The sequence below is a fragment of the Rhea pennata genome, unplaced genomic scaffold (genome assembly GCF_028389875.1).
Source record: "Rhea pennata isolate bPtePen1 unplaced genomic scaffold, bPtePen1.pri scaffold_33, whole genome shotgun sequence".
Taxonomy (NCBI): Eukaryota; Metazoa; Chordata; class Aves; order Rheiformes; family Rheidae; genus Rhea; species Rhea pennata.
The window spans coordinates 1613068-1753950 of NW_026907680.1; the positions used below are offsets into that span (position 1 = coordinate 1613068).

The window sequence follows — 140883 nt, forward strand, 5'->3', positions numbered from 1 at the left end:
ACTCCCCTTTGCATTCACATCCACCAACTCTGCACAAGTGTGTGTCATGCTTCAGTGACACACAGAGATGCCAGCCAGTGGGGTGTAGTCACACTCTGTTGGTGCCAGCCACCAGAGGGGACTTCAAAGGAAGAAAAGGGCTCCTAGCTCCCAAAATTCATCCACAACTCTGCAAACAGCCTCTGCTCCTTGGCCTTGCTGCCAGCAGGGCTCCGATTTCACTTTGACATACAAAGCTCGATCCTGTCCTGGCCACAAAAGACATCCTCCGCCTTTCCTCCTGCCTAACTGCATACTCACAGGTCTGAGCAAACAACGCACACCCTGCGGCAAAGCTCACACCAACACCTCCCTCTTCACAAGGCTTGACAAGAGCATGCAGACTTTTCCTCAGCCTCCAAAATTGCCCTGAGACACCCAGCACTGCTCTCCGCAAATGAGCAGCATCCACATTTATTTCACCTACGCGCTAGGAGAAAAGGCCCTCCTCTTCCAAAAGGACCACTTACATTGACTTTCCCAAAGGTCTGGGACTGACAGTCTGACAGGCACTTGCTCCGGGCTGCCCAGCCAGCAAGAGAGGCCTAGTCCTCATGGCAGAGTTTAAAAGGCATTCAGGCGGCACGGCTCCCTTCTGCCGGGGAGGGCGGCAGGGCTGTGTGAGCAGGGTGTGCGTGCAGCCAGGTGTGCCCAGGGCTGTGCCTGAGAGCAGTGTCCTGGGAGGTCAGGGTGCCCAGGGCCATGCCTCTGCCACCTGCGATGGTCAGCACTCAGCCTGCCTGGGCAACTGCCTGCAGGGCTGCGGGGAGAAGCCGTGGGGGGAAGGAGCAGCCCACAAAAGGGCAGGATCACAGTGCCCCAGAGTGGGGGCTGCGTGGGGCAAGGCTGCTCAGAGCTGCTGCTCAGCCCCAGGAGCTTGCCCGGAGGAAAGTCAAGGCAGGGACGACTCCACAGGGAAAGAGGTTTCCCCAGTGTTGGCTTTCTGTTCCACGCTGTTTTTTGGGGGGAAGGGAAAAGGAGGTGCCAAGGCTGGAGAAGAGCTGGAGACTGGGGAGGCTGCTGAGGGGTCAGCAGGTCTGTGAGGAAGCTCAGAAAGTGCTTTTGCCCCTGCTCTGCCCATGCACAGCAGCAGCAGCAGCAGCTCTGCTGGCCCCAGGAGCCTTTGTGGAGCTGCTCCTTGGCACCTGCCAAGAGGTGCGTGCCCCGAAGCAGTGCCCTGCTGCTGGGAGGGATCTGTGGGGCACAGCCAAGTGCCCCAGAAGTGGGCTGGGGTCTGTTGGCTAAGGCAGGCAATGGACGCAGGAGAGGGCATTTGGTGCTGACAGGAAAAGCTGCAGGCGGTGGAGCCATGGTGCGAGAAGGGGAGGAAGGTAGAGCAGAAGTGCGGTGGGAGGGAGAGTTAGGGAATTTAGCTCTCTTCTCCTCCAGTGCAGACGTTTTCTTCCCAGAAAACCCCACATGGCCTCTGCCAGCCTGCAGAGCCTCTGCCCCACAGGCCCCAGGGCCAGGCCAGGCACTGCCTTCTCTGCAGACAGACCTCTGGCTGAGGAGAGGGTCTGACTCCAACGAGATGTTACTCTAGCCTAGGCCTCTCTTGCAAAGGCTGGAGCAGCAGCAAGTACACGGAGGTTCTGCTTGCAGACTGCAGCTCACTAAGTGCTTGAGGCCAGTGTTGCGAGAGCTGCTGGTGCTTCAGCACAGTCTTTCTAGCACAGGCTGGAACAGCAGCAAGTAAATGCAGAACCGCAAAGAATGCAGTGATTGCCCCAACAGGGTCTTCTTCCAGCAGCCTGGGGCCTGGGAGCTTCCTCAGCCAGACGCAGGAGCCACAAAGCCTTTGCCTGCTTGGTCCTTCCAGAAGCACACCCCCACCTTGGGCTGAAAGCACACCGTCAACCTGTGGCAGGGTCACATGCGCCTCCTTGCTTGGCTTCTCTCTTCCTCTTCAAAGCACTTCCGCTGGGCTTCTTTTCACCTCTGCAGGGCAAGGAGATGTGGCTTTCAGCGACCTCTCTCTTGCCTCTCCTTCCTGACCAAGAGCTGTTAGCTCACAGCCTGCCCCGGTGCATGCAAAGTTCAGATGTGGTCATTTTCTCCCCAACAGGCCTTACTCCTCCTGCAGCAAATACCCTCTGGCACTTTATTGCCCAGCCATTCCCTGTGCTTTGGTCCTTCTGTAGCTCTTATTTGGGGAGCCTATAACATGGAGAGGAATGAGAGGTTCTGGTTTTGGTTTGTTTGAAAAGATTGATCCCTACCAGAAGCAAGCAAGGCAGAAAGACATCTTGGGCTGGCGTTTTCCTCCAGACCACGATTGTCGCAGCAGAGAGTCAGCTGCCTGTATGGAAGCATGATTTGGATCGGAAAAGGGCGCAGGATCTCCTCATCACAAAGGCCTTAAGCCATACTGGGGAGCCAAAGCCCTCAGGGAAAGCCCACAATTTTCTCAGCCCGGTCTTCAAGTATGGCCTCAGAAGGCAAGTGGGCCTCTTGGCATGCTGGGCTGCCACCTTCAGCAGGAGCGCTCCTGAAGGGGTTGAATTCTTCCTTTTCTCTTTACTCATACAGTTTCAAGAAGAAAACAAGAACTCCCCGGCCTTGTCCCCTGCCACACTGAGATAACTGTGGCTCCTACGGGCTCCATTTGCACAACCACCCTGGAAGAGTCTGCATAGGTATTGTCAGAGAAGGAAAGCTCCTCAGATCCACTGGAGATGTGGGCCTTCCACTTGTGTATGCAGTGTGCTTCCCAGGCTCCGACAAAGGAAAGGCAGACTTTATGCACCCTGAGAGCTCCTGGAGAGACAACACAGCAGGGCCAGCAAGCAGACGGGCTCTGCTGGACCTCCTACTTAAAAAGAAGGGAAGGCTGCATGCGGATATCAAGACTGGCAGCAACCTTGGCTGCAGTGGCCGTGAGAGTGTGGAGCTGAGGATCCTGAGAGGATGGAAGAGCACAAAATGTGGGATGCCAACACTAGACTGCAGCAGAGCAGACTTTGGCCTCTACAGGCAGCTGTCTAGGAGAACCCCATGCCAGAGGCTCCCAGAAGTAAGAGGGAAATCAAAGAAAGCTTCTTTGGAGTCCCGGAGTTCCTCCTCCAGGCTGTGTCCAATTCTGGGCTCCACAACACAAGAGAGACGTGGAGCTACCAGGTGGAGTCCTGCCCCAGAAGGGCTACTAAGATCAGGAAGGGAGTGGAGCATCTCTCCCACAGGGAACGGTGGAGAGAGCTGGGCCTGTTCAGCCTGGGGCAGAGAAGGCTGAGGGGGGGAATCTCAGCAATGTGTATAAGTATCTGCAGGGTGGGTGTCGAGAGGATGGGGCCAGACTCTGTTCAGTGGAGCCCAGCGATAGGATGAGAGGCAACAGGCCAGAGTGAAACCCAGGAAGGTCCATCTGAAGACAAAGGAATAAGCCTTTTCCCTGGGAGGAGTGACAGAGCACTGGAACAGGTTGCCCAGAGAGGCTGTGGAGTCTCCATGCCCGGAGACAGTCAGAAGCCGTCTGGACAGGGTCCTAGGCAAGCTGCCCTAGGTGACCCTGCGTGAGCAGGGCAGGTGCACTAGAGGCTCTCCAGGTCCCTTCCAACCTCAAAGAGCTCTGTGATTCTGTGGTTCTGAGAGCTGAGGCCAGGTCCTGCACAGGGCCGTGCAGGGAGAGCTCCTGTCATGCCAGGGCTGGCTGAGTCTTGCCATGGCCCTGGCATCACTGCAGCTTCTGCTCACATGCTGCGTGGGATGGAAAGCAGAGAGAGCCTTTGTGGAGGCTCTGTGCAGGTGTTTGGGCTGCTTGATGGCCTGGTCAGGTTGCTGTGTCCACCTGTAGATGAGGTTGAGGTGAGACTTCAGCCCAGGCTTAGCCCAGGTAGAGCAGGGCTGCAGCCTGGGTCATTGCAGGCTGCTCAGGTGCTGTCCTGCCACTGGGGCCAGGCGTGGATCCTTGTCTCTGGCACGCAGCCCTCCCCGGCGAGGCCCATGCACAGCACCCACAAGCGGGCAGTGCCAGGCCAGCGTGCACCTGACACCTTCATGTTCACCATCAACCCAGCTGTCCCTGCCCTACCTCGGGGCAGGGATCTCGCCCCAGGCACCGGGGCTGCAGCTCGGCCGCCTTCCCCTCAGCACGGTCACACGGCAGCTCCTGGCCTGGCAGCAGCGCCGGCAGCAGCCGCTCTCCCAGCCCCCGGGGCTCCGCACGCTCCAGCTGGGGAAAGACGTGGCTGCGTTTGCAGAGCTCGCGGGGCTTTAGTCTCCTGGGGCTCCAGCCAGAGATGTCTGTTCCCGAGGTGCTGGAGCAGGTCAGGCTGCTTCCCGCGGCAGGAAGCCCAGCTGCAGCTGGCTCCAGCGCTGCGCCTGGCACAGCTGCATCCCAGTCCGGGGCAGGAGCTGCCAGCAGCGGCGGTCTCAGCCACAGGGGCCTCAGCTCTCCCTGCCTACCCGTAGGGCATAGACAGCAGGAAAGCATAGCACAGGCACGTTCTGTGAATATGATAGTGCTTGATGTTTGCCACAGCTCTTATCCATTGCTAAGCACGAGCAGTACTGACCAGGCCAGAAGGTGGGCTTTCTTGAAGAAAAGCCGAGCAGTCTTTAAGCACTGCCAGCCCCCTTGGACATCTTCAGATACTGCAGGCTCTTGTAGATGGAAATTCATCATTCAAAGGTCATTTCTCCAGAGACTAATTCAACCTCTTTCACAACAATTGCTCCTCTGCAGTCCCTGCTTTGGGACAGGACTATTTCAAAGCAGCGAGCTCATCAGAGCAGTGCTTTTTGCTCCAGGATCTTTTGCTTGCCCAGCACTGAGCTGTTCTTCTACAGCTTTTGCCAGTTGCTGGAATGTCCACAAACCTATTGCCTAACGCTGGCATTTTTGAATGTCATCCCATGCAGTGTCATTTATTGGCCTCTGAGAATTTATCAGATCATGTGGGATGGAGGAAGACAGTGAGGGTCTCCGTGGTTGGTTTAAATACTCCTGTAGATGAGCTTTCCTGGAAGCAAGGCTGTTTCGACAGGGCAAGTTATGTGTGTGTGTTCTAAGCTGACCAACGGCGTAAGAAGATGTTGTCTCTGGGTTTAAACAAAATGTGTGGTGCATATCCAGTGGAATTTCCTTCACTCAAGAGCCCATTGAGTGATAATCAAACACAAAAAATCAAATGTCTTCCTCTGTGTGGGCCCCTTTCATTTTGAGTTCCTCTGAGGGCTTTACATCTCTCTACATTTTTGCACCATCCACTCCCAAGTACTATTTATTTCCACAAACGTTTTGGGCTGTGTGTGCTGTAAAACTAACATTGGATCTTTTTCCCCTCTCCCAGGTGCAGGTGAAGTTGGAAGTGCATGTGTTGGCCTCCACGCATCTACTGAAGGATCTGCAGCAAATGCAGATGTACCCCAGGACTCCACTTTCCAGGGCAATACAGAGGAATCGTGATATTCTGAGCAGAAAGGATGTGGCTTGCACAAAAGACTATGCAAAGCTGGTGAAAAATATTTGCTTTACACAGCACGGTAATGGTTTCCCACTAAGTGGTCTGGCTGTGAGAAATCCTTGCTGCAGGCTGAACCTAAACTCCAAGGGGTTTCAAAAGTTGCCAGGCACACTGCACTTCCCTCTAACAAGCCTGCAGGGATACGGAGCTTGTCTGGCACCGTAAAGTCCATGTCCCTTCTCGTGCGAGTAACCAACTGGCTAACCTTTCTTCTGCAGCTTGATGGAGCTGCCTAAGTATTTTGTATGGAAGCACATGTGTGGTCTTGCTCAAGTCAGGTGCTGCCTTTTAGCCACAGCAGTCCCTCTGCTCCCTTCCATTCTCGTCCTGCTACAGACATGTAGCGTTTTCAACGTTCTCTTAGCACTGAGCACATTGCTCTTGGATCTGTGTCCCCTACTTCAGTCCTCCTGCACTGGAAAACCCTGTAGTGAAGCCGAAAGCTTTCCGAGGGCTCAGCCGGCAGCGCTGGGCACTACAGATTACTGCTGCTTCCGTGCGCCTCTGGAGGTGGCTGTAAAAGCACGGTCGAGTGAGAGGAGTGCCAAGACAACTACAGTGTGGTTTTGTTATACGAGTTTCACTACGCCACGTTGGTTTGGAGATACCTTAATGTTGCAGCTCTAGAGGCTTTCAGGCACTAGACTAACCACGCTGCCACTCCGGGGACACTTCCTCTGAGAAGTCCAGGGATGTTAAGATACAGGTGTGTCTGTCCCTGCCTCCTCATTCCTCAATCCTTTCTAGAAGCTGGCCTGACAGATGAGCCAAGCTTTCGGTTACTGTGACTTGCTGGTCACGCCAGAGCTGTAGCCCTGCTGAAGGGCAGAGTAAAGGGTGTCTCAGTAACACGAGTTTCTCAGCGAGTTCTCTGCCGTCATCGAACACCTGCATTTGTCATCCCACAGCTGCACGCGTGCCCCTTGGAGGGCAGTGATCCCAGGCTGCTGGGACAGGGGAAGTTCCTTCCAAGGGCTGCTGAGGAAGAGCGGTTGTACTGCGGGGAAGAAAGAGCTCGGAAATTCTCTTCTACCTAGGATTTCTCAGTCCCTGAGAGGCAGGAGCCGTCACCTGGCTTCAGCGGTGCTTGGGAGGTGACTTGCGCCTCATCAGCTCCTAGGCCAGCAGCAGGCACGTGGATTTCCTCCTGGTTCTGATGCCACTTCTCCCGAAGAACCACCAGCACCAGGCCCAGTGCCCCTTTGGGAGCTTCCGAGGTCACTTCTGGTAGGCCAGGAGCAGGCCCACTGCTGCTGCTCCACTTCAGGAGGTCACTTCTGCCTCAGGACCTGACAGGTCACTGGCAGGCCCAGGACGGCAGTGCTGACTGCGAGGCCACTACTCCCTCAGGCCCGGAGAGACCAGTGGCAGGCAGAAGGCTTTGATGCTGAGTGTGAGGGCACTTGTGCCGTGCACCCGGGAGCCTCGCAGCAGGAAAATGGTGTCAGTGCTGACAGGGAGGTGATTCCAGCCCCACCCACCTGGAAGCCAGGAGGAGGAACCTTGCTGCTGCTTCTGCTAGTGAGCTCACTTGCGCCTCAAGACCTGAGAGGCCACCAGTGGCCACAAGGCTGCTGTTAGTGCCTGGGAAGGAGCAACCAGCCTGGGGAGGCAGCAGGGGTGTTGGCAAGCTCAGTGCAGGAGAGGAGAGCAGCAGGTGTTGTGCAGCTGCCTCCAGGAGGGCTCCACGCTGTCTCCCATTGCTTCTTCAACAATGTCCTGATGAAGCAGGGACTTGGTGTGTAACCAGGGAGGGGTGCTGATACCTGGCTGTGCTGGAAAGGAGCTTTTCAGAGAAGGACCTGGGGGTTGTGGTGGGCACCAAGCTGACCATGAACCAGCAATGTGCTCTGGTGGCAAAGAGCAGCCATGGTATCCTGGGCTGCATCAGGAAGAGCATTGCCAGCAGGTGGAGGCAGGTGATCCTTCCCCTCTGCTCAGCACTGGTGAGGCCGCACCTGGAGAGCTTGGTCCACCAGCACAAGAGAAACATGGACCTACTGGAGTGAGTCCAACCACAAAGAAGACTAAGGGCCTGGAGCATCTCCTGTATGAGGAGAGACAGAGATAGCTGGGCCTGTTCAGTGTGTAAGGGGAGAAGGCTCAGGGCAATTTGAATGTACAGAAGTACCTGATGGGGACATGGCATAAAGAAGACAGAGACAGATTCTTCTGTGACAGCCAGTGGCAGGATGGGAGGCAACAGGCACATGTAGAAATACAAGAAATTCCATTGAAATATAAGAAAAGACTTTCTACTGCAAGAGCGATGGAAGACTGGACCAAGTTGCTCAGCAGGACTGTGAGTCTCCATCCTTGCTGCTGCTCAAAACCCAACTGGACACAGTCTCAGTCAGCATGCTCCAGGTATACCTCCAGGTATAAAAGAAAAGAGGGTGGAGGCAGATGTTCTCCAGGGGTGCTTTCCAACTTCAGCAATGCGTTGATTCAGTGATTTGGTGATGCTGCCATTTGTGAAGTCACTTGTGAGCTGCCTAGAGGAACTTTGCTTCTCCATGGAAGAACTCCTCTGTATCACAGAGCAGTCAGTGCCTCGGCAAATTACTTCTCAAGGGCTTCAACGAGGGGTGGGGGCTTTTTCTTCAGGGCCTCGTACAGGCGATCCTTGCACCAGGGAGTCCAGCTCAGCAACAGCCTGAACAGCTCACGCATCATGGTGTGGGATGTTTTCTCCGCCAGAATTCTTTGGTATTGCTCAAAGTCCAGAATGTCCCCGAGCAGGAGGTCCAGGACACCTTTCACTTCAACAACACGTTCAATCAGCTCCACTCGGTGCCTATCGACAAAGTGTTCCCCTGGGGAAGACAGAAGCAAAGGGTTAGTCATCCGTGGACACACTGGTGCTCCTTCAGCTGCTTCACAGGTCATGGAGCAGCAGCCACTTCACAGCGGGGTTTGCCTGAGCTAGCACGACCCAAGGAGGAAATGAACGGCACCACGGAGCACCCAGTCCTCTCTGCTATTAGTGGGTGATGGCACCGTCTAGCCGAAAGCCGAAAGCATTCTAGTGTGAATGTCTAATTCAAACTGGGGCTGTGCGGGGCCAATGCTGTGTTTTAGAGTGGGTGTTTGAGCCGCAGCCTCTGGTTTTGAGGCATTTTGCCCCCAAAAGTCTCACCTGTCACTGCAACATTTGAGCAGATTTGGGGATTTGTTCTCTGCCCCTAAAGCCTGTGGGACAGCAAAACAGAAAAGAAATGAGAGGGGAAGCAATGGGAGGGAGCTCCAATCTTGCACAGTCGACGGGGCGCTGCAGAAGGGAGGGACAGAGCAGACACCTTTCCAAAGGAGGCTCCTTCCCTTAGGAGACCAGGACTCCCAGGCCACCTCCCAGCCTTGCTGGTGACCCTCTCTCACGGCTGCTCCCATCCCCAGCGAGCCAGTGCCATCAAGTGACAGCACAGCTAACTGCAGCCCTATCAGAGACCACCACCGCGCGGTGTGAACTGGCCATGGGAAATGCTGGAGCTACGGATGATGTTCCATGAGCACCTCTGACAGGGAGGAGACATCCCATCACCTGGTTCAACCCGTATGTCTTGCTGGGAACTCACTGCATTGGAGTTTTAAGCTAATTTCAGACAGTGTCATGGCAAAAACAGTCAATCGAGCTCATCACCCTTGGTTTGTTCTGCAGCAACCCTGCACATGCCAACATGGCTGCCCCAATAACACGCCAATGACACACACACGCCAACGACACGGCTGCCCCTTTCACAGGCAAAGACATGGACACGGCAGCCCCACGCACACGGCAGCCCCACGCACACCCATGTGCAGGGCAATTGGGACCAGTGGGACAACATCCCCCCTGCCCCCCTTACACCCCGGGGCCCAGGTGTCCAGGCACCCCTCAGCCCCCCACCCTGGGGGGCATCCAAGACCCCGCTGGGCCCCACCAGCCCAGGGACCCAGCATCCGGACACCCCACTGCCTCCCCCCACACCAGGCGTCCAGGCCTCCCGACACCCCTCTGCCCCCCCCACACGAGGGGTCCAGGCGTCCGGGCCCCTCCTTCCACGTGCCCAGGAAATCCCCATCCCTTCCCACGCCAGGGGCCCAGGCGTCCGAGCACCCCCCCTTCCCCCCGCCTCCCATTACCCGAGCGCCGGCTCGGACGCCTGGGCCCCTCCCCGCGCCCCCTTCCCTCCCCCAGGCCCAGCGATGCCGCTGCCGCCCCGCGCCGGGAACTGCAATCCCAGCAGGCAGCGCGGCCGCCGAGCCCCGCCCCCTCCCTGGCGCCTCCTCGAGCCCTGACAGAGGGGACGAGAGAGACACGGAGCTGCTGGAGAGAGGGCGGCGTGGGGCTGCGAAGGGGGTCGGGGGCTGGAGCAGCTGCCCTCCGAGGAACGGCTGCGAGAGCTGGGCCTGTTTAGCCTGCGGAGGAGAAGCCTGAGGAGGATCTTATCAGTGTGTCTAAGTACCTGAAGGGAGGGTGTCAAGGGGACGGGGCCAAACTCTTTTCAGTAGTGCCGTGCGACAGGACTAGAGGCAGCGGGCACAAACTGAACCAGCGGACGCTCCGCCTGAATATGAGGAGGAATTTCTTCACAGTGACAGTGACCGAGCACTGGGAGAGGTTACCCAGAGAGGTGGAGGAGTCTCCTTCCCTGGAGAGATTCAAGGCCTCTCTGGATGCAGTCCTGTCTACGATGGTCTAGGTGACCCTGCCTGAGCAGGGAGGTTGCACTAGATGATCTCCACAGGTCCCTTCCAACCTTCCTGATTCTGTGATTATGCTGAGCCTGCTCGCCTCAAGGCCAGCTCTGGGCTCTGCTGCTCTCCTTCCTACCTGCCCTCGGTCTCTGCAACTCCACTAGTTCCCGGGTGCTACAGCCCAGGTGGCCATGGACTCTGCTGGCACCAAGCCTCCGGGGTGGCCGCTTCCCCTTCTGGCCCTGGGCACCCGCCTTCTTCCCCTCACGCCCGCAAAAGCCCAGCACTCAAGGGCACCCAAGACACACACAAGAGCTGGCAGTTCCCTCCCACCACGACGCCAGCACTGGGCCCCAGCAAGGGGGGCCTAGGCTCAAGCACTTCCTCCCCTCAGAGGCATACAGCAGCTTTTTCCTCCTCTCCCACAGGCCCCCTGGCCCCAGGACATGCGTTGGCCATGGCAGGGCCCTCTCCACGCCTCTCTCCAGCACCAACAAGACGCAGCACACCCCTAGGCCACAGCCACCGCAGCTGCAGCCAAAGAGCCACAGCAGGACCGTGGCGGAGAGCTGCCCTGGCAGCAGCCCCCAAGCCCTGACTCCTCAGCTCTCCTCTTCAGGCCTCTCCAAAGTTCCCATGCTGCAAACAGATGATCTCACTGCACACCCAGCCAAGAGCCACCTGACTTGGGGCAGTTGGTTTAATTCAGCATCAGAGAACTTCCTGTGTGCTCGCATGGCTCACAAGCAGTGCTGCTGCTGCCGTTGCCGCCGTTGTCAGGCAGTTGCGCCGTTGCCGGTCAGCACCACTGCTGGAGAGGGCCACTCTCCAGGCTCACAGCACTTGCTGCCCATTAAAGCTCCAGCGAGCAGAAGAGGTTTGGGTGCAGCTAGGTGGGTACCATGTCATGGTGAGCTAGTGGTAAATAGGTACCTTGCAAAGTCTTCCCCAAGACCTGGTCCCCTCCCACCTCTGCAACACTGAATATGGTGCAGTTCAAGTGTTGAAGACAGAATTAAGAAACTATGACAGAGGGAGAAAGCAGCCAGACATGTGCCCTGGCAACAGAGTGAGAGCCTAACACCTTTCCTCTCTGCTTTGATCCTGCCTTAACACAACAGCGGTGTGGCTGTATTCCAGCTTAGGCTGTCCCTTGTAGGATGACCTCGTAAGGCCACCGGACCAAGGAAGACAGGCAGCAAACCATTGCCCATCCTGGAACAGAGTACCTGGGGCCACAGAGCAGTGGCTAATGTAGCTGGCAGCACAGTGCGTAATGCTGTGCCTCGGAGCCTATCCTGCCAGATGACCCTGCTGCTCGCCTTCCTGCATGGAGAGAAATTTTCACTGTGGTTGTTTCCAGAGCTCTCCTTCAGGCATGACGTGCAGCCCTGGGTGTTTTGTTAGGGGGTGATCCCCGTTCCTGTGGATGTGACCCCAGTCAGTGGGACCCACGTGCTTCTGCTACAGAACTGCCTTCTGTGGCAGAAGCAGGTGCCCAACTTGTCAGGCTGAAATGGGGACCCCACTCCCCCTGTGCTCATGCCACCTCCCCGCGGTGTGTATTTGCAGTCCATTCCTAGGCACCCCAGAGTGCTCTGCCCAGAAGGCAGTGCCAGGCGGGAGGAAGCCATCTTCAGAAGCTGGAGCACTTACTGAGTGGCTTGGGAATGAAGTGGACGAGAATGCCAGAGCAGTAAGTGTCACTGTTGGAGGCCCTTCTTCTGCCGGTGTGCATCCTGCAAAAGCCTTGTGCTATGGGCGCTGGCTCACAAGAGCCCTTCCCATGGGTTCACTGAGCCCTGCCCGACATCGCCCAGTCCTGCCTTCAAAGGCAGCAGTGGTGAATGTAGTTTTGGAATGCACACGCTGTTGCACCTTGCTCTCCGTGAACACACCAGCAGAGCCTCTGGGGCCCTCCTGCTGGTGGCACTGGAAGTGCTGGGCCTTTCTGTGATAGAAAGTGAAGAGTTTCTGCTCAGCTCTGTCATAATTCAGATGCCTGGTTCAAAGAGAATGGGATGTTCAGCCTTTCTGGGCTTCCCTTCAGGGTAAAAGGGTGCTGACAGGAAGGCTCCCGGGAAGGCTCAGAGCAGAGGCTGGAGAAGAACCTTCCCTTCTGCAAAATGGAGCTGCCATAGCCCCCCCCTACCCCCTCCTGTCCTCCCTAGCAGGACTGCCCTGCACATTGCCCTAGAGTTTAGTGAGCTGCCTTCCCCTGTGCTTGCCTCCCTTGACTCCATGCTCTTCTGGATCAGCCTTTTGGCTCTTCCCTTGACAAAAGCCTGCCAGAACATTTAGCTCTTTGCCCATATTCCCCTGCAGCTGCTCTTGTGTGGAATGGAGGGGCTGCTGTGAGCAAAAGCAATGGGTGTTTCTGCAGTTCTGAGAGGCAGCTTCTTCTCCGGAGCATGGAAACATGGGCTGCCCTTGCCAGGAGCAAGAGCCTTTACTTGGCAGCATCTCACCTCTCTTTCTCACATTTGCAGATGAAAATACGCAGGGATTCAATCCTGACAGCCACTAAAGCAGCTTCGATTGTGTCCCTTGAACCTCTTCCAAGTATTTTTCCAACGTGAGTACTTTGCCTTCCTTCTTTCCCCCTGCCTCAGAAAGGCAGCAGCCTCGCCGCACAGGTTTGTTAGGGCTGCAGTGCCAGGGCTGGGGGAGGCTGCTCTGAAAGTGCTTTGGGAACAAGTCTTCCCAGCGGCTGGGTCCCTCTTATAGTTAGATTCCCGGGGGCCATATGCCCAGGTTGGCAAGCCGCCACAAACTCACTCACACACACACACACACAAACACTCTTTAGGAGCAAGCAGTTTATTAGTAGATACTTACGAACAGACCGACCCAATGGTAATCTCGAGGACCACCTCAATGCTTGTCCCAATCATCTGCATGATGAGAGAGCGAGAATCGGCAGGTACAATCTTTTCGGATGTCCCCGAGGAGGCAACGTGGTCCTCTGTTGTGTAGCAGCCTCTCTCTCCTTCAGAAAAACTCCGGTATTTATGATTACTTGTGGTAGGCGGGAGTCCCGGCACCTGGGGCCAGCAAGTGCAGGGAGTCTAGCCCAACTCCACCCCGGTTGCATAACCAGGCTATGATACTGCGCACGCGTGCAGACTTATTTCGGGGGCCACATTTGGCTTTGGGGGTCGCTATTTCACTACTCTTCAGCTTCTGACCTTCATGTTGACTGCTTCTCATGGTGATTCTGTAGCTGGAAGCCACCGAATCTACATGTAACCAACCACTGTTCTTTCTCACAGATTCCCAAGACCTTGACAGTTACTTATTTGTATCCCGCTTAACACAGCGGTATTGTTCAGGCACTGAAAAGTTACAACACTAGACTATTCCCACCAAGTATCAGGTAGTACAGATACAAAAAGTTACAACACGGACCATTCCCATCAAGTGTCAGGTAGCAGGGATACAGTCGCAGTGACCTGCATGCATGCTCTGCCTTCATCTGGGCTCTGAGGGTGGGGAGAGGGTTCTGCAGAACTCTGTGATGTCGTCCACCTGCTAAGGGCTTTGTGTGTAAATGCTTGATGCCTTTCTCCTTCTTTGACACTGGGTGCCCAGCAACAACCTATTGCCCACCCCTGAACACAGAGTCTTTGGGGCCACAGAGCAGTCTTGTGTAGTTGGCAGGACAGCAGGTAATGGTGTGTTTCAGAGCCTGTCCTGGCAGATGACCCTGCTGCTCTCCTCACTGCCTGGAGAGAGTCTCCCTTGGGCTCCTGGAGCTCTCCTTCAGGCATGACGTGCAGCCCCAGGTGTTTTGATGGGAGGTGATGCTCTGATGTGGCCCCAGTCAGTGGAAGCCCTGTGCTTCTGCTGCAGAATTGCCTTCTGCTGCAGGAGCAGGTGTGAAGCTGGTGAGGGCCAGGTGGGGACCCTACTCTCCCTGTGCTCATATCACCTCTCCGCGGGGTGTATTTGCAGGCCAGTGCCAGTCACGTCAGAGTGCTCTGCACAGAGTGCAGCAGCGGGCAGGAAGAAGGAACGGAGAGAAGCCCGAGCACTAGTGCATGTCCTCTGAGCGAGGGCCGTCAGAGGTCTGGAGTGGTAAGTGCTCCTCATTGAGGCCCTTCATGTGCCAGCCTGCTCTCTGCCCAGGCCTTGTGCTATGGGTGCTGGCTGTACAAGAGCCCTGCTGGGCCCTGGAAGGCTTTGCGCAGGGCTTTGTTTTCAGAGATGCCAGCTGTGCTCTACTTCTGCAATGTATCTGCCTCTCCAGCACTCTCTGTGAGCAACCCAACAAAGCCTCTGGGGCTCTCTGCTTGGTGGCTGTGGAACTGCAGGGCGTTTCCACGCTAGAAGATGGAGAGTTTCTCTTCAGCTGTGTGATGAGTAAGATCTTTGGTGTGAACAAGCAAGGGATGTTCAGCCTTGCTGGGCTTCCCTTCAGGGCAGAAGGGTGCTGACAGGAAGGCTCACAGGAAGAGTTAGGGAACAGGCCTTTCCCTTGCGGGAAAAGAGACCGGCTCTGGCCCCCACTGCACACCCCTGTCCTCCCTAGCAGGACGGCCTTGGCCTTTCTGCCGCAGGAGGGCACAGCCTGTTCCTTTCTGCCTCCTTCTCCAGGGGGAAGAAGAGCCATGGGCGGAGACAGGGACAAGCAGGAGAAAGAGCAGCAGCAGTGGCAGTGTCAGCGGCAGACCCGGTGGCAACAGAAGACAGAGCAGCAGTGGCAGGGGCAGTGGCAGCATCAGTGGCAGCCACAGTGCCGGCAGCAGCCCCACTGGCAGTCGCAGTGGGAGCCCCAGTGGCAGACAGAGCGGCAGCCCCACCGGGAGCCCCAGTGGCACTGGGAAACCCACTGTCAGACAGAGCGACAGCCCCAGTGTCAGCAGCAGCCTCACTGGCAGTGGCAGTGGAAGCTCCAGCTGCAGGCACAGCGGCAGCTCCAGTGCCAGTGTCAGACAGAGCGGCAGCGGCAGTGGAAGCTCCAGTGGCGGGGACAGCAGCAGATCCACTGGCGGTGGCAGCAGCAGTGGAAGCCCCGGTGGCGGGCACAGCGGCAGCCCCAGGGGCAGGCGCAGTCGAAGACCACATGTCAGACAGAGGGGAAGCGGCAGTGGGAGCCCCGGGGGCAGCGGCGGTGGCCACAGCAGCAGCCACAACGGCGGCAGCGGCGGCAGCAGCAGCAGCAGCTCTGCTTGTGAGCCGCGCGAGCACCCAGGAAGTTCTTGTGTGCTGAATTAAACCAGCTGCCCCAGGCCGGGTGGCTCTTGGCGGGGTGTGCGGCGCGCTCGCCCGCCTGCAGCGCGGCAGCTCTGGGGAGGCCTGAGGAGCGGAGCGGAGCAGCCGGGGCTCGGGGCCAGGAAGGCTCCTCCTCACAGCGGCTGCTCCCGCGAGGCGCCAGGGAGGGGGCGGGGCTCGGCGGCCGCGCTGCCTGCTGGGATTGCAGTTCCCGGCGCGGGGCGGCAGCGGCATCGCTGGGCCTGGGGGAGGGAAGGGGGCGCAGCGAGGGGCCCAGGCGTCCGAGCCGGCGCTCAGGTAACGGGGGTGGGGGGAGGGTGCTCGGACGCCTGGGCCCCTGGCGTGGGAAGGGATGGGGACTTCCTGGGCACGTGGAAGGAGGGGCCCAGACGCCTGGGCCCCTGGGGTAGGGGGAGGCAATGGGGTGTCCGGATGCCTGGGCCCTGGAGTCAGGGCGGGGCAGAGGGATGCCCGTACGCCTGGGCCGCTCGCGTAGTGGGCAGAAGAGAGGTGCCCGGACACCTGGGCCCCTCGGGTAGAGGCGGGCAGGAGAATGCCCAGATGCCTGGGCCCCTGGGGTGCAGGGGGGCAGAGGGGTGCCTGGACCCCTGGGGTGGGGGGGAGCAGGGGGGATGTTGCCCCAGTGGTCCCCATTGCGCTGCATATGTGTGTGCGTGGGGCTGCCGTGTGTGTGTCTTTGCCTGTGAAAGGCCCAGCTGTGTCGTTGGCATGTGCGTGTCGGCGTGTTTGTGGGGCAGCCATGTTGACGTGTGCATGGTTGCTGCAGAACAAACCAAGGGTGATGAGCTCAATTGAACGTATTTGCCATGACACTGTCTGAAATTAGCTTAAAACTCCAATGCAGTGAGTTCCCAGCAAGACATACAGGTTGAACCAGGTGATGGGATGTCTCCTCCCTGTCAGAGGTGCTCATCGTACATCATCCATAGCTCCAGCATTTCCCATGGCCAGTTCACACTGTGCAGCTGTGGTGGTCTCTGATAGGGCTGTAATTAGCTGTGCTGTCACTTGATGGCACTGGCTGAGTGGAGATGGGAGCAGCCGTGAGAAAGGGTCACCAGCAAGGCTGGGAGGTGGCCTGGGAGTCCTAGTCCCCTAAGGGAAGGAGCCTCCTTTGGAAAGGTGTCTGCTCTGTCCTTCCCTTCTGCAGCGCCCCGTCGACTGTGCAAGATTGGAGCTCCCTCCCATTGCTTCCCCTCTCATTTCTTTTCTGTTTTGCTGTCCCACAGGCTTTAGGGGCAGAGAACAAATCCCCAAAGAATCTGTTCAAATGTTGGCAGTGACAGGTGAGACTTTTGGGGGCAAAATGCCTCAAAACCAGGGGCAGGGGCTCAAACACCCACTCTAAAACACAGCATTGGCCCCGGCACAGCCCCAGTTTGAATTAGACCTTCACACGAGCCTCTGCTTTCGGCTAGATGCTGCCATCACCCACTAACAACAGAGAGGACTGGGTGCTCCGTGGTGCCGTTCATTTCCTCCTTGGGTCGTGCTAGCTCAGGCAAACCCCTCTCTGAAGTGGCTGCTGCTCCATGACCTGTGAAGCAGCTGAAAGAGCACCAGTGTGTCCACAGATGACTAACCCTTTGCTTCTGGCCTCCCCAGGGGAACACTTTGTTGATAGGCACTGAGTGGAGCTGACTGAACGTGTTGTTGAAGTGAAAGGTGTCCTGGACCTCCTGCTCGGGGACATTCTGGACTTTGAGCAATACCAAAGAATTCTGGCGGAGAAAACATCCCACACCATGATGCGTGAGCTGTTCAGGCTGATGCCGAGCTGGACTTATTGGTGCAAGGATCGCCTGTACGAGGCCCTGAAGAAAAAGCCCCCACGCCTTGTTGAAGCCCTTGAGAAGTAATTTGCCGAGGCACTGACTGCTCTGTGATACAGAGGAGTTCTTCCATGGAGAAGCAAAGTTCCTCTAGGCAGCTCACAAGTGACTTCACAAATGGCAGCATCACCAAATCACTGAATCAACGCATTGCTGAAGTTGGAAAGCACCCCTGGAGAACATCTGCCTCCACCCTCTTTTCTTTTATACCTGGAGGTATACCTGGAGCATGCTGACTGAGACCGTGTCCAGTTGGGTTTTGAGCAGCAGCAAGGATGGAGACTCATAGTCCTGCTGAGCAACTTGGTCCAGTCTTCCATCGCTCTTGCAGCAGAAAATCTTCTCTTACATTTCAATGGAATTTCTTGTATTTCTACATGTGCCTGTTGCCTCCCATCCTGCCACTGGCTGTCACAGAAGAATCTGTCTCTGTCTTCTTTATGCCATGTCCCCATCAGGTACTTCTGTACATTCAAATTGCCCTGAGCCTTCTCCCCTTACACACTGAACAGGCCCAGCTATCTCTGTCTCTCCTCATACAGGAGATGCTCCAGGCCCTTAGTCTTCTTTGTGGTTGGACTCACTCCAGTAGGTCCATGTTTCTCTTGTGCTGGTGGACAAAGCTCTCCAGGTGCGGCCTCACCAGTGCTGAGCAGAGGGGAAGGATCACCTGCCTCCACCTGCTGGCAATGCTCTTCCTGATGCAGCCCAGGATACCATGGCTGCTCTTTGCCACCAGAGCACATTGCTGGTTCATGGTCAGCTTGGTGCCCACCACAGCCCCCAGGTCCTTCTCTGAAAAGCTCCTTTCCAGCACAGCCAGGTATCAGCACCCCTCCCTGCTTACGCACCAAGTCCCTGCTTCATCAGGACATTGTTGAAGAAGCAATGGGAGACAGCGTGGAGCCCTTCTGGAGGCAGCTGCACAACACCTGCTGCTCTCCTCTCCTGCACTGAGCTTGCCAACACCCCTGCTGCCTCCCCAGGCTGGTTGCTCCCTCCCAGGCACTAACAGCAGCTTTGTGGCCACTGGTGGCCTCTCAGGTCTTGAGGCCCAAGTGAGCTCACTAGCAGAAGCAGCAGCAAGCTTCCTCCTCCTGGCTTCCAGGTGGGTGGGCTTGGAATCACCTCCCTGTCAGCACTGACACCATTTTCCTGCCGCGACGCTCCCGGATGCAAGGCACAAGTGCCCTCACACTCAGCATCAAAGCCTTGTGCCTGCCAGTGGCCATGCTGGGCTGCACTACAGGGTTTTCCAGTGCAGGAGGACTGAAGTAGGGGACACAGAACAGATCCAGGAGCAATGTGCTCAGTGCTAAGAGAACGTTGAAAACGCTACATGGCTGTAGCAGGAAGAGAATGGAAGGGAGCAGAGGGACTGCTTTGGCTAAAAGGCAGCACCTGACTTGAGCAAGACCATACGTGTGCTTCCATACAAAATACTTAGGCAGCTCCATCAAGCTGCAGAAGAAAGGTTAGCCAGTTGGTTACTCGCACGAGAAGGAACATGGACTTTACGGTGCCAGACAAGCTCCGTATCCCTGCAGGCTTGTTAGAGGGAAGTGCCATGTGCCTGGCAGTTTTTGAAACCCCTTGGAGTTTAGATTCAGCCTGCGGCAAGGATTTCTCACAGCCAGACCACTTAGTGGGAAACCATTACCGTGCTGTGTAAAGCAAATATTTTTCACCAGCATTGCATTGTATTTTGTGCCGGTCACATCCTTTCTGCTCAGAATATCACAATGCCTCTGTATTGCCCTGGAAAGTGGCATTTGCTGAAGATCCTTCAGTAGATGCATGGAGGCCAACACATGTACTTCCAACTTCACCTGCACCTGGGAGAGGGGGAAAAAAAAACCCAGTGTTAGTTTTTCAGCACACACAGCCCAAAACGTTTGTGGAAATAAATAGTACATGGGAGTGGATGGTGCAAAAATGTAGAGAGATGTAAAGCCCTCAGAGGAACTCAAAATGAAAGGGGCCCACACAGAGGAAGACATTTGATTTTTTGTGTTTGATTATCACTCAACGGGCTCTTGAAAGAGAGTGAAGGAAATTCCACTGGATATCCCCATCAAAGGGATGGGGCCGAACTCTTTTCACTAGTGCCACGCAACAGGACAAGAGGCAACGGGCACAAACTGAACCAGCGGAAGCTCCGCCTCAATATGAGGAGGAATTTCTTTCCTGTGAGAGTGACCGAGCACTGGCAGAGGTTTCCCAGAGACATTGTAGAGTCTCCTCCTCTGGAGAGACTCAGACCCTGCCCGGATGCAACCCTGTCTAACATGGTCGAGGTGACCCTGCCTGAGCAGGGAGGTAGGACTAGATGATCCCCTGAGGTCCCTTCCAACCTTACCCATTCTGTGATTCTGTGATATGCCCCACACGTTTTCAGAAAACCCACCGACCATATCTACTTACACCACTGCCCAACCTGGACTCCTGCAGGTTGGACTCCTGTCTCCAAGCGTCCCATCTTCCTTCACAGCTCAGAAAGGCAGTTTTATGGAGGACAAATCTTTTAGCCGCTTTCTGCTGAGCCTTCTCGATGGAGATGTATATGCATACACAAACACACACACGGGTACCACTTGCCCTGTCGAAACTTCCTTTTTTTCCAGGGAAACTCCTCTACAGGACTATGTAAACCAACCAAGAAGACCCTCAGTGTCTTCCTGCATCGAGCACAATCAGATAAAGTCTCAGAAGCCAATAAATGACATTGTTGCCAGTCAGCACGGGATGACATTCAAAAATGCTAGTGTTAGGCAATAGGTTTGTGGACACGCCAGCAAATGTTGAAAGCTATAGAGAAACAAATCACAGTGCTGGGTGAGGAAAAGATCCTGGAGCAAAAAGGACCTCTCTGATGAGCTCCGTGCTTTGAAATAGGTCCTGTCACAAAGCAGGGACTGCAGAGGAACCAGTTTGCCCTCCTCCTCCGCCCATCCCTTTCCTTTGTCAGAGCCTGGGAAGCACACTGCATACACGAGTGGAAGGCCCACATCTCCAGTGGATCTGAGGAGCTTTCCTTCTCTGACAATACCTATGCAGACTCTTCCTGTGCCCTTCTGCGAATGGAGCCATTAGGAGCCACAGTCATCTCAGTGTGGCCGGGGACACTGGTGGGGAGTTCTTGTTTTCTTCTTGAAATTGTATGAGTAAAGAGAAAAGCAAGAACTCAGTCCCTTCAGGAGAGCTCCTGCTGAAGGTGGCAGCCCAGCATGCCAAGAGGCCCACTTGTGTTCTGAGGCCGTACTTGAAGACCAGGCTGAGAAAATTGTGGGCTTTACCTGAGGACTTTGGCTCCCCAGTATGGCTTAAGGCCTTTGTGATGAGGAGTTCCCGCACCCTTTTCTGATCCAAATCATGCTCCCATACGGGCAGCTGACTCTCTGCTGTGACAAACGTGGTCTGGAGGAAAAAGCCAGCCCAAGATGTCTTTCTGCCTTGCTTGCTTCTGGTAGGGATCAATCTTTTCAAACAAACCAAAACCAGAACCTCTCATTCCTCTCCATGTTATAGGCTCCCCAAATAAGAGCTACAGAAGGACCAAAGCACAGGGAATGGCTGGGCAATAAAGTGCCAGAGGGTATTTGCTGCAGGAGGAGTAAGGCCTCTTGGGGAGTAAATGACCACATCTGAACTTTGCATGCACCGGGGCAGGCTGTGAGCTAACAGCTCTTGGTCAGGAAGGAGAGGCAAGAGAGAGGTCGCTGAAAGCCGCATCTCCTTGCCCTGCGGAGGTGAGAAGAAGCCCAGCAGAAGTGCTTTGAAGAGGAAGAGAGAAGCCAAGCAAGGAGCCGCATCTGGCCCTGCCACACATTGACGGTGTGCTTTCAGCCCAAGGTGGGGGTGCGCTTCTGGAAGGACCAAGCGGACAAAGGCTTTGTGGCTCCTGCCTCTGGCTGACGAAGCTCCCAGGCCCCAGGCTGCTGGAAGAAGACCCTGTTGGGGCAATCAGTGCATTTTTGGCTGTTCTGCACCTACTTGCTGCTGTTCCAGCCTGTGCTAGAAAGACTGTGCTGAAGCACCAGCAGCTCTCGGAACACTGGCCTCAAGCACTTAGTGAGCTGCAGTTTGCAAGCAGAACCTCCGTGTACTTGCTGCTGCTCCAGCCTTTGCAAGAGAGGCCTAGGCTGGAGTAACATCTCGTTGGAATCGGACTCTCTCCTAAGCCAGAGGTCTGTCTGCAGAGAAGGCAGTGCCTGGCCTGGCCCTGGGGCCTGTGGGGCAGAGGCTCTGCGGGCTGGCAGAGGCCATGTGGGGTTTTCTGGGAGGAAAACATCTGCACTGGAGGAGAAGAGAGCTAAATTCCCTAATTCTCCCTCCCACCGCACTTCTGTTCTGCCTTCCTCCCCTTCTCGCACCATGGCTCCACCGCCTGCAGCTTTTCCTGCCAGCACCAAATGCCCTCTCCCATGTCTATTGCCTGCCTTAGCCAACAGACCCCAGCCCACTTCTGGGGCACTTGGCTGTGCCCCAGAGAGCCCTCCCGGCAGCAGGGCACTGCCTTGGGGCACCCACCTCTTGGCAGGTGCCAAAAAGCAGCTGCCACAAAGGCTCCTGGGGCCAGCAGAGCTGCTGCTGCTGCTGCTGCTGTGCGTGGGCAGAGCAGGGGCAAAAGCACTTTCTGAGCTTCCCCACAGACCTGCTGACCCCTCAGCAGCCTCCCCAGTCTCCAGCTCTTCTCCAGCCTTGGCACCTCCTTTTCCCTTCCCCCAAAACAACAGCGTGGAACAGAAAGCCAACACTCAGGAAACCTCCTTCCCTGTGGAGTGGTCCCTGCCTTGACTTTCCTCCGGGCAAGCTCCTGGGGCTGAGCAGCAGCTCTGAGCAGCCTTGCCCCACACAGCCTCTGATCTGGGACAGCAAGATCCTGCCCTTCTGTGGGCTGCTACTTCCCACTATGGCTTCTCCACGCAGCGCTGCAGGCAGTTGCCCAGGCGGGCTGAGTGCTGACCAAGGCAGGTGGCAGAGGCATGGCCCTGGGCACCCTGACCTCCCAGGACACTGCTCTCAGCCACAGCCCTGGGCACACCTGGCTGCACGCACGCCCTGCTCGCACAGCCCTGCCGCCCTCCCCGGCAGAAGGGAGCCATGCCGCCCTGTCCCTCGGACACTGTGGCAGCAAGTCCCTGCCCTAAAGCACCAGCTGCTCCACCGAGAGAGCTCTCCGGAAAGATGGCCTCAACCATCGCCTGCGCGAGGTCTCCAGGACCCCGCGAGCAGCTCAGCAGCACTGCCCTGCAGCCAGAGACTTCCCACTGGAAGGGCTCTGCCCATTTCTGCCAGAAGGAGCTCTCAGCTGCTGCCTCCCTCCTGAGCGTCCGGAGCTTCCCTCAGTTTTGTCTCAGCTCAGCTCAGCACGGGCAGGCAGTGCCCTCAGCACTGCGGCTCCTGGCAGAGGAGCTGCTCCTGCACCCAGCAGGGAAGTCATTTCCCCAGGCTTCGGGGAGTGAGTGAGCTGAGTCAGCCTGGGCCCCTCATTTCTTTGGGGAGAAGCCCTCTAGGTGGTGGGGCAGACACCTCCATCCCATGCACGCCACCAACCCCCAGGATGGTTGTGGGATTCATCCTGCTTAAGCTGCCGTGTGCCCAAAAGAGGTGCACAGAAGTGTGCGAGCTCCTTGTCCCCCCTCCCATTTCCAGTCCAAGGTGGTGGAAGGTGGGAGTCAGCTGCTGCCGTGGAAACACTGGGTGACACGGGAGGTGCCAGAGGTGATCCAGGGCATGCGCAAGTGCCTGCGAGCTCTCCCTGGGCAATGTGGAGAGACACAGACCCGTGTGTGGCATCATCTGGGGGCTCTGGGGGACATTCCCAGAGGCAGGATGCACCAGCTGCCTACGCCTGGCAGGAAGAAACTTCTCCTTCGGCACTGAGCCAGGGCTTTGCTGCCTGCCAAGGCCTTGCTGGAGGTTTCCCTGCCATCGGTCCGTTCTCAGCACTTCCTTGCACTGGGGGCAGCAGGAGCCGCAGCCTGTGCTGTGTCGCCATGGGTGGAGGCTGGTGCAGTGCCCCACTGCCCCCCTCCCCTCGCAGCCAGGTTTCCCGCATGGGGCCATGGCTGGGCTGAGTGCAGCCGCAGCGCCCAGCCCAGCCGGTCCCCCGGTGGGGTTATCCCTGCCCCAGGACCTCCCCAGTGCGGGGGTCACGGCAGCCCCACAAGTGCCCCGTGCAGCCCCTCCCCACTGCAGGGCCAGCACTGGCCGGGGGCCCCGGGGGTCCCGGTCCCCTCTGTGACATGGGCTGGCGTCACAGGGGACATCCCTGCTGGGTCACAGCCACCACTGCCCTCTCCCGCCCGCCCACGCACCCTCCCCACTCGTCCCGCACAGCCCGCCGCAGCGCAGGCGCTGGGGCTGCTCTGGGCACCACTGTGCTGCCAGGAGCTGACGAGCCCCAGCGGGAGCCGGCGACGGGAGCCCGGGGCAGCGCGGGGCTGCGCTGAAGGGCGCAGCAGGAGCAGCCGAGTGGCCAGGAAGCCTTTGCAGGGACTTTCCCGCTGCGCGGCCAAGCCAGAGCGCCCGGCACGGACATGGAGCTCCGGGACGCTGGCCGTGCCACGCAGCGTGAGCAGCGGGTGCCCGTCATCCCCCCGCGGGGTAAGGCCTTCGCGACCTCCTTGCCCAGGATCGCTGTCGAGAGGCTGAGCACCAAGATGGGTTGTAGATGCCCGGGGGCTGCGGGGGGCCTGGGCAGTCTGGGGGTGCCCCAAGGGTCCTCCGCTGATGGTGCCTTGTGGTGCAGGGGGCATGACGAGTCTTTGCCTTGCTTTGCAGTGGCCGTGCCCATCTGGGAGGGTGTCTCCAACTACATCCAGGAGAAGCTGGTGCTGAACAAGGTGGGTGTGCCATCCTCTCCCTCCCCTCCCATACCCATGCTGGCAGCAGCACTGACCCCTCGGGGCCATGGGCCGCAATAGTCCTGCCCCTCCTCTCCAAGCAGAAGCAACCTCCCTGCAGAAGCATGCTGCAAATGACAGCTGTGCCCCAGACCGACTTCTCCCAAAAGGGAGGTGCCCAATGTGCAGTGGAGCTGCGGTTGCTGGAAGGGTGGGAGGCTTTCTGGGCCCTCTCTGGAGATCCTGGCAGAGTGCAAGGCCAGAAAGGGAGCCGTTCTGGGAAAGCCTTTTCTTCGTGTGCTGGAGGGGCGGCAACGTTGCCTTTGGAGGCTGAGGAGGAGGGGGAGGAAACTATGGGGAATGGCCTTCTCAGGGAGTTCTCCAGGGCTTCCGCCAAGCTTTCCAGAAGGCTCTGTCTTGCCCCTTTGCATGCCAGCCATGGGCAGGGCACCTAGCACCGTGGCCATGCTTAGAGAACAACTCTCTCTTTGTCTGTCTCCCATGCTTCTAAGGCTTCTCTCTACTTCTCTGGCTGCAGGATGTGAGAATTATTCCCCTTGGCACCTTCAGTGTTGCTACAAAACAAGTCGTTGCTGGCAAGAACGGTCCTCTGACTGTTCAGAGACCCGCATTTCGCCTCTCAAGCAACCTTGTGGATCTTCACGGCCTCAGCCACGAGGAGGCCTCTGTTGCTGGTAAGAAGGCAGACTGAAACCTCGGCTTCCCCTGGGGACATCGCGGGGCTGTGGCTCTCTGCTGTTTCCCAGGGGCTGTTAGAAATTGAGACTTGCTGCCCCGGGTGCTGAGCAGAGCTTCAGGGTGTTTTGATTATCACAACATTATAATGCAGAATCCAACGAGAGTCTCTCGGTGTGTCTCTCTCTTGCACTGGCTCGAACACGTGGCTCCATAGTGGGGCTTTTGTGGCTGCTGCTTCCAGTGCCGTGTAGTTGCCACTGTTGTTCCCCGTTGATGCCACAGCAGCCGTCTGCTCAAAAGGACAAGTCCTTCCTATTGCTTCCTAACACCGATGGATTAAGAGGCAGCGTGGAAGGCTGTTGTGCAGCCCATGTGTTTTCCTCCTCCTTTGGAGCCAGCGTGACATGGCACAGCTAAGGCTCGTCAAAGCTGGCATGGCCTGAGTGCCGGCACCATTCCTCTGTGCACTGCCTTCTGCTGGCAGCTGGCCCCCTTGCTGCTCTGCTTGGCCTGCCCTCCTGCCTCCCGCTCCCAGGAGATGGTCAGGGCTTGCTCTTGGTGTCTGTGCAGGGAAGGAAGCCCTGCGGTAGCCTTGTCCCAGGAGGCTGCAGAGTGCTTTGAATTTGGGCCAGGGAGGGCTGACAGGAGCCTCCTGTGGGGGCTTTTGTGGGGGTTAAAGCAGAGAGCTCTGCAGCTCCGTGCTGCCACAAGACCTTCAGGCGCCCAGCACTGTGTGGGAGCCTGCTGAAGGGCTCCGTCCGTGACTGTGCTGCTCTTTGCTTGTTGCCTAGGGCGCAGGAAAGCTGAGACCCTCAAGTATCCTCACGTAGCCGTGGCCATCTCCGTGCCTTGGAAAACAGTGGCGGCCTGCGTGGAGGAGACCGTGTACCTTCTGTCTTGCTGCCTGGCCAATGGGAAGAACGTGGCCCTTCTTTTCAAGGGCATTGGCGTGCTTCTCATTGAAGGCAAAGAGGTGACAATGTGGTTTTACAGAGGCTTTCTGTGCAGGCTGAATGCCTCCCCACAGCTGCTCAAAGCTCTTCTGGATGTAAGTCTGCCTTTTTCCACAGCTCTCCTTCTCACCCCTTTGCAAGCCTGGCCAAGTCCAAAGCAACCGCTTTCCCCCCACTGCCATGTCCTGGGAGTTCTTTCCTGCTAGGCTTCCTCCAGAAGTCTTCCAGAAAGTCAGCCTTTCCTTGGGGTCTTTGTGTTAGGATCCCATTTGTCTCCAGGCCTCCTCTGGCCATGTTTGGGATTGTGGGGCAGTGCGTCCAACAGCTGCTCCTCAAGTTGCAGAAGACTCTCGGGGTTTGTCACAGACAAAGTCATTGCAAGCCAGGGCCTTTGCCCAGGTCTCCAGTGCAGCTGTGTCATTCAGCCTGGGCTTTCTGGTGCAGAAGACCTCTGCTTGCCTCCCTTGACTTCTCCACTGGGCAACAACTGCTCTCCTGCATCAGCCTCTTGGCTCTTGCCCTTGACAGAAGCCTGCCAGTGTTTCTGGCCATCTGCCTGTATTATTCCGCACCTGCTGGTCTGTAGAATGGAGGTGGGGGTGGCTGTGAGCAAGAGCGAGGGGTGTTTCCCTCTTTCTGAGTGGCAGCTTCTTCTCTGATTAGTGGAAACATGGTCTGCCCTTGTGGGCAGCAAGGTCCTTTTCTTCGTAGCATCTCACCCATGTCTCTGCCCTTTGCAGATGCCAGAGATGAGGCATTCAGTTCTCGCAAGCACCCAAACAGCGGCTTCCCTGATCCATTCTGGCTCTCTCATTGTCTTTCCAATGTGAGTACTTTGGTTTGCTCCTTTCCACCTGAGTTCCTGGCTCACCCAAGGAGCAGCTCCTCCCTGCAGGTTTGGTCGAGGTGTGTTGCCAGAGCTAGTGAAGGCTGCTCAGGATGTGCTTGCAGAGCAAGTCTTCCGAGGAGTTGGATCCCCGTGTGCTGCAGCCATGCCCTGGCTTCGTTTGGGCTCTGTGTGGGGGTTCTGCTGAGCTCTGTGCTGGCTCCCACCTTGTGAAGGCCTTTGTTGCACTAGTGGCCCAGGAATGGAGGCTGTTCTTTGCAGATGCTCTGCCCTGAGCTTGGGAGGGATTGCAAGGGCTGTGGAGGTCTAGATTAGAATTTCCTAAGAGGGTGGAAAGCTGGAGGAAAGGGGCCTTGTCTGATGTGCCTGCACAGGAGCCTGCTCAGGAGCTGTCAGACAGGCTGCAGTGTTGACCTGGAGGGTTTGCTTTGGAAAGCTGAGAAGGAGCTCTCTCCCCAGGGGTAGAGGGAAGGCCTGGAGCAGTGGGAGGAGGAAGCTTGTGGGCCTGCAGGCAGGCATGCTGGGTCCCTGCACTTCCTGAGGGAGTCTTCCAGGAGATGAGACCTGTCCTGCATATTCCCCCTTTGGGAAAGGCTGCTCTTCCTAGCAGCTGGGCCATGTGTCTGTGTGCCCAGAATTCACAGAAGCAGCAAAGGAAATGCGGGGCCCTTCCTTGCGAGTGGTGTCTTTTTCTGGTTTACAGGTATGTGCTTGAGAGTGCCCCTCGAAGACCATCTGTGGGAGCTGTGAAGCCCACGTGGGAAGAGGAGAAGGGACTAGATGTTGCCAGCAGCAAGGAAGGTAATGGAGTGGCTGATGCCTGGCTGGGCTTTGCACCTTCTCTTTTGTTGGTCCTTGGCAGGGCATTGGAGCCAAGGCTGCAGCACCGTGGCTCGCCTAGCATGAGGCACTAGAGGCAAGGCAGCTCAGCCCTGATGGGGAGTCGACAATCTGCTCACTTGTGCCAAGACTTGCTTCCACCTTCAAAGCAATTCGTTCTGCCCTTGCCTTCTGTGTTTCTCCTACACATTCCCAAAGCACAGCCTTTGGCTTGACTGTGTGTTTTCTTCCCTTCTGATTGCAGAGCATGTATCTGGCCAGCGCCTCCTCCAGCGAGAGAGGCAGCCTGAATCCAAAGTGGTGGCTACCAATGTGGAGGAAGGCACGGTGGAGGAAGAGCCTCGAGGCAGGTGAGACACTTGGGGGAATGGCGGAGGGTGACCCTGTAGCCTTGTGTGTCTTGGAGGGTGATGTTTCCCTTGGACACAAGGTCCCAGCAAGCTCTGAATGCCTTTTAAGCTCTGCCACGAGGACTAGGCCTCCGTTGCTGGCTGGGCAGACAAGAGCAAGTGCCTGGCAGAGCCTGCTCTTGGCTTTCTGCCCCCGCTGCCTCTGCTTCCAGCTTCCAGACCTTTGGGCAACTCAATGTAATTGGTCCTTTGGGAAGAGGAGGGCCTTTTCCCCTAGCCCATAGATGAAAGTAAGGAGAATGCTGCTCCTCTGTGGAGAGCAGGGCTGGGTGTCTCAGGGCAATTTTGGAGGCTGAGGAAGAGTCTGCATGCCCTTGTCAGGCCTTGTGAGGAGCTAAGTGGAAAAGCTCAACTGGTGTGAGGTGCAAGAGGGGTGTGCAGGGAATGCTGCTGGAGGGGAGGATGCCTTGGGTGAATATCTCCCCAAAGCTGTGGTGTTTCCCCTTGGGCAATGCCCTTCCTTTGACTGCCAGCAGCAAGGAGGAAGGAGGGTCATTTCCAGGCAGCAGTCAGGGGTGGCGAGCAGCAGGCTCGAGAGGGTGTGGCCATGGCTCAGGCAGCCCTTAGAGGCAAGGACGAGTTGTTTGGGCACTTTGAAGAGGATGGGAAGGAGGGACATGAGTGCCTGAAGACGGAAGGACTGCAAGGGACAGAGCAGTTATTCCCGGTTCCCTTTCTGAAGCTTCCAAGAAAGCTTGTCCTTGGGGGCCACACCGCAGAGGCTACTGGAGTGCTCAGGACAGTGGGTAATGGTGTGTCCTGGAGCCTGTCCTTGGAGCTGACGCTGCTGCTCTCCTTGGTGCCTGGAGAAAAAGTCTTGCTGTGGGCACCCAGAGCTTTCCCTCGGGCACGCTGTGCAGCCCTGGGTGTTTGGGTGGTGGAGAGTCTCTGTGTCACACTTCCCCACGGTGTGTATTTGCAGCATGCTGCCAGCAATTCAGCCTAGCTCTGCAAAGGAGGATTTAGTGGGCTGGAGGAAGCAGCTGCCAGAGGCCAGAGCGGGAGCTGGCGGGCCTGAGATTGGCTATCAGAATTCAAGAGAGGTAGGTGCTCCTGATGGAGGTCCTTCTTTTGGCAGCTTGCTTTCTGCCAAAGCATCGTGGTGTGGGCACTGGCTGGACAAGAGCCCTTCCCATGGGTTCCGCTGGGCCCTGCCTGACTGTCCCCGGGGTTTGCTGTCAAAGGCGCTGCTTGTGCTCTACTTCTGCAATGCATCTCTCATGACTCCTTGACTCTCCATTAACGTCTCCCAGCAGAGCCTCTGGGGCCCTCGCTCTAGTGGCCGTGGAACTGCTGGGCCTTTCTGCTATAGCAGATGGAGAGATTCTGTTCAGCGGTGTGATTATTCAGATGCTTGGTTCAAACAGGAAAGGGATGTTCAGCCTTGCTGGGCTTCCCTTCAGGGTAAAAGAGCACTGACAGCGAAGGGTCAGAGCAGAGGCTGAGAAAGAACCTTCCCTTCTGGGAAAACAGAGCTGCCGTAACCCCCACTGCCCTCTCTCATCCTCCCTAGCAGGACTGCCCTGCACATTGCCCTAGAGTTTAGTGAGCTGCCTGCGCCTGCACTTGCCTGCCTTGACTTCCCAATGCTCTGCTGGATTAGCCTCTTTGTGCTTGCCCTGGACATAATCCTGCCAGAGCTTTTAGACTTTTGCCTATATTCCCCTGCAGCTGCTCTTGTGTGGAATGGAGGGGCTGCTGTGAGCCACAATGATGGGTATTTCAGAGTTTCTGAGAGGCAGCTTCTTCTTTTCTGAGTAGTGGAAACTTTAGCTGCCTTTGCCAGCAGCAAGATTCTTTCCTTGGCAGCATCTCACCGGTGTTTCTCACCTTTGCAGATGCTGGAGATGAGGGACTCAGTCCTCGAAGCCAGCCAGAGCAGTGAGACTGAGGCCCCTTGTGCTCTTCCAAGTATTTTTCCAACGTGAGTACTTTGCCTTGCTTCTTTTCCCCTGACTGACGAAGGCAGCAGCCTCTCAGCACAGGTTTGATAGGGCTGCAGTGCCAGGGCTGGGGGAGGCTGCTCTGAAAGTGCTTTGGGAGCAAGACTTCCCAGCAGCTGCATCCCAGTAGCCTGCACGCATGCTCTGCCTTCATACAGGGTCTGTTGGAGGCCCTAAGCCAAGATTTATGCTGTCTCCCACCATGCAAGAGCTTTATTCTGGACTGCCTTGATGCCTTTCTCTGTCTTTGTCACTGGGTGCCCAGCAGCAATCCATTGCCCATCCCGGAACACAGAGTCCTTGGGGCCACGGGGCAGTGACTAATGTAGTCGGCAGCACAGCGCGTAATGCTGTGCCTGGGAGCCTGTCCTGGCAGATGACCCTGCTGCTCGCCTCCCTGCATGGAGAGAAAATTTCACTGTGGTTGTTTCCAGAGCTCTCCTTCAGGCATGATCTGCAGCCCTGGGTGTTTTGTTAGGGGGTGATCCCCGTTTCTGTTGATGTGACCCCAGTGAGGGGGACACACGTGCTTCTGCTACAGAACTGCCTTCTGCGGTAGAAGCAGGTGCCCAACTTGTCAGGCTGAAATGGGGACCCTACTCCCCCTGTGCTCATGCCACCTCCCCGTGGTGTGTATTTGCAGTCCATTCCTAGGCACCCCAGAGTGCTCTGCCCAGAAGGCAGTGCCAGGCGGGAGGAAGCCATCATCAGAAGGTGGAGCACCTACTGAGTGGCCTGGGAATGAAGTGGACGAGAATGCCAGAGCAGTAAGTGTCACTGCTGGGGGCCCTTCTTTTCCAGCTTGCTTCCTGCAAACTCCTTGTGCTATGGGCGCTGGCTTGCAAGAGCCCTTCCCATGGGTTCACTGAGCCCTGCCCGACATCGCCCAGTCCTGCCTTCAAAGGCGCCGGTGGTGAATGTAGTTTTGGAATGCACACGCTGTTGCACCTTGCTCTCCGTGAACACACCAGCAGAGCCTCTGGGGCCCTCCTGCTGGTGGCACTGGAAGTGCTGGGCCTTTCTGTGATAGAAAGTGAAGTTTCTGCTCAGCTCTGTGATAATTCGGATGCTTGTTTCAAGCAGGAAAGGGATGTTCAGCCTTTCTGGGCTTCCCTTCAGGGTAAAAGGGTGCTGACAGGAAGGCTCCCAGGAAGGCTCAGAGCAGAGGCTGGGGAAGAACCTTCCCTTCTGGAGAAGCTTCTGAGCTGGCTTCCCCTGCGCTTGCCTCCCTTGATGTCTCTGTTCTGTCCTGGATCAGCCTTTTGGCTCTTCCCTGGACAAAAGCCTGCCAGAACATTTAGCTCTTTGCCCATATTCCCCTGCAGCTGCTCTTGTGTGGAATGGAGGGGCTGCTGTGAGCAAGAGCAAAGGGTCAACGGCTGTTTCTGCAATTCTGAGAGGCAGCTTCTTCTCTGAAGCATGGAAACATGGGCTGCCCTTGCCAGCAGCAAGATCCTTTCCTTGGCAGCATCTCACCTCTCTTTCTCACCTTTGCAGATGAAAATACACAGGGATTCAATCCTGACAGCCACTAAAGCAGCTCCGATTGTGTCCCCTGCACCTCTTCCAAACATGTTCCTAAGGTGAGTACTTTCCCTTCCTTCTTTCCCCTCTTCCTGACAAAGGCAGCAGCCTCTCCGCACAGGTTTGTTAGGGCTGCATTGCCAGGGCTGGGGGAGGCTGCTCTGAAAGTGCTTTGGGAGCAAAAATTCCAAGCGGCTGGGTCCCAGTGACCTGCACGCATGCTCTGCCTTCATCTGGGCTCTGTGGGTGGGGAGAGGGTTCTGCAGAGCTCTGTGCTGCCTCCCACTATGCAGGAGCTTAATGCTTGACTGTCTTGATGCCTTTGTCCTTCTTCAACACTGGGTGCCCAGCAACAACCTATTGCCCATCCCTGAACACAGAGTGTTCAGGTCTTATGTAGCTGACAGGACAGCAGGTAATGCTGTGCCTTGGAGCCTGTCCTGGCAGATGACCCTGCTGCTCTCCTCACTGCCTGGAGAGAGTCTCCCTTGGGCTCCTGGAGCTCTCCTTCAGGCATGACGTGCAGCCCCAGGTGTTTTGGTGGGAGGTGGTGCTCTGATGTGGCCGCAGTCAGTGGGAGCCCTGTGCTTCTGCTGCAGAATTGCCTTCTGCTGCAGGAGCAGGTGTGAAGCTGGTGAGGGCCAGGTGGGGACCCTACTCTCCCTGTGCTCATATCACCTCTCCGCGGTGTGTATTTGCAGGCCGGTGCCAGTCACCTCAGAGTGCTCTGCACAGAGTGCAGCAGCAGCGGGCAGGAAGAAGGAACGGAGAGAAGCCCGAGCACTAGCTGCATGTCCTCTGAGCGAGGGCCGTCAGAGGTCTGGCGTGGTAAGTGCTCCTCATTGAGTCAGGCCCTTCATGTGCCAGCCTGCTTTTTGCCCAGGCCTTGTGCTATGGGCGCTGTCTGTACAAGAGCCCTTCCCATGGGCTCTGCTGAACCTTGCAAGACTTGGCCCGGGGCTTGCCTTCACAGGCACCGCTTGTGTTCCAGGTTTGCAATATAGCTCTTGCTGCTGCGCCCTCCTTGAACACACCAGCAGAGGCACCGGGGTCCCGTTTTTGATTGCCTCTGAACTGCAGAGCCTTTCTGCGATAGAAAATTCAGTTTCTGCTCAGTTGAGTGATTATTGAGATGCTGGGTGCAAATGAGAACGGGATGTTCAGTGTGACTGGTCTTTCCTTCAGGGCAGTAGGGTGTTTGCAGGAAGGCGCATGGGAAGGGTCAGAGCAGAGCCTGAGAAATAATTTTCCCTTCTGGGAAAAGAGACCTGCTGTAGCCCCCACTGCCCCCTCCTGTCCTCCCTAGCAGGACTGCCCTGCACATTGCCCTTAATCTTAGTCAGCGGCCCTCCCCTGCGCTGCCCTCCTCAGTCTCTCCCCTAGGCAAGAACTGCTCTCCTGGATCAGCCTCTTGGCTCTTGCCCTGGACAAAAGCCTGCCAGAGCTTTTCCCCATTTGCCTTTATGTCCAGGGAGCAGCTATTGTGTAGAATGGAGGGGTTGCAGTGAGCAAGAGAGAAGGTTGTTTCTGCTGTTCTGAGAGGCAGCTTCCTCTCTGAACAGTGCAAACATTGGCTGCCCTTGTGAGCAGCAAGATCCTCTTCTTGGCAGCATCTCACCTGTGTTTCTCCCCTGTGCAGATGCTGGAGATGAGAGACTCGATCCTTGCAGCCACCAAAGCCCTCGATGTCCAGGCCCGTACTCCCCGCCGCCATATGTTTCCAATGTGAGTATATTTGTTGGCTCCCTAGCCTCCAGTTTAGCAAGAGAGCATCTTCTCGGCGCAGGTTTGTTAGGGCTGCAGTGCCAGGGCTGGCGAAGGCTGCTCTGAAAGTGCTTTGGGAGCAAGACTTCCCAGCGACAGTGTCCCTGTGACCTCCAGGCATGCTCTGCCTTCATGTGGGCTCTGTGGGGGGCTTTGGCCAACTCTGTGCTGGCTCCCACCACACAAGGGCTTTATTCTGGGCTGCCTTCATGCCTTTCTCCTTCTCTGTTGCTGGGTGCCCAGCAGCAATCCATTGCCCATCCCGGAACACCGAGTCCTTGGGGCCACGGAGCAGTGGCTAATGCAGTTGACAGGACACAGGTAATGGTGTGAGTTGGAGGCTGTCCTTGTAGGGGACCCTGCTGCTCTCCTTGCTGCCTGGAGAGAAAGTCTCGCTGTGGGCACCCGGAGCTCTCCAGCGGGCACGTTGTGCAGCTGTGGGTGTTTTGGCGGGAGGTGATTTCCGTGTCTGTGGATGTGATCCCCGTCAGTGGAACCCCCGTGCTGCTGCTGCAGAACTGCCTTCTGCTGCAGAGGCAGGTGCCCCCCTTGGGAGCGCTGCGTGGAGTCCAAACTCCCCAGCTTCCCCGGGCTCATGCCACCTCCCTGGTGCCTATTCGCAGGATGTTTTCCACCACCCCAGAGTGTTTTGCCAAACGGCCGGCACCAGGCGCCTGGGAACAACCGCCACGTGCTAGAGTGCGAGCTGTGTGGGCTGTGAATGAAAGCGCTCCGAAGGCAAGACAGGTAGGTGCTCCTCCCTGAGCTCCTTTGTCTGCAGAAGCATTCTTCTCTGGGACAAGAGCCCTTCCCATGGGCTCTGCTGAGCCCTGGCTGACTTGGCCCAGGGCTTGCCTTCAAAGGCACTGCTTGGGCTCTAGTTTTGCAATATAGCTCTTGCTGCTGCTCCCTCCTTGAACACTCCAGCAGAGCCCCTGGGGCCCTCTCTTTTTTTTTGGCCATGGTAGTGCTGGGGTTTTCAGTGAGAGACCATGGAGAGTTTCTGCTCAGCTGTGTGATTATTGAGATGCTTGGTGTGAATGAGAAGGGGATGTTCAGCGTGGCTGGTCTTCCCTTCAGGGCAATAGGGTGCTGGCAGGAAGGCTCAGGAGAAAGGTCACAAAGCCTGGGACATGTTGCGGTGCCCCTTGCTCTTCTGCCGCTGGGGCTGCGGAGCCCTTGCCTGCAGCAGCCGTTGTCCGGCGGGGTGCCCCAGGCCAGGTCAGAGCTAGGGGCCTGGTGATTGCCAAGGTCCTGCAGTCCCCGGATGCTGGTGAGAAGGATGTGGAGAGCAGCGGAGTGGACTTGGAAGTGGGGCACATTGCACAGTGTGGAGTTGTCTTGCAGGTGCAGCAGGGTGCTGAGAATCTGGCTGAAGAAAAGCCCAGTATTCAGAAGATCGTCCGATACCAGCTGGGAGAAGACAAGCAAGTGACCCTGAAGGTCTACTTCTCCTGCCTAGAGGAAGAGGAGGAAGGGCTGGACAGTCAAGAGGGGCCTTGCAAGACAGGGCAGGTATGTGGCAGCTCCAGGAGAAGCCTGGCAGAACTGAGGGGCAGTGAGGCAGCAAGGGGTGCCACTTGTAATCCCAGAGCCACTGTGCTGCCTAGAGCGTGCTGTGACTTTTCCTGACATGAGATTTACGTGGCTTAAAGCTTGTCACTAAGTCCCTCCCTGCAGCCCCCAGCAAATGCCCAGCACTGCTGTGGAGCTGAAGGGCTGTGGCTGCAAATGGGAGCGGGGTTGAGGGAGTAGAGGAGGAGAGAAGCAGGAGGGCTCTGAGGCCGAGTGAGAGAGACAAGGTGTCAGTGCGGCTGCAGCCCCATTGCCCCATGAGCAAGCCACAGGGCTGGCCTGGGCTCAGCCTTGCCTTCCAGCCAAGGGGCAGCTGTTGAGTGCTGAGAATGGCCTCCAACAGTGGCACCTGCAAGATCTGAGCAGCTGAGCGCAAAGGGATGCTTCCAGTGTTGGTGTGCCCCTTTGCAAAGCTCTCCCTGACTGCTGAAGCCAAGACGACACAGGTACCCGCCAGTCCTGGCACCAGCAGCCTCAGCCGCAGGCTGATGAGCTGTGTCCAAACAAGCTCCCATGTCCCGAGACGGTGAGGCTGGCAACACCCTCAGAAGCTCCCAAAAACATCCCCGGCCCTCACGAGTCTGCAGTCTTCCTGGGCTTTCTGGCAGGGCAGAACACAGCCTGTTCTTTCTGCCTCCTTGTGCAGGGGGAAGAAGAGCCGTGTGCGGAGACACAGGCAAGCAGAAGAAAGAGCAGCAGCAGTGGCAAAGAGCCCAGCAGAGCCAGTTTCAGCAGAAGACGCAGCAGCAGTGGCAGGGGCAGTATCAGCGGCAGTGTCAGCGGGAGACCCAGAGGCAGCGGCAGTGGAAGCCCCACTGCAAAAGAGAACGGCAGCCCCAGTGTCAGTAGCAGGCAGCGTGGCAGTGGCAGCGGGAGCCCCAGTGGCAGACAGAGTGGCAGCCCCAGTGTCAGCGGCAGGGGCAGTGGAAGCCCCACTGTCAGACCAAGCGGCAGCCCCAGTGTCAATGGCAGCGTCACTGGAAGCCCCAGTGCCGGACACAGCGGCAGCCCAAGTGCCAGCGGCAAACACAGCGGCAGTGACAGTGCTAGCTGAAATGTTGGACACAGCGGGAAACCCGCTCGTAGCAGCAGTGGCAGTGGAAGCTCCAATGCTGGACACAACGGCAGCCCCACTGGCAGTGGCAGCGGCACACGAAGACCCAGTGTCAGACAGAGCATCAGCGGCAGTGGGAGCCCCAGGGGCAGCGGCAGTGGCCACAGCAGCAGCCACAACGGAAGCAGCAGCAGCACTGCTTGTGAGCCACGCGAGCACCCAGGAAGTTCTCTGAAGCTGAATTAAACCAACTGCCCCAAGTCGGGTGCCTCTTGGCTGGGTGTGCGGTGAGCTCGTCCGTTTGCAGTGTGGGAGCTTTGGGGAGGCCTGAAGAGCAGAGCTGAGGAGTCAGGGCTCAGGGGCTGCTGCCAGGGCAGCTCTCCGCCGTGGTCGTGCTGTGGCTCTTTGGCTGCAGCTGTGGTGGCTGTGGCCTAGGGGTGTGCTGCGTCTTATTGGTGCCGGGGAGAGGCATGGAGAGGGCCCTGCCATGGCCAACGCATGTCCTGGGGCCAGGGGGCCTGTGGGGAGAGGAGGAAAAAGCTGCTGTATGCCTCTGAGGGGAGGAAGTGCTTGAGCCTGGGCCCCCCTTGCTGGGGCCCAGTGCTGGCGTCGTGGTGGGAGGGAACTGCCAGCTCTTGTGTGTGTCTTGGGTGCCCTTGAGTGCCGGGCTTTTGCGGGCGTGAGGGGAAGAAGGCGGGTGCCCAGGGCCAGAAGGGGAAGCGGCCACCCCGGAGGCTTGGTGCCAGCAGAGTCCATGGCCACCTGGACTGTAGCACCCGGGAACTAGTGGAGTTGCAGAGACCGAGGGCAGGTAGGAAGGAGAGCAGCAGAGCCCAGAGGCTGGCCTTGAGGCGAGCAGGCTTCCCCTTCTGCAGAGACCTGCTAGGGGGACGCCAGGGGAGGCAGCTCAGAAGGGCAAAGGAGCTCAGGAAAGCTGGCAGGCCTTTAAGCTGTTGAAGGAGAGCCTCCTCCAAGTGCCACTCTGCTCCACCTTGACACTCCAGCAAGCCCAAGTCAGGGCAAAGCCTGCGGCCCCTCACTAGCAATGGCGATTCTGGAGGACCAGGCTTCATCGTTCCATCTGGTGCGTGCGCGTCTGCAAATGCAGGAGCTTTGCTTGAGCGCCTGCTCAGGGAGACTTTCATCAGCACTTCATGAGCACGCAGTCCCCTTCTCTCTGCAGACTGACAAGCCTCGGTAAGGATCTGCACCTCAGACCAGCTTCTAGCTTCTTTGTCCTCCACGCATTTTCCATTCCCCCCACAGCAGGAGCTGCGAGAGAAAGCGCCCATCACAGAATCATCGAAGGGTGGAGGTTGGAAGGGGCCTCTGGAGATCATCTCGTCCAACCCCCCTGCTCAAGCAGGGTCACCTACAGCACACTGCACAGGATCACACCAGGCAGCCTCTGAATGTCTCCAGAGAAGGAAACACGGAGGTTCTGCTTGCAGACTGCGGCTCACGCAGTACTTGAGGCCAGGGTTCCGAGAGCTGCAGCCCGCAGTGGGAGAAGAGGCCTTTGCTGTCTTTGGGCTCATTCCTCAGCTCTGTGCTTGCGTCCTATTTTCTGCCAGATTTTTCTGCTCTTGCACCTCCCATCCTTGAGGGGAAGACAAATGGAACAAGCCTGCCCTTCAAAGGTAGGACTCTGAGAGACAAAAAGAGGTTGCTCTTGCAAACTAAGCAGCAAGCGGAGGGAGCCAGAGCTCCAGTGCTGGGAAACACGAGGCATTAGACTGATCTCATCCGAAGCTGGCGTCCTTTGATGGCTTTGCCATGGATGCCTGGGGAGTGAAGAGGCTTAGGCCAACAGCTTTGCAGAGCAGGAGCAGAGAGCACTGGCTCCAGTCACATGGTGTTTCAGCACAGGCTGCCTCAGCAGCAAGTAGGCACAGAACAGCAAAGAATGCACTGATTGCCCCAACAGGGTCTTCTTCCAGCAGCCTGGGGCCTGGGAGCTTCCTCAGCCAGACGCAGGACTCACGAAGCCTTTGTCCGCTTGGTCCTTCCAGAAGCGCACCCCCACCTTGGGCTGAAAGCACACTGCCAATGTGTGGCAGGGCCAGATGCGGCTCCTTGCTTGGCTTCTCTCTTCCTCTTCAAAGCACTTCTGCTGGCCTTCTTCTCACCTCTGCAGGGCAAGGAGATTCGGCTTTCAGCGACCTCTCTCTTGCCTCTCCTTCCTGACCAAGAGCTGTTAGCTCACAGCCTGCCCCGGTGCATGCAAAGTTCAGATGTGGTCATTTTCTCCCCAACAGGCCTTACTCCTCCTGCAGCAAATACCCTCTGGCACTTTATTGCCCAGCCATTTCCTGTGCATTGATCCTTCTGTAGCTCTTATTTGGGGAGCCTATAACATGGAGAGGAATGAGTGGTTCTGGTTTCGGTTTGTTTGAAAAGATTGATCCCTACCAGAAGCAAGCAAGGCAGAAAGACATCTTGGGCTGGCTTTTTCCTCCAGACCTTGTTTGTCACAGCAGAGAGTCAGCTGCCCGTATGGGAGCATGATTTGGATTGGAAAAGGGTGCGGGAACTCCTCATCACAAAGGCCTTAAGCCATACTGGGGAGCCAAAGTCCTCAGCGAAAGCCCACAATTTTCTCAGCCTGGTCTTCAAGTACGGCCTCAGAACGCAAGTGGGCCTCTTGGCATGCTGGGCTGCCACCTTCAGCAGGAGCTCTCCTGGAGGGGCTGAGTTCTTGCTTTTCTCTTTACTCATACAATTTCAAGAAGAAAACAAGAACTCCCCACCAGTGTCCCCGGCCACACTGAGATGACTGTGGCTCCTAAGGGCACCATTTGCACAAGCACATGGGAAGAGTCAGCTTGCCTGCTGTCAGAGAAGGAAAGCTCCTCAGATCCACTGGAGATATGGGCCTTCCACTCGTGTATGCAGTGTGCTTCCCAGGCTCTGACAAAGGAAAGGTATGGGCGGGGGAGGAGGGCAAACTGGTTCCTCTGCAGTCCCTGCTTTGTGACAGGACCTATTTCAAAGCACAGAGATCATCAGAGAGGTCCTTTTTGCTCCAGGATCTTTTCCTCACCCAGCACTGTGATTTGTTTCTCTACAGCTTTTAACACTTGCTGGCGTGTCCACAAACCTATTGCCTAACACTAGCATTTTTGAATGTCATCCCGTGCTGACTGGGAGCAATGTCATTTATTGGCTTCTGAGACTTTATCTGATTGTGCTCGATGCAGGAAGACACTGAGGGTCTTCTTGGTTGGTTTACATAGTCCTGTAGAGGAGTTTCCCTGGAAAAAAAGGAAGTTTCGACAGGGCAAGTGGTACCCGTGTGTGTGTTTGTGTATGCATATACATCTCCATCGAGAAGGCTCAGCAGAAAGCGGCTAAAAGATTTGTCCTCCATAAAACTGCCTTTCTGAGCTGTGAAGGAAGATGGGACACTTGGAGACAGAGAGACCTGCAGGGGTCCAGGTTGGCCAATGGTGTAAGTAGATATGGTCGGTGGGTTTTCTGAAAATGTGTGGGGCATATCACAGAATTACAGAGTGGGTAAGGTTGGAAGGGACCTCAGGGGATCATCTAGTCCAACCTCCCTGCTCAGGCAGGGTCACCTAGACCATGTTAGACAGGGTTGCATCCGGGCAGGGTTTGAATCTCTCCAGAGAAGGAGACTCCACAATGTTTCTGGGAAACCTCTACCAGTGCTCGGTCACTCTCACAGGAAAGAAATTCCTCCTCATATTGAGGCGGAGCTTCTGCTGGTTCAGTTTGTGCCCGTTGCCTCTTGTCCTGTTGCATGGCACTAGTGAAAAGAGTTCGGCCCCATCCCTTTGATGGGGATATCCAGTGGAATTTCCTTCACTCTCTTTCAAGAGCCCGTTGAGTGATAATCAAACACAAAAAATCAAATGTCTTCATCTGTGTGGGCCCCTTTCATTTTGAGTTCCTCTGAGGGCTTTACATCTCTCTACATTTTTGCACCGTCCAATCCCATGTACTATTTATTTCCACAAACACTTTGGGCTACGTGTTCTGGAATACTAACTGGATTTTTTTTCCCCCTCTCCCAGGTGCAGGTGAAGCTGGAAGTACATGTGTTGGCCTCCACACATCTATTGAAGGATCTTCAGCAAATGCCACTTTCTAGGGTAATACAGAGGCATTGTGATATTCTGAGCAGAAAGGATGTGACTGGAACAAAACACTACGCAAAGCTGGTGAAAAATATTTGCTTTACGCAGCACGGTAATGGTTTCCCACTAAATGGCCTGGCTGTGAGAAATCCTTGCTGCAGGCTGAACCTAAACTCCAAGGGGTTTCAAAAGTTGCTAGGCACACTGCAGTTCCCCCTAACAAGCCTGCAGGGATACGGAGCTTGTCTGGCACCGTAAAGTCCATATGCCTTCTCGTGCGAGTAACCAACTGGCTAACCTTTCTTCTGCAGCTTGGTGGAGCTGCCTAAGTATTTTGTATGGAAGCACATGTGTGGTCTTGCTCAAGTCAGGTGCTGCCTTTTAGCCACAGCAGTCCCTCTGCTCCCTTCCATTCTCTTCCTGCTACAGACATGTAGCGTTTTCAGCGTTCTCTTAGCACTGAGCACATTGCTCCTGGATCTGTTCTGTGTCCCCTACTTCAGTCCTCCTGCAGTGGAAAACCCTCCAGTGCAGCCCAGCATGGCCACTGGCAGGCACAAGGCTTTGATGCTGAGTGTGAGGGCACTTGTGCCTTGCACCCGGGAGCCTCGCAGCAGGAAAATGGTGTCAGTGCTGACAGGGAGGTGATTCCAGCCCCACCCACCTGGAAGCCAGGAGGAGGAACCTTGCTGCTGCTTCTGCTAGTGAGCTCACTTGCGCCTCAAGACCTGAGAGGCCACCAGTGGCCATAAGGCTGCTGTTAGTGCCTGGGAGGGAGCAACCAGCCTGAGGAAGCAGCAGGGGTGTTGGTGTTAGAGAAATACTGTGGGGAAAACCTTGCAAATAGTTAACAAGACTCAAGGACACGGGGGAGAGAAAAACAGTACTGCAAAGGATAACCAGCTCCGGCTAAATGACCTTCATGAAACCACAGCGCTGTAAAGATTGCGAGGAGTAGGTAAGACAAAAACAGCAGAATAACCCAGAAGTGACCTGAGGTTCATTAAGGCTTATTAACATATTGAACTTCACACTCCTAAATGAATAATGAGATGGAAATGACATGATAATGATGTTACCGCCTCTTCTTCGCTTCCTGTGCTAATTAACAAGAATGTGAAAGCACAAGCGCAGAGCGATTACCTGAGGTAATGAAACTGTAACCAACAGGAAAACTTGCATGAAGTACTCTCTGAACAGCGTGTATAAACGAAGAACGAGAAGGGGAGAAAGTGTGCTAGCTCTGTGGATTTACCAGCTAGCCCCCATCTCTGCGCAGAAATGAAATCAACAAACACCTCGACCCTGTGTGTCTATTGGTTGCTTGCACACCGGGTAACAGAACCCAGATTTTGGGACAACAGTTTGGCGACCCAGGTGGGACTTGCCAGAAGGCCTTGCCCAGATCATCTTGCCGTTCCCGACAGCAAACTGGATCGGATCGAGCTCCAGGATGCACTGACCTGTTGATCGGGGAGTCCTCTGACCTCCCACCGAATTCGGGACGAGAAGAGGCTAAAAGGTGCAACGCCGACCAGAGATATTTGTGCCAGGGCGAAAGGGGGGTGAATCTTTGGATTGGTGAGTATCAAATTTACTTACTTCCGCGGAAGACTATGTTGAATTATGTCACACATAGACACTCGGCAAAGGTTGCCTTAAATTGACCAGAGGGGTCAGAGCAGAGTGCGCACAAAGGTACGGGAAAAAAGGTATTTCTAGGTAATAAGGTTGGTATTTCTAGGTAATTAACATGGGATCAAGCCAATCCATGATTCCTCCCTGTAGCCCTTTGGGTTGTATTTTGAAACACTGGAATATTTTTGGAGGAGATCGGATGACAAAAAAAAAAAAGAATGAAAAGATGTTGTAATCAATGGTGGCCAATGTATAAGCTGGAATGTGATGAGAAATGGCCAAAAAATGAACTATAACACTATATTGCAGTTACTGCTGTTTTGTTGCTGGAAGGGGAAGTGGGATGAGATACCCTATGTGGAGGCTTTTGTGTCACTATATAGGGAAGCAGAAATGCAGAGGGATTGTGAACTTATAAGTAAGGAGGAATCTGTAATGGTTGCAGTAGGAAAGAAGGAAGAGAGCGGGTATTGTGCTAACAGACAAATTCTGAATGGAGAGGAGCAGGAGGATGTACAACTACTGACAGTGCCCCCCTCTTGTGGAAACGATTCCACCGCAGTTGAAGCATCGGCCCCCCCGCTAGAAAGCCAAGAGTCCAGCCCTATTTCTGGCCAAACTAGGAGACGGAAACAACCTGTTCTACAGGCTCCTTTGAGACAAGCAGTGGGACCAGAAGGGCTGCCAGTATTTGTACATGTTCCTTTTACAGCCTCGGATTTACTAAACTGGAAGCAGTCTGTTGGATCATATAGGGAAAATCCTGAGAAGCTGCATCAGCTTTTGGAGACTATTATGATAACTCATAATCCGAACTGGGGAGATGTGCAGGCGCTGTTGAATGCTTTCCTGACGGGAGAAGAAAGGAGGCTGGTAGTTGCTAAGGCAAAAGAAGAGGGTGAGAGAAGGGACAGAAAGGGGGAACCTGAGGTCTATTTACGCACCAGAAAGGATCCAGAGTGGGATCCAAATAGGAGTGGGGGTAGGGAGCTATTGAGGCAGTATCAACAGCTAATCTTATACGGGTTTCGGTACAGAGTTCCGAAACCAAAGAACGCATCAAAACTGTATGAAGTAAAGCAAGGGCCTGAAGAAAATCCCTCGGCTTTTTATGAAAGATTATGCGAAAGAGCCAGAAAATGGACAGACCTGGATCCAAATGAGGAAGCAAATCAAAGGCTGTTTAATATGCTCTTCATTGGCTAGTCAGCTCAGGATATTAGAAAGAAGCTGCAGAAGGTAGATGGAGCTGGGGGAATGTCTATTCCACAGCTGATAGAAATAGCGTATAAGGTATAGAATAATCGAGATGAAAAGAGAACAAGAGAAATCGAATGAAACTGCAGGCTTCTCTCCTGGCAGCTGTCCAGAGGAATGAATTCCAAGGCAGGGGCAGGGGAAGCAGGAGAGGTAACAGAGGAGGAAGAGGTGGAAGGGGAGGGAGTCCAGGAGGAGGCCTCCCTAGACCCGCTTTGGGTCCAAATCAATGTGCAATTTTGTAGGCAGGAAGGGCACTGGAAAGATGAATGTCCAAATCGAAGAAGGATAACAAAGCTACAGAGCCCAGCAAACACCAACCTAATTATGTTAGAGGAGTCACATATGGAATGAAGGGGACCGGGGGAGAAATATAGTATTTCCTCAGCTGATCCCCTGGTTCCAGTAAAGCTGGGGAAAGAAACTATAGATTTTTTATTAGATAGTGGAGCCACTCATTCACTGATAACTATTTGTAAAGGACCCTTAAGTAAGACTGCTACCACCATTGTTGGGGCTACGGGAAGGAAAGCTTTGAGGCCATTTTTGCAACCAATGGAGTGCATGACTGGAGGTACTAAATTGACTCATGAATTTCTCTCTATGCCAGAGTGTCCCCTCCCTTTATTAGGATGGGATTTACTATGCAAACTGAATGCGCAGGTGACCTTTTCTGAGAGTTCCGTGCAGCTCCACAGCCCTCCAGAATCGGCATGGAGAGCACAAATCTGCCTTTTGATGGGATCGGCTCCAGACGATAACAGTGCAAGTATCCCTTCAAGTGTATTGGATGCGGTGATTCCCTTGGTTTGGGCCTCAACAAAGCCAGGCAAAGCAAAAAACGCGACTCCAGTCAAAATAGAGCTGCAACCAGGAGCGAAGCCAGTTAGGGTGCATCAGTACCCTATCAAGCTAGAAGCACGTAGAGGATTGGAACCCCTAATTAATGCCTTCTTGCAATATGGCTTGCTTAGAGAGTGTCAGTCTGAATTCAATACACCAATCCTGCCGGTAAGGAAACCGCACTCCCAAGAATATCGACTGGTCCAGGACCTGAGGGCAGTGAATCAAATAACAGAAGATATCCATCCAAGTGTGCCAAACCCATATACTCTTTTAGCCTCGGTGCCTGAGACTAACAATTGTTTTACAGTGCGAGATTTAAAAGATGCCTTTTTTTCTGTATTCCTATAGAAGAACAAAGCCAGACAATTTTCACCTTTGAATGGGAAAGTCCCACTACAAGGAGGAAGGAGCAGTTATGCTGGACGGTTCTTCCTCTAGGATTCAAGGACAGCCCTACCGTGTTTGGTGAGATCTTGGCCAAAGAACTAGCCCAATGGCAGGAAGGTAACAAAAATGTCACTCTTTTACAGTATGTGGATGACATTTTGAGTGGAGCGGATTCAGAGCAAATATGTTTAGAGGCGACAGTGAGTCTGTTCAATTTTTTGGGACTTGCCGGGTATCGTGTTTCAAAGAAAAAGGCTCAGATTGCGAAGAAGGAAGTCCAATATCTTGGATTTAAAATATCAAAAGGAGACCGTGCACTAGGAGCGGAAAGAAAAGAGGCTATATGCCGAATTGCAGGACCCCGCACAAAAAGACAGCTGAGGGGATTCTTGGGAATGGCAGGATTTTGCCGTATATGGATCCCTAATTTTGTGCTGATAACTAAACCTTTATATGCAGCCCTAAAGGGTCCGGAGGAATGGTTAGAGCGGACCCCAGAATGCCGTGCTAGTTTCGATGAAATAAAAAAGAAATTGACGGAAGCTCCAGCACTGGGACTCCCAGATATGGCTAAACCCTTTCAATTGTATGTGCATGAGCGGCAGCAGGTGGCCTCGGGAGTAATGACCCAAATGCTTGGGAGCCGGAAAAGACCGGTGGCATATCTTTCTAAACAATTAGACAAAGTAAGTAAAGGATGGCCGGCCTGCCTCCAGGCTATAGCAGCCACCGTCTTTATTAATACAAGAGGCCCGCACATTGACTGTGGGTAGCAGCTTTGTACAGAATGGAGAGAGAAAGGCTGGATATGCAGTAGTGACTCAGTGGAAAGAAGTAGAAGCTAAACCATTGCCACAAAACACCTCAGCAAGAAAGGCTGAAATCATTGCCCTTTTACGAGCCCTTGAAATCGGAAAGGGCCAAAGAGTAAATATAGATACTGACTCAAAGTATGCTTTTGGGGTAGTTCACACTCATGGAGCGATTTGGAAAGAACGAGGGCTCTTAAATTCTCAAGGAAGTAATATCAAGTATGGACAAGAGATATTAAGATTGTTCAAAGCAATAATGGAACCCAAAGAAGTAGCTATAATGCGTTGCAAAGCCCACCAGAAGGGAAATAGTGAAGTGACACAAGGAAACAGGAGAGCAGATATGGCAGCCAAAAAGGCAGCACTAGCAGGACAGGTGATTGGAGCTTTATTACCCAGTAGAAAAATACAGGTGAGACGTCCTGAATATTCAGACAAAGAAAATCAGTTGGCATAAAGGCTAGAATGTACAAAAAATGCTAAAGGGTGGTGAGTCACCCCAAATGGACAAGTTTTAACTACAGCCAAAATGATGGAAGTGCTCCTCAAGAGACTGCATGAAGAAACTCACATGGGAGCAGATGCTATGATAAGCAGCGTAAAAAAGATATGCTGTGGGATCAAAGATGCTATCAAATGCTGACCTTATTGTAAGGAGATGCCCCACCTGTTGTGCAACTAACCCCAAAATTCAGAAGAAACCACCTATGGGAGAACTAAGAAGAGGATTAACCCCAGGGGAACACTGGCAGATCGATTTCTCTCAATTGCCTAAATGTGGTCGGTTTAAAGATTTACTTGTTTTGGTAGATACATTTTCTGGCTGGCCAGAAGCCTTCCCATGCTCCACCAATCGTGCAAAAGAGGTAATTAAGATTTTACTAAAAGAGATAGTTCCTCGATTTGTGATTCCTGAAGGTATATCCTCAGATAATGGACCTCATTTTATTTCAGAGGTGGTTCAAGGAACATCCAGATTTTTACAGATGAAATGGGAATTACACACTCCATGCAGACTCCAGTCTAGCGGTAAGGTAGAAAGAATGAACCAAACACTTAAAAGACATATTTCAAGACTGTGTCAGGAAACCCATCTTAAATGGGTAGATGTATTACCAATGGCCTTGATGAGAATAAGAATAACCCCAAGAATAAAAAAGGGAGTAAGCCCTTTTGAAACACTTTATGGGAAACCTTACCCAATTAATGAAATAGGGGGACGAAGTGATCAAATGCATGTAAGAGGGGAAGAAATGTTGAGAGAGTATTTATTGTCTTTGTCTCGGGTACTAACATCTTTACATAGGTACCTTAATCAACGTACCCCCCTTCCATTGGACTCCCCTGTGCATGACTTCAAGCCTGGGCATCTAGTTTATATTCGGACATGGAAAGAAGAACCACTAAGAGAAAAGTGGAAAGGACCTTACCTGGTGCTTCTGACAACTCCTACTGCAGTAAAGGTGGAGGGAATAAGTTCCTGGACCCACTATTCCCGAATACAGAAGGCACCTTTGAATGACTCGTGGACTGCCACACCCACAAGATAGCTCCCAAGAGAAGAACACAGAAGTTACAAAAGTGATGAACTGCACTTGGAAAATTGAACTCTTTTATATGGAAATAGAGTGCTCTTAAGTGTTATTAGGTGTTATTTTGCATTCTGATAGTATTGTTAATTATAGATAGAGCTGATTTACAAGAATATTGATTTGTTTAATTTAATTTGTTTGCTATAGAGTTAAGATGGAAAATGAGGACATTGTTAACTTTGTTATGCACGCTCATTGGTAGAGCTAACCTGATTTTGTAGCTTATACGGGCCTTCAGAAAAAGTGACTCAGATTACTGCTTGCTTCTCTATCCCCAGATCTCCTGGATTACCCATGCCATGGGAAATACTTAGAATTAACTTAACATTCATGTAAGAATAATTGAAGTTGTTTAAATGAGACTTGCTAGATAAGTGATATTAACAAGTCTCAGAGGGGGGAATTCTTAGAGAAATATCCCCCCCCTTAAAAAGCAGGGCCCGCTCTTTGAAACAAAGGCAAGTGTTTTCCCCCAAAAGACAATTCCGCAGAAGGGGAACGGCGGCAGGCACAGGCATGGTGAGACGCTCGCGCAGGCGTCGTTCCGCAGCGGGGACGTTCCACTGCTGCCCGAGCTTTGAGACCGTCACTGCAACGGGAACCGCAGCTTGCCCGGTGGCCCCAGAGCTTGACTCGTTCCCGAGAAGCCGGAGGCTCTGGCCAGGCGGCGGCCGCTCGCCCCCAGGGGAAAAAAAGAGAAAAAAGCCATTTCTGGGCACGCTCTGGCAAGGCAGCAGGAACTTCGGGGTGTTCCCTGAAGTTCCTGGGATGAGCCCACGCAGGTGTATCCACTCTGGTTTCATGCAGGGATGCTGAAGCCACATGCCACTCTGCAAGGCCCTAAAAGTAAGGAGCTGCTAGCAGAAAAGCTAACATGAGAAATAAAAGAATTTTTAAAAAATTAAAAAGCAAAGGCAGGGTAACGTTCTAGTCGTACTCAATCACCCACAACATCTTCTGTCTCGTAAGATGGTCACATTTGAATGGTAGGGTTATTTTGTTTTGTTTTAAATCTATTTTAAAAATACCTACTGAAACCAGCAAGTCAAAAAGTTTTCTCTTTCCCTTATATCTGCAGTGGAGACACCTGAAGCATCCAGAGAGGTCACAAAATCCAATTATTCCAATGAGCAGGGATAAAAGACAACGTCCTTTCAGATCGCATCTAATTAAATTAACCAAAAATCGGTTTAAGCGCTAACTTGGCGCCTGTTATGCCCGTCTGGAATCTCTTGGATCTTGTGAATCCGGCAGTTGGCCGCGTTGCAGTAACTGTCTTTTCAAGGGACTGCTCGCCAGCGAGCGGCTGGGTACAACTGCGGGAGACACGTCCCAGCTGCGCTGCTGCATTCCACCCTCAAACGCGGCAAGCGCGGGTTCATTGCTGAGCCCTGCGGTCAGTTAAGCTCTTTAGAGTGCTTGAAGAGTAAATGCAACAGAAATAGCAAGGGGGGTTTAAATACGATTTGTTAAGGTGAGGAGCCAAATAGAAAAGACCTGCCTGGAGTTCCTGTTTAGATACATTTCATCAGTAAAAAACAATACAACGTTTTACAGAGTATCCTCCCCAAAACTGTACAGAAATTACAAACATTTCCCCTCTGTCCATAAAGCAGAGTTTAAATTATCCCATTTCATAGTCCATATTCAAGGCAACAAGTGAAACGATGCTGCTCAGTTCGTCTTGTAGGAGAAGCAGGATCGTTCTTCTGAGCTGCAGTCCTGCTAGAGATGTTACTCTCCAAACACCCCTAGAACGTTGACTCCTGATGCACCAAAATTCACTCGCCTGCAAAAACAGCATTATAACGATAAGACACAAGTAAGTTAAAGCTCCTATTTAAAACAAATCTTCATTACAAGAAAAACTGCCAATCCCACACATCAGCATTTTAACATTTATGTAGGTATCGTGTTTCACCTCGAATTAAAGACAGCTCTTTCAGAACAAAAAAGTCCGGACATTGCTTTTATGTCAGTGCAGCTTTCACTGTGCACTCGAAACTCCTCTTGTTATGCCAAAAACAAGAGATTACAGCACTATGGCAGTGTCTGTCTCCTGTTTATAAATAGCACAGTACTTCTAGCAAGAAGGTAGCAACCTGGTTGTCTGGCCAAGGCCACTGTTCCGCAGCATGGACTCCACAGGATTTTTCAGCCAGGACAAGACCAAAGAAAAGCACAAAACATTTCCTGCACGCTCATGCACACAAAACTGACATGATTTTGTAAAAAGGCTGCCATTACTTAAAATGAGAAGAGCATTTTAATTCCATCAGTATCGTCCTATGATAGCAACTTCAGTTACGGTATTTCAAAACAGAAAGCTCCTGCTCGGATCTCGTGCGCAGCGCAATGATACGGAACGTTTGACACTTACCCAAGCATCCCAGATTCTTTTGTCTTTATGATGTACAGAAACATAAGCAATGTATGGAACATGTTGTTTCTGCCCTGAATACCACAGGAAGAGAAAAAACTTGGAAATGAAATCACATGCAAACAACCATACTAATATCTTAGAATGTCTTATTTAAAACAACTGTCATCCCCTGTCCTGATCTTAGGTGGAGCAGCACAATTTTTCCTTCAAAACGTTTTGCAAGATACATATACTGCAGTGCGAGCCCTGTTGGCCTGTTATATCATCAGAGATGAGAAAAAACTATAACAGAGACCTCGCGAAATGGTATTACAGCTTAGACTGCTGGGGTTTTGCCTCAATTCTTATCTTTCAATTAGGCAAACACCAGAAAAAGACCAAGCTTGTTTTCTAGATGGATTATCACCCTCAAATATTTTTAAATGCTTTTTAAAAGAGCTTTTCTGAAATCAGAAAATCAAGTCACAATCGGGGCTCAATAATAAAATCAAGATGTACAGGAAAAGTCTAGTATTTTGATATTGAGATTAGATGTTTCCCTCCAAAAACTCTTACAGACAAGCATCAGTCTTGTTGGCAATGAGGAATAGCAACACACCTCAGAGCTTACATAAATTAGGATTTTAGAATAAATCATCAGAAAATAAACAACAAGAGGAAGCTGCTGCCTGGGCACTGATGTACCTAAGTTAGGCACTGAAGCTATCATTCAGCAGCAGACTAAATACCACACGATGGTCAAAGATTGTGGTAACATTTGCTTTCTGCACTGAGCCAGCCTACATATTCAATAGATGTGGCTAGTTCCAAAGGAAAAGGAAGAATGAAAAAGAAACAGATCAGGTCTGCTCAAGGTTTCCTGACAGCAGAAAAAACTAACACGATCATACCTCGGGCAGATTGTAGACCTGGCGGTGGTAGATCAGCTCATAGTGGGGTGGATTGATGTTGCTTTGGTAGATGCAAAATACATTTTCATTTGTAATGTCTGTGAATTAAAGTTTTAAAATAAGATAGGGATTTTAAGAGCGCTGATGGGATTCAAGCAGGAAACAGCAGCTAAACAAGCAGTCCAAGAATGCCAATACCTGGTTTATCTGGTGTTTGAACAAAGTGTTGGGCAGTGAAGGTTTTGCCATCGGGGTATTTGGGGCTAGGGGGCAGTCTGGCATCGAGGTAAGTGCAGAATATGTGCATAAGGATCTGTGCAAACAAAAACAAATCTCATTTTAGTATCATTAAGAAGACTGACAGGACAGCAGCTTTCTTTCCATAATCTCAGACATTAGTTAGGGTATTTGAGAGTCTGTTGCTGCATCATGGACTTAATTAATCCCACCATGTTTAGAAGCCCAAGGCAGCTTAACACTTAGAGCACTGAATTCAATGGTCCAGGGCACGCCACAGACATCAAGACAAGTTTATTCTTCCTGTAAATGAAACCCTTTCAGTCACAACACGTTAAAAAGGTGCTGCATGTGAACTGAACTCCTGACATACAAGTAACTATCTTCACATCTCACAGAATTTGCAAAGTCACAGATCTGAATAGCATGTATAGGACAAACTACAAGATACCTGATTTCATGATGGTTTCTACGCTAGCTGCAAAGATTTGGCTTAGAGAGGCCGATCCGATCTAATGACAACTTTTCCAAACACTACACTTACCCAGCAAGTTGCTCATCTCTTGTCAAAAATGGCAAAACAAAATCAATGGACAAACTTGAACTGCTCATGAATCTTACCAGCTTTCAACATTTTGGAAGAAAGTCCTAGAACAAGTATCTTCTTAGCTAACAGCGAGAAAATCGCAGTACTGCATGTTGTATTTTAACTCTTACAGTAGACTTCTCAACATTCTTTGGGTGCAGCGTGACCAAATTACTCTGTAGTATGATACCTCCTGTGTTCAACATAGGATTTGTTTGGCAGACAGAAGAATTTCTATGGGCTAAATGCCCAAAGCCTCAAGAGGTCTAGCAGAAATTATTGCTTTAAGTTGCATGCAATGAGACTAACATTACCGTTAAAAACTCTTCATTTGGCACTTATTGTCTTAAGTTAATGCCAAAGCTTCGAGACAAGTGTTCAATATTAATTTCATCTGTTATATCAGAACTTCTTTCCCAGAATCTTTACAAGTTTAGTACATTGTCCAATACTACCTCTCTTAGCTGGTTTCATTAAAAGACAATGAATTCAGGGTGTGATGGTCTGTGTTACGCTTGTCATTCCCAAATATTTAGTCATCTTCACAACTAGAAAATCAAATCTTATTTCAAGACAGATTTTGCTCAGCTTTAGCTTCCAGCAATTCAATCTTGTTGCATCTTTGTCAGCAAGGTTGTAAAACTTGCATATGAATCTTCTTTCTGCTTCTCCCCAGTAACTGAACATCTACAGAGGGAATCAAATCACCTGAACTCTCCTTTCAAATACAGAGTTCAACTGAAGAGTCACACGTGAAGCTTGTTCTCCACTACTTGGATTATCTTGTGGCCTTTCTTTTATCTATTTCAGTTGAATTTTCAAGTCACTGTATTCACTGAAGTGCTTTCTCCTGACCTTTTGCATTAATTGGCTAAGCATGACTACAAGTCTGTTCTCAAGTAAGATAATGTAATGCCTGTGGATCTCTCAAGAAATTACTGAATTAAATAAACATGAAGACACGCCACTTAATCCGTTTGTTCTTCTAACCATTACAGCACAGGAAAATTTTAAGGTTCATCTTGCATGAGAAATTATGAGGTTTGGTTAAAGCAGACTTTTTTTTTTTTTTTCTTTTTTTTTTTAATAAGGTAAGAATATTGCTCTAACAAATCCGCAACCTTCTGTCAGGTTGCTCCCAAAACAGTTACCTGACTGACATCTCAGATGAGTCTAAATAAGAGGCCGGCTTAAGACTAAGACATGAAATCGCATTTTTGTGATCTGCACAATGTCCAATCCCATTTGCATTATTCCTTGCATAATTTCACTGACTACAATGGGATTATCAGGATAGGGAGGCAAACAGGATTTTGACCATGTTCCTCAAAAGACTTAATTGCTACCACACACAAAAATCTACCCTGAAAGACACCCTTTAGGAAGTTATATTAAGCCTTCTTTGAAAACTTACAGCACAGTCAGTGGGCAAGTCAGCATCCCACTTACGGCCCTTGAAATCTCCTCCTCTGTTCCATCGGAATGAGCTCATGTATCCTCCCTGAGAAAGCTCTGAAAAAACAAAATTTATTCAGCTACTGGAGGTTGAAGGTGCAAGAAGGACATATTTGACACTAGCTTCAAGAACACTGCATGTATTTTCAGTGCACAAAATAGGAAAAATTAAACTAAGGAAGTGCTTATAAAGATATAAAGTTAGGGGAGTGGAGTTTACAAGGTATTTTTTATTGGTAATTAATGAAGGGATTAAATAGGACACTTCACACCCCAAACTGAGAGAAGAAATAAAAACTTCCATGCCAAGTCCCACATCATTACATTGGTATGAAAAGAGGAAGTTGCAAAAACTACCTCTGCTACTTGAAAAGCAGCTCTTCTCCCTGCTGTGACTGTAGTTCAAACCTCTTAATTGACGGGGTATCTGACACCACCGACGCTTGACCCAGCTAACGGAAACGTTTTAAAGTCAGTATGGTTGACCACATACCTTTGACCCTTTCAACCAAATACTCTTGGTTCGCTGCAATATCCAAATACTGCATTATAGCGTACAGAGTTGGCATGACTGGAGCTTTAACAAGCGCTGCTTGTTTCAGATTGCTGATGCTGGCTTCTGCATGCGACAAGAGCCAGCACGACATCTGCATCCACGACAGAAATTTGAACATCCTCCCTTACAAGGCATTAACAAATGCAATGTTACAAGGAGGAACTGGCTTTTTTGTCTCACTATTTACTAAGGTAACTTACTAAGATAATTTACTAAGATTTATACAAAGTTAACAGCTTATCCAATACTCCAAATGTTTGTTTCCAATCCCAGTGAAGTACTAGCTGTCTCCCTTAAACCACAGAACATAAACGCTATGCAGCACTGTGCGGTCGCAAAAGACGACAGACCCTTATCTGAAGGGCTTGCATTCCAAAAGAAAACAGAAACCTATAGTGTGAAAAAGGGAAGAAGTAACATCCATTTTACAGAGCAGTAGGAGGGCAGCAAGGTGGAGATGAGGTCAGTAAGTGATCAGTTTTTCACAGGCACCACAACAGATGCAGATCTTGAGGACAAACTACAAACAGGCCAAAAAAAAGTAGGCTTTGTTTAAATGAAGCCTATCAAATCCTGCTCTTGATTGAGGGGGATATGCATGTGATAGGGCAACAGAAGGAGTTCCTTCAGAGTTGCACTATGAAATTTTAGCTAGAATTCTAGCTCATCAAAATGCTTAAAAAGGAGGGGGGGGACCCCAAAACAGCAAAAATCAACTGCCCCAACCAAAAGATCTTTTCTTCTAATGCCCATAGCTCTCCAAAATCCACCTGAGATTATCCTCCCCAACCCCACTTAGTGCTACACCTAGTACTTAAATAATCTTTAATGTATCTTAATCTTAAAATGATCTTAGATCTTAAATGCAAACGATTAATAGCCTATCTCTGATAACAGAACTATTCTAAGTTAAAATAAATAAATAAATAAACTTTAATGTATCTTAACCTTAAAATGATCTTAGATCTTAAATGCAAACGATTAATCGCCTGTGATAACAGAATTAATTTAAGTTAAAATAAATAAATAAATAAATACTTCCTAGGTCTATAGATTTATTATTATCACAGTCATAAGATGACTTCTCAGTTCTTAAACACTATTTGGATACAATGTATCACATCTAAGTTTTCATAAAACTTTTTGTGGCCTGTTTGCTTTCAGACAAGATAGCAGGTAACAATTTAAGGAAGGAACAGCAATAGGTTTTTCAGGAAGTAGCTGATTTTAAGGAAGTTTGGAAAGACACATACTAACGTAGACAGAGAGGGCTGACAGGCAACCATCCTTGCAACGTGTGATAGTTTTCTGACAGTTTAAGATACAAGGATGTTAATCTGAGCCTTTAACTCTCCAGGAATGAATTCAGAGGAAACAAGAGGCTTAAGAATTTTATGCTATTGCAGCATCAGCATGCCTTTATCAGTATTTCCAGAAATCCTATGAAGAATCCTTCCAGTTTAGTAAAATGCATTACATGAAGCAAAGATCACACCAATACAAACAGGAAACGGAACTGTAATTCTTAGCAGACTTGTTTTCTATACTACCTATGCAGTGCCCTGCTATGGGGTGGCCTGCTACCAACCACCACAGGGAACCCCCCAGTTACTCTATCATCATACCTCCAACCTGCATTTCTGGGTACCCCGTTCTTCTCAGCTGACTGCTCACAGACTCAATCTCTTGTACAAGTGGCACTAAAATAGTCTCATTAATCCACTAGGAAAGAGAAATGCAAAAATTAAAAAGCTTAGAAGCAACAAGAATGTGACAAAAATGTTAGTTTACTCTCTAGTCAGCATCACTGTTACAATCACAAAGGAGTTTAACAACAGGAACTTTGAAGTCAACCAAAGAGGAAAAGTAATTAAGAGCTCCAATTTAGATAGGGGTGATTGGCTCTAGAAAGACCCTCTAAAATGCCAAAAATTCACTATAGAGGACTTGGGAAAACAAATCTCCAGAAAGCAGTGATACTGATAAAGCTTTCCTGAACAATGAGAAAAGGGGTATTCTGAGGCACTGCACGACACTCATAGTGGTAATTTAAACTTTCATGGGTCCACTCCCTCTCAAAACCCTTTCAGGAAATGAAGGGCCTGATAAACACAATATGTGACACTTGTATGTGACACGATTTGGGAACTGAAGCCAAGCTGCCTGTAGGTTTATGAACAGATGCTTAGGAATCTGCTACAGAACAGTCATAACCCCACATCTCATAGAAATCTTTTACTTTTCACTCGTCCCACTACTTAGAAGAACTACATACGTGATAGTTGCTGACTGAAGGGGTAATTCAAAGTTAGGCTTACAAATTATTTTGTCATAGTATGTGATTGTATTTCCTCTGCTAAAGCAATTGCCTAAGACCAAAATTTTCTTTTTGTTTTTTTATTACACTCCTCAAGGCTGTTGGAAAAAGTCAACGGGCTGGCATTTCCCATGCTTTATTTGAGTCCAGAAGGAGTTTGAAATACAGGAGAAAAAAAACAGAAAAAATTCAGAAAATTGGGTTGTAGAAAGAAAAAACAAGTCTTTTCACATCCACTGTGTGTTAAGATGCACGTGTCTTCATTCAAAGGTGGGTGAACTTTACAGCTGTAAAGTTTTCAGAACAGAAAACACCTAGGTCAGCAAGTGCAAAAGTTCAGGTTGAAAATGTGTCCTAATACTTCTTTGTTACAAGCATGCTGTTCTAGTCTCCATGTCCAAGCCCACCCTAATCCTCAAATAGACTCAAATATGTAATTCTTTTCACTTCCTTAGGTATACATGGAGCACTGAGGTACTTTTTCATTCTGCTGTACCTATTCTAACAGCAAGAACAGGCAGTTCATAGGGACAGGACTTACACTTCTGAACCTAGCGGTCCAGGAATCCAGGTAATCAAGCTGTCGTCGATTCACAATCACCCTTGCCCAAACCTATGGAAAGAACATTATTACCTACATACAGCAACCTAACAGAATACTAAAGAGTTTTTAGGGCCTAAGACGTTTTCTGACCGCAGCCACAGCACATAATTCAAATTGCATTTGTTCCAGAACTCTCATCTAATGGCTGTATCATGTGAATTCTACAGTAGCTTACCATACTACTCTCCTACTCTCTGTTCACAGTACACTAAATCTCCCGTGAGTCCAAACGCACAGTTTTGCGTTCCCTGCTCTGTTAGGATAAAATTGGTCCAAGTTGCAGGGTAGACTAAGTTAATGTACGACATAAAGAAAACAGATCAAATTTAATTAAAAGCTACGTTAATGACATTCTTTTGAATCAGACTTATTCCAGACACAAATGTAAAGGAGAACAATTTTACACACCTTCAACTATTTCACTACATTAGGTACAGGTCAGTTTCCAGTCATTTTTTATGTCACAAGTTTATTTTATCCAGAGTACAAAATGGTAAAAAAAAGTTCCGCAACCACCATTCTTGAGTTGAACTCGAAGTCTGTCTGTTCTCAGACACACAGTAATATTAAACAACTTCAGATAAAATAATTCTGAAGAGTTGGCCAAACCAACAGAAGTTTCCAGCTTTCCACCGTGGCCTACACGGTGAGTATTAGTTAATTACAAAGACCACAAAGCATGAAACCTGAAATTCTCTCAGGAGTCACTTTTCCACCTAAACACAGGTACCTTGTTCACCAAGGAAGAAATCATTTTACAATTTTACAATTGTAAAATTTTACAGTCCGGAATTTGAAATGTATACCCCTTGTGGCAAAAAGTCTTACAAGCTGTATGAAGATGGTTAAATGCTATAGGATTTCTCCCTTTCTAGCACTGTTGACGGAGTTCACATTTGGATGGAGCCACATATTTTAGAGCCCTGTTTTTCTCTCTTGGCTCCTTTGGTGCTGAGCTTACTTCTTCTGCAGTCAGTGGAGAGCTCAGACGAGCTTCGTCCTTGTGTGCTGATGGAGCTTGGGGCATGCAAGCCACCTGATACTGGTACTTTCTCAGCACCTGTGCTTGCTCTACTAAGGAACGGCTGTAGTTCCAAAAGGCTGGGCTGCTGGAAGGAGAGCTGGAACATGAACTTGCTGAAATGACATTGAACAGCCATAAAATTATCACCAAGTAATCACAGAAGCAACACTGCAGGCAATAGGTCACTATATTAAGGCTTTGACAGGAGAGATGTGCTCATGAATTATCATAAATACATACACCAAAATCTGTCTGCATAAACACTGATTTCATCTTTATATTAATAAGGCACTGTCCCTATCCCAGACAAAAACTGCCTGCAGGTAATTCACCACCTTTAGCTAAACTGCCTTCTCCACAAAATATCCCTCTCATCGAGGTGATAAAGCCCTTCAACTCATTGTAGTCCACTATACACAACAAATGCTACAGAGATTATTAGTATATCTATAATATAGACTAGTACTTCAGCAGCTCTCTTTCTGTGCAGGAATCTTTTCCAACTTTTCTCATCCACTCCTCATCAATAAAACCAACATCCCCTCCTTGCCAAGCTTTTCAGGCTACATGAAGTTATTTACGTACCCAATTGAAGTCTACGCTGTTTCTCTTCTTCGCTTCGAAGGTACTTTTGCAGTGACTTGCGGTCTGTGATTTCATCATCTTGACTCATACGGGAACTATACCGCATTGGTGAAAAGTGGCAACGAGACCTTAGCCCGGTGCTTTCCACTGGCCCAACACTTGAGGCATATGGTGAACCAGTAGGAGAAGAGCTGAAGCTGGAAAGCTTTGGGAAATAAAAGCAAACAGTTGTGTCACATGAGGAAAGTGAGAGTTCCATTTTGACTTTATAAACTAAATGAATAGATCGACTCAGCATAAGAATTGATTACTCTGCTGATTGCTGCTATAAAATATGCTCTCGTTTGGGGGAAGGTTTTTGCTATTTTGTAGTTACATTCTAGTTTCTTATTTTTGCTGTGCTCTGAAACAAACTAGCTACTCTAAAACAAATAAATTAACACCAGGGTAAGAGGATGAATACTGACAAGACAAATTTCATCTGCTTTGCAAACAAAGCGAACACACACACAGGACCCTCCACTGCCGGCCGCACACCTCCAATGGCTTACAGCACAACACAAGGACACGATAAGCAAAGCCAAACCATTCCCCTTGAAGCCACCTTGGTCATTACCTTACTGTAGCTGCTGCTTGGTGAATAGGTTAAAGCACTGCTATAAGAAGCGCTGTTGCTTGACAGAGCCTGCCGCTGAGGGCTGTACCCTGAGATACAACCAGAAGTAAACTTTGGACTGGCCCTGAAGGGCCGGGATGGGCTGTAACTCAGCACAGTTTGACCCTGGACTCTAGGAGAAGGCGTAGAAGAAGGGACTTTCTTCGCTGCCAGCTCATGTGCTGGAATTATTTGTACCGCTGCAATAAGCAAAAAAAACCACAATCAGCACTGTACATGCAGCAGCCCAGAACTCTCCTCCTCACTTTAAATACACAGCAAAACACACATACACAACTCTCTTCCCTTAAGGAAATTCTAGGACACTAAAAAGACTATTCTAGTCTGACCCCTACAGGATTCAGCAGTCAACCCCAAAGACATAAAAATCAGAAAACTGGGACACGTGATCATAATTCAATACAAATTCTACAATTTAAAATTTCAGTTAAATTCTACCAAGCACCTTTGCATAGCCCGAGGCAATTATTTAACTTATTTGGTCAGCTACTCTACCTGCCTGCTTCATGTGTCTTTAGCACATCTAATGTCTCATTTACCTGTGCAAACCCAGATATTACACTCCTCAGCTGCGGTGATATAACCCTACTCCCGTATCTGCCGCTCTTTCTCTGGAGGCAGCCTAGTAGTATGTAACACATTGTACTAGCACCTTGCTTTTGCTGTATTTTCAAACTCTGCCAAGTTTTTCTATATTTGACAACATCACTTAGACGTTCAGAACTTTTCAGAGCAACTGCTCTCTAGCCTGTCATTTTCAGACTGCACACTAAGGTCTCTTTTCTCTTTCTAATTTGGCGCTCTCCAGTCAGTATGATGATAGTAGGATACCAAATTTAAATACAAACCTATACACTCTGCCTTGTTCTCAATCCCATTTATAGGTTACAAATTCTTTGTCCAGCTTCATAAAGTTTAAGTCTCTCTCACTGCCCTTTAACAGCCCACTCTCCTTTTCTCCTTTTGTATTGGTTGTTTCCTCTCCACTTCTCCCCTTAATTGCTCATCAATTTATCACTTTTATTTTGAATTTTTATAGGCTGCAGTTAGTTCATCTTACTGCTCTTGTCAGATGAGGTAACTGAGAACTCACTTCACTAAAGATTCATGGGCTTGAGAAAGATATCATCTTTAAAAAAAGTATTTATAATTTATAACACCTACCTGCATTCTGCATCCCTAGAAGGATCTGCTGTCTACGAGTCATGACCAAGGTAGTTGGTGCCATTGTGTACTTGAAGTACATCCAAAAATCAAATAAGGCATTCAGACTGAACAGGGATACAAGCGCAAGCTCTATAACAAACACAAAGGTTTTTATCATGCTAGGCACCATAAACAGGAGTAACAGTAAATGATCTGAGAAAACAAGTTTATACACAAATCAAGAATAGTTTATTGTTAGGGCTACCAATAACTGCCAGTCTGAGCACGGACGTAAGACAACTTCTCCTTTTCATGCAAGAACCATTAGAGATAAATTTCCTTTCTATATTGAAATTCATTTCTGTTGCTACAATATGTATTTGTAAAAGCGAAAGGTATTTTCCAGACAGGATACAAAGCACTGCAATGAAGTTTCATGCTATTTATCAAGTGTCTTCTGCCAAACCTTCTGTCACTCGTTACCTGACATTGCTCTCACTCTTCTTCCTTTTCATCCGCTAATAGTATTAGATACAACTACTTTTGAGCCTACTCATTTGAAACCAAATTTGATTATTTGGAAATGTCCTGCAGCCCTACAATACAACACAACGCTACTATTTCAACTATTCCCCAAAGCCTTATTGCACACATTAAACACATTTAAGGTAGGAAACCTGTTCTTCACACTCTTTCTTACTTGTCACTAAAATGATGAAATTCCAACAGCACCAAAAGGGATAAAGGAAAACAAAATGAAGCTTGGTTATTAAAAAACAACAACAACGAAAAACCCCAAACCTTAAAAATGAATTCCCCAGCAAGAAGAATGAAGGCTGAAACCTTCCCTCCTCCCTAAAACTAATTCATATGCTGTGACAACTCACCAATATACCAGAGCGGCCAAAATGCGATGTTGTAATAGGAACTTATAAGTTTTCCAGTCCTAAAAAGGAAAAGGAAGAAGCGATCAATTTAACAGTAACTGGGTCCTATGAAATATTTAAGCATATACAAAGTAGAATGCTTTACTTAGTTGAGTCAGATATAACAATCAACATACATGTCAGTATATATCATCCCCCCAACAGACATATTAAGGAGGCCCCAGGCCCAGACCACTTTCCGCTCTTCAGCCTCCCTCCTAATCTTCACAGTCCTGTCAAGGAGCGAAGCTGCAGAAATCTGTTCTGCCGCCATTGTCTGCAACAGGAAGCACACAAAGAAAGTTAAAGATTGAAAATTTATATACAGTTAGATTCTCACTCTGTACAAGACCTTTAAAAAAGTAAAAAAGCAAAAAGAAATTACATAAAAGGACTTCACATTGAGGTACCAAATCGTGTGTAGTGTTAAGAATGAGCTTCAGTGGTTTAAAAACAAAAAACAAAAAACAAAAACAAAAAACCCAAAACAATATTCCTCTTATAAACTGCATAAGCACTGTCACCTCTTCACAGTGAAACAGTTTCCATTTTCTCCACTGAGGTACAGAGGACAGAAAAGAGAGCCAGATTCCAACAGCGTTTTTGAGAAATAGCATTTTTCGGAATGCTGAGGCAACACTGCCTTCTCCAAGCAAGGAAAACAGACCAAGAAAACATCTTGCACAACCTGGCAGTTTTCCTACTGAAAACACCCACCTATCTCCTTCTGTCAGCTCAGGACAGCTCTGTACCCTCCCCACACCGTCCCCCCTTTACACCACAAAATGCCCTATGTAACAGAAATAACGCTTCCTGCATATTCTACTCCTCTCATCACTCTAGCACACACCATGCCACACACACACACACACACACGCGGGCGCGCTTGTCACCCGCCGACAGCCCGCCGCACTCCCAGGCCTCGCTGCCAGGCCCTGAGTCGGCAGCGACACCGCCGCTCCGCTCCGCTCCGCCCCCGAGGGCGCCGCGGCCCAGCCCCAGGCCCAGGCCCCGCCCGCCGCCCCCACCGCAGCCGCCTCCAACGATTGGTCGCGCAGAGGTGACGTCACCGGAATCAGTTCTGCGGGGGGGGGGGCGGGGCGGGGGGGAACGCCGTTGCCGGGGAGATGCCGTTAACGGCGGGGGGGGGGAGGGGGGCGGGGGAGACGACTCCGCTTTTGAAAAACAACGTTCGCCCGTGCACAGCCCGGCCGCTTTCCTACTGAAAACCCCGGCCCGTGTCCGTCTCCAGACCCTCCGCACACCCCCCCGCCTTTACGCCATAAATGCCGCACACAACAGCAGTAACACTGGCCACTTTCCCTGCTCCTCCCATCAGCGCAGGAAACTGCCACGCCTCCCCCGGCCACAGGCTTCAAAACCTCTCAGCTACTTCGTCGCTGAACACAAACATACAGGAGTTACCTCAGAGAACACGCGGTTTAACTGAAATGACAGGATTTCACACGCACAGCCCTCTCCCACCTCCACCACCCTAGACCCTTCCCCACACCCCCCCCACTCTGGCACACACCACGACACGCACGGACACTTGTCACCTGCCAGCGGCCCGCCGCGCTCCCAGGCCTCGCTGACAGGCCCTGAGCGCGCACGCCCCGGCTCCCCCGCAGCCAAACCCCGCCGACCACAAGCAGACTCGGCCCCGCAACGAGCAGGCGCCCCGGGAGGGCGGCGACACCGCCGCTCCGCTCCGCTCCGCCCCCGAGGGCGCCCAGGCCCCGCCCCAGGCCCAGGCTCCGCCTTCCGCCCTCACCGCAGCCGCCCTCACCGCAGCCGCCTCCAACGATTGGTCGCGCGGACCCGTGACGTCACTGGAGGCAGTTCCGCGGGGGCGGGGTGCCGTTGCCAGGGGTACGCCGTTGCCAGGGGAACGCCGTTGCCAGGGGGACGCCGTTGCCAGGGGGACGCCGTTGCCAGGGGGATGCTCGCGCAGCCGCCCCGGACGCCCCGGCCGATGGCGCCTGCCCGACCCGGCCGCAAGCGGCGCCAGGCGCCATGGCGGCCCCAGCGCGGCGGCCGCGACGCCCCCCGCACCCTGCCGCCCGCCTTGGCCGCCACCGGCCGTGCCCACACCCGGCCGTACTCTTCCCCTGCTCGGCTCCCACTACGGCCGCGTGCGGGCACACCCCCCGGCTGCCCCACGCCAGAGCCTGGCCAAACGTGTTGCTCCTGCCTGCAAACCTCACCACGAGGAGCAGGGAGGAATAAAAGCACCGCTGGCCGCTGAAAGGGAGCACAACGAGTTACAGCAGACCGCTCTGTGAGCGCGGGCCAGCGGACAACCTCAGCTGCTCCAAAACCCTTCCTGCCTTTGCCTCAGATCCCAAGCACCAACCTGAAATTAAGAAAGCCTAAAAAAGGAGATTAACTACAAGCCTAGACTGCACAGTTATCGATAAACACAGTGTCTAATGCTTGGCCACTCTTTACAGTGTGCTGTAGGTGACCCTGCTTGAGCAGGGGGGTTGGACGAGATGATCTCCAGAGGCCCCTTCCAACCTCCACCCTTCGATGATTCTGTGATGGGCGCTTTCTCTCGCAGCTCCTGCTGTGGGGGGAATGGAAAATGCGTGGAGGACAAAGAGGCTAGAAGCTGGTCTGAGGTGCGGATCCTTACCGAGGCTTGTCAGTCTGCAGAGAGAAGGGGACTCAATCCTCATGAAGTGCTGATGAAAGTCTCCCTGAGCAGGCTCTCAAGCAAAGCTCCTGCATTTGCAGATGCGCACGCACCAGATGGAACGATGAAGCCTGGTCCTCCAGAATCGCCATTGCTAGTGAGGGGCCGCAGGCTTTGCCCTGACTTGGGCTTGCTGGAGTGTCAAGGTGGAGCAGAGTGGCACTTGGAGGAGGCTCTCCTTCAGCAGCTTAAAGGCCTGCCAGCTTTCTTGAGCTCCTTTGCCCTTCTGAGCTGCCTCCCCTGGCATCCCCCTAGCAGGTCTCTGCAGAAGGGGAAGCCTGCTCGCCTCAAGGCCAGCCTCTGGGCTCTGCTGCCCTCCTTCCTACCTGCCCTCAGGCTCTGCAACTCCACTAGTTCCCGGGTGCTACAGCCCAGGTGGCCATGGACGCTGCTGGCACCAAGCCTCCGGGGTGGCCGCTTCCCCTTCTGGCCCTGGGCACCCGCCTTCTTCCCCTCACGCCCGCAAAAGCCCAGCACTCAAGGGCACCCAAGAAACACACAAGAGCTAGCAGTTCCCTCCCACCATGCAGCCAGTGGACAAAGTCAGCCAGGGCTCAAAGAAGGGCACTGGAAGGGCTCTTGTACAACCAGCAACCACAGGACAATGCATTTGCAGAATGCAGGCTAGCACAAGAAGGACCCCAGTCAGGAACACTTACCACTCCTGTGTTCTGATGGCCTACATTCACAGGCTGTGTAGCACGTACCCTAGCTTCTGGACGTGGTTTCTTTCCACCTGCTGCTGCATTCTGTGCAGAGCACTGTGAGGAGACTGGGAATGGACTGCAAATATACACACGGGGAGGTGGTATGAGCACAGGGGGAGTAGGATCTCCACTCCCCCCTCACAAGCTGGGCACCTGCTTCTGCAGCAGAAGGCAGTGCTGCAGCAGAAGCACAGGGATTCCACTGACTGCAGGTACATCAACAGCTGTGAAGACTACCCCCAAATAAAACACTCAGGGCTGCACATCATGCCCGAAAGAGAGCTCTAAGCTCGCCCACAGCATGACTTTCTCTCCATGCAGTGAGGATAGAAGCAGGGTCATCTACAGGACAGGCTCCAACTCATACCACTACCCCTGTCCTGCCACATGCATTAGCCACTGCTCCATGGCCCCAAAGACTCTCTGTTCAGGGATGGGCAATGGATGGTTGCTGGGCTCCCAGTGTCAAAGAAGGAGAAAGGCATCAAGGCAGTCAAGCACAAAGCTCTGAGCAGGTGGGAGCCAGCACAGAGCTCTGAAGAACCCTTCCCCACAGACAGAGCCCATATGAAGGCGGAGCATGCGTGCAGGTCACTGGGACTCAGCCGCTGGGAAGCCTTGCTCCCAAAGCACTTTCTGAGCAGCCTGCCCCAGCCCTGGCAATGCAGCCCTAACCAACCTGTGCTGGGTGGCTGCTCCCTTCATCAGGCAGGGGGGAAAGAAGCAAGGCAAAGTACTCACGTTGGAAAAATACTTGGAAGAGGAGTAGAGGACAAAAAAGGAGCCGCTCTAGTGGCTGTGAACATTGATTCCCTCATCACCTTCATCTGCAAAGGTGAGAAAGAGAGGTGAGATGCTGCCAAGGAAAGGATCTTGCTGCTCACAAGGGCAGCCCATGTTTCCATGCTCCGGAGAAGAAGCTGCCTCTCAGAACTGCAGAAACAACCCTTGCTCTTGCTCTGCAGCCCCTCCATTCTACACAACAACAGCTGTGGGGGAATAGGGGAGAATGGCTAAAAGCTCTGGCAGGCTTTTGTCGAGGGTAAGAGCCGAGAGTCTGAGTTAAGAGAGCAGTTCCTGCCTATAGAGAATTCAAGGGAGGAAAGCCCAGGGGAAGGCAGCTCACTAAACTCTAGGGAAATGTGTCGGTCAGCCTGCTAGGGAGGATGAGAGAGAGCAGTGGGGGTGCAATACATCTGTTTTACCAGGAGGAAACGTTTTTCTCAGTCCCTGCGCTCATCCTTTCCCTAAACCTTCCTGTCAGCACCCTTTTGCTCTGAAAGGCAGTTGAGCAAGGCTGAACATCCCTTTCTTGTTCAGACCAAGCATCTGAATAATCACACAGCTGAGCAAAAACTCTCCATCTCGTATTACAGAAAGGCTCAGTGCTTCCATGGCCACCAGAAAGAGCAGTGTGTTCATGGAGAGTGCAGGAGTTACAGATATATTGTAAAACTAGTGCACAAGTGGCATTTCTGAAAGCAAAGCCCCAGGGAAAGTCCGACAAGGCTAAGCAGAACCCATGGGAAGGGCCCTTCTACAGCCAGTGCCCAGAGCACAATGCTTTGGCAGAAAGCAAGCTGGCAAAAGAAGGACCTCCATCAGGAGCACCTACCTCTGTTGACTTCTGATGGCCATGTACAGGCCACGCAGCTGCTGCTCGAGCTTCTGGCATTTGCGTCCTCCTGCCCAGTAATTCCTTCTTCGCAGAATGTGAGTGAATTCCTGGAAGCATGCTGCAAATACACACCGCGGGGATGTGTGCCACAGGACACTCAGGACTGCACAACATGCCCAAAAGAAAACTCGAGGAGCCCACAGTTGAGACTTTTTCTCCAGGCACCAAGGAGAGCAGCAGCGTCAGCTCCAAGGACAGGCTCCAGCACACACCATTACCCACTGTCCTGAGCACTCCAGTAGCCACTGCTGTGTAGCCCCCAAGGACAAGCTTTCTTGGAAGCTTCAGAAATGGAACCGGGAATAACTGCTCCGTCCCTTGCAGTCCTTCTCTCTTCAGGCACTTACGTCCCTCCTTCCCATCCTCTTCAAAGAGCCCAAACAACCTGTCCTTGCCTCTAAGGGCTGCCTGAGCCAAGGGCACATCCTCTCGAGCCTGCTGCTTGCCACCCCTGACTGCTGCCTGGAAATGACCTTCCTTCCTCCTTGCTGCTGGCAGTCAAAGGAAGGGCATTGCCCAAGGGGAAACACCACAGCTTTGGGGAGATATTCACCCAAGGCACTCCTCCCCTCCAGCAGCATTCCTTGCAGCCCTCTCTTCCACCTCACTCCTCTCTACTAGGCTGCTCACCACAGCTCTACATGCCTGGAGACATTGTTGGCAAAGGATTCTGTGGCAGCAGGCACAAAGGCTCTCTCTCACCTGAAACAGGGCCCTCCTGCCTCTTCCAGGCCCTGCATGTATGTGCACACACATAGACTCCCCTTTGCATTCACATCCACCAACTCTGCACAAGTGTGTGTCATGCTTCAGTGACACACAGAGATGCCAGCCAGTGGGGTGTAGTCACACTCTGTTGGTGCCAGCCACCAGAGGGGACTTCAAAGGAAGAAAAGGGCTCCTAGCTCCCAAAATTCATCCACAACTCTGCAAACAGCCTCTGCTCCTTGGCCTTGCTGCCAGCAGGGCTCCGATTTCACTTTGACATACAAAGCTCGATCCTGTCCTGGCCACAAAAGACATCCTCCGCCTTTCCTCCTGCCTAACTGCATACTCACAGGTCTGAGCAAACAACGCACACCCTGCGGCAAAGCTCACACCAACACCTCCCTCTTCACAAGGCTTGACAAGAGCATGCAGACTTTTCCTCAGCCTCCAAAATTGCCCTGAGACACCCAGCACTGCTCTCCGCAAATGAGCAGCATCCACATTTATTTCACCTACGCGCTAGGAGAAAAGGCCCTCCTCTTCCAAAAGGACCACTTACATTGACTTTCCCAAAGGTCTGGGACTGACAGTCTGACAGGCACTTGCTCCGGGCTGCCCAGCCAGCAAGAGAGGCCTAGTCCTCATGGCAGAGTTTAAAAGGCATTCAGGCGGCACGGCTCCCTTCTGCCGGGGAGGGCGGCAGGGCTGTGTGAGCAGGGTGTGCGTGCAGCCAGGTGTGCCCAGGGCTGTGCCTGAGAGCAGTGTCCTGGGAGGTCAGGGTGCCCAGGGCCATGCCTCTGCCACCTGCGATGGTCAGCACTCAGCCCGCCTGGGCAACTGCCTGCAGGGCTGCGGGGAGAAGCCGTGGGGGGAAGGAGCAGCCCACAAAAGGGCAGGATCACAGTGCCCCAGAGTGGGGGCTGCGTGGGGCAAGGCTGCTCAGAGCTGCTGCTCAGCCCCAGGAGCTTGCCCGGAGGAAAGTCAAGGCAGGGACGACTCCACAGGGAAAGAGGTTTCCCCAGTGTTGGCTTTCTGTTCCACGCTGTTTTTTGGGGGGAAGGGAAAAGGAGGTGCCAAGGCTGGAGAAGAGCTGGAGACTGGGGAGGCTGCTGAGGGGTCAGCAGGTCTGTGAGGAAGCTCAGAAAGTGCTTTTGCCCCTGCTCTGCCCATGCACAGCAGCAGCAGCAGCAGCTCTGCTGGCCCCAGGAGCCTTTGTGGAGCTGCTCCTTGGCACCTGCCAAGAGGTGCGTGCCCCGAAGCAGTGCCCTGCTGCTGGGAGGGATCTGTGGGGCACAGCCAAGTGCCCCAGAAGTGGGCTGGGGTCTGTTGGCTAAGGCAGGCAATGGACGCAGGAGAGGGCATTTGGTGCTGACAGGAAAAGCTGCAGGCGGTGGAGCCATGGTGCGAGAAGGGGAGGAAGGTAGAGCAGAAGTGCGGTGGGAGGGAGAGTTAGGGAATTTAGCTCTCTTCCCCTCCAGTGCAGACGTTTTCTTCCCAGAAAACCCCACATGGCCTCTGCCAGCCTGCAGAGCCTCTGCCCCACAGGCCCCAGGGCAGGCACTACCTTCTCTGCAGACAGACCTCTGGCTGAGGAGAGGGTCTGACTCCAACGAGATGTTACTCTAGCCTAGGCCTCTCTTGCAAAGGCTGGAGCAGCAGCAAGTACACGGAGGTTCTGCTTGCAGACTGCAGCTCACTAAGTGCTTGAGGCCAGTGTTGCGAGAGCTGCTGGTGCTTCAGCACAGTCTTTCTAGCACAGGCTGGAACAGCAGCAAGTAAATGCAGAACCGCAAAGAATGCAGTGATTGCCCCAACAGGGTCTTCTTCCAGCAGCCTGGGGCCTGGGAGCTTCCTCAGCCAGACGCAGGAGCCACAAAGCCTTTGCCTGCTTGGTCCTTCCAGAAGCACACCCCCACCTTGGGCTGAAAGCACACCGTCAACCTGTGGCAGGGTCACATGCGCCTCCTTGCTTGGCTTCTCTCTTCCTCTTCAAAGCACTTCTGCTGGGCTTCTTCTCACCTCTGCAGGGCAAGGAGATGCGGCTTTCAGCGACCTCTCTCTTGCCTCTCCTTCCTGACCAAGAGCTGTTCGCTCACAGCCTGCCCCGGTGCATGCAAAGTTCAGATGTGGTCATTTTCTCCCCAACAGGCCTCACTCCTCCTGCAGCAAATACCCTCTGGCACTTTATTGCCCAGCCATTCCCTGTGCTTTGGTCCTTCTGTAGCTCTTATTTGGGGAGCCTATAACATGGAGAGGAATGAGTGGTTCTGGTTTTGGTTTGTTTGAAAAGGTTGATCCCTACCAGAAGCAAGCAAGGCAGAAAGACATCTTGGGCTGGCGTTTTCCTCCAGACTACGATTGTCGCAGCAGAGAGTCAGCTGCCTGTATGGAAGCATGATTTGGATCGGAAAAGGGCGCAGGATCTCCTCATCACAAAGGCCTTAAGCCATACTGGGGAGCCAAAGCCCTCAGGGAAAGCCCACAATTTTCTCAGCCCGGTCTTCAAGTATGGCCTCAGAAGGCAAGTGGGCCTCTTGGCATGCTGGGCTGCCACCTTCAGCAGGAGCACTCCTGAAGGGGTTGAATTCTTGCTTTTCTCTTTACTCATACAGTTTCAAGAAGAAAACAAGAACTCCCCGGCCTTGTCCCCTGCCACACTGAGATAACTGTGGCTCCTACGGGCTCCATTTGCACAACCACCCTGGAAGAGTCTGCATAGGTATTGTCAGAGAAGGAAAGCTCCTCAGATCCACTGGAGATGTGGGCCTTCCACTTGTGTATGCAGTGTGCTTCCCAGGCTCCGACAAAGGAAAGGCAGACTTTATGCACCCTGAGAGCTCCTGGAGAGACAACACAGCAGGGCCAGCAAGCAGACGGGCTCTGCTGGACCTCCTACTTAAAAAGAAGGGAAGGCTGCATGCGGATATCAAGACTGGCAGCAACCTTGGCTGCAGTGGCCGTGAGAGTGTGGAGCTGAGGATCCTGAGAGGATGGAAGAGCACAAAATGTGGGATGCCAACACTAGACTGCAGCAGAGCAGACTTTGGCCTCTACAGGCAGCTGTCTAGGAGAACCCCATGCCAGAGGCTCCCAGAAGTAAGAGGGAAATCAAAGAAAGCTTCTTTGGAGTCCCGGAGTTCCTCCTCCAGGCTGTGTCCAATTCTGGGCTCCACAACACAAGAGAGACGTGGAGCTACCAGGTGGAGTCCTGCCCCAGAAGGGCTACTAAGATCAGGAAGGGAGTGGAGCATCTCTCCCACAGGGAACGGTGGAGAGAGCTGGGCCTGTTCAGCCTGGGGCAGAGAAGGCTGAGGGGGGGAATCTCAGCAATGTGTATAAGTATCTGCAGGGTGGGTGTCGAGAGGATGGGGCCAGACTCTGTTCAGTGGAGCCCAGCGATAGGACGAGAGGCAACAGGCCAGAGTGAAACCCAGGAAGGTTCATCTGAAGACAAAGGAATAAGCCTTTTCCCTGGGAGGAGTGACAGAGCACTGGAACAGGTTGCCCAGAGAGGCTGTGGAGTCTCCATGCCCGGAGACAGTCAGAAGCCGTCTGGACAGGGTCCTAGGCAAGCTGCCCTAGGTGACCCTGCGTGAGCAGGGCAGGTGCACTAGAGGCTCTCCAGGTCCCTTCCAACCTCAAAGAGCTCTGTGATTCTGTGGTTCTGAGAGCTGAGGCCAGGTCCTGCACAGGGCCGTGCAGGGAGAGCTCCTGTCATGCCAGGGCTGGCTGAGTCTTGCCATGGCCCTGGCATCACTGCAGCTTCTGCTCACATGCTGCGTGGGATGGAAAGTAGAGAGAGCCTTTGTGGAGGCTCTGTGCAGGTGTTTGGGCTGCTTGATGGCCTGGTCAGGTTGCTGTGTCCACCTGTAGATGAGGTTGAGGTAAGACTTCAGCCCAGGCTTAACCCAGGTAGAGCAGGGCTGCAGCCTGGGTCATTGCAGGCTGCTCAGGTGCTGTCCTGCCACTGGGGCCAGGCGTGGACCCTTGTCTCTGGCACGCAGCCCTCCCCGGCGAGGCCCATGCACAGCACCCACAAGCGGGCAGTGCCAGGCCAGCGTGCACCTGACACCTTCATGTTCACCATCAACCCAGCTGTCCCTGCCCTACCTCGGAGCAGGGATCTCGCCCCAGGCACCGGGGCTGCAGCTCGGCCGCCTTCCCCTCAGCATGGTCACACGGCAGCTCCTGGCCTGGCAGCAGCGCCGGCAGCAGCCGCTCTCCCAGCCCCCGGGGCTCCGCACGCTCCAGCTGGGGAAAGACGTGGCTGCGTTTGCAGAGCTCGCGGGGCTTTAGTCTCCTGGGGCTCCAGCCAGAGATGTCTGTTCCCGAGGTGCTGGAGCAGGTCAGGCTGCTTCCCGCGGCAGGAAGCCCAGCTGCAGCTGGCTCCAGCGCTGCGCCTGGCACAGCTGCATCCCAGCCCGGGGCAGGAGCTGCCAGCAGCGGCGGTCTCAGCCACAGGGGCCTCAGCTCTCCCTGCCTACCCGTAGGGCATAGACAGCAGGAAAGCATAGCACAGGCACGTTCTGTGAATATGATAGTGCTTGATGTTTGCCACAGCTCTTATCCATTGCTAAGCACGAGCAGTACTGACCAGGCCAGAAGGTGGGCTTTCTTGAAGAAAAGCCGAGCAGTCTTTAAGCACTGCCAGCCCCCTTGGACATCTTCAGATACTGCAGGCTCTTGTAGATGGAAATTCATCATTCAAAGGTCATTTCTCCAGAGACTAATTCAACCTCTTTCACAACAATTGCTCCTCTGCAGTCCCTGCTTTGGGACAGGACTATTTCAAAGCAGTGAGCTCATCAGAGCAGTGCTTTTTGCTCCAGGATCTTTTGCTTGCCCAGCACTGAGCTGTTCTTCTACAGCTTTTGCCAGTTGCTGGAATGTCCACAAACCTATTGCCTAACGCTGGCATTTTTGAATGTCATCCCATGCAGTGTCATTTATTGGCCTCTGAGAATTTATCAGATCATGTGGGATGGAGGAAGACAGTGAGGGTCTTCGTGGTTGGTTTAAATACTCCTGTAGATGAGCTTTCCTGGAAGCAAGGCTGTTTCGACAGGGCAAGTTATGTGTGTGTGTTCTAAGCTGACCAACGGCGTAAGAAGATGTTGTCTCTGGGTTTAAACAAAATGTGTGGTGCATATCCAGTGGAATTTCCTTCACTCAAGAGCCCATTGAGTGATAATCAAACACAAAAAATCAAATGTCTTCCTCTGTGTGGGCCCCTTTCATTTTGAGTTCCTCTGAGGGCTTTACATCTCTCTACATTTTTGCACCATCCACTCCCAAGTACTATTTATTTCCACAAACGTTTTGGGCTGTGTGTGCTGAAAAACTAACATTGGATCTTTTTCCCCTCTCCCAGGTGCAGGTGAAGTTGGAAGTGCATGTGTTGGCCTCCACGCATCTACTGAAGGATCTGCAGCAAATGCAGATGTACCCCAGGACTCCACTTTCCAGGGCAATACAGAGGAATCGTGATATTCTGAGCAGAAAGGATGTGGCTTGCACAAAAGACTATGCAAAGCTGGTGAAAAATATTTGCTTTACACAGCACGGTAATGGTTTCCCACTAAGTGGTCTGGCTGTGAGAAATCCTTGCTGCAGGCTGAACCTAAACTCCAAGGGGTTTCAAAAGTTGCCAGGCACACTGCACTTCCCTCTAACAAGCCTGCAGGGATACGGAGCTTGTCTGGCACCGTAAAGTCCATGTCCCTTCTCGTGTGAGTAACCAACTGGCTAACCTTTCTTCTGCAGCTTGATGGAGCTGCCTAAGTATTTTGTATGGAAGCACACGTGTGGTCTTGCTCAAGTCAGGTGCTGCCTTTTAGCCACAGCAGTCCCTCTGCTCCCTTCCATTCTCGTCCTGCTACAGACATGTAGCGTTTTCAACGTTCTCTTAGCACTGAGCACATTGCTCTTGGATCTGTTCTGTGTCCCCTACTTCAGTCCTCATGCACTGGAAAACCCTGTAGTGAAGCCGAAAGCTTTCCGAGGGTTCAGCCGGCAGTGCTGGGCACTACAGATTGCTGCTGCTTCCGTGCGCCTCTGGAGGTGGCTGTAAAAGCACGGTCGAGTGAGAGGAGTGCCAAGACAACTACAGTGTGGTTTTGTTATACGAGTTTCACTACGCCACGTTGGTTTGGAGATACCTTAATGTTGCAGCTCTAGAGGCTTTCAGGCACTAGACTAACCACGCTGCCACTCCGGGGACACTTCCTCTGAGAAGTCCAGGGATGTTAAGATACAGGTGTGTCTGTCCCCGCCTCCTCATTCCTCAATCCTTTCTAGAAGCTGGCCTGACAGATGAGCCAAGCTTTCGGTTACTGTGACTTGCTGGTCACGCCAGAGCTGTAGCCCTGCTGAAGGGCAGAGTAAAGGGTGTCTCAGTAACATGAGCTTCTCAGCGAGTTCTCTGCCGTCATCGAACACCTGCATTTGTCATCCCACAGCTGCACACGTGCCCCTTGGAGGGCAGTGAGCCCAGGCTGCTGGGACAGGGGAAGTTCCTTCCAAGGGCTGCTGAGGAAGAGCGGTTGTACTGCGGGGAAGAAAGAGCTCAGAAATTCTCTTCTACCTAGGATTTCTCAGTCCCTGAGAGGCAGGAGCCGTCACCTGGCTTCAGCGGTGCTTGGGAGGTGACTTGCGCCTCATCAGCTCCTAGGCCAGCAGCAGGCACATGGATTTCCTCCTGGTTCTGATGCCACTTCTCCCGAAGAACCACCAGCACCAGGCCCAGTGCCCCTTTGGGAGCTTCCGAGGTCACTTCTGGTAGGCCAGGAGCAGGCCCACTGCTGCTGCTCCACTTCAGGAGGTCACTTCTGCCTCAGGACCTGACAGGTCAGTGGCAGGCCCAGGATGGCAGTGCTGACTGCGAGGCCACTACTCCCTCAGGCCCGGAGAGACCAGTGGCAGGCAGAAGGCTTTGATGCTGAGTGTGAGGGCACTTGTGCCTTGCACCCGGGAGCCTCGCCGCAGGAAAATGGTGTCAGTGCTGACAGGGAGGTGATTCCAGCCACACCCACTTGGAAGCCAGAGGAGGAACCTTGCTGCTGCTTCTGCTAGTGAGCTCACTTGCGCCTCAAGACCTGAGAGGCCACCAGTGGCCACAAAGCTGCTGTTAGTGCCTGGGAAGGAGCAACCAGCCTGGGGAGGCAGCAGGGGTGTTGGCAAGCTCAGTGCCGGAGGGGAGAGCAGCAGGTGTTGTGCAGCTGCCTCCAGGAGGGCTCCACGCTGTCTCCCATTGCTTCTTCATCAATGTCCTGATGAAGCAGGGACTTGGTGCATAACCAGGGAGGGGTGCTGATACCTGGCTGTGCTGGAGAGGAGCTTTTCAGAGAAGGACCTGGGGGTTGTGGTGGGCACCACGCTGACCATGAACCAGCAATGTGCTCTGGTGGCAAAGAGCAGCCATGGTATCCTGGGCTGCATCAGGAAGAGCACTGCCAGCAGGTGGAGGCAGGTGATCCTTCCCCTCTGCTCAGCACTGGTGAGGCCGCACCTGGAGAGCTTGGTCCACCAGCACAAGAGAAACATGGACCTACTGGAGTGAGTCCAACCACAAAGAAGACTAAGGGCCTGGAGCATCTCCTGTATGAGGAGAGACAGAGATAGCTGGGCCTGTTCAGTGTGTAAGGGGAGAAGGCTCAGGGCAATTTGAATGTACAGAAGTAGCTGATGGGGACATGGCATAAAGAAGACAGAGACAGATTCTTCTGTGACAGCCAGTGGCAGGATGGGAGGCAACAGGCACATGTAGAAATACAAGAAATTCCATTGAAATGTAAGAAAAGACTTTCTACTGCAAGAGCGATGGAAGACTGGACCAAGTTGCTCAGCAGGACTGTGAGTCTCCATCCTTGCTGCTGCTCAAAACCCAACTGGACACAGTCTCAGTCAGCATGCTCCAGGTATACCTCCAGGTATAAAAGAAAAGAGGGTGGAGGCAGATGTTCTCCAGGGATGCTTTCCAACTTCAGCAATGCGTTGATTCAGTGATTTGGTGATGCTGCCATTTGTGAAGTCACTTGTGAGCTGCCTAGAGGAACTTTGCTTCTCCATGGAAGAACTCCTCTGTATCACAGAGCAGTCAGTGCCTCTGCAAATTACTTCTCAAGGACTTCAACGAGGCGTGGGGGCTTTTTCTTCAGGGCCTCGTACAGGCGATCCTTGCACCAGGGAGTCCAGCTCAGCAACAGCCTGAACAGCTCACGCATCATGGTGTGGGATGGTTTCTCCGACAGAATTCTTTGGTATTGCTCAAAGTCCAGAATGTCCCCGAGCAGGAGGTCCAGGACACCTTTCACTTCAACAACGCGTTCAGTCAGCTCCACTCGGTGCCTATCGACAAAGTGTTCCCCTGGGGAAGACAGAAGCAAAGGGTTAGTCATCTGTGGACACACTGGTGCTCCTTCAGCTGCTTCACAGGTCATGGAGCAGCAGCCACTTCACAGCGGGGTTTGCCTGAGCTAGCACGACCCAAGGAGGAAATGAACGGCACCACGGAGCACCCAGTCCTCTCTGCTATTAGTGGGTGATGGCACCGTCTAGCCGAAAGCCGAAAGCATTCTAGTGTGAATGTCTAATTCAAACTGGGGCTGTGCCGGGGCCAATGCTGTGTTTTAGAGTGGGTGTTTGAGCCGCAGCCCCTGGTTTTGAGGCGTTTCGCCCCCAAAAGTCTCACCTGTCACTGCAACATTTGAGCAGATTTGGGGATTTGTTCTCTGCCCCTAAAGCCTGTGGGACAGCAAAACAGAAAAGAAATGAGAGGGGAAGCAATGGGAGGGAGCTCCAATCTTGCACAGTCGACGGGGCGCTGCAGAAGGGAGGGACAGAGCAGACACCTTTCCAAAGGAGGCTCCTTCCCTTAGGGGACCAGGACTCCCAGGCCACCTCCCAGCCTTGCTGGTGACCCTTTCTCACGGCTGCTCCCATCCCCATCGAGCCAGTGCCATCAAGTGACAGCACAGCTAACTGCAGCCCTATCAGAGACCAGCACCACGCGGTGTGAACTGGCCATGGGAAATGCTGGAGCTACAGATGATGTTCCATGAGCACCTCTGACAGGGAGGAGACATCCCATCACCTGGTTCAACCCGTATGTCTTGCTGGGAACTCACTGCATTGGAGTTTTAAGCTAATTTCAGACAGTGTCATGGCAAAAACAGTCAATCGAGCTCATCACCCTTGGTTTGTTCTGCAGCAACCACACACATGCCAACATGGCCGCCCCAATAACATGCCAACGACACGCACATGCTAACGACACAGCTGTCCCACACACATGCAATGAGACACACACACGCCAAGGATACGGCTGCCCCTTTCACAGGCAAAGACACGCACACGGCAGCCCCACGTACACAGCAGCCCCACGCACACCCATATGAAGGGCAATTGGGACCAGTGGGACAACATCCCCCCTGCCCCCCTTACACCCCGGGGGCCCAGGTGTCCAGGCACCCCTCAGCCCCCCACCCTGGGGGGCATCCAAGCACCCCCCTGGGCCCCACCACCCCAGGGACCCAGCATCCAGACACCCCATTGCCTCCCCCCACACCAGGCGTCCAGACCTCCTGACATCCCTCTGCCCCCCCACACGAGGGGTCCAGTCGTCTGGGCCCCTCCTTCCACGTGCCCAGGAAATCCCCATCCCTTCCCACACCAGGGGCCCAGGCGTCCGAGCACCCCCCCTTCCCCCCGCCCCCCGTTACCCGAGCGCCGGCTCGGACGCCTGGGCCCCTCGCCGCGCCCCCTTCCCTCCCCCAGGCCCAGCGATGCCGCTGCCGCCCCGCGCCGGGAACTGCAATCCCAGCAGGCAGCGCGGCTGCCGAGCCCCGCCCCCTCCCTGGCGCCTCCTCGAGCCCTGACAGAGGGGACGAGAGAGACACGGAGCTGCTGGAGAGAGGGCGGCGTGGGGCTGCGAAGGGGGTCGGGGGCTGGAGCAGCTGCCCTCCGAGGAACGGCTGCGAGAGCTGGGGCTGTTTAGCCTGGGGAGGAGAAGCCTGAGGGGGATCTTATCAGTGTGTCTAAGTACCTGAAGGGAGGGTGTCAAGGGGACGGGGCCAAACTCTTTTCAGTAGTGCCGTGCGACAGGACTAGAGGCAGCGGGCACAAACTGAACCAGCGGACGCTCCGCCTGAATATGAGGAGGAATTTCTTCACAGTGACAGTGACCGAGCACTGGGAGAGGTTACCCAGAGAGGTGGAGGAGTCTCCTTCCCTGGAGAGATTCAAGGCCTCTCTGGATGCAGTCCTGTCTACGATGGTCTAGGTGACCCTGTCTGAGCAGGGAGGTTGGACTAGATGATCTCCACAGGTCCCTTCCAACCTTCCTGATTCTGTGATTCTGCTGAGCCTGCTCGCCTCAAGGCCAGCCTCTGGGCTCTGCTGCCCTCCTTCCTACCTGCCCTCGGTCTCTGCAACTCCACTAGTTCCCGGGTGCTACAGCCCAGGTGGCCATGGACTCTGCTGGCACCAAGCCTCCGGGGTGGCCGCTTCCCCTTCTGGCCCTGGGCACCCGCCTTCTTCCCCTCACGCCCGCAAAAGCCCAGCACTCAAGGGCACCCAAGACACACACAAGAGCTGGCAGTTCCCTCCCACCACGCAGCCAGCACTGGGCCCCAGCAAGGGGGGCCCAGGCTCAAGCACTTCCTCCCCTCAGAGGCGTACAGCAGCTTTTTCCTCCTCTCCCCACAGGCCCCCTGGCCCCAGGACATGCGTTGGCCATGGCAGGGCCCTCTCCACGCCTCTCCCCAGCACCAACAAGACGCAGCACACCCCTAGGCCACAGCCACCGCAGCTGCAGCCAAAGAGCCACAGCAGGACCGTGGCGGAGAGCTGCCCTGGCAGCAGCCCCCAAGCCCTGACTCCTCATCTCTGCTCTTCAGGCCTCTCCAAAGTTCCCATGCTGCAAACAGATGATCTCACTGCACACCCAGCCAAGAGCCACCCGACTTGGGGCAGTTGGTTTAATTCAGCTTCAGAGAACTTCCTGTGTGCTCGCATGGCTCACAAGCAGTGCTGCTGCTGCCGTTGCCGCCGTTGTCAGGCAGTTGCGCCGTTGCCGGTCAGCGCCACTGCTGGAGAGGGCCACTCTCCAGGCTCACAGCACTTGCTGCCCATTAAAGCTCCAGCGAGCAGAAGAGGTCTGGGTGGAGGTAGGTGGGTACCATGTCATGGTGAGCTAGTGGTAAATAGGTACCTTGCAAAGTCTTCCCCAAGACCTGGTCCCCTCCCACCTCTGCAACACTGAATATGGTACAGTTCAAGTGTTGAAGACAGAATTAAGAAACTATGACAGAGGGAGAAAGAAGCCAGACATGTGCCCTGGCAACAGAGTGAGAACCTGACACCTTTCCTCTCTGCTTTGATCCTGCCTTAACACAACAGTGGTGTGGCTGTATTCCAGCTTAGGCTGTCCCTTGTAGGATGACCTCGTAAGGCCACCGGACCAAGGAAGACAGGCAGCAAACCATTGCCCATCCTGTAACAGAGTCCCTGGGGCCACGGAGCAGTGGCTAATGTAGCTGGCAGCACAGTGCGTAATGCTGTGCCTTGGAGCCTGTCCTGGCAGATGACCCTGCTGCTCGCCTTCCTGCATGGAGAGAAATTTTCACTGTGGTTGTTTCCAGAGCTCTCCTTCGGGCATGATCTGCAGCCCTGGGTGTTTTGTTAGGGGGTGATCCCCGTTCCTGTGGATGTGACCCCAGTCAGTGGGACCCACGTGCTTCTGCTACAGAACTGCCTTCTGCGGCAGAAGCAGGTGCCCAACTTGTCAGGCTGAAATGGGGACCCTACTCCCCCTGTGCTCATGCCACCTCCCCGCGGTGTGTATTTGCAGTCCATTCCTAGGCACCCCAGAGTGCTCTGCCCAGAAGGCAGTGCCAGGCAGGAGGAAGCCATCTTCAGAAGCTGGAGCACCTACTGAGTGGCTTGGGAATGAAGTGGACGAGAATGCCAGAGCAGTAAGTGTCACTGTTGGAGGCCCTTCTTCTGCCGGTGTGCATCCTGCAAAAGCCTTGTGCTATGGGCGCTGGCTCACAAGAGCCCTTCCCATGGGTTCACTGAGCCCTGCCCGACATCGCCCAGTCCTGCCTTCAAAGGCGCCGGTGGTGAATGTAGTTTTGGAATGCACACGCTGTTGCACCTTGCTCTCCGTGAACACACCAGCAGAGCCTCTGGGGCCCTCCTGCTGGTGGCACTGGAAGTGCTGGGCCTTTCTGTGATAGAAAGTGAAGAGTTTCTGCTCAGCTCTGTCATAATTCAGATGCCTGGTTCAAAGAGAATGGGATGTTCAGCTTTTCTGGGCTTCCCTTCAGGGTAAAAGGGTGCTGACAGGAAGGCTCCCAGGAAGGCTCAGAGCAGAGGCTGGGGAAGAACCTTCCCTTCTGCAAAATGGAGCTGCCATAGCCCCCCCCTACCCCCTCCTGTCCTCCCTAGCAGGACTGCCCTGCACATTGCCCTAGAGTTTAGTGAGCTGCCTTCCCCTGTGCTTGCCTCCCTTGACTCCATGCTCTTCTGGATCAGCCTTTTGGCTCTTCCCTTGACAAAAGCCTGCCAGAACATTTAGCTCTTTGCCCATATTCCCCTGCAGCTGCTCTTGTGTGGAATGGAGGGGCTGCTGTGAGCAAAAGCAATGGGTGTTTCTGCAGTTCTGAGAGGCAGCTTCTTCTCTTTAGCATGGAAACATGGGCTGCCCTTGCCAGGAGCAAGAGCCTTTACTTGGCAGCATCTCACCTCTCTTTCTCACCTTTGCAGATGAAAATACGCAGGGATTCAATCCCGACAGCCACTAAAGCAGCTTCGATTGTGTCCCTTGAACCTCTTCCAAGTATTTTTCCAACGTGAGTACTTTGCCTTCCTTCTTTCCCCCTGCCTCCCAAAGGCAGCAGCCTCTCCGCACAGGTTTGTTAGGGCTGCAGTGCCAGGGCTGGGGGAGGCTGCTCTGAAAGTGCTTTGGGAACAAGTCTTCCCAGCGGCTGGGTCCCTCTTATAGTTAGATTCCCGGGGGCCATATGCCCAGGTTGGCAAGCCGGCACAAACTCACTCACACACACACACACACAAACACTCTTTAGGAGCAAGCAGTTTATTAGTAGATACTTACGAACAGACCGACCCAATGGTAATCTCGAGGACCACCTCAATGCTTGTCCCAATCATCTGCATGATGAGAGAGCGAGAATCGGCAGGTACAATCTTTTCGGATGTCCCCGAGGAGGCAACATGGTCCTCTGTTGTGTAGCAGCCTCTCTCTCCTTCAGAAAAACTCCGGTATTTATGATTACTTGTGGTAGGCGGGAGTCCCGGCACCTGGGGCCAGCAAGTGCAGGGAGTCTAGCCCAAATCCACCCCGGTTGCATAACCAGGCTATGATACTGCGCACGCGTGCAGACTTATTTCGGGGGCCACATTTGGCTTTGGGGGTCGCTATTTCACTACTCTTCAGCTTCTGACCTTCATGTTGACTGCTTCTCATGGTGATTCTGTAGCTGGAAGCCACCGAATCTACATGTAACCAACCACTGTTCTTTCTCACAGATTCCCAAGACCTTGTCAGTTACTTATTTGTATCCCGCTTAACACAGCGGTATTGTTCAGGCACTGAAAAGTTACAACACTAGACTATTCCCACCAAGTATCAGGTAGTACAGATACAAAAAGTTACAACACGGACCATTCCCATCAAGTGTCAGGTAGCAGGGATACAGTCGCAGTGACCTGCATGCATGCTCTGCCTACATCTGGGCTCTGAGGGTGGGGAGAGGGTTCTGCAGAACTCTGTGATGTCGTCCACCTGCTAAGGGCTTTGTGTGTAAATGCTTGATGCCTTTCTCCTTCTTTGACACTGGGTGCCCAGCAACAACCTATTGCCCACCCCTGAACACAGAGTCTTTGGGGCCACAGAGCAGTCTTGTGTAGTTGGCAGGACAGCAGGTAATGGTGTGTTTCAGAGCCTGTCCTGGCAGATGACCCTGCTGCTCTCCTCACTGCCTGGAGAGAGTCTCCCTTGGGCTCCTGGAGCTCTCCTTCAGGCATGACGTGCAGCCCCAGGTGTTTTGATGGGAGGTGATGCTCTGATGTGGCCCCAGTCAGTGGAAGCCCTGTGCTTCTGCTGCAGAATTGCCTTCTGCTGCAGGAGCAGGTGTGAAGCTGGTGAGGGCCAGGTGGGGACCCTACTCTCCCTGTGCTCATATCATCTCTCCGCGGTGTGTATTTGCAGGCTGGTGCCAGTCACCTCAGAGTGCTCTGCACAGAGTGCAGCAGCGGGCAGGAAGAAGGAACGGAGAGAAGCCCGAGCACTAGTGCATGTCCTCTGAGCGAGGACCATCAGAGGTCTGGAGTGGTAAGTGCTCCTCATTGAGGCCCTTCATGTGCCAGCCTGCTCTCTGCCCAGGCCTTGTGCTATGGGTGCTGGTTGTACAAGAGCCCTGCTGGGCCCTGGAAGGCTTTGCGCAGGGCTTTGTTTTCAGAGATGCCAGCTGTGCTCTACTTCTGCAATGTATCTGCCTCTCCGGCGCTCTCTGTGAGCAACCCAACAAAGCCTCTGGGGCTCTCTGCTTGGTGGCTGTGGAACTGCAGGGCGTTTCCACGCTAGAAGATGGAGAGTTTCTCTTCAGCTGTGTGATGAGTAAGATCTTTGGTGTGAACAAGCAAGGGATGTTCAGCCTTGCTGGGCTTCCCTTCAGGGCAGAAGGGTGCTGACAGGAAGGCTCACAGGAAGAGTTAGGGAACAGGCCTTTCCCTTGCGGGAAAAGAGACCGGCTCTGGCCCCCACTGCACACCCCTGTCCTCCCTAGCAGGACGGCCTTGGCCTTTCTGCCGCAGGAGGGCACAGCCTGTTCCTTTCTGCCTCCTTCTCCAGGGGGAAGAAGAGCCATGGGCGGAGACAGGGACAAGCAGGAGAAAGAGCAGCAGCAGTGGCAGTGTCAGCGGCAGACCCGGTGGCAACAGAAGACAGAGCAGCAGTGGCAGGGGCAGTGGCAGCATCAGTGGCAGCCACAGTGCCGGCAGCAGCCCCACTGGCAGTGGCAGTGGGAGCCCCAGTGGCAGACACAGCGGCAGCCCCACCGGGAGCCCCAGTGGCACTGGGAAACCCACTGTCAGACAGAGCGACAGCCCCAGTGTCAGCAGCAGCCTCACTGGCAGTGGCAGTGGAAGCTCCAGCTGCAGGCACAGCGGCAGCTCCAGTGCCAGTGTCAGACAGAGCGGCAGCGGCAGTGGAAGCTCCAGTGGCGGGGACAGCAGCAGATCCACTGGCGGTGGCAGCAGCAGTGGAAGCCCCGGTGGCGGGCACAGCGGCAGCCCCAGGGGCAGGCGCAGTCGAAGACCACATGTCAGACAGAGGGGAAGCGGCAGTGGGAGCCCCGGGGGCAGCGGCGGTGGCCACAGCAGCAGCCACAACGGCGGCAGCGGCGGCAGCAGCAGCAGCAGCAGCAGCAGCAGCTCTGCTTGTGAGCCGCGCGAGCACCCAGGAAGTTCTTGTGTGCTGAATTAAACCAGCTGCCCCAGGCCGGGTGGCTCTTGGCGGGGTGTGCGGCGCGCTCGCCCGCCTGCAGCGCGGCAGCTCTGGGGAGGCCTGAGGAGCGGAGCGGAGCAGCCGGGGCTCGGGGCCAGGAAGGCTCCTCCTCACAGCGGCTGCTCCCGCGAGGCGCCAGGGAGGGGGCGGGGCTCGGCGGCCGCGCTGCCTGCTGGGATTGCAGTTCCCGGCGCGGGGCGGCAGCGGCATCGCTGGGCCTGGGGGAGGGAAGGGGGCGCGGCGAGGGGCCCAGGCGTCCGAGCCGGCGCTCAGGTAACGGGGGTGGGGGGAGGGTGCTCGGACGCCTGGGCCCCTGACGTGGGAAGGGATGGGGACTTCCTGGGCACGTGGAAGGAGGGGCCCAGACGCCTGGGCCCCTGGGGTAGGGGGAGGCAATGGGGTGTCCGGATGCCTGGGCCCTGGAGTCAGGGCGGGGCAGAGGGATGCCCGTACGCCTGGGCCGCTCGCGTAGTGCGCAGAAGAGAGGTGCCTGGACACCTGGGCCCCTCGGGTAGAGGCGGGCAGGAGAGTGCCCAGATGCCTGGGCCCCTGGGGTGCAGGGGGGCAGAGGGGTGCCTGGACCCCTGGGGTGGGGGGGAGCAGGGGGATGTTGCCCCAGTGGTCCCCATTGCGCTGCATATGTGTGTGCGTGGGGCTGCCGTGTGCGTGTCTTTGCCTGTGAAAGGCCCAGCTGTGTCGTTGGCATGTGCGTGTCGGCGTGTTTGTGGGGCAGCCATGTTGACGTGTGCATGGTTGCTGCAGAACAAACCAAGGGTGATGAGCTCAATTGAACGTATTTGCCATGACACTGTCTGAAATTAGCTTAAAACTCCAATGCAGTGAGTTCCCAGCAAGACATACGGGTTGAACCAGGTGATGGGATGTCTCCTCCCTGTCAGAGGTGCTCATCGTACATCATCCATAGCTCCAGCATTTCCCATGGCCAGTTCACACTGCGCAGCTGTGGTGGTCTCTGATAGGGCTGTAATTAGCTGTGCTGTCACTTGATGGCACTGGCTCAGTGGAGATGGGAGCAGCCATGAGAAAGGGTCACCAGCAAGGCTGGGAGGTGGCCTGGGAGTCCTAGTCCCCTAAGGGAAGGAGCCTCCTTTGGAAAGGTGTCTGCTCTGTCCTTCCCTTCTGCAGCGCCCCATTGACCATGCAAGATTGGAGCTCCCTCCCATTGCTTCCCCTCTCATTTCTTTTCTGTTTTGCTGTCCCACAGGCTTTAGGGGCAGAGAACAAATCCCCAAAGAATCTGTTCAAATGTTGGCAGTGACAGGTGAGACTTTTGGGGGCAAAATGCCTCAAAACCAGGGGCTGGGGCTCAAACACCCACTCTAAAACACAGCATTGGCCCCGGCACAGCCCCAGTTTGAATTAGACCTTCACACGAGCCTCTGCTTTCGGCTAGATGCTGCCATCACCCACTAATAGCAGAGAGGACTGGGTGCTCCGTGGTGCCGTTCATTTCCTCCTTGGGTCGTGCTAGCTCAGGCAAACCCCGCTGTGAAGTGGCTGCTGCTCCATGACCTGTGAAGCAGCTGAAGGAGCACCAGTGTGTCCACAGATGACTAACCCTTTGCTTCTGGCCTCCCCAGGGGAACACTTTGTTGATAGGCACCGAGTGGTGCTGATTGAACGTGTTGTTGAAGTGAAAGGTGTCCTGGACCTCCTGCTCGGGGACATTCTGGACTTTGAGCAATACCAAAGAATTCTGGCGGAGAAAACATCCCACACCATGATGCGTGAGCTGTTCAGGCTGATGCCGAGCTGGACTTCCTGGTGCAAGGATCGCCTGTACGAGGCCCTGAAGAAAAAGCCCCCACCCCTCGTTGAAGCCCTTGAGAAGTAATTTGCAGAGGCACTGACTGCTCTGTGATACAGAGGAGTTCTTCCATGGAGAAGCAAAGTTCCTCTAGGCAGCTCACAAGTGACTTCACAAATGGCAGCATCACCAAATCACTGAATCAACGCATTGCTGAAGTTGGAAAGCACCCCTGGAGAACATCTGCCTCCACCCTCTTTTCTTTTATACCTGGAGGTATACCTGGAGCATGCTGACTGAGACTGTGTCCAGTTGGGTTTTGAGCAGCAGCAAGGATGGAGACTCACAGTCCTGCTGAGCAACTTGGTCCAGTCTTCCATCGCTCTTGCAGTAGAAAGTCTTTTCTTACATTTCAATGGAATTTCTTGTATTTCTACATGTGCCTGTTGCCTCCCATCCTGCCACTGGCTGTCACAGAAGAATCTGTCTCTGTCTTCTTTATGCCATGTCCCCATCAGGTACTTCTGTACATTCAAATTGCCCTGAGCCTTCTCCCCTTACACACTGAACAGGCCCAGCTATCTCTGTCTCTCCTCATACAGGAGATGCTCCAGGCCCTTAGTCTTCTTTGTGGTTGGACTCACTCCAGTAGGTCCATGTTTCTCTTGTGCTGGTGGACCAAGCTCTCCAGGTGCGGCCTCACCAGTGCTGAGCAGAGGGGAAGGATCACCTGCCTCCACCTGCTGGCAGTGCTCTTCCTGATGCAGCCCAGGATACCATGGCTGCTCTTTGCCACCAGAGCACATTGCTGGTTCATGGTCAGCTTGGTGCCCACCACAGCCCCCAGGTCCTTCTCTGAAAAGCTCCTCTCCAGCACAGCCAGGTATCAGCACCCCTCCCTGGTTACACACCAAGTTCCTGCTTCATCAGGACATTGTTGAAGAAGCAATGGGAGACAGCGTGGAGCCCTCCTGGAGGCAGCTGCACAACACCTGCTGCTCTCCCCTCCGGCACTGAGCTTGCCAACACCCCTGCTGCCTCCCCAGGCTGGTTGCTCCCTCCCAGGCACTAACAGCAGCTTTGTGGCCACTGGTGGCCTCTCAGGTCTTGAGGCCCAAGTGAGCTCACTAGCAGAAGCAGCAGCAAGGTTCTTCCTCCTGGCTTCCAGGTGGGTGTGGCTGGAATCACCTCCCTGTCAGCACTGACACCATTTTCCTGCCGTGACGCTCCCGGGTGCAAGGCACAAGTGCCCTCACACTCAGCATCAAAGCCTTGTGCCTGCCAGTGGCCATGCGGGGCAGCACTACAGGGTTTTCCACTGCAGGAGGACTGAAGTAGGGGACACAGAACAGATCCAGGAGCAATGTGCTCAGTGCTAAGAGAACGCTGAAAATGCTACATGTCTGTAGCAGGAAGAGAATGGAAGGGAGCAGAGGGACTGCTTTGGCTAAAAGGCAGCACCTGACTTGAGCAAGACCACACGTGTGCTTCCATACAAAATGTTTAGGCAGCTCCATCAAGCTGCAGAAGAAAGGTTAGCCAGTTGGTTACTCACAGTAGAAGGGACATGGACTTTACGGTGCCAGACAAGCTCCGTATCCCTGCAGGCTTGTTAGAGGGAAGTGCAGTGTGCCTGGCAGTTTTTGAAACCCCTTGGAGTTTAGGTTCAGCCTGCAGCAAGGATTTCTCACAGCCAGACCATTTAGTGGGAAACCATTACCGTGCTGTGTAAAGCAAATATTTTTCACCAGCTTTGCTTTGTATTTTGTGCCGGTCACATCCTTTCTGCTCAGAATATCACAATGCCTCTGTATTGCCCTGGAAAGTGGCATTTGCTGCAGATCCTTCAGTAGATGCGTGGAGGCCAACACATGTACTTCCAACTTCACCTGCACCTGGGAGAGGGGGAAAAAAAAACCCCAGTGTTAGTTTTTCAGCACACGTAGCCCAAAGCGTTTGTGGAAATAAATAGTACATGGGACTGGAGAGTGCAAAAATGTAGAGAGATGTAAAGCCCTCAGAGGAACTCAAAGTGAAAGGGGCCCACACAGAGGAAGACATTTGATTTTTTGTGTTTGATTATCACTCAACGGGCTCTTGAAAGAGAGTGAAGGAAATTCCACTGGATATCCCCATCAAAGGGATGGGGCCGAACTCTTTTCACTAGTGCCACGCAACAGGACAAGAGGCAACGGGCACAAACTGAACCAGCGGAAGCTCCGCCTCAATATGAGGAGGAATTTCTTTCCTGTAAGAGTGACCGAGCACTGGGAGAGGTTTCCCAGAGACATTGTGGAGTCTCCTCCTCTGGAGAGATTCAAACCCTGCCCGGATGCAACCCTGTCTAACATGGTCGAGGTGACCCTGCTTGAGCAGGGAGGTTGGACTAGATGATCTCCTGAGGTCCCTTCCAACCTTACCCATTCTGTGATTCTGTGATATGCCCCACACGTTTTCAGAAAACCCACCGACCATATCTACTTACACCATTGGCCAACCTGGACTCCTGCAGGTTGGACTCCTGTCTCCAAGCGTCCCATCTTCCTTCACAGCTCAGAAAGGCAGTTTTATGGAGGACAAATCTTTTAGCCGCTTTCTGCTGAGCCTTCTCGATGGAGATGTATATGCATACACAAACACACACACGGGTACCCCTTGCCCTGTCGAAACTTCCTTTTTTCCAGGGAAGCTCCTCTACAGGACTATGTAAACCAACCAAGAAGACCCTCAGTGTCTTCCTGCATCGAGCACAATCAGATAAAGTCTCAGATGCCAATAAATGACATTGCTCCCAGTCAGCACGGGATGACATTCAAAAATGCTAGTGTTAGGCAATAGGTTTGTGGACACGCCAGCAAATGTTGAAAGCTGTAGAGAAACAAATCACAGTGCTGGGTGAGGAAAAGATCCTGGAGCAAAAAGGACCTCTCTGATGAGCTCTGTGCTTTGAAATAGGTCCTGTCACAAAGCAGGGACTGCAGAGGAACCAGTTTGCCCTCCTCCCCCGCCCATACCTTTCCTTTGTCGGAGCCTGGGAAGCACACTGCATACGTGAGTGGAAGGCCCACATCTCCAGTGGATCTGAGGAGCTTTCCTTCTCTGACAATACCTATGCAGACTCTTCCTGGGCGGTTGTGCAAATGGTGCCCATAGGAGCCACAGTTGTCTCAGTGTGGCAGGGGACACTGCAGGGGAGTTCTTGTTTTCTTCTTGAAATTGTATGAGTAAAGAGAAAAGCAAGAACTCAGCCCCTCCAGGAGAGCTCCTGCTGAAGGTGGCAGCCCAGCATGCCAAGAGGCCCACTTGTGTTCTGAGGCCATACTTGAAGACCAGGCTGAGAAAATTGTGGGCTTTCCTAGCCCAGATGTGGTCAACAGCATGCTTGTAACAAAGAAGTATTAAGACACATTTTCAACTTGAACTTCGGCACTTACTGACCTAGGTGTTTTCTGTTCTGAAAACTTCACAGCTGTAAAGTTCACCCACCTTTGAATGAAGACACGTGCATCTTAACACACAGTGGATGTGAAAAGACTTGTTTTTTCTTTCTACAACCCAAATTTCTGAATTTTTTCTGTTTTTTTTTTCTCCTCTATTTCAAACTCCTTCTCACTCAAATAAAGCATGGGAAATGCCAGCCCGTTGACTTTTTCCAACAGCCTTGAGGAGTGTAATTTGAAAACAAAAAGAAAATTTTGGTCTTAGGCAATTGCTTTGGCAAAGGAAATACAATCACATATGATGACAAAATAATTTGTAAGCCTAACTTTGAATTACCCCTTCAGTCAGCAACTATCACGTATGTAGTTCTTCTAAGTAGTGGGACGAGTGAAAAGTAAAAGATTTCTATGAGATGTGGGATTATGACTGTTCTGTACCAGATTCCTAAGCATCTGTTCATAAACCTACAGGCAGCTTGGCTTCAGTTCCCAAATCGTGTCACATACAAGTGTCACATATTGTGTTTATCAGGCCCTTTATTTCCTGAAAGGGTTTTGAGAGGGAGTGGACCCATGAAAGTTTAAATTACCACTATGAGTGTCGTGCAGTGCCTCAGAATACCCCTTTTCTCATTGTTCAGGAAAGCTTTATCAGTATCACTGCTTTCTGGAGATTTGTTTTCCCAAGTCCTCTATAGTGAATTTTTGGCATTTTAGAGGGTCTTCATAGAGCCAATCACCCCTATCTAAATTGGAGCTCTTAATTAGTTTTCCTCCTTGGTTGACTTCAAAGTTCCTGTTGTTAAACTCCTTTGTGATTGTAACAGTGATGCTGACTAGAGAGTAAACTAACATTTTTGTCACATTCATGTTGCTTCTAAGCTTTTTAATTTTTGCATTTCTCTTTCCTAGTGGATTAATGAGACTATTTTAGTGCCACTTGTACAAGAGATTGAGTCTGTGAGCAGTCAGCTGAGAAGAATGGGGTACCCAGAAATGCAGGTTGGAGGTATGATGATAGAGTAACTGGGGGGTTCGCTGTGGTGGTTGGTAGCAGGCCACCCCATAGCAGGGCACTGCATAGGTAGTATAGAAAACAAGTCTTCTAAGAATTACAGTTCCATTTCTTGTTTGTATTGGTGTGATCTTTGCTTCATGTAATGCATTTTACTAAACTGGAAGGATTCTTCATAGGATTTCTGGAAATACTGATAAAGGCATGCTGATGCTGCAATAGCATAAAATTCTTAAGCCTCTTGTTTCCTCTGAATTCATTCCTGGAGAGTTAAAGGCTCAGATTAACATCCTTGTATCTTAAACTGTCAGAAAACTATCACACGTTGCAAGGATGGTTGCCTGTCAGCCCTCTCTGTCTACGTTAGTAAGTGTCTTTCCAAACTTCCTTAAAATCAGCTACTTCCTGAAAAACCTATTGCTGTTACTTCCTTAAACTGTTACCTGCTATCTTGTCTGAAAGCAAACAGGCCACAAAAAGTTTTATGAAAACTTAGATGTGATACATTGTATCCAAATAGTGTTTAAGAACTGAGAAGTCATCTTATGACTGTGATAATAATAAATCTATAGACCTAGGAAGTATTTATTTATTTATTTATTTTAACTTAAATTAATTCTGTTATCACAGGCGATTAATCGTTTGCATTTAAGATCTAAGATCATTTTAAGGTTAAGATACATTAAAGTTTATTTATTTATTTATTTTAACTTAGAATAGTTCTGTTATCAGAGATAGGCTATTAATCGTTTGCATTTAAGATCTAAGATCATTTTAAGGTTAAGATACATTAAAGATTATTTAAGTACTAGGTGTAGCACTAAGTGGGGCTGGGGAGGATAATCTCAGGTGGATTTTGGAGAGCTATGGGCATTAGAAGAAAAGATCTTTTGGTTGGGGCAGTTGATTTTTGCTGTTTTGGGGTTCCCCCCCTCCTTTTTAAGCATTTTGATGAGCTAGAATTCTAGCTAAAATTTCATAGTGCAACTCTGAAGGAACTCCTTCCGTTGCTCTATCACATGCATATCCCCCTCAATCAAGAGCAGGATTTGATAGGCTTCATTTAAACAAAGCCTACTTTTTTTTTTTTTTTTTTGGCCTGTTTGTAGTCTGTCCTCAAGATCTGCATCTGTTGTGGTGCCTGTGAAAAACTGATCACTTACTGACCTCATCTCCACCTTGCTGCTCTCCTACTGCTCTGTAAAATGGATGTTACTTCTTCCCTTTTTCACACTATAGGTTTCTGTTTTCTTTTGGAATGCAAGCCCTTCAGATAAGGGTCTGTCGTCTTTTGCGACCGCACAGTGCTGCATAGCGTTTATGTTGTGTGGTTTAAGGGAGACAGCTAGTACTTCACTGGGATTGGAAACAAACATTTGGAGTATTGGATAAGCTGTTAACTTTGTATAAATCTTAGTAAATTATCTTAGTAAGTTACCTTAGTAAAGAGTGAGACAAAAAAGCCAGTTCCTCCTTGTAACATTGCATTTGTTAACGCCTTGTAAGGGAGAATGTTCAAATTTCTGTCGTGGATGCAGATGTCGTGCTGGCTCTTGTCGCATGCAGAAGCCAGCATCAGCAATCTGAAACAAGCAGCGCTTGTTAAAGCTCCAGTCATGCCAACTCTGTACGCTATAATGCAGTATTTGGATATTGCAGCGAACCAAGAGTATTTGGTGGAAAGGGTCAAAGGTATGTGGTCAACCATACTGACTTTAAAACGTTTCCGTTAGCTGGGTCAAGCGTTGGTGGTGTCAGATACCCCATCAATTAAGAGGTTTGAACTACAGTCACAGCAGGGAGAAGAGCTGCTTTTCAAGTAGCAGAGGTAGTTTTTGCAACTTCCTCTTTTCAGACCAATGTAATGATGTGGGACTTGGCATGGAAGTTTTTATTTCTTCTCTCAGTTTGGGGTGTGAAGTGTCCTATTTAATCCCTTCATTAATTACCAATAAAAAATACCTTGTAAACTCCACTCCCCTAACTTTATATATTCCTTAGTTTAATTTTTCCTATTTTGTGCACTGAAAATACATGCAGTGTTCTTGAAGCTAGTGTTAAATATGTCCTTCTTGCACCTTCAACCTCCAGTAGCTGAATAAATTTTGTTTTTTCAGAGCTTTCTCAGGGAGGATACATGAGCTCATTCCGATGGAACAGAGGAGGAGATTTCAAGGGCCGTAAGTGGGATGCTGACTTGCCCACTGACTGTGCTGTAAGTTTTCAAAGAAGGCTTAATATAACTTCCTAAAGTGTGTCTTTCAGGGTAGATTTTTGTGTGTGGTAGCAATTAAGTCTTTTGAGGAACATGGTCAAAATCCTGTTTGCCTCCCTATCCTGATAATCCCATTGTAGTCAGTGAAATTATGCAAGGAATAATGCCAATGGGATTGGACATTGTGCAGATCACAAAAATGCGATTTCATGTCTTAGTCTTAAGCCAGCCTCTTATTTAGACTCATCTGAGATGTCAGTCAGGTAACTGTTTTGGGAGCAACCTGACAGAAGGTTGCGGATTTGTTAGAGCAATATTCTTACCTTATTAAAAAAAAAAAAAAAAAAAAGAAAAAAAAAAGAAAAGAAAAAAAGTCTGCTTTAACCAAACCTCATAATTTCTCATGCAAGACGAACCTTAAAATTTTACTGTGCTGTAATGGTTAGAAGAACGAACGGATTAAGTGGCGTGTCTTGATGTTTATTTAATTCAGTAATATTTCTTGAGAGATCCACAGGGATTACATTATCTTACTTGAGAACAGACTTGTAGTCATGCTTAGCCAATTAATGCAAAAGGTCAGGAGAAAGCACTTCAGTGAATACAGTGACTTGAAAATTCAACTCTGTATTTGAAAGGAGAGTTCAGGTGATTTGATTCCCTCTATAGATGTTCAGTTCCTGGGGAGAAGCAGAAAGAAGATTCATATGCAAGTTTTACAACCTTGCTGACAAAGATGCAACAAGATTGAATTGCTGGAAGCTAAAGCTGAGCAAAATCTGTCTTGAAATAAGATTTAATTTTCTAGTTGTGAAGATGACTAAATATTTGGGACTGACAAGCTGGGAAGCAGCTCTGGCTATCTTGGTAGAGAGCAAGCTGAGCAGTTTGAAAGTATTAAAGACCGTAACACAGACCATCACTCCCTGAATTCATTGTCTTTTAATGAAACCAGCTAAGAGAGGTAGTGTTGGACAATGTACTAAACTTGTAAAGATTCTGGAAAAGAAGTTCTGATATAACAGATGAAATTAATATTGAACACTTGTCTCGAAGCTTTGGCATTAACTTAAGACAATAAGTGCCAAATGAAGAGTTTTTAACGGTAATGTTAGTCTCATTGCATGCAACTTAAAGCAATAATTTCCGCTAGACCTCTTGAGGCTTTGGGCATTTAGCCCATAGAAATTCTTCTGTCTGCCAAACAAATCCTATGTTGAACACAGGAGGTATCATACTACAGAGTAATTTGGTCACGCTGCACCCAAAGAATGTTGAGAAGTCTACTGTAAGAGTTAAAACACAACATGCAGTACTGCGATTTTCTCGCTGTTAGCTAAGAAGATACTTGTTCTAGGGCTTTCTTCCAAAATGTTGAGAGCTGGTAAGATTCATGAGCAGTTCAAGTTTGTCCATTGATTTTGTTTTGCCATTTTTGACAAGAGAGGAGCAACTTGCTGGGTAAGTGTAGTGTTTGGAAAAGTTGTCATTAGATCGGATCGGCCTCTCTAAGCCAAATCTTTGCAGCTAGCGTAGAAACCATCATGAAATCAGGTATCTTGTAGTTTGTCCTATACATGCTATTCAGATCTGTGACTTTGCAAATTCTGTGAGATGTGAAGATAGTTACTTGTATGTCAGGAGTTCAGTTCACATGCAGCACCTTTTTAACGTGTTGTGACTGAAAGGGTTTCATTTACAGGAAGAATAAACTTGTCTTGATGTCTGTCGTATGCCCTGGACCATTGAATTCAGTGCTCTAAGTGTTAAGCTGCCTTGGGCTTCTAAACATAGTGGGATTAATTAAGTCCATGATGCAGCAACAGACTCTCAAATACCCTAACTAATGTCTGAGATTATGGAAAGAAAGCTGCTGTACTGTCAGTCTTCTTAATGATACTAAAATGAGATTTGTTTTTGTTTGCACAGATCCTTATGCACATATTCTGCACTTACCTCGATGCCAGACTGCCCCCTAGCCCCAAATACCCCGATGGCAGAACCTTCACTGCCCAACACTTTGTTCAAACACCAGATAAACCAGGTATTGGCATTCTTGGACTGCTTGTTTAGCTGCTGTTTCCTGCTTGGATCCCATCAGCGCTCTTAAAATCCCTATCTTATTTTAAAACTTTAATTCACAGACATTACAAATGAAAATGTATTTTGCATCTACCAAAGCAACATCAATCCACCCCACTATGAGCTGATCTACCACCGCCAGGTCTACAATCTGCCCGAGGTATGATCGCGTTAGTTTTTTCTGCTGTCAGGAAACCTTGAGCAGACCTGATCTGTTTCTTTTTCATTCTTCCTTTTCCTTTGGAACTAGCCACATCTATTGAATATGTAGGCTGGCTCAGTGCAGAAAGCAAATGTTACCACGATCTTTGGCCATCGTGTGGTATTTAGTCTGCTGCTGAATGATAGCTTCAGTGCCTAACTTAGGTACATCAGTGCCCAGGCAGCAGCTTCCTCTTGTTGTTTATTTTCTGATGATTTATTCTAAAATCCTAATTTATGTAAGCTCTGAGGTGAGTTGCTATTCCTCAGTGCCAACAAGACTGATGCCTGTCTGTAAGAGTTTTTGGAGGGAAACATCTAATCTCAATATCAAGATACTAGACTTTTCCTGTACATCTTGATTTTATTATTGAGCCCCGATTGTGACTTGATTTTCTGATTTCAGAAAAGCTCTTTTAAAAAGCATTTAAAAATATTTGAGGGTGATAATCCATCTAGAAAACAAGCTTGGTCTTTTTCTGGTGTTTGCCTAATTGAAAGATAAGAATTGAGGCAAAACCCCAGCAGTCTAAGCTGTAATACCATTTCGCGAGGTCTCTGTTATAGTTTTTTTCATCTCTGATGATATAACAGGCCGACAGGGCGCACACTGCAGTATATGTATCTTGCAAAAAGTTTTGAAGGAAAAATTGTGCTGCTCCACCTAAGATCAGGACAGGGGATGACAGTTGTTTTAAATAAGACATTCTAAGATATTAGTGTGGTTGTTTGCATGTGATTTCATTTCCAAGTTTTTTTCTCTTCCTGTGGTATTCAGGGCAGAAACAACATGTTCCATACATTGCTTATGTTTCTGTACATCATAAAGACAAAAGAATCTGGGATGCTTGGGTAAGTGTCAAACGTTCCGTATCATTGCGCTGCACACGAGATCCGAGCAGGAGCTTTCTGTTTTGAAATACCGTAACTGAAGTTGCTATCATAGGACGATACTGATGGAATTAAAATGCTCTTCTCATTTTAAGTAATGGCAGCCTTTTTACAAAATCATGTCAGTTTTGTGTGCATGAGCGTGCAGGAAATGTTTTGTGCTTTTCTTTGGTCTTGTGCTGGCTGAAAAATCCTGTGGAGTCCATGCTGCGGAATAGTGGCCTTGGCCAGACAACCAGGTTGCTACCTTCTTGCTAGAAGTACTGTGCTATTTATAAACAGGAGACAGACACTGCCATAGTGCTGTAATCTCTTGGTTTTGGCATAACAAGAGGAGTTTCGAGTGCACAGTGAAAGCTGCACTGACATAAAAGCAATGTCCGGACTTTTTTGTTCTGAAAGAGCTGTCTTTAATTCGAGGTGAAACACGATACCTACATAAATGTTAAAATGCTGATGTGTGGGATTGGCAGTTTTTCTTGTAATGAAGATTTGTTTTAAATAGGAGCTTTAACTTACTTGTGTCTTATCATTATAATGCTGTTTTTGCAGGCAAGTGAATTTTGGTGCATCAGGAGTCAACGTTCTAGGGGTGTTTGGAGAGTAACATCTCTAGCAGGACTGCAGCTCAGAAGAACGATCCTGCTTCTCCTACAAGACGAGCTGAGCAGCATCGTTTCACTTGTTGCCTTGAATATGGACTATGAAATGGGATAATTTAAACTCTGCTTTATGGACAGAGGGGAAATGTTTGTAATTTCTGTACAGTTTTGGGGAGGATACTCTGTAAAACGTTGTATTGTTTTTTACTGATGAAATGTATCTAAACAGGAACTCCAGGCGGGTCTTTTCTATTTGGCTCCTCACCTTAACAAGTCGTATTTAAACCCCCCTTGCTATTTCTGTTGCATTTACTCTTCAAGCACTCTAAAGAGCTTAACTGACCGCAGGGCTCAGCAATGAACCCGCGCTTGCCGCGTTTGAGGGTGGAATGCAGCAGCGCAGCTGGGACGTGTCTCCCGCAGTTGTACCCAGCCGCTCGCTGGCGAGCAGTCCCTTGAAAAGACAGTTACTGCAACGCGGCCAACTGCCGGATTCACAAGATCCAAGAGATTCCAGACGGGCATAACAGGCGCCAAGTTAGCGCTTACACTGATTTTTGGTTAATTTAATTACATGCGATCTGAAAGGACGTTGTCTTTTATCCCTGCTCATTGGAATAATTGGATTTTGTGACCTCTCTGGATGCTTCAGGTGTCTCCACTGCAGATATAAGGGAAAGAGAAAATTTTTTGACTTGCTGGTTTCAGTAGGTATTTTTAAAATAGATTTAAAACAAAACAAAATAACCATACCATTCAAATGTGACCATCTTACGAGACAGAAGATGTTGTGGGTGATTGAGTACGACTAGAACGTTACCCTGCCTTTGCTTTTTAATTTTTTAAAAATTCTTTTATTTCTCACGTTAGCTTTTCTGCTAGCAGCTCCTTACTTTTAGGGCCTTGCAGACTGGCATGTGGCTTCAGCATCCCTGCATGAAACCAGAGTGGATACACCTGCGTTGGCTCATCCCAGGAACTTCAGGGAACACCCCGAAGTTCCTGCTGCCTTGCCAGAGCGTGCCCAGAAATGGCTTTTTTCTCTTTTTTTGCCCTGGGGGGCGAGTGGCCGCCGCCTGGCCAGAGCCTCTGGCTTCTCGGGAACGAGTCAAGCTCTGGGGCCGCCGGCCAAGCTGCGGTTCCCGTGGCAGTGACGGTCTCAAAGCTCGGGCAGCAGTGGAACGTCCCCGCTGCGGAACGACGCCTGCGCGAGCGTCTCACCACGCCCACACGTGCCGCCGTTCCCCTTCTGCGGAATTGGCTTTTGGGGGAAAACACTTGCCTTTGTTTCAAAGAGCAGGCCCTGCTTTTAAAGGGGGGGAAACCATTGCAAATTCAGGCAAATCAAAAAGGGCGTTAGAAGTTGATGTGGTTTATTTTTTTAAACAGAGGGGTAAAACTGCAATACTGTTGTCCCAAAATCTGGGTTCTGTTACCCGATGTGCAAGCAACCAATAGACACACAGGGTCGAGGTATTTGTTTATTTCATTTCTGCGCAGAGATGGGGGCTAGGTGGTAAATCCACAAAGCTAGCACACCTCCTCCCCCTCCCATTCTTGATTTACACACGCTTTCCAGGGAGTATTTTATACAAATCTTTCTATTGGTTACAGTTTCGTTAACTCAGGTTAACGAGCAAAAGCTCTGCGTTTGCGCTTTCACATTCTTGTTAATTAGCATAGGAAGAGAAGAAGATGCGGTAATATCATTATCATGTCATTTCCATCTCATTATTCATTTAGGGGTGTGAAATTTAGTATGTTAATAAGCCTTAATGAACCTAAGGTCACTTCTGGGTTATTCTGCTGTTTTTGTCTTACCTACCCCTCACAATCTTCACAGCGCTGTGGTTTCATGAAGGTTATTTAGCCGGAACTGGTTATCCTTTGCAGTACTGTTTTTCTCTCTCCCTTGTCCTTGAGTCTTGTTAACTATTTGCAAGGTTTTTTCTCACAGTATTTCTCTAGCAATTCCCCCCTCTGAGACTTGTTAATATCACTTATCTAGCAAGTCTCATTTAAACAACTTCAATTATTCTTACATGGATGTTAAGTTAATTCTAAGTATTTCCCATGGCATGGGTAATCCAGGAGATTTGGGGAATAGAGAAGCAAATAGTAATATCTGAGTCACTTTTTCTGAAGGCCCAAATAAGCTACAAAATCAGGTTAGTTGTACCAATGAGCATGCATAACAAAGCTAACAATGTCCTCATTTTCCATCTTAACTCTATACCAAACAAATTAAATTAAACAAATCAATATCCTTGTAAATCAGCTTTATCTATAATTAACAATACTATCAGAATGCAAAATAACACCTAATAACACTAAGAGCACTCTATTTCCATATAAAAGAGTTCAATTTTCCAAGTGCAATTCATCACTTTTGTAACTTCTGTGTTCTTCTCTTGAGAGCTATCTTGTGGGTGTGGCAGTCCACGAGTCATTCAAAGGTGCCTTCTGTATTCGGGAATAGTGGGTCCAGGAACTTATTCCCTCCACCTTTACTGCAGTAGGAGTTGTCAGAAGCACCAGGTAAGGTCCTTTCCACTTTTCTCTTAGTGGTTCTTCTTTCCATGTCCAAATATGAACTAGATGCCCAGGCTTGAAGTCATGCACAGGGGAGTCCAATGGAAGGGGGGTACGTTGATTAAGGTACCTATGTAAAGATGTTAGTACCCGAGACAAAGACAATAAATACTCTCTCAACATTTCTTCCCCTCTTACATGCCTTTGATCACTTCATCCCCCTATTTCATTAATTGGGTAAGGTTTCCCGTAAAGTATTTCAAAAGGGCTTACTCCCTTTTTTATTCTTGGGGTTATTCTTATTCTCATCAAGGCCATTGGTAATACATCTACCCATTTAAGATGGGTTTCCTGACACAGTCTTGAAATATGTCTTTTAAGTGTTTGGTTCATTCTTTCTACCTTACCGCTAGACTGGGGTCTGCATGGAGTGTGTAATTCCCATTTCATCTGTAAAAATCTGGATGTTCCTTGAACCACCTCTGAAATAAAATGAGGTCCATTATCTGAGGATATACCTTCGGGAATCCCAAATCGAGGAATTTTCTCTTTTCGTAAAATTTTAATTACTTCTGTTTGCACGATTGGTGGAGCATGGGAAGACTTCTGGCCAACCAGAAAATGTATCTACCAAAACAAGTAAATATTTAAACTGACCACATTTAGGCAATTCAGAGAAATCGATCTGCCAGTGTTCCCCTGGGGTTAATCCTCTTCTGAGATCTCCCATAGGTGGTTTCTTCTGAATTTTGGGATTAGTTGCACAACAGGTGGGGCATCTCCTTACAATAAGGTCAGCATTTGATAGCATCTTTGATCCCACAGCGTATCTTTTTTACGCTGCTTATCATAGCATCTGCTCCCATGTGAGTTTCTTCATGCAGTCTCTTGAGGAGCACTTCCATCATTTTGGCTGTAGTTAAAGCTTGTCCATTTGGGGTGACCCACCACCCTTCAGCATTTTTTGTACATTTTAGCCTTTCTGCCAATTGATTTTCTTTGTCTGAATATTCAGGAGGTCTCATTTGCATTTTTCTACTGGGTAATAAAGCCCCAATCACCTATCCTGCTAGTGCTGCCTTTTCGGCTGCCATATCTGCTCTCCTGTTTCCTTGTGCCACTTCACTATTTCCCTTCTGGTGGGCTTTGCAATGCATTATAGCTACTTCTTTGGGTTCCATTATTGCTTGTAACAATCTTGCTTGTATTAATAAGATGGTGGCTGCTATAGCCCGGAGGCAGGACAGCCATCCTTTACTTACTTCGTCTAATTGTTTAGAAAGATACGCCACCGGTCTTTTCCAGCTCCCAAGCATTTGGGTTTAGCCATATCTGGGAGTCCCAGTGCGGGAGCTTCCATCAATTTCCTTTTTATTTCATCGAAACTAGCACGGCATGCTGGGGTCCACTCTAACCATTCTCCTGGACCCTTTAGGGCTGCATATAAATTATCAGCCCAAAATTAGGGATCCATATACGGCAAAATCCTGCCATTCCCAAGAATCCCCTCAGCTGTCTTTTTGTGCGGGGTCCTGCAATTCGGCATATAGCCTCTTTTCTTTCCACTCCTAGTGCACGTTGTCCTTTTGATATTTTAAATCCAAGATATTGGACTTCCTTCTTCGCAATCTGAGCCTTTTTCTTTGAAACACGATACCCGGCAAGTCCCAAAAAATTGAACAGACTCACTGTCGCCTCTAAACATATTTGCTCTGAATCCGCTCCACTCAAAATGTCATCCACATACTGTAAAAGAGTGACATTTTTGTTACCTTCCTGCCATTGGGCTAGTTCTTTGGCCAAGATCTCACCAAACACGGTAGGGCTGTCCTTGAATCCTTGAGGAAGAACCGTCCAGCATAACTGCTCCATCCTCCTCGTAGTGGGACTTTCCCATTCAAAGGTGAAAATTGTCTGGCTTTGTTCCTCTATAGGAATACAGAAAAAGGGGCATCTTTTAAATCTCGCACTGTAAAACAACTGTTAGTCTCAGGCACCGAGGCTAAAAGAGTATATAGGTTTGCCACACTTGGATGGATATCTTTTGTTATTTGGTTCACTGCCCTCAGGTCCTGGACCAGTCGATATTCTTGGGAGTGCGGTTTCCTTACTGGCAGGATTGGTGTATTGAATTCAGACTGACACTCTCTAAGCAAGCCATATTGCAAGAAGGCATTAATTAGGGGTTCCAATCCTCTACGTGCTTCTAGCTTGATAGGGTACTGATGCACCCTAACTGGCTTCGCTCCTGGTTGCAGCTCTATTTTGACCGGAGTCGCGTTTTTTGCCTTGCCTGGCTTTGTTGAGGCCCAAACCAAGGGAATCACCGCATCCAATACACTTGAAGGGATACTTGCACTGTTATCGTCTGGAGCCGATCCCATCAAAAGGCAGATTTGTGCTCTCCATGCCGATTCTGGAGGGCTGTGGAGCTGCACGGAACTCTCAGAAAAGGTCACCTGCGCATTCAGTTTGCATAGTAAATCCCATCCTAATAAAGGGAGGGGACACTCTGGCATAGAGAGAAATTCATGAGTCAATTTAGTACCTCCAGTCATGCACTCCATTGGTTGCAAAAATGGCCTCAAAGCTTTCCTTCCCGTAGCCCCAACAATGGTGGTAGCAGTCTTACTTAAGGGTCCTTTACAAATAGTTATCAGTGAATGAGTGGCTCCACTATCTAATAAAAAATCTATAGTTTCTTTCCCCAGCTTTACTGGAACCAGGGGATCAGCTGAGGAAATACTATATTTCTCCCCCGGTCCCCTTCATTCCATATGTGACTCCTCTAACATAATTAGGTCGGTGTTTGCTGGGCTCTGTAGCTTTGTTATCCTTCTTTGATTTGGACATTCATCTTTCCAGTGCCCTTCCTGTCTACAAACTGCACATTGATTTGGACCCAAAGTGGGTCTAGGGAGGCCTCCTCCTGGCCTCCCTCCCCTTCCACCTCTTCCTCCTCTGTTACCTCTCCTGCTTCCCCTGCCCCTGCCTTGGAATTCATTCCTCTGGACAGCTGCCAGGAGAGAAGCCTGCAGTTTCATTCGATTTCTCTTGTTCTCTTTTCATCTCGATTATTCTGTACCTTATACGCTATTTCTATCAGCTGTGGAATAGACATTCCCCCAGCTCCATCTACCTTCTGCAGCTTCTTTCTAATATCCTGAGCTGACTGGCCAATAAAGAGCATATTAAACAGCCTTTGATTCGCTTCCTCATTTGGATCCAGGTCTGTCCATTTTCTGGCTCTTTCGCATAATCTTTCATAAAAGGCCGAGGGATTTTCTTCAGGCCCTTGCTTTACTTCATACAGTTTTGATGCGTTCTTTGGTTTCGGAACTCTGTACCGAAACCCGTATAAGATTAGCTGTTGATACTGCCTCAATAGCTCCCTATCCCCACTCCTACTTGGATCCCACTCTGGATCCTTTCTGGTGCGTAAATAGACCTCAGGATCCCCCTTTCTGTCCCTTCTCTCACCCTCTTCTTTTGCCTTAGCAATTACCAGCCTCCTTTCTTCTCCCGTCAGGAAAGCATTCAACAGCGCCTGCACATCTCCCCAGTTCGGATTATGAGTTATCATAATAGTCTCCAAAAGCTGATGCAGCTTCTCAGGATTTTCCCTATATGATCCAACAGAATGCTTCCAGTTTAGTAAATCCGAGGCTGTAAAAGGAACATGTACAAATACTGGCAGCCCTTCTGGTCCCACCGCTTGTCTCAAAGGAGCCTGTAGAACAGGTTGTTTCCGTCTCCTAGTTCAGCCAGAAATAGGGCTGGACTCTTGGCTTTCTAGCGGGGGGGCCGATGCTTCAACTGCAGTGGAATCGTTTCCACAAGAGGGGGGCACTGTCAGTAGTTGTACATCCTCCTGCTCCTCTCCATTCAGAATTTGTCTGTTAGCACAATACCCGCTCTCTTCCTTCTTTCCTACTGCAACCATTACAGATTCCTCCTTACTTATAAGTTCACAATCCCTCTGCATTTCTGCTTCCCTATATAGCGACACAAAAGCCTCCACATAGGGTATTTCATCCCACTTCCCCTTCTGGCAACAAAACAGCAGTAACTGTAATATAGTGTTATAGTTCAAGGTCCCATTTTTTGGCCATTGCTCATCACATTCCAGCTTATACATTGGCCACCATTGATTACAACATCTTTTCTTTCTTTTTTTTGTCATCCGATCTCCTCCAAAAATATTCTAGTGTTTCAAAATACAACCCAAAGGGCTACAGGGAGGAATCGTGGATTGGCTTGATCCCATGTTAATTACCGAGAAATACCAACCTTATTACTTAAAAATAACTTTTTTCCCGTACCTTTGTGCGCACTCCGCTCTGACCCCTCTGGTCAATTTAAGGCAACCTTTGCCGAGCGTCTACGTGCGACGTAATTCAACATAGTCTTCCACGTAAGTAAGTAAATTTGATACTCACCAATCCAAAGATTCACCCCCCTTTCGCCCTGGCACAAATATCTCTGGTCGGCGTTGCACCTTTGAGCCTCTTGTCATCCCAACTTCGGAGGGAGGTCAGAGGACTCCCCGATCAACAGGTCGGTGCATCCTGGAGCTCGATCCGATCCAGTCTGCTGTCGGGAACAGCAAGATGATCCGGGCAAGGCCTTCTGGCAATTCCCATCTGGGTCGCCAAACTGTTGTCCCAAAATCTGGGTTCTGTTACCCGGTGTGCAAGCAACCAATAGACACAAAGGGTCGAGATATTTGTTGATTTCATTTCTGCGCAGAGATGGGGGCTAGGTGGTAAATCCACAGAGCTAGCACACCTCCTCCCCCTCTCATTCTTTGTTTATACACGCTTTTCAAAGAGTACTTCATGCAAGTTTTCCTATTGGTTACAGTTTCGTTAACTCAGGTAATTGCTCTGCGCTTGCGCTTTCACATTCTTGTTAATTAGCATAGGAAGTGAAGAAGAGGCGGTAACATCATTATCATGTCATTTCCATCTCATTATTCATTTAGGGGTGTGAAGTTCAATATGTTAATAAGCCTTAATGAACCTGAGGTCACTTCTGGGTTATTCTGCTGTGTTTTTCTTATCTACCCCTCGCAATCTTCAAAGCGTTGTGGTTTCATCAAGGTTACTTAGCCGGAGCTCGTTATCCTTTGCAGTACTGTTTTTCTCTCCCCCGTGTCCTTGAGTCTTGTTAACTATTTGCAAGGTTTTCCCCACAGTATTTCTCTAACACCAACACCCCTGCTGATTCCTCAGGCTGGTTGTGTCCCGCCAGGCACTAACAGCAGCCTTGTGGCCACTGGTGGCCTCTCAGGTCTTGAGGCGCAAGTGAGCTCACTAGCAGAAGCAGCAGCAAGGTTCCTCCTCCTGGCTTCCAGGTGGGTGGGGCTGGAATCACCTCCCTGTCAGCACTGACACCATTTTCCTGCTGCGAGGCTTCCAGGTGCAAGGCACAAGTGCCCTCACACTCAGCATCAAAGCCTTGTGCCCGCCAGTGGCCATTCTGGGCTGCACTACAGGGTTTTCCAGTGCATGAGGACTGAAGTAGGGGACACAGAACAGATCCAGGAGCAATGTGCTCAGTGCTAAGAGAACGCTGAAAATGCTACATGTCTGTAGCCGGAAGAGAATGGAAGGGAGCAGAGGGACTGCTTTGGCTAAAAGGCAGCGCCTGACTGGAGCAAGACCACACATGTGCTTCCATACAAAATACTTAGGCAGCTCCATCAAGCTGCAGAAGAAAAATTAGCCAGTTGGTTACTCACATGAGAAGGGACATGGACTTTACGGTGCCAGACAAGCTCCGTATCCCTGCCGGCTTGTTAGAGGGAAGTGCAGTGTGCCTGGCAGTTTTTGAATACCCTTGGAGTTTAGGTTCAGCCTGCAGTAAGGATTTCTCACAGCCAGACCATTTAGTGGGAAACCATTACCGTGCTGTGTAAAGGAAATATTTTTCACCAGCATTGCATAGTATTTTGTGCCGGTCACATCCTTTCTGCTCAGAATATCACAATGGCTCTGTATTGCCCTAGAAAGTGGCATTTGCTGAAGATCCTTCAGAAGACCCCTCATTCTGGAGGCCAACACATGTACTTCCAACTTCACCTGCACCTGGGAGAGGGGAAAAAAAAATCCAGTGTTAGTATTTCAGCACACGTAGCCCAAAGCGTTTGTGGAAATAAATAGTACATGGGACTGGAGATTGCAAAAATGTAGAGAGATGTAAAGCCTTCAGAGGAAATCAGAATGAAAGGGGCCCACACAGAGGAAGACATTTGATTTTTTGTGTTTGATTATCACTCAACATGCTCTTGAAAGAGAGTGAAGGAAATTCCACTGGATATCCTCGTCAAAGGGATGGGGCCGAACTCTTTTCACTAGTGCCATGCAACAGGACAAGAGGCAACGGGCACAAACTGAACCAGTGGAAGCTCCGCCTCAATATGAGGAGGAATTTCTTTCCTGTGAGAGTGACCGAGCACTGGGAGAGGTTTCCCAGAGACATTGTAGAGTCTCCTCCTCTGGAGAGATTCAGACCCTGCCCGGATGCAACCCTGTCTAACATGGTCGAGGTGACCCTGCCTGAGCAGGGAGGTTGGACTAGATGATCCCCTGAGGTCCCTTCCAACCTTACCCATTCTGTGATTCTGTGATATGCACCACACGTTTTCAGAAAACCCACCGACCATATCTACTTACACCATTGGCCAACCTGGACTCCTGCAGGTCTCTCTGTCTCCAAGCATCCCATCTTCCTTCACAGCTCAGAAAGGCAGTTTTATGGAGGACAAATCTTTTAGCCGCTTTCTGCTGAGCCTTCTCGATGGAGATGTATATGCATACACAAACACACACACACGGGTACCACTTGCCCTGTCGACACTTCCTTTTTTCCAGGGAAGCTCCTCTACAGGACTATGTAAACCAACCAAGAAGACCCTCACTGTCTTCCTGCATCGAGCACAATCAGATAAAGTCTCAAAAGCCAATAAATGACACTGCTCCCAGTCAGCACAGGATGACATTCAAAAATGCTAGTGTTAGGCAATAGGTTTGTGGACACGCCAGCAAGTGTTGAAAGCTGTAGAGAAACAAATCACAGTGCTGGGTGAGGAAAAGATCCTGGAGCAAAAAGGACCTCTCTGATGATCTCCGTGCTTTGAAATAGGTCCTGTCACAAAGCAGGGACTGCAGAGGAACCAGTTTGCCCTCCTCCCCCGCCCATACCTTTCCTTTGTCAGAGCCTGGGAAGCACACTGCATACACGAGTGGAAGGCCCATATCTCCAGTGGATCTGAGGAGCTTTCCTTCTCTGACAATACCTATGCAGACTCTTCCTGGGCCCTTCTGCGAATGGAGCCATTAGGAGCCACAGTCATCTCAGTGTGGCCGCGGACACTGGTGGGGAGTTCTTGTTTTCTTCTTGAAATTGTATGAGTAAAGAGAAAAGCAAGAACTCAGTCCCTCCAGGAGAGCTCCTGCTGAAGGTGGCAGCCCAGCATGCCAAGAGGCCCGCTTGCGTTCTGAGGACATACTTGAAGACCAGGCTGAGAAATTGTGGGCTTTCGCTGAGGACTTTGGCTCCCCAGTATGACTTAAGGCCTTTGTGATGAGTTCCCGTGCCCTTTTCCGATCCAAATCATGCTCCATACGTGCCCCATACAGGCAGCTGACTCTCTGCTGTGACAAACAAGGTCTGGAGGAAAAAGCCAGCCCAAGATGTCTTTCTGCCTTGCTTGCTTCTGGTAGGGATCAATCTTTTCAAACAAACCAAAACCAGAACCTCTCATTCCTCTCCATGTTATAGGCTCCCCAAATAAGAGCTACAGAAGGACCAAAGCACAGGGAATGGCTGGGCAATAAAGTGCCAGAGGGTATTTGCTGCAGGAGGAGTAAGGCCTCTTGGGGAGTAAATGACCACATCTGAACTTTGCATGCACCGGGGCAGGCTGTGAGCTAACAGCTCTTGGTCAGGAAGGAGAAGCAAGAGAGAGGTCGCTGAAAGCCGCATCTCCTTGCCCTGCAGAGGTGAGAAGAAGCCCAGCAGAAGTGCTTTGAAGAGGAAGAGAGAAGCCAAGCAAGGAGCCGCATCTGGCCCTGCCACAGGTTGACGGTGTGCTTTCAGCCCAAGGTGGGGGTGCGCTTCTAAAAGGACCAAGCAGGCAAAGGCTTTGTGTCTCCTGCCTCTGGCTGAGGAAGCTCCCAGGCCCCAGGCTGCTGGAAGAAGACCCTGTTGGGGCAATCAGTGCATTTTTGGCTGTTCTGCACCCACTTGCTGCTGTTCCAGCCTGTGCTGAAACACCATGTGACTGGAGCCAGTGCTCTCTGCTCCTGCTCTGCAAAGCTGTTGGCCTAAGCCTCTTCACTCCCTCGGCATCCATGGCAAAGCCATCAAAAGACGCCAGCTTCGGATGAGATCAGTCTAATGCCTCGTGTTTCCCAGCACAGGAGCTCTGGCTTCCTCCGCTTGCTGCTTAGTTTGCAAGAGCAACCTCTTTTTGTCTCTCAGAGTCCTACCTTTGAAGGGCAGGCTTGTTCCATTTGTCTTCCCCTCAGGGATGGGAGGTGCAAGAGCAGAATCTGGCAGAAAATAGGACGCAAGCACAGAGCTGAGGAATGAGCCCAAAGACAGCAAAGGCCTCTTCTCCCACTGCGGGCTGCAGCTCTCGGAACCCTGGCCTCAAGTACTGCGTGAGCCGCAGTCTGCAAGCAGAACCTCCGTGTTTGTGGAGAAAATGGGCACAGGCATCTTGGATGTCTGCAGTCTTCTCCACGGGACTTGCCAGAGTTGATGTACTGCTATGAAGATGGTTAGAAGGCTGGGTCATCTCTCTAAGGAGGAAAGGCTGTAAGGGCTGCGCTTGTTTAGCCTCCAGAAGAGAAGCCTGAGAGGGGATCTTACCCATGTCTACAAATACCTCAAGGGAGGGTGTCAAGAGGATGGGAGCGGGCTCTTTTCTGTGGTGCCAAGTGCTAGGAGAAGAGGCAGCACACACGAACAAGAACACAGGGAGCTCCACCTGACTCTGAGGAAAAACTTCTTTCTGGTGAGAGTGACCGAGCATTGGGACAGGTTGTCCAGAGAGGTAGTGGAGTTTCCTTCTCTGGAGACATTCAGAGGCTGCCTGGTGTGATCCTGTGCAGTGTGCTGTAGGTGACCCTGCTTGAGCAGGGGGGCTGGACGAGATGATCTCCAGAGGCCCCTTCCAACCTCCACCCTTCGATGATTCTGTGATGGGCGCTTTCTCTCGCAGCTCCTGCTGTGGGGGTAATGGAAAATGTGTGGAGGACAAAGAGGCTAGAAGCTGGTCTGAGGTGCGGATCCTTACCGAGGCTTGTCACTCTGCAGAGAGAAGGGGACTGCGTGCTCATGAAGTGCTGATCAAAGTCTCCCTGAGCAGGCGCTCAAGCAAAGCTCCTGCATTTGCAGATGCGCACGCACCAGATGGAACGATGAAGCCTGGTCCTCCAGAATCGCCATTGCTAGTGAGGGGCTGTAGGCTTTGCCCTGACTTGGGCTTGCTGGAGTGTCAAGGTGGAGCAGAGTGGCACTTGGAGGAGGCTCTCCTTCAGCAGCTTAAAGGCCTGCCAGCTTTCTTGAGCTCCTTTGCCCTTCTGAGCTGCCTCCCCTGTCGTCCCCCTAGCAGGTCTCTGCAGAAGGGGAAGCCTGCTCGCCTCAAGGCCAGCCTCTGGGCTCTGCTGCCCTCCTTCCTACCTGCCCTCCGGCTCTGCAACTCCACTAGTTCCTGGGTGCTACAGCCCAGGTGGCCATGGACTCTGCTGGCACGAAGCCTCCGGGGTGGCCGCTTCGCCTTCTGGCCTGGGGCACCCGCTTTCTTCCCCTCACACCTGCAAAAGCCCAGCACTCAAGGGCACCCAAGACACACACAAGAGCTGGCAGTTCCCTCCCACCACGCAGCCAGCACTGGGCCCCAGCAAGGGGGCCCAGGCTCAAGCACTTCCTCCCCTCAGAGGCGTACAGCAGCTTTTTCCTCCTCTCCCCACAGGCCCCCTGCCCCCAGGACATGCGTTGGCCATGGCACGGCCCTCTCCACGCCTCTCTCCAGCACCAACAAGACGCAGCACACCCCTAGGCCACAGCCACCGCAGCTGCAGCCAAAGAGCTACAGGACGACCGCGGCGGCGAGCTGCCCTGGCAGCAGCCCCTGAGCCCTGACTCCTCAGCTCTGCTCTTCAGGCCTCCCCAAAGCTCCCACGCTGCAAACGGACGAGCTCACCACACACCCAGCCAAGAGCCACCCGACTTGGGGCAGTTGGTTTAATTCAGCTTCAGAGAACTTCCTGGGTGCTCGCGTGGCTCACAAGCAGTGCTGCTGCTGCTTCCGTTGTGGCTGCTGCTGTGGCCACTGCCGCTGCCCCTGGGGCTCCCACTGCCGTTGATGCTCTGTCTGACACTGGGTCTTCGTGTGCCGCTGCCACTGCCAGTGGGGCTGCCGTTGTGTCCAGCATTGGAGCTTCCACTGCCACTGCTGCTACGAGCGGGTTTCTCGCTGTGTCCAACATTGCAGCTCCCACTGTCACTGCCGCTGTGTTTGCCGCTGGCACTTGGGCTGCCGCTGTGCCCGCCACTGGGGCTTCCAGTGACGCTGCCACCGCCAGTGGATCTGCTGCTGCGTCTGCCACTGGGGCTTCCAGTTCCGCTGCCGATGTGTCCGGCACTGCCACTGCCGCTGCCACTTGGTCTGACAGTGGGGCTTCCACTGCCCCTGCCGCTGACACTGGGGCTGCCGCTGTCTCTGACAGTGGGGCTTCCAGTGCCACTGCCACTCTGTCCGGCACTGGCACTGGGGCTGCCGCTTGGTCTGACAGTGGGGCTTCCACTGCCCCTGCCGCTGACACTGGGGCTGCCGCTCTGCCTGCCACCGGGGCTCCCGCTGCCACTGCCACGCTGCCTGCTACTGACACTGGGGCTGCCGTTCTCTTTTGCAGTGGGGCTTCCACTGCCGCTGCCTCTGGGTCTCCCGCTGACACTGCCGCTGATACTGCCCCTGCCACTGCTGCTGCGTCTTCTGCTAAAACTGGCTCTGCTGGGCTCTTTGCCACTGCTGCTGCTCTTTCTTCTGCTTGCCTGTGTCTCTGCACACGGCTCTTCTTCCCCCTGCACAAGGAGGCAGAAAGAACAGGCTGTGTTCTGCCCTGCCAGAAAGCCCAGTAAGACTGCAGACTCGTGAGGGCCAGGGATGTTTGCAGGAGCTTCTGAGGGTGTTGCCAGCCTCACCGTCATGGGACAGGGGAGCTTGTTTGGACACAGCTCATCAGCCCGTGGCAGAGGCTGCTGGTACCAGGACTGGCAGGTACCTGTGTCGTCTTGGCTTCAGCAGTCAGGGAGAGCTTTGCAAAGGGGCACACCAACGCTGGAAGCATCCCTTTGCGCTCAGCTGCTCAGATCTTGCAGGTGCCACTGTTGGAGGCCATTCTCAGCACTCAACAGCTGCCCCCTTGGCTGGAAGGCAAGGCTGAGCCCAGGCCAGCCCTGTGGCTTGCTCATGGGGCAATGGGGTTGCACCTTGTCTCTCTCGCTCGGCCTCCGAGCCCTCCTGCTTCTCTCCTCCCCTACTCCCTCAACCCTGCTCCCATTTGCAGAAACAGCCCTTCAGCTCCACAGCAGTGCTGGGCTTTTGCTGGGGGCTGCAGAGAGGGACTTAGTGACAGGCTTTAAGCCACATCAAGCCCATGTCAGGAAAAGTCACAGCACGCTCTAGGCAGCACAGTGGCTCCGGAATTACAAGTGGCACCCCTTGCTGCCTCACTGCCCCTCAGTTCTGCCAGGCTTCTCCTGGAGCTGCCACATACCTGCCCTGTCTTGCAAGGCCCCTCTTGACTGTCCAGCCCTTCCTCCTCTTCCTCTAGGCAGGAGAAGTAGACCTTCAGGGTCACTTGCTTGTCTTCTCCCAGCTGGTATTGGACGATCTTCTGAATACTGGGCTTTTCTTCAGCCAGATTCTCAGCACCCTCCTGCACCTGCAAGACAACTCCACACTGTGCAATGTGCCCAACTTCCAAGTCCACTCCGCTGCTCTCCACATGCTCCTCGCCAGCATCCAGGGACTGCAGGACCTTGGCAATCACCAGGCCCCTGGCTCTGACCTGGCCTGGGGCACCCTGCCGAACAACGGCTGCTGCCACCCCAGCAGCAGAAGAGCAAGGGGCACCGCAACATGTCCCAGGCTTTGTGACCTTCTCCTGAGCCTTCCTGCCAGCACCCTATTGCCCTGAAGGGAAGACCAGCCATGCTGAACATCCCCTTCTCATTCGCACCAAGCATCTCAATAATCACACAGCTGAGCAGAAACTCTCCATGGTCTCTCACTGAAAACCCCAGCACTACCATGGCCAGAAAAAAAGAGAGGGCCCCAGGGGCTCTGCTGGAGTGTTCGAGGAGGGCGCAGCAGCAAGAGCTATATTGCAAAACTAGAGCCCAAGCAGTGCCTTTGAAGGCAAGCCCTGGGCCAAGTCAGCCAGGGCTCAGCAGAGCCCATGGGAAGGGCTCTTGTCCCAGAGAAGAATGCTTCTGCAGACAAAGGAGCTCAGGGAGGAGCACCTACCTGTCTTCCCTTCGGAGCGCTTTCATTCACAGCCCACACAGCTCGCACTCTAGCACGTGGCGGTTGTTCCCAGGCGCCTGGGGCCGGCCGTTTGGCAAAACACTCTGGGGTGGTGGAAAACATCCTGCAAATAGGCACCAGGGAGGTGACATGAGCCCGGGGAAGCTGGGGAGTTTGGACTCCACGCAGCGCTCCCAAGGGGGGGCACCTGCCTCTGCAGCAGAAGGCAGTTCTGCAGCAGCAGCACGGGGGTTCCACTGACGGGGATCACATCCACAGACACGGAAATCACCTCCCGCCAAAACACCCACAGCTACACAATGTGCCCGCTGGAGAGCTCCGGGTGCCCACAGCGAGACTTTCTCTCCAGGCAGCAAGGAGAGCAGCAGGGTCCCCTACAAGGACAGCCTCCAACTCACACCATTACCTGTGTCCTGTCAACTGCATTAGCCACTGCTCCGTGGCCCCAAGGACTCGGTGTTCCGGGATGGGCAATGGATTGCTGCTGGGCACCCAGCAACAGAGAAGGAGAAAGGCATGAAGGCAGCCCAGAATAAAGCCCTTGTGTGGTGGGAGCCAGCACAGAGTTGGCCAAAGCCCCCCACAGAGCCCACATGAAGGCAGAGCATGCCCGTAGGTCACAGGGACGCTGTCGCTGGGAAGTCTTGCTCCCAAAGCACTTTCAGAGCAGCCTTCACCAGCCCTGGCACTGCAGCCCTAACAAACCTGCGCCGAGAAGATGCTCTCTTGCTAAACTGGAGGCTAGGGAGCCAACAAATATACTCACGTTGGAAACATATGGCGGCGGGGAGTACGGGCCTGGACATCGAGGGCTTTGGTGGCTGCAAGGATCGAGTCTCTCATCTCCAGCATCTGCACAGGGGAGAAACACAGGTGAGATGCTGCCAAGAAGAGGATCTTGCTGCTCACAAGGGCAGCCAATGTTTGCACTGTTCAGAGAAGAAGCTGCCTCTCAGAACAGCAGAAACAACCTTCTCTCTTGCTCACTGCAACCCCTCCATTCTACACAATAGCTGCTCCCTGGACATACAGGCAAATGGGGAAAAGCTCTGGCAGGCTTTTGTCCAGGGCAAGAGCCAAGAGGCTGATCCAGGAGAGCAGTTCTTGCCTAGGGGAGAGACTGAGGGAGGGCAGCGCAGGGGAGGGCCGCTGACGAAGATTAAGGGCAATGTGCATGGCAGTCCTGCTAGGGAGGACAGGAGGGTACAGTGGGGGCTGCAGCAGGTCTCTTTTCCCAGAAGGGAAAATTATTTCTCAGCCTCTGCTCTGACCCTTCCCATGCGCCTTCCTACAAACACCCTACTGCCCTGAAGGAAAGACCAGTCACACTGAACATCCCGTTCTCATTTGCACCCAGCATCTCAATAATCACACAACTGAGCAGAAACTGAATTTTCTATCGCAGAAAGGCTCTGCAGTTCAGAGGCAACCAAAACCGGGACCCCGGTGCCTCTGCTGGTGTGTTCAAGGAGGGCGCAGCAGCAAGAGCTATATTGCAAACCTGGAGCACAAGCGGTGCCTGTGAAGGCAAGCCCTGGGCCAAGTCTTGCAAGGTTCAGCAGAGCCCATGGGAAGGGCTCTTGTACAGCCAGCGCCCATAGCACAAGGCCTGGGCAAAAAGCAGGCTGGCACATGAAGGGCCTGACTCAATGAGGAGCACTTACCACGCCAGACCTCTGACGGCCCTCGCTCAGAGGACATGCAGCTAGTGCTTGGGCTTCTCTCCGTTCCTTCTTCCTGCCCGCTGCTGCTGTACTCTGTGCAAAGCACTCTAAGGTGACTGGCACTGGCCTGCAAATACACACCGCGGAGAGGTGATATGAGCACAGGGAGAGTAGGGTCCCCACCTGGCCCTCACCAGCTTCACACCTGCTCCTGCAGCAGAAGGCAATTCTGCAGCAGAAGCACAGGGCTCCCACTGACTGCGGCCACATCAGAGCACCACCTCCCACCAAAACACCTGGGGCTGCACGTCATGCCTGAAGGAGAGCTCCAGGAGCCCAAGGGAGACTCTCTCCAGGCAGTGAGGAGAGCAGCAGGGTCATCTGCCAGGACAGGCTCCAAAGCACAGCATTACCTGCTGTCCTGTCAGCTACATAAGACCTGAACACTCTGTGTTCAGGGATGGGCAATAGGTTGTTGCTGGGCACCCAGTGTTGAAGAAGGACAAAGGCATCAAGACAGTCAAGCATTAAGCTCCTGCATAGTGGGAGGCAGCACAGAGCTCTGCAGAACCCTCTCCCCACCCACAGAGCCCAGATGAAGGCAGAGCATGCATGCAGGTCACTGGGACCCAGCCGCTTGGAATTTTTGCTCCCAAAGCACTTTCAGAGCAGCCTGCCCCAGCCCTGGCAATGCAGCCCTAACAAACCTGTGTGGAGAGGCTGCTGCCTTTGTCAGGGAGAGGGGAAAGAAGGAAGGGAAAGTACTCACCTTAGGAACATGTTTGGAAGAGGTGCAGGGGACACAATCGGAGCTGCTTTAGTGGCTGTCAGGATTGAATCCCTGTGTATTTTCATCTGCAAAGGTGAGAAAGAGAGGTGAGATGCTGCCAAGGAAAGGATCTTGCTGCTGGCAAGGGCAGCCCATGTTTCCATGCTTCAGAGAAGAAGCTGCCTCTCAGAATTGCAGAAACAGCCGTTGACCCTTTGCTCTTGCTCACAGCAGCCCCTCCATTCCACACAAGAGCAGCTGCAGGGGAATATGGGCAAAGAGCTAAATGTTCTGGCAGGCTTTTGTCAAGGGAAGAGCCAAAAGGCTGATCCAGGACAGAACGGAGACATCAAGGGAGGCAAGCGCAGGGGAAGCCAGCTCAGAAGCTTCTCCAGTAGGGAAGGTTCTTCCCCAGCCTCTGCTCTGAGCCTTCCTGGGAGCCTTCCTGTCAGCACCCTTTTTCCCTGAAGGGAAGCCCAGAAAGGCTGAACATCCCTTTCCTGCTTGAAACAAGCATCCGAATTATCACAGAGCTGAGCAGAAGCTCTTTACTTTCTATCACAGAAAGGCCCAGCACTTCCAGTGCCACCAGCAGGAGGGCCACAGAGGCTCTGCTGGTGTGTTCACAGAGAGCAAGGTGCAACACTGTGTGCATTCCAAAACTACATTCACCACCGATGCCTTTGAAGGCAGGACTGGGCGATGTCGGGCAGGGCTCAGTGAACCCATGGGAAGGGCTCTTGTGAGCCAGCGCCCATAGCACAAGGCTTTTTCAGGAAGCACGCTGGAAAAGAAGGGCCCCCAGCAGTGACACTTACAGCTCTGGCATTCTCGTCCACTTCATTCCCAGGCCACTCAGTAGGTGCTCCACCTTCTGATGATGGCTTCCTCCCGCCTGGCACTGCCTTCTGGGCAGAGCACTCTGGGGTGCCTAGGAATGGACTGCAAATACACACCGCGGGGAGGTGGCATGAGCACAGGGTCAGTAGGGTCCCCATTTCAGCCTGACAAGTTGGGCACCTGCTTCTACCGCAGAAGGCAGTTCTGTAGCAGAAGCACGTGGGTCCCACTGACTGGGGTCACATCCACAGGAACGGGGATCACCCCCTAACAAAACACCCAGGGCTGCACGTCATGCCTGAAGGAGAGCTCTGGACACAACCACAGTGAAATTTTCTCTCCATGCAGGGAGGCGAGCAGCAGGGTCATCTGGCAGGACAGGCTCCCAGGCACAGCATTACGCGCTGTGCTGCCGACTACATTAGTCACTGCCCCGTGGCCCCAAGGACTCTGTGTTCCGGGATGGGCAATGGATTGCTGCTGGGCACCCAGTGACAAAGACAGAGAAAGGCATCAAGGCAGTCCAGAATAAAGCTCTTGCGTGGTGGGAGACAGCATAAATCTTGGCTTAGGGCCTCCAACAGACCCTGTATGAAGGAAGAGCATGCGTGCAGGCCACTGGGATGCAGCCGCTGGGAAGTCTTGCTCCCAAAGCACTTTCAGAGCAGCCTCCCCCAGCCCTGGCACTGCAGCCCTATCACACCTGTGCTGAGAGGCTGCTGCCTTTGTCAGTCAGGGGAAAAGAAGCAAGGCAAAGTACTCACGTTGGAAAAATACTTGGAAGAGCACAAGGGGCCTCAGTCTCACTCCTCTGGCTGGCTTTGAGGACTGAGTCCCTCATCTCCAGCATCTGCAAAGGTGAGAAACACCGGTGAGATGCTGCCAAGGAAAGAATCTTGCTGCTGGCAAAGGCAGCTAAAGTTTCCACTACTCAGAAAAGAAGAAGCTGCCTCTCAGAAACTCTGAAATACCCATCATTGTGGCTCACAGCAGCCCCTCCATTCCACACAAGACCAGCTGTAGGAGAATATAGGCAAAAGTCTAAAAGCTCTGGCAGGATTATGTCCAGGGCAAGCACAAAGAGGCTAATCCAGCAGAGCATTGGGAAGTCAAGGCAGGCAAGTGCAGGGGAAGGCAGCTCACTAAACTCTAGGGCAATGTGCAGGGCAGTCCTGCTAGGGAGGATGAGAGAGGGCAGTGGGGGTTACGGCAGCTCTGTTTTCCCAGAAGGGAAGGTTCTTTCTCAGCCTCTGCTCTGACCCTTCCCTGTCAGTGCTCTTTTACCCTGAAGGGAAGCCCAGCAAGGCTGAACATCCCTTTCCTGTTTGAACCAAGCATCTGAATAATCACACCGCTGAACAGAATCTCTCCATCTGCTATAGCAGAAAGGCCCAGCAGTTCCACGGCCACTAGAGCGAGGGCCCCAGAGGCTCTGCTGGGAGACGTTAATGGAGAGTGAAGGAGTCATGAGAGATGCATTGCAGAAGTAGAGCACAAGCAGCGCCTTTGACAGCAAAGCCCGGGGACAGTCAGGCAGGGCCCAGAGGAACCCATGGGAAGGGCTCTTGTCCAGCCAGCGCCCACACCACGATGCTTTGGCAGAAAGCAAGCTGCCAAAAGAAGGACCTCCATCAGGAGCACCTACCTCTCTTGAATTCTGATAGCCAATCTCAGGCCCGCCAGCTCCCGCTCTGGCGTCTGGCAGCTGCTTCCTCCAGCCCACTAAATCCTCCTTTGCAGAGCTAGGCTGAATTGCTGGCAGCATGCTGCAAATACACACCGTGGGGAAGTGTGACACAGAGACTCTCCACCACCCAACCACCCAGGGCTGCACAGCGTGCCCGAGGGAAAGCTCTGGGTGCCCACAGTAGGACTTTTTCTCCAGGCACCAAGGAGAGCAGCAGGGTCAGCTCCAAGGACAGGCTCCAGCACACACCATTACCCACTGTCCTGAGCACTCCAGTAGCCTCTGCGGTGTGGCCCCCAAGGACAAGCTTTCTTGGAAGCTTCAGAAAGGGAACCGGGAATAACTGCTCTGTCCCTTGCAGTCCTTCCGTCTTCAGGCACTCATGTCCCTCCTTCCCATCCTCTTCAAAGTGCCCAAACAACTCGTCCTTGCCTCTAAGGGCTGCCTGAGCCATGGCCACACCCTCTCGAGCCTGCTGCTCGCCACCCCTGACTGCTGCCTGGAAATGACCCTCCTTCCTCCTTGCTGCTGGCAGTCAAAGGAAGGGCATTGCCCAAGGGGAAACACCACAGCTTTGGGGAGATATTCACCCAAGGCATCCTCCCCTCCAGCAGCATTCCCTGCACACCCCTCTTGCACCTCACACCAGTTGAGCTTTTCCACTTAGCTCCTCACAAGGCCTGACAAGGGCATGCAGACTCTTCCTCAGCCTCCAAAATTGCCCTGAGACACCCAGCCCTGCTCTCCACAGAGGAGCAGCATTCTCCTTACTTTCATCTATGGGCTAGGGGAAAAGGCCCTCCTCTTCCCAAAGGACCAATTACATTGAGTTGCCCAAAGGTCTGGAAGCTGGAAGCAGAGGCAGCGGGGGCAGAAAGCCAAGAGCAGGCTCTGCCAGGCACATGCTCTTGTCTGCCCAACCAGCAACGGAGGCCTAGTCCTCGTGGCAGAGCTTAAAAGGCATTCAGAGCTCCTCAGGACCTTGTGTCCAAGGGAAACATCACCCTCCAAGACACACAAGGCTACAGGGTCACCCTCCGCCATTCCCCCAAGTGTCTCACCTGCCTCGAGGCTCTTCCTCCACCGTGCCTTCCTCCACATTGGTAGCCACCACTTTGGATTCAGGCTGCCTCTCTCGCTGGAGGAGGCGCTGGCCAGATACATGCTCTGCAATCAGAAGGGAAGAAAACACACAGTCAAGCCAAAGGCTGTGCTTTGGGAATGTGTAGGAGAAACACAGAAGGCAAGGGCAGAACAAATTGCTTTGAAGGTGGAAGGAAGTCTTGGCACAAGTGAGCAGATTGTCGACTCCCCATCAGGGCTGAGCTGCCTTGCCTCTAGTGCCTCATGCTAGGCGAGCCACGGTGCTGCAGCCTTGGCTCCAATGCCCTGCCAAGGACCAACAAAAGAGAAGGTGCAAAGCCCAGCCAGGCATCAGCCACTCCATTACCTTCCTTGCTGCTGGCAACATCTAGTCCCTTCTCCTCTTCCCACGTGGGCTTCACAGCTCCCACAGATGGTCTTCGAGGGGCACTCTCAAGCACATACCTGTAAACCAGAAAAAGACACCACTCGCAAGGAAGGGCCCCGCATTTCCTTTGCTGCTTCTGTGAATTCTGGGCACACAGACACATGGCCCAGCTGCTAGGAAGAGCAGCCTTTCCCAAAGGGGGAATATGCAGGACAGGTCATCTCCTGCAGGACTCCCTCAGGAAGTGCAGGGACCCAGCATGCCTGCCTGCAGGGCCACAAGCTTCCTCCTCACACTGCTCCAGGCCTTCCCTCTACCCCTGGGGAGAGAGCTCCTTCTCAGCTTTCCAAAGCAAACCCTCCAGGTCAACACTGCAGCCTGTCTGACAGCTCCTGAGCAGGCTCCTGTGCAGGCACATCAGACAAGGCCCCTTTCCTCCAGCTTTCCACCCTCTTAGGAAATTCTAATCTAGACCTCCACAGCCCTTGCAATCCCTCCCAAGCTCAGGGCAGAGCATCTGCAAAGAACAGCCTCCATTCCTGGGCCCCTAGTGGAACAAAGGCCTTCACAAGGTGGGAGCCAGCACAGAGCTCAGCAGAACCCCCACACAGAGCCCAAACAAAGCCAGGGCATGGCTGCAGCACACGGGGATCCAACTCCTCGGAAGACTTGCTCTGCAAGCACATTCTGAGCAGCCTTCACTAGCTCTGGCAACACATCTCGACCAAACCTGCAGTGAGGAGCTGCTCTTTGGGTGAGCCCGGAACTCAGGTGGAAAGGAGCAAACCAAAGTACTCACGTTGGAAAGACAATGAGAGAGCCAGAATGGATCAGGGAAGCCGCTGTTTGGGTGCTTGCGAGAACTGAATGCCTCATCTCTGGCATCTGCAAAGGGCAGAGACATGGGTGAGATGCTACGAAGAAAAGGACCTTGCTGCCCACAAGGGCAGACCATGTTTCCACTAATCAGAGAAGAAGCTGCCACTCAGAAAGAGGGAAACACCCCTCACTCTTGCTCACAGCCACCCCCACCTCCATTCTACAGACCAGCAGGTGTGGAATAATACAGGCAGATGGCCAGAAACACTGGCAGGCTTCTGTCAAGGGCAAGAGCCAAGAGGCTGATGCAGGAGAGCAGTTGTTGCCCAGTGGAGAAGTCAAGGGAGGCAAGCAGAGGTCTTCTGCACCAGAAAGCCCAGGCTGAATGACACGGCTGCACTGGAGACCTGGGCAAAGGCCCTGGCTTGCAATGACTTTGTCTGTGACAAACCCCGAGAGTCTTCTGCAACTTGAGGAGCAGCTGTTGGACGCACTGCCCCACAATCCCAAACATGGCCAGAGGAGGCCTGGAGACAAATGGGATCCTAACACAAAGACCCCAAGGAAAGGCTGACTTTCTGGAAGACTTCTGGAGGAAGCCTAGCAGGAAAGAACTCCCAGGACCCGGCAGTGGGGGGAAAGCGGTTGCTTTGGACTTGGCCAGGCTTGCAAAGGGGTGAGAAGGAGAGCTGTGGAAAAAGGCAGACTTACATCCAGAAGAGCTTTGAGCAGCTGTGGGGAGGCATTCAGCCTGCACAGAAAGCCTCTGTAAAACCACATTGTCACCTCTTTGCCTTCAATGAGAAGCACGCCAATGCCCTTGAAAAGAAGGGCCACGTTCTTCCCATTGGCCAGGCAGCAAGACAGAAGGTACACGGTCTCCTCCACGCAGGCCGCCACTGTTTTCCAAGGCACGGAGATGGCCACGGCTACGTGAGGATACTTGAGGGTCTCAGCTTTCCTGCGCCCTAGGCAACAAGCAAAGAGCAGCCCAGTCACGGACGGAGCCCTTCAGCAGGCTCCCACACAGTGCTGGGCGCCTGAAGGTCTTGCGGCAGCACGGAGCTGCAGAGCTCTCTGCTTTAACCCCCACAAAAGCCCCCACAGGAGGCTCCTGTCAGCCCTCCCTGGCCCAAATTCAAAGCACTCTGCAGCCTCCTGGGACAAGGCTACCGCAGGGCTTCCTTCCCTGCACAGACACCAAGAGCGAGCCCTGGCCACCTCCTGGGAGCGGGAGGCAGGAGGGCAGGCCAAGCAGAGCAGCAAGGGGGCCAGCTGCCAGCAGAAGGCAGTGCACAGAGGAATGGTGCCGGCACTCAGGCCATGCCAGCTTTGACGAGCCTTAGCTGTGCCATGTCACGCTGGCTCCAAAGGAGGAGGAAAACACATGGGCTGCACAACAGCCTTCCACGCTGCCTCTTAATCCATCGGTGTTAGGAAGCAATAGGAAGGACTTGTCCTTTTGAGCAGACGGCTGCTGTGGCATCAACGGGGAACAACAGTGGCAACTACACGGCACTGGAAGCAGCAGCCACAAAAGCCCCACTATGGAGCCACGCGTTCGAGCCAGTGCAAGAGAGAGACACACCGAGAGACTCTCGTTGGATTCTGCATTATAATGTTGTGACAATCAAAACACCCTGAAGCTCTGCTCAGCACCCGGGGCAGCAAGTCTCAATTTCTAACAGCCCCTGGGAAACAGCAGAGAGCCACAGCCCCGCGATGTCCCCAGGGGAAGCCGAGGTTTCAGTCTGCCTTCTTACCAGCAACAGAGGCCTCCTCATGGCTGAGGCCATGAAGATCCACAAGGTTGCTTGAGAGGCGAAATGCGGGTCTCTGAACAGTCAGAGGACTTTTCTTGCCAGCAACGACTTGTTTTGTAGCAACACTGAAGGTGCCAAGGGGAATAATTCTCACATCCTGCAGCCAGAGAAGTAGAGAGAAGCCTTAGAAGCATGGGAGACAGACAAAGAGAGAGTTGTTCTCAAAGCATGGCCACGGTGCTAGGTGCCCTGCCCATGGCTGGCATGCAAAGGGGCAAGACAGAGCCTTCTGGAAAGCTTGGCGGAAGCCCTGGAGAACTCCCTGAGAAGGCCATTCCCCATAGTTTCCTCCCCCTCCTCCTCAGCCTCCAAAGGCAACGTTGCCACCCCTCCAGCACACGAAGAAAAGGCTTTCCCAGAACGGCTCCCTTTCTGGCCTTGCACTCTGCCAGGATCTCCAGAGAGGGCCCAGAAAGCCTCCCACCCTTCCAGCAACCGCAGCTGCACTGCACATTGGGCACCTCCCTTTTGGGAGAAGTCGGTCTGGGGCACAGCTGTCATTTGCAGCATGCTTCTGCAGGGGGGTTGCTTCTGCTTGGAGAGGAGGGGCAGGACTATTGCGGCCCATGGCCCCGAGGGGTCAGTGCTGCTGCCAGCATGGGTATGGGAGGGGAGGGAGAGGATGGCACATCCACCTTGTTCAGCACCAGCTTCTCCTGGATGTAGTTGGAGACACCCTCCCAGATGGGCACGGCCACTGCAAAGCAAGGCAAAGACACGTCATGCCCCCTGCACCACAAGGCACCATCAGCGGAGGACCCTTGGGGCACCCCAAGACCGCCCAGGCTCCCCACAGCCCCTGGGCATCTACAGCCCATCTTGGTGCTCAGCCTCTCGACAGCAATCCTGGGCAAGGAGGTCGCGAAGGCCTTACCCCGCGGGGGAATGACGGGCACCCGCTGCTCACGCTGCGTGGCGCGGCCAGCATCCCGGAGCTCCATGTCCGTGCCGGGCGCTCTGGCTTGGCCGCGCAGTGGGAGGGTCCCTGCAAAGGCTTCCTGGCCGCTCGGCTGCTCCTGCTGCGCCCTTCAGCACAGCCCCGCGCTGCCCCGGGCTCCCGTCGCCAGCTCCCGCTGGGGCTCGTCGGCTCCTGGCAGCACAGTGGTGCCCAGAGCAGCCCCAGCGCCTGCGCTGCGGCGGGCTGTGCGGGACGAGTGGGGAGGGTGCGTGGGCGGGCGGGAGAGGGCAGCGGTGGCTGTGACCCAGCAGGGATGTCCCCTGTGACGCCAGCCCATGTCACAGAGGGGACCGGGACCCCCGGGGCCCCCGGCCAGGGCTGGCCCTGCAGTGGGGAGGGGCTGCACGGGGCACTTGTGGGGCTGCCGTGACCCCCGCACTGGGGAGGTCCTGGGGCAGGGATAACCCCACCGGGGGACCGGCTGGGCTGGGTGCTGCGGCTGCACTCAGCCAGGCCATGGCCCCATGCGGGAAACCTGGCTGCGAGGGGAGGGGGGCAGTGGGGCACTGCACCAGCCTCCACCCATGGCGACACAGCACAGGCTGCGGCTCCTGCTGCCCCCAGTGCAAGGAAGTGCTGAGAACGGACCGATGGCAGGGAAACCTCCAGCAAGGCCTTGGCAGGCAGCAAAGCCCTGGCTCAGTGCCGAAGGAGAAGTTTCTTCCTGCCAGGCGTGGGCAGCTGGTGCATCCTGCCTCTGGGAATGTCCCCCAGAGCCCCCAGATGATGCCACACACGGGTCTGTGTCTCTCCACATTGCCCAGGGAGAGCTCGCAGGCACTTGCGCATGCCCTGGATCACCTCTGGCACCTCTGGTGTCACCCAGTGTTTCCACGGCAGCAGCTGACTCCCACCTTCCACCACCTTGGACTGGAAATGGGAGGGGGGACAAGGAGCTCGCACACTTCTGTGCACCTCTTTTGGGCACACGGCAGCTTAAGCAGGATGAATCCCACAACCGTCCTGGGGGTTGGTGGCGTGCATGTGATGGAGGTGTCTGCCCCACCACCTGGAGGGCTTCTCCCCAAAGAAATGAGGGGCCCAGGCTGACTCAGCTCACTCACTCCCCGAAGCCTGGAGAAAATAACTTCCCTGCTGGGTGCAGGAGCAGCTCCTCTGCCAGGAGCCGCAGTGCTGAGGGCACTGCCTGCCCGTGCTGAGCTGAGCTGAGACAAAACGGAGGGAAGCTCCGGACGCTCAGGAGGGAGGCAGCAGCTGAGAGCTCCTTCTGGCAGAAATGGGCAGAGCCCTTCCAGTGGGAAGTCTCTGGCTGCAGGGCAGTGCTGCTGAGCTGCTCGCGGTGTCCTGGAGACCTCGCGCAGGTGATGGTTGAGGCCATCTTTCCAGAGAGCTCTCTCGATGGAGCAGCTGGTGCTTTAGGGCAGGGACTTGCTGCCACAGTGTCCGAGGGACAGGGCGGCATGGCTCCCTTCTGCCGGGGAGGGTGTAGGGCTGTGCGAGCAGGGCGTGCGTGCAGCCAGGTGTGCCCAGGGCTGTGCCTGAGAGCAGTGTCCTGGGAGGTCAGGGTGCCCAGGGCCATGCCTCTGCCACCTGCGATGGTCAGCACTCAGCCCGCCTGGGCAACTGCCTGCAGCGCTGCGTGGAGAAGCCATGGTGGGAAGTAGCAGCCCACAGAAGGGCAGGATCTTGCTGTCCCAGATCAGAGGCTGTGTGGGGCAAGGCTGCTCAGAGCTGCTGCTCAGCCCCAGGAGCTTGCCCGGAGGAAAGTCAAGGCAGGGACCACTCCACAGGGAAGGAGGTTTCCCCAGTGTTGGCTTTCTGTTCCACGCTGTTGTTTTGGGGGAAGGGAAAAGGAGGTGCCAAGGCTGGAGAAGAGCTGGAGACTGGGGAGGCTGCTGAGGGGTCAGCAGGTCTGTGGGGAAGCTCACAAAGTGCTTTTGCCCCTGCTCTGCCCACGCACAGCAGCAGCAGCAGCAGCAGCTCTGCTGGCCCCAGGAGCCTTTGTGGCAGCTGCTCCTTGGCACCTGCCAAGAGGTGGGTGCCCCAAGGCAGTGCCCTGCTGCCGGGAGGGCTCTCTGGGGCACAGACAAGTGCCCCAGAAGTGGGCTGGGGTCTGTTGGCTAAGGCAGGCAATGGACGCAGGAGAGGGCATTTGGTGCTGGCAGGAAAAGCAGCAGGCGGTGGAGCCATGGTGCGAGAAGGGGAGGAAGGCAGAACAGAAGTGCGGTGGGAGGGAGAATTAGGGAATTTAGCTCTCTTCTCCTCCAGTGCAGATGTTTTCCTCCCAGAAAACCCCACATGGCCTCTGCCAGCCCGCAGAGCCTTTGCCCCACAGGCCCCAGGGCCAGGCCAGGCACTGCCTTCTCTGCAGACAGACCTCTGGCTTAGGAGAGAGTCTGATTCCAACAAGATGTTACTCCAGCCTAGGCCTCTCTTGCAAAGGCTGGAGCAGCAGCAAGTACACGGAGGTTCTGCTTGCAAACTGCAGCTCACTAAGTGCTTGAGGTCAGTGTTCCGAGAGCTGCTGGTGCTTCAGCACAGTCTTTCTAGCACAGGCTGGAACAGCAGCAAGTAGGTGCAGAACAGCCAAAAATGCACTGATTGCCCCAACAGGGTCTTCTTCCAGCAGCCTGTGGCCTGGGAGCTTCCTCAGCCAGAGGCAGGAGACACAAAGCCTTTGTCCGCTTGGTCCTTCCAGAAGCGCACCCCCACCTTGGGCTGAAAGCACACCGTCAATGTGTGGCAGGGCCAGATGCGGCTCTTTGCTTGGCTTCTCTCTTCCTCTTCATAGCACTTCTGCTGGGCTTCTTCTCACCTCCGCACGGCAAGGAGATGCAGCTTTCAGCGACCTCTCTCTTGCCTCTCCTTCCTGACCAAGAGCTGTTAGCTCACAGCCTGCCCCGGTGCATGCAAAGTTCAGATGTGGTCATTTTCTCCCCAACAGGCCTTACTCCTCCTGCAGCAAATACCCTCTGGCACTTTATTGCCCAGCCATTCCCTGTGCTTTGGTCCTTCTGTAGCTCTTATTTGGGGAGCCTATAACATGGAGAGGAATGAGAGGTTCTGGTTTTGGTTTGTTTGAAAAGATTGATCCCTACCAGAAGCAAGCAAGGCAGAAAGACATCTTGGGCTGGCTTTTTCCTCCAGACCACGTTTGTCACAGCAGAGAGTCAGCTGCCCGTATGGGAGCATGATTTGGATCGGAAAAGGGTGCGGGAACTCCTCATCACAAAGGCCTTAAGCCATACTGGGGAGCCAAAGTCCTCAGGTAAAGCCCACAATTTTCTCAGCCTGGTCTTCAAGTACGGCCTCAGAACACAAGTGGGCCTCTTGGCATGCTGGGCTGCCACCTTCAGCAGGAGCTCTCCTGGATGGGCTGAGTTCTTGCTTTTCTCTTTACTCATACAATTTCAAGAAGAAAACAAGAACTCCCCACCAGTGTCCCCGGCCACACTGAGATGACTGTGGCTCCTAATGGCTCCATTCGCAGAAGGGCCCAGGAAGAGTCTGCATAGGTATTGTCAGAGAAGGAAAGCTCCTCAGATCCACTGGAGATGTGGGCCTTCCACTCGTGTATGCAGTGTGCTTCCCAGGCTCCGACAAAGGAAAGGTATGGGCGGAGGAGGAGGGCAAACTGGTTCCTCTGGAGTCCCTGCTTTGTGACAGGACCTATTTCAAAGCACGGAGATCATCAGAGAGGTCCTTTTTGCTCCAGGATCTTTTCCTCACCCAGCACTGTGATTTGTTTCTCTACAGCTTTCAACATTTGCTGGCGTGTCCACAAACCTATTGCCTAACACTAGCATTTTTGAATGTCATCCCGTGCTGACTGGCAGCAATGTCATTTATTGGCTTCTGAGACTTTATCTGATTGTGCTCGATGCAGGAAGACACTGAGGGTCTTCTTGGTTGGTTTACATAGTCCTGTAGAGGAGTTTCCCTGGAAAAAAAGGAAGTTTCGACAGGGCAAGTGGTACCCGTGTGTGTGTTTGTGTATGCATATACATCTCCATCGAGAAGGCTCAGCAGAAAGCGGCTAAAAGATTTGTCCTCCATAAAACTGCCTTTCTGAGCTGTGAAGGAAAATGGGATGCTTGGAGACAGGAGTCCAACCTGCAGGAGTCCAGGTTGGGCAGTGGTGTAAGTAGATATGGTCGGTGGGTTTTCTGAAAACGTGTGGTGCATATCACAGAATCACAGAATGGGTAAGGTTTGAAGGGACCTCAGGGGATCATCTAGTCCTACCTCCCTGCTCAGGCAGGGTCACCTCGACCATGTTAGACAGGGTTGCATCCGGGCAGGGTCTGAATCTCTCCAGAGGAGGAGACTCTACAATGTCTCTGGGAAACCTCTCCCAGTGCTCGGTCACTCTCACAGGAAAGAAATTCCTCCTCATATTGAGGCGGAGCTTCCACTGGTTCAGTTTGTGCCCGTTGCCTCTTGTCCTGTTGCATGGCACTAGTGAAAAGAGTTCGGCCCCATCCCTTTGACGAGGATATCCAGTGGAATTTCCTTCACTCTCTTTCAAGAGCCCGTTGAGTGATAATCAAACACAAAAAATCAAATGTCTTCCTCTGTGTGGGCCCCTTTCATTTTGAGTTCCTCTGAGGGCTTTACCTCTCTCTACATTTTTGCACTCTCCAGTCCCATGTACTATTTATTTCCACAAACGCTTTGGGCTACGTGTGCTGAAAAACTAACACTGGGGTTTTTTTTTCCCCCTCTCCCAGGTGCAGGTGAAGTTGGAAGTACATGTGTTGGCCTCCATTTATCTACTGAAGGATCTGCAGCAAATGCCACTTTCCAGGGCAATACAGAGGCATTGTGATATTCTGAGCAGAAACGATGTGACCGGCACAAAATACAATGCAATGCTGGTGAAAAATATTTGCTTTACACAGCACGGTAATGGTTTCCCACTAAGTGGTCTGGCTGTGAGAAATCCTTGCCGCAGGCTGAACCTAAACTCCAAGGGGTTTCAAAAACTGCCAGGCACATGGCACTTCCCTCTAACAAGCCTGCAGGGATACGGAGCATGTCTGGCACCGTAAAGTCCATGTCCCTTCTCGTGCGAGTAACCAACTGGCTAACCTTTCTTCTGCAGCTTGATGGAGCTGCCTAAGTATTTTGTATGGAAGCACACGTGTGGTCTTGCTCCAGTCAGGTGCTGCCTTTTAGCCACAGCAGTCCCTCTGCTCCCTTCCATTCTCTTCCTGCTACAGACATGTAGCATTTTCAGCGTTCTCTTAGCACTGAGCACATTGCTCCTGGATCTGTTCTGTGACCCCTACTTCAGTCCTCATGCAGTGGAAAACCCTGTAGTGCAGCCCAGCATGGCCACTGGCAGGCACAAGGCTTTGATGCTGAGTGTGAGGGCACTTGTGCCTTGCTCCCGGGAGCCTCGCAGCAGGAAAATGGTGTCAGTGCTGACAGGGAGGTGATTCCAGCCCCACCCACCTGGAAGCCAGGAGGAGGAACCTTGCTGCTGCTTCTGCTAGTGAGCTCACTTGTGCCTCAAGACCTGAGAGGCCACCAGTGGCCACAAAGCTGCTGTTAGTGCCTGGGAGGGAGCAACCAGCCTGGGGAGGCAGCAGGGGTGTTGGCAAGCTCAGTGCCGGAGGGGAGAGCAGCAGGTGTTGTGCAGCTGCCTCCAGGAGGGCTCCACGCTGTCTCCCATTGCTTCTTCAACAATGTCCTGATGAAGCAGGGACTTGGTGCGTAACCAGGGAGGGGTGCTGATACCTGGCTGTGCTGGAAAGGAGATTTTCAGAGAAGGACCTGGGGGCTGTGGTGGGCACCAAGCTGACCATGAACCAGCAATGTGCTCTGGTGGCAAAGAGCAGCCATGGTATCCTGGGCTGCATCAGGAAGAGCATTGCCAGCAGGTGGAGGCAGGTGATCCTTCCCCTCTGCTCAGCACTGGTGAGGCCGCACCTGGAGAGCTTGGTCCACCAGCACAAGAGAAACATGGACCTACTGGAGTGTGTCCAACCACAAAGAAGACTAAGGGCCTGGAGCATCTCCTGTATGAGGAGAGACAGAGATAGCTGGGCCTGTTCAGTGTGTAAGGGGAGAAGGCTCAGGGCAATTTGAATGTACAGAAGTAGCTGATGGGGACATGGCATAAAGAAGACAGGGACAGATTCTTCTGTGACAGCCAGTGGCAGGATGGGAGGCAACAGGCACATGTAGAAATACAAGAAATTCCATTGAAATGTAAGAAAAGATTTTCTGCTGCAAGAGCGATGGAAGACTGGACCAAGTTGCTCAGCAGGACTATGAGTCTCCATCCTTGTTGCTGCTCAAAACCCAACTGGACACGGTCTCAGTCAGCATGCTCCAGGTATACCTCCAGGTATAAAAGAAAAGAGGGTGGAGGCAGATGTTCTCCAGGGGTGCTTTCCAACTTCAGCAATGCGTTGATTCAGTGATTTGGTGATGCTGCCATTTGTGAAGTCACTTGTGAGCTGCCTAGAGGAACTTTGCTTCTCCATGGAAGAACTCCTCTGTATCACAGAGCAGTCAGTGCCTCGGCAAATTACTTCTCAAGGACTTCAACGAGGCGTGGGGGCTTTTTCTTCAGGGCCTCGTACAGGCGATCCTTGCACCAGGAAGTCCAGCTCGGCATCAGCCTGAACAGCTCACGCATCATGGTGTGGGATGGTTTCTCCGCCAGAATTCTTTGGTATTGCTCAAAGTCCAGAATGTCCCCGAGCAGGAGGTCCAGGACACCTTTCACTTCTACAACGTGTTCAGTCAGCTCCACTCGGTGCCTATCAACAAAGTGTTCCCCTGGGGAGGCCAGAAGCAAAGGGTTAGTCATCTGTGGACACACTGGTGCTCTTTCAGCTGCTTCACAGGTCATGGAGCAGCAGCCACTTCAGAGAGGGGTTTGCCTGAGCTAGCACGACCCAAGGAGGAAATGAACGGCACCACGGAGCACCCAGTCCTCTCTGTTGTTAGTGGGTGATGGCAGCATCTAGCCGAAAGCAGAGGCTCGTGTGAAGGTCTAATTCAAACTGGGGCTGTGCCGGGGCCAATGCTGTGTTTTAGAGTGGGTGTTTGAGCCCCTGCCCCTGGTTTTGAGGCATTTTGCCCCCAAAAGTCTCACCTGTCACTGCCAACATTTGAACAGATTCTTTGGGGATTTGTTCTCTGCCCCTAAAGCCTGTGGGACAGCAAAACAGAAAAGAAATGAGAGGGGAAGCAATGGGAGGGAGCTCCAATCTTGCATGGTCAATGGGGTGCTGCAGAAGGGAAGGACAGAGCAGACACCTTTCCAAAGGAGGCTCCTTCCCTTAGGGGACTAGGACTCCCAGGCCACCTCCCAGCCTTGCTGGTGACCCTTTCTCATGGCTGCTCCCATCTCCACTGAGCCAGTGCCATCAAGTGACAGCACAGCTAATTACAGCCCTATCAGAGACCACCACAGCTGCGCAGTGTGAACTGGCCATGGGAAATGCTGGAGCTATGGATGATGTACGATGAGCACCTCTGACAGGGAGGAGACATCCCATCACCTGGTTCAACCTGTATGTCTTGCTGGGAACTCACTGCATTGGAGTTTTAAGCTAATTTCAGACAGTGTCATGGCAAATACGTTCAATTGAGCTCATCACCCTTGGTTTGTTCTGCAGCAACCATGCACACGTCAACATGGCTGCCCCACAAACACGCCGACACGCACATGCCAACGACACAGCTGGGCCTTTCACAGGCAAAGACACACACACGGCAGCCCCACGCACACACATATGCAGCGCAATGGGGACCACTGGGGCAACATCCCCCCTGCTCCCCCCCACCCCAGGGGTCCAGGCACCCCTCTGCCCCCCTGCACCCCAGGGGCCCAGGCATCTGGGCACTCTCCTGCCCGCCTCTACCCGAGGGGCCCAGGTGTCCGGGCACCTCTCTTCTGCCCACTACGCGAGCGGCCCAGGCGTACGGGCATCCCTCTGCCCCGCCCTGACTCCAGGGCCCAGGCATCCGGACACCCCACTGCCTCCCCCTACCCCAGGGGCCCAGGCGTCTGGGCCCCTTCTTCCACGTGCCCAGGAAGTCCCCATCCCTTCCCACGCCAGGGGCCCAGGTGTCCGAGTACCCCCCCTTCCCCCCGCCCCCCGTTACCCGAGCGCCGGCTCGGACGCCTGGGCCCCTCCCCGCGCCCCCTCCCTCCCCCAGGCCCAGCGATGCCGCTGCCGCCCCGCGCCGGGAACTGCAATCCCAGCAGGCAGCGCGGCCGCCGAGCCCCGCCCCCTCCCTGGCGCCTCGCGGGAGCAGCCGCTGTGAGGAGGAGCCTTCCTGGCCCCGAGCCCCGGCTGCTCCGCTCCGCTCCTCAGGCCTCCCCAGAGCTGCCGCGCTGCAGGCGGGCGAGCGCGCCGCACACCCCGCCAAGAGCCACCCGGCCTGGGGCAGCTGGTTTAATTCAGCACACAAGAACTTCCTGGGTGCTCGCGCGGCTCACAAGCAGAGCTGCTGCTGCTGCTGCCGCCGCTGCCGCCGTTGTGGCTGCTGCTGTGGCCACCGCCGCTGCCCCCGGGGCTCCCACTGCCGCTTCCCCTCTGTCTGACATGTGGTCTTCGACTGCGCCTGCCCCTGGGGCTGCCGCTGTGCCCGTCACCGGGGCTTCCACTGCTGCTGCCACCGCCAGTGGATCTGCTGCTGTCCCCGCCACTGGAGCTTCCACTGCCGCTGCCGCTCTGTCTGACACTGGCACTGGAGCTGCCGCTGTGCCTGCAGCTGGAGCTTCCACTGCCACTGCCAGTGAGGCTGCTGCTGACACTGGGGCTGTCGCTCTGTCTGACAGTGGGTTTCCCAGTGCCACTGGGGCTCCCGGTGGGGCTGCCGCTGTGTCTGCCACTGGGGCTCCCACTGCGACTGCCAGTGGGGCTGCTGCCGGCACTGTGGCTGCCACTGATGCTGCCACTGCCCCTGCCACTGCTGCTCTGTCTTCTGTTGCCACCGGGTCTGCCGCTGACACTGCCACTGCTGCTGCTCTTTCTCCTGCTTGTCCCTGTCTCTGCCCATGGCTCTTCTTCCCCCTGGAGAAGGAGGCAGAAAGGAACAGGCTGTGCCCTCCTGCGGCAGAAAGGCCAAGGCCGTCCTGCTAGGGAGGACAGGGGTGCGCAGTGGGGGCCAGAGCCGGTCTCTTTTCCCGCAAGGGAAAGGCCTGTTCCCTAACTCTTCCTGTGAGCCTTCCTGTCAGCACCCTTCTGCCCTGAAGGGAAGCCCAGCAAGGCTGAACATCCCTTGCTTGTTCACACCAAAGATCTTACTCATCACACAGCTGAAGAGAAACTCTCCATCTTCTAGCGTGGAAACGCCCTGCAGTTCCACAGCCACCAAGCAGAGAGCCCCAGAGGCTTTGTTGGGTTGCTCACAGAGAGCGCCGGAGAGGCAGATACATTGCAGAAGTAGAGCACAGCTGGCATCTCTGAAAACAAAGCCCTGCGCAAAGCCTTCCAGGGCCCAGCAGGGCTCTTGTACAGCCAGCACCCATAGCACAAGGCCTGGGCAGAGAGCAGGCTGGCACATGAAGGGTCTCAATGAGGAGCACTTACCACTCCAGACCTCTGATGGTCCTCACTCAGAGGACATGCACTAGTGCTCGGGCTTCTCTCCGTTCCTTCTTCCTGCCCGCTGCTGCACTCTGTGCAGAGCACTCTGAGGTGACTGGCACCGGCCTGCAAATACACACCGTGGAGAGGTGATATGAGCACAGGGAGAGTAGGGTCCCCACCTGGCCCTCACCAGCTTCACACCTGCTCCTGCAGCAGAAGGCAATTCTGCAGCAGAAGCACAGGGCTTCCACTGACTGGGGCCACATCAGAGCATCACCTCCCATCAAAACACCTGGGGCTGCACGTCATGCCTGAAGGAGAGCTCCAGGAGCCCAAGGGAGACTCTCTCCAGGCAGTGAGGAGAGCAGCAGGGTCATCTGCCAGGACAGGCTCTGAAACACACCATTACCTGCTGTCCTGCCAACTACACAAGACTGCTCCGTGGCCCCAAAGACTCTGTGTTCAGGGGTGGGCAATAGGTTGTTGCTGGGCACCCAGTGTCAAAGAAGGAGAAAGGCATCAAGCATTTACACACAAAGCCCTTAGCAGGTGGACGACATCACAGAGTTCTGCAGAACCCTCTCCCCACCCTCAGAGCCCAGATGAAGGCAGAGCATGCATGCAGGTCACTGCGACTGTATCCCTGCTACCTGACACTTGATGGGAATGGTCCGTGTTGTAACTTTTTGTATCTGTACTACCTGATACTTGGTGGGAATAGTCTAGTGTTGTAACTTTTCAGTGCCTGAACAATACCGCTGTGTTAAGCGGGATACAAATAAGTAACTGACAAGGTCTTGGGAATCTGTGAGAAAGAACAGTGGTTGGTTACATGTAGATTCGGTGGCTTCCAGCTACAGAATCACCATGAGAAGCAGTCAACATGAAGGTCAGAAGCTGAAGAGTAGTGAAATAGCGACCCCCAAAGCCAAATGTGGCCCCCGAAATAAGTCTGCACGCGTGCGCAGTATCATAGCCTGGTTATGCAACCGGGGTGGAGTTGGGCTAGACTCCCTGCACTTGCTGGCCCCAGGTGCTGGGACTCCCGCCTACCGCAAATAATCATAAATACCGGAGTTTTTCTGAAGGAGAGAGAGGCTGCTACACAACAGAGGACCACGTTGCCTCCTCGGGGACATCCGAAAAGATTGTACCTGCCGATTCTCGCTCTCTCATCATGCAGATGATTGGGACAAGCATTGAGGTGGTCCTCGAGATTACCATTGGGTCGGTCTGTTCGTAAGTATCTACTAATAAACTGCTTGCTCCTAAAGAGTGTTTGTGTGTGTGTGTGTGTGAGTGAGTTTGTGCCGGCTTGCCAACCTGGGCATATTTCCCCCGGGAATCTAACTAGAAGAGGGACCCAGCCGCTGGGAAGACTTGGCCCAGCCCTGGCAATGCAGCCCTAACAAACCTGTGCGGAGAGGCTGCTGCCTTTGTGAGGCAGGGGGAAAGAAGGAAGGGAAAGTACTCACGTTGGAAAAATACTTGGAAGAGGTTCAAGGGACACAATCGAAGCTGCTTTAGTGGCTGTCAGGATTGAATCCCTGTGTATTTTCATCTGCAAAGGTGAGAAAGAGAGGTGAGATGCTGCCAAGGAAAGGCTCTTGCTGCTGGCAAGGGCAGCCCATGTTTCCATGCTCCAGAGAAGAAGCTGCCTCGCAGAACTGCAGGAAAACCCATTGCTCTTGCTCACAGCAGCCCCTCCATTCCACACAAGAGCAGCTGCAGGGGAATATGGGCAAAGAGCTAAATGTTCTGGCAGGCTTTTGTCAAGGGAAGAGCCAAAAGGCTGATCCAGAAGAGCATGAAGGAGTCAAGGCAGGCAAGCACAGGGGAAGGCAGCTCACTGAACTCTAGGGCAATGTGCAGGGCAGTCCTGCTAGGGAGGACAGGAGGGGGCAGTGGGGGCTATGGCAGCTCTGTTTTCCCAGAAGGGAAGGTTCTTCCCCAGACTTTGCTCTGAGCCTTCCTGGGAGCCTTCCTGTCAGCACCCTTTTACCCTGAAGGGAAGCCCAGAAAGGCTGAACATCCCTTTCCTGCTTGAACCAAGCATCTGAATTATGATAGAGCTGAGCAGAAACTCTTCACTTTCTATCATAGAAAGGCCCAGCACTTCCAGTGCCACCAGCAGGAGGGCCCCAGAGGCTCTGCTGGTGTGTTCACGGAGAGCAAGGTGCAACAGCGTGTGCATTCCAAAACTACATTCACCACCGGCGCCTTTGAAGGCAGGACTGGGCGATGTCGGGCAGGGCTCAGTGAACCCATGGGAAGGGCTCTTGCAAGCCAGCGCCCATAGCACAAGGCTTTTTCAGGAAGCACGCTGGAAAAGAAGGGCCCCCAGCAGTGACACTTACCGCTCTGGCATTCTCGTCCACTTCATTCCCAGGCCACTCAGTAGGTGCTCCACCTTCTGATGATGGCTTCCTCCCGCCTGGCACTGCCTTCTGGGCAGAGCACTCTGGGGTGCCTAGGAATGGACTGCAAATACACACCGCGGGGAGGTGGCATGAGCACAGGGGGAGTAGGGTCCCCATTTCAGCCTGACAAGTTGGGCACCTGCTTCTGCCGCAGAAGGCAGTTCTGTAGCAGAAGCACGTGGGTCCCACTGACTGGGGTCACATCCACAGGAATGGGGATCAGCCCCTAACAAAACACCCAGGGCTGCACGTTATGCCCAAAGTAGAGCTCTGGACAGAACCAGAGCACAAATTTCTCTCCATGCAGGAAGGCAAGCAGCAGGGTCATCTGGCAGGATAGGCTCCGAGGCACAGCATTACGCGCTGTGCTGCCAGCTACATTAGCCACTGCTCCGTGGCCCCAGGGACTCTGTTCCGGGATGGGCAATGGTTTGCTGCCTGTCTTCCTTAGTCCGGTGGCCTTACGAGGTCATCCTACAAGGGACAGCCTAAGCTGGAATACAGCCACACCGCTGTTGTGTTAAGGCAGGATCAAAGCAGAGAGGAAAGGTGTCAGGCTCTCACTCTGGTGCCAGGGCACATGTCTGGCTTCATTCTCCCTCTGTCATAGTTTCTTAATTCTGTCTTCAACACTTGAACTGCACCATATTCAGTGTTGCAGAGGTAGGAGGGGACCAGGTCTTGGGGAAGACTTTGCAAGGTACCTATTTACCACTAGCTCACCATGACATGGTACCCACCTACCTGCACCCAAACCTCTTCTGCTCGCTGGAGCTTTAATGGGCAGCAAGTGCTGTGAGCCTGGAGAGTGGCCCTCTCCTCCAGCAGCAGCTGCTGGTGCATCCATCAACTGCTCATAGCTCACCTCTTCAGTAGAGCCACCCTGCTGCCTTCAAGTGTTTTGCTGGCAGAGCTCTAGCCATGCGTCATAGCCTGTGTTACACATCAGGGCTGCGAACGTTACAGAGCAACAGTCAGTGACTTGCTTTGCTGATAAAAGGTGATACAAATCTTTCCTAGTGATGGGAGGCACCTTTCTGTCTTCAAAAGCATCTCCCAAAATAAGCTGCAGCCATCTTCAGGGCGGTGGTGGTGGGGTTCTGCTAACAGTGCAAAGCCAAAATCATGTGTGCATGAACACACAGCAGCCTCTAAGCCTGTGTGTGGGGCAGGTCATCCCTCCCCTCCCAGAGCCCTGGGGTGGCTGCTGCAGCATGGGGACAAGTGTTTGAAGGCTGAGTAAAGCGCCTTGCTGCTTCACCCCACAACTGACTTGTTTTCAGAGGCAGCGCTGGAGAGCATGCAGCTCTGGTTTGAGGGCTTGCTGCTAGGTAAGGCAATGCTTTTGTGCATCTTGACTATTTGAATGATTCAAGGTTCCTGCTGGCGCACACGAGCTGGGGGACCTTTGCTGCTTTGGGGCCTAGCTCTGCCACATAGCTAGAAGGAGGATAAATTACTCCAGGCTTTGCTTGCCCGGGCTCCTGCTTGGCTTCGGCTGCCACTGCTGTTGCTGGAGGCCTGGCTCCATCATCTTCAAACAAGGCTGTCTTAAAGTACTAGTTTCTCCTTTCTAAGAGCAAATCTGCCTTTTAAAAAGAAAACCTTCCATGATGTCAGCGTGTTGCTACCTTTGCCAGAGCAGGGCTGTTTTCCTAAGGAGCAGAGGCTTTTGCTGGGCTTCCCTTCAGGGTAAAAGGGTGCTGACAGGAAGGCTCCCGGGAAGGCTCAGAGCAGAGGCTGGGGAAGAACCTTCTCTTCTGGGAAAACAGAGCTGCCATAGCCCCCACTGAGCCCTCCTGTCCTCCCTAGCAGGACTGCCCTGCACATTGCCCTAGAGTTTAGTGAGCTGCCTTCCCCTGCGCTTGCCTCTCTCTTCTCTCCATTCTGTCCTGGATCAGCCTTTTGGCTCTTCCCTGGACAAAAGCCTGCCAGAACATTTAGCTCTTTGCCCATATTCCCCTGCAGCTGCTCTTGTGTGGAATGGAGGGGCTGCTGTGAGCAAGAGCAATGGGTATTTCTGCAGTTCTGAGAGGCAGCTTCTTCTCTGTAGCATGGAAACATGGGCTGCCCTTGCCAGCAGCAAGAGCCTTTCCTTGGCAGCATCTCACCTCTCTTTCTCACCTTTGCAGATGAAAATACGCAGGGATTCAATCCTGACAGCCACTAAAGCAGCTTCGATTGTGTCCCTTGAACCTCTTCCAAGTATTTTTCCAACGTGAGTACTTTCCCTTCTTTCTTTCCCCCTGCCTGACAAAGGCAGCAGCCTCTCCGCACAGGTTTGTTAGGGCTGCATTGCCAGGGCTGGGGGAGGCTGCGCTGAAAGTGCTTTGGGAACAAGTCTTTCCAGCGGCTGGGTCCCACCTGCCTGCAGGCATGCTCTGCCTTCATCTGGGCTCTGTGGGTGAGGATAGGGTTCTGCAGAACTCTGTGATGTTGTCCACCTGCTAAGGGCTTTGTGTGTAAATGCTTGATGCCTTTCTGCTTCTTTGACACTGGGTGCCCAGCAATAATCCGTTGCCCACCCCTGAACACAGAGCCTTTGGGGCCACGGAGCAGTCTTGTAGTTGGCAGGACAGCAGGTAATGATGTGTTTCAGAGCCTGTCCTTGCAGATGACCCTGCTGCTCTCCTCACTGCCTGGAGAGAGTCTCCCTTGGGCTCCTGGAGCTCTCCTTCAGGCATGACGTGCAGCCCCAGGTGTTTTGATGGGAGGTGATGCACTGATGTGGCCCCAGTCAGTGGAAGCCCTGTGCTTCTGCTGCAGAATTGCCTTCTGCTGCAGGAGCAGGTGTGAAGCTGGTGAGGGGCAGGTGGGGACCCTACTCTCCCTGTGCTCATATCACCTCTCCGCGGTGTGTATTTGCAGGCCGGTGCCAGTCACCTCAGAGTGCTCTGCACAGAGTGCAGCAGCGGGCAGGAAGAAGGAACGGAGAGAAGCCCGAGCACTAGTGCATGTCCTCTGAGCGAGGGCCGTCAGAGGTGTGGAGTGGTAAGTGCTCCTCATTGAGGCCCTTCATGTGCCAGCCTGCTCTCTGCCCAGGCCTTGTGCTATGGGCGCTGGCTGTACAAGAGGCCTGCTGGGCCCTGGAAGGCTTTGCGCAGGCCTTTGTTTTCAGAGATGCCAGCTGTGCTCTACTTCTGCAATGTATCTGCCTCTCCAGCGCTCTCTGTGAGCAACCCAACAAAGCCTCTGGGGCTCTCTGCTTGGTGGCTGTGGAACTGCAGGGCGTTTCCACGCTAGAAGATGGAGAGTTTCTCTTCAGCTGTGTGATGAGTTAGATCTTTGGTGTGAACAAGCAAGGGATGTTCAGCCTTGCTGGGCTTCCCTTCAGGGCAGAAGGGTGCTGACAGGAAGGCTCACAGGAAGAGTTAGGGAACAGGCCTTTCCCTTGCGGGAAAAGAGACCGGCTCTGGCCCCCACTGCACACCCCTGTCCTCCCTAGCAGGACGGCCTTGGCCTTTCTGCCGCAGGAGGGCACAGCCTGTTCCTTTCTGCCTCCTTCTCCAGGGGGAAGAAGAGCCATGGGCGGAGACAGGGACAAGCAGGAGAAAGAGCAGCAGCAGTGGCAGTGTCAGCAGCAGACCCGGTGGCAACAGAAGACAGAGCAGCAGTGGCAGGGGCAGTGGCAGCATCAGTGGCAGCCACAGTGCCGGCAGCAGCCCCACTGGCAGTGGCAGTGGGAGCCCCAGTGGCAGACACAGCGGCAGCCCCACCGGGAGCCCCAGTGGCACTGGGAAACCCACTGTCAGACAGAGCGACAGCCCCAGTGTCAGCAGCAGCCTCACTGGCAGTGGCAGTGGAAGCTCCAGCTGCAGGCACAGCGGCAGCTCCAGTGCCAGTGTCAGACAGAGCGGCAGCGGCAGTGGAAGCTCCAGTGGCGGGGACAGCAGCAGATCCACTGGCGGTGGCAGCAGCAGTGGAAGCCCCGGTGACGGGCACAGCGGCAGCCCAGGGGCAGGCGCAGTCGAAGACCACATGTCAGACAGAGGGGAAGCGGCAGTGGGAGCCCCGGGGGCAGCGGCGGTGGCCACAGCAGCAGCCACAACGGCGGCAGCGGCGGCAGCAGCAGCAGCAGCTCTGCTTGTGAGCCGCGCGAGCACCCAGGAAGTTCTTGTGTGCTGAATTAAACCAGCTGCCCCAGGCCGGGTGGCTCTTGGCGGGGTGTGCGGCGCGCTCGCCCGCCTGCAGCGCGGCAGCTCTGGGGAGGCCTGAGGAGCGGAGCGGAGCAGCCGGGGCTCGGGGCCAGGAAGGCTCCTCCTCACAGCGGCTGCTCCCGCGAGGCGCCAGGGAGGGGGCGGGGCTCGGCGGCCGCGCTGCCTGCTGGGATTGCAGTTCCCGGCGCGGGGCGGCAGCGGCATCGCTGGGCCTGGGGGAGGGAAGGGGGCGCGGCGAGGGGCCCAGGCGTCCGAGCCGGCGCTCAGGTAACGGGGGTGGGGGGAGGGTGCTCGGACGCCTGGGCCCCTGGCGTGGGAAGGGATGGGGACTTCCTGGGCACGTGGAAGGAGGGGCCCAGACGCCTGGGCCCCTGGGGTAGGGGGAGGCAGTGGGGTGTCCGGATGCCTGGGCCCTGGAGTCAGGGCGGGGCAGAGGGATGCCCGTACGCCTGGGCCGCTCGCGTAGTGGGCAGAAGAGAGGTGCCCGGACACCTGGGCCCCTCGGGTAGAGGCGGGCAGGAGAATGCCCAGATGCCTGGGCCCCTGGGGTGCAGGGGGGCAGAGGGGTGCCTGGACCCCTGGGGTGGGGGGGAGCAGGGGGGATGTTGCCCCAGTGGTCCCCATTGCGCTGCATATGTGTGTGCGTGGGGCTGCCGTGTGTGTGTCTTTGCCTGTGAAAGGCCCAGCTGTGTCGTTGGCATGTGCATGTCAGCGTGTTTGTGGGGCAGCCATGTTGACGTGTGCATGGTTGCTGCAGAACAAACCAAGGGTGATGAGCTCAATTGAACGTATTTGCCATGACACTGTCTGAAATTAGCTTAAAACTCCAATGCAGTGAGTTCCCAGCAAGACATACAGGTTGAACCAGGTGATGGGATGTCTCCTCCCTGTCAGAGGTGCTCATCGTACATCATCCATAGCTCCAGCATTTCCCATGGCCAGTTCACACTGCGCAGCTGTGGTGGTCTCTGATAGGGCTGTAATTAGCTGTGCTGTCACTTGATGGCACTGGCTCAGTGGAGATGGGAGCAGCCATGAGAGAGGGTCACCAGCAAGGCTGGGAGGTGGCCTGGGAGTCCTAGTCCCCTAAGGGAAGGAGCCTCCTTTGGAAAGGTGTCTGCTCTGTCCTTCCCTTCTGCAGCGCCCCATTGACCATGCAAGATTGGAGCTCCCTCCCATTGCTTCCCCTCTCATTTCTTTTCTGTTTTGCTGTCCCACAGGCTTTAGGGGCAGAGAACAAATCCCCAAAGAATCTGTTCAAATGTTGGCAGTGACAGATGAGACTTTTGGGGGAAAATGCCTCAAAACCAGGGGCAGGGGCTCAAACACCCACTCTAAAACACAGCATTGGCCCCGGCACAGCCCCAGTTTGAATTAGACATTCACACGAGCCATCACCCACTAACAACAGAGAGGACTGGGTGCTCCGTGGTGCCGTTCATTTCCTCCTTGGGTCGTGCTAGCTCAGGCAAACCCCTCTCTGAAGTGGCTGCTGCTCCATGACCTGTGAAGCAGCTGAAGGAGCACCAGTGTGTCCACAGATGACTAACCCTTTGCTTCTGGCCTCCCCAGGGGAACACTTTGTTGATAGGCACCGAGTGGAGCTGACTGAACACGTTGTAGAAGTGAAAGGTGTCCTGGACCTCCTGCTCGGGGACATTCTGGACTTTGAGCAATACCAAAGAATTCTGGCGGAGAAACCATCCCACACCATGATGCGTGAGCTGTTCAGGCTGATGCCGAGCTGGACTTCTGGTGCAAGGATCGCCTGTACGAGGCCCTGAAGAAAAAGCCCCCACGCCTCGTTGAAGTCCTTGAGAAGTAATTTGCCGAGGCACTGACTGCTCTGTGATACAGAGGAGTTCTTCCATGGAGAAGCAAAGTTCCTCTAGGCAGCTCACAAGTGACTTCACAAATGGCAGCATCACCAAATCACTGAATCAACGCATTGCTGAAGTTGGAAAGCACCCCTGGAAGAGAACATCTGCCTCCACCCTCTTTTCTTTTATACCTGGAGGTATACCTGGAGCATGCTGACTGAGACCGTGTCCAGTTGGGTTTTGAGCAGCAACAAGGATGGAGACTCATAGTCCTGCTGAGCAACTTGGTCCAGTCTTCCATCGCTCTTGCAGCAGAAAATCTTTTCTTACATTTCAATGGAATTTCTTGTATTTCTACATGTGCCTGTTGCCTCCCATCCTGCCACTGGCTGTCACAGAAGAATCTGTCTCTGTCTTCTTTATGCCATGTCCCCATCAGGTACTTCTGTACATTCAGATTGCCCTGAGCCTTCTCCCCTTACACACTGAACAGGCCCAGCTATCTCTGTCTCTCCTCATACAGGAGATGCTCCAGGCCCTTAGTCTTCTTTGTGGTTGGACTCACTCCAGTAGGTCCATGTTTCTCTTGTGCTGGTGGACCAAGCTCTCCAGGTGCGGCCTCACCAGTGCTGAGCAGAGGGGAAGGATCACCTGCCTCCACCTGCTGGCAATGCTCTTCCTGATGCAGCCCAGGATACCATGGCTGCTCTTTGCCACCAGAGCACATTGCTGGTTCATGGTCAGCTTGGTGCCCACCACAGCCCCCAGGTCCTTCTCTGAAAAGCTCCTCTCCAGCACAGCCAGGTATCAGCACCCCTCCCTGGTTACACACCAAGTCCCTGCTTCATCAGGACATTGTTGAAGAAGCAATGGGAGACAGCGTGGAGCCCTCCTGGAGGCAGCTGCACAACACCTGCTGCTCTCCTCTCCTGCACTGAGCTTGCCAACACCCCTGCTGCCTCCCCAGGCTGGTTGCTCCCTCCCAGGCACTAACAGCAGCTTTGTGGCCACTGGTGGCCTCTCAGGTCTTGAGGCCCAAGTGAGCTCACTAGCAGAAGCAGCAGCAAGGTTCCTCCTCCTGGCTTCCAGGTGGGTGGGGCTGGAATCACCTCCCTGTCAGCACTGACACCATTTTCCTGCCGCGACGCTCCCGGGTGCAAGGCACAAGTGCCCTCACACTCAGCATCAAAGCCTTGTGCCTGCCAGTGGCCATGCTGGGCTGCACTACAGGGTTTTCCACTGCAGGAGGACTGAAGTAGGGGACACAGAACAGATCCAGGAGCAATGTGCTCAGTGCTAAGAGAACGTTGAAAACGCTACATGTCTGTAGCAGGAAGAGAATGGAAGGGAGCAGAGGGACTGCTGTGGCTAAAAGATAGCACCTGACTTGAGCAAGACCACACGTGTGCTTCCATACAAAATACTTAGGCAGCTCCATCAAGCTGCAGAAGAAAGGTTAGCCAGTTGGTTACTCGCACGAGAAGGGACATGGACTTTACGGTGCCAGACATGCTCCGTATCCCTGCAGGCTTGTTAGAGGGAAGTGCCATGTGCCTGGCAGTTTTTGAAACCCCTTGGAGTTTAGGTTCAGCCTGCGGCAAGGATGTCTCACAGCCAGACCACTTAGTGGGAAACCATTACCGTGCTGTGTAAAGCAAATATTTTTCACCAGCATTGCATTGTATTTTGTGCCGGTCACATCCTTTCTGCTCAGAATATCACAATCCCTCTGTATTGCCCTGGAAAGTGGCATTTGCTGCAGATCCTTCAGTAGATGCATGGAGGCCAACACATGTACTTCCAACTTCACCTGCACCTGGGAGAGGGGGAAAAAAAAAACCCAGTGTTAGTTTTTCAGCACACGTAGCCCAAAGCGTTTGTGGAAATAAATAGTACATGGGACTGGAGAGTGCAAAAATGTAGAGAGATGTAAAGCCCTCAGAGGAACTCAAAGTGAAAGGGGCCCACACAGAGGAAGACATTTGATTTTTTGTGTTTGATTATCACTCAACGGGCTCTTGAAAGAGAGTGAAGGAAATTCCACTGGATATCCTCGTCAAAGGGATGGGGCCGAACTCTTTTCACTAGTGCCACGCAACAGGACAAGAGGCAACGGGCACAAACAGAACCAGCGGAAGCTCCGCCTCAATATGAGGAGGAATTTCTTTCCTGTAAGAGTGACCGAGCACTGGCAGAGGTTTCCCAGAGACATTGTAGAGTCTCCTCCTCTGGAGAGATTCAGACCCTGCCCGGATGCAACCCTGTCTAACATGGTCGAGGTGACCTTGCCTGAGCAAGGAGGTAGGACTAGATGATCCCCTGAGGTCCCTTCCAACCTTACCCATTCTGTGATTCTGTGATATGCCCCACACGTTTTCAGAAAACCCACCGACCATATCTACTTACACCACTGCCCAACCTGGACTCCTGCAGGTTGGACTCCTGTCTCCAAGCGTCCCATCTTCCTTCACAGCTCAGAAAGGCAGTTTTATGGAGGACAAATCTTTTAGCCGCTTTCTGCTGAGCCTTCTCGATGGAGATGTATATGCATACACAAACACACACACAGGTACCACTTGCCCTGTCGAAACTTCCTTTTTTTCCAGGGAAACTCCTCTACAGGACTATGTAAACCAACCAAGAAGACCCTCAGTGTCTTCCTGCATCGAGCACAATCAGATAAAGTCTCAGAAGCCAATAAATGACATTGCTGCCAGTCAGCACGGGATGACATTCAAAAATGCTAGTGTTAGGCAATAGGTTTGTGGACACGCCAGCAAATGTTGAAAGCTGTAGAGAAACAAATCACAGTGCTGGGTGAGGAAAAGATCCTGGAGCAAAAAGGACCTCTCTGATGATCTCCGTGCTTTGAAATAGGTCCTGTCACAAAGCAGGGACTCCAGAGGAACCAGTTTGCCCTCCTCCTCCGCCCATACCTTTCCTTTGTCGGAGCCTGGGAAGCACACTGCATACACGAGTGGAAGGCCCACATCTCCAGTGGATCTGAGGAGCTTTCCTTCTCTGACAATACCTATGCAGACTCTTCCTGGGCCCTTCTGCGAATGGAGCCATTAGGAGCCACAGTCATCTCAGTGTGGCCGGGGACACTGCCGGGGAGTTCTTGTTTTCTTCTTGAAATTGTATGAGTAAAGAGAAAAGCAAGAACTCAGCCCCTCCAGGAGAGCTCCTGCTGAAGGTGGCAGCCCAGCATGCCAAGAGGCCCACTTGTGTTCTGAGGTCGTACTTGAAGACCAGGCTGAGAAAATTGTGGGCTTTCGCTGAGGACTTTGGCTCCCCAGTATGGCTTAAGGCCTTTGTGATGAGGAGTTCCCGCACCCTTTTCTGATCCAAATCATGCTCCCATACGGGCAGCTGACTCTCTGCTGTGACAAACGTGGTCTGGAGGAAAAAGCCAGCCCAAGATGTCTTTCTGCCTTGCTTGCTTCTGGTAGGGATCAATCTTTTCAAACAAACCAAAACCAGAACCTCTCATTCCTCTCCATGTTATAGGCTCCCCAAGTAAGAGCTACAGAAGGACCAAAGCACAGGGAATGGCTGGGCAATAAAGTGCCAGAGGGTATTTGCTGCAGGAGGAGTGAGGCCTGTTGGGGAGAAAATGACCACATCTGAACTTTGCATAGACCGGGGCAGGCTGTGAGCTAACAGCTCTTGGTCAGGAAGGAGAGGCAAGAGAGAGGTCGCTGAAAGCCACATCTCCTTGCCCTGCAGAGGTGAGAAGAAGCCCAGCAGAAGTGCTTTGAAGAGGAAGAGAGAAGCCAAGCAAGGAGGCGCATGTGGCCCTGCCACACATTGGCGGTGTGCTTTCAGCCCAAGGTGGGGGTGCGCTTCTGGAAGGACCAAGCAGGCAAAGACTTTGTGTCTCCTGTCTCTGGCTGAGGAAGCTCCCAGGCCCCAGGCTGCTGGAAGAAGACCCTGTTGGGGCAATCAGTGCATTTTTGGCTGTTCTGCACCTACTTGCTGCTGTTCCAGCCTGTGCTAGAAAGACTGTGCTGAAGCACCAGCAGCTCTCGGAACACTGGCCTCAAGCACTTAGTGAGCTGCAGTTTGCAAGCAGAACCTCCGTGTACTTGCTGCTGCTCCAGCCTTTGCAAGAGAGGCCTAGGCTGGAGTAACATCTCGTTGGAATCGGACTCTCTCCTAAGCCAGAGGTCTGTCTGCAGAGAAGGCAGTGCCTGGCCTGGCCCTGGGGCCTGTGGGGCAGAGGCTCTGCGGGCTGGCAGAGGCCATGTGGGGTTTTCTGGGAGGAAAACATCTGCACTGGAGGAGAAGAGAGCTAAATTCCCTAATTCTCCCTCCCACCGCACTTCTGTTCTGCCTTCCTCCCCTTCTCGCACCATGGCTCCACCGCCTGCTGCTTTTCCTGCCAGCATCAAATGCCCTCTCCCATGTCTATTGCCTGCCTTAGCCAACAGACCCCAGCCCACTTCTGGGGCACTTGTCTGTGCCCCAGAGAGCCCTCCCGGCAGCAGGGCACTGCCTTGGGGCACCCACCTCTTGGCAGGTGCCAAGGAGCAGCTGCCACAAAGGCTCCTGGGGCCAGCAGAGCTGCTGCTGCTGCTGTGTGAG

The 140883-nt window shown here is 52.9% G+C and overlaps 2 protein-coding genes across 2 annotated transcripts; one reads left to right on the forward strand and one right to left on the reverse strand.

The window, feature by feature from the left end:
* Positions 1–43282: 43282 nt before the first annotated feature.
* Positions 43283–45941, forward strand: LOC134154688 (uncharacterized; the record flags this gene model as incomplete). Its single annotated transcript, XM_062601370.1, is given in 3 exon segments — positions 43283–43870; positions 43873–44217; positions 45468–45941. Coding segments are annotated over 3 exon segments (1407 nt in total), but the record flags the coding sequence as incomplete, so codon positions are not given.
* Positions 45942–48068: 2127 nt separating this feature from the next.
* On the reverse strand, positions 48069–91872 carry LOC134154689 (transmembrane protein 209-like). The gene is made up of 15 exons (XM_062601371.1): positions 91857–91872; positions 59857–59983; positions 59681–59739; positions 58812–58943; positions 57588–57826; positions 56968–57176; positions 56324–56495; positions 55300–55371; positions 54067–54163; positions 52379–52504; positions 51845–51942; positions 49806–49920; positions 49608–49705; positions 48715–48788; positions 48069–48123 (listed from the first exon to the last, which is right to left on the reverse strand). Exons 1-15 carry the CDS (start codon positions 91870–91872, stop codon positions 48069–48071), a joined length of 1689 nt encoding a protein of 562 aa, XP_062457355.1.
* Between the last annotated feature and the right edge of the window lie 49011 nt (positions 91873–140883).

Coding starts and splice junctions, on each gene's coding strand:
- LOC134154689 (XM_062601371.1), bottom strand. Junction 58,944..59,680: donor TTGGCCGCTCTGGTATATTG/GTGAGTTGTCAC, acceptor TGTTTGTTATAG/AGCTTGCGCTTGTATCCCTG. Junction 48,789..49,607: donor AGGTCTACAATCTGCCCGAG/GTATGATCGTGT, acceptor TGTGGTATTCAG/GGCAGAAACAACATGTTCCA.